Below are 144,179 nucleotides of genomic sequence, written 5' to 3' on the forward strand. Positions count from 1 at the left end.
AGACTAAAAAGAAACCATTGTCTGCATGGCGAATATTCATATTCCACCACCAACCGATAACCCAATGGGCATCAAGCAATAACCCAATGGGCATCGCATCCTTATTACATCCACATCATGACAACATGTATTGATCTCAGTCACTTCAAATCACCCTGGCTAATTCTCATTACAGACAGGCTCCTCCATCTTGACCTTCCTCAATAAAGACCCATCTAAATTAAGTCAAGGAGCATACTCAGATGGCTCTACTACCACCCTCTCTCTATAGGTTCAACCCCAGAACCTTGAAAGACCCCATAGACACCGTCCTCCCACCTTTTTGAAGGCAATAAGGGAGTTTAAGATGGACATCTCCCATCACACCTCCCTCCCACCTTTCTCCATACAGTTAACCCCAGCACCTTACGAGACATTACATACACCCTCACTGAGGCAATAAAGTCAAGGCTTAGATGGACATCTCCATTCATCCCATCCCTTCCTCCCTCCCTGTTTGATTGTCCCTCACACGGCCAAGGGGGCTGGCCGCCAGGTGTGGGTTCAGGTGATAACGTGGCGTCTGAACAATGGGAATATTGTAAAGCTAATGGAAGAACTGGAGGTGGAGGAATCAGACACATAAATCAGCCTAGCTTGGCACTGATGGGGGTTTTCAACAGCAATAAGGGAGGCAATACCTCTCAAAGAAAAGGAGGCCCTCCGCACCTCCTTCCCATCTTGTGTGAAATTCATTTTTTAAAAGCCTTCCAGATGAATGATACTCGCAGCCGCCAGCCAAAAGCAGTCTAGAGTGGCAATGTGTCAATCTAGGAAGGAGTTTAAGCTTGCGAGAGTAATAAGCACAGAGAGGGAGTCATTTTACCTTTACGGTCTGTCACGCACACAACTTGGCATTTCAGTGTTAGCTAAGATAATGATGGGTGCTCTTAGTAATCACTGTCAATTAAATGTTTCCTATTGTGTCTTACCGCAAAGCTTTTCTTTCTCCGCCGTAATGTCCAATCATCAGAAATCATCAGATTTGCCTCTATTACATTTTTTTACATTTCCCATAGCCATCTAGGGGTGTGCAGATTGAGTAATTGCCCGTACACTCTCATGGTTAGGCCAATGGGCAAAGAGCCTCATCTCTCACAGGTTGATGCCTGAAACAACTTTAGCTACAGTCACTGTCTTAGTACCTGTAGACAGCATGATACAAAACAATATATAGCCATGCCATTGCTCAGCCGTACGAAATGAGACCCAGCAACTTGCTCTTAACCGCTCAAACACAGGCGTACGCACACACAGGAATCTGGCAGTGTAAGATAAGTATCTTCGCCGGTCTAAAATCTCAACACTGTAATTGGCTATGGTGTCATTTCCTGACGGTGGCAAGCGGTCCACAATGAATGTAGGAGGGACGGAGAAGGAGAGGGGAAGAGAGAGAGAGAGAGAGAGAGAGAAAAACGGGAAAGAGAGAGCGAGAGAGAGAAATAAAGCGGGTGAGAAACAGTAAGAATGAGAAGGAGAGAGAAAAAGAGCGCAGGGTAGAGCGAGAGTGATTAGACGTCTTCCACAGGTCTTAAATCTCCATGAATCATTGGCGTTCCTTCCATTCATTCCCAGTCTGGGGCCTCTGACACTGATAAGGGCCCGTAGAAAAGAGAAGGAAAGAGAGAAGAAACGGAGGGGAGATCCCAGACTTGTTAAAAATAATAAGCTGCTAAGGAGGAGCCATGTGGAGTGGACCGGCGAGATGGGAATCACTGATTCAATTAAAGGCTCGTTAATCAGCCCTCCTTGACGACTCCCGTTTTTCTTGTTCATCTACATCGGCCCCAGTGGGTTGCCAGGTCTACACGTCCACGTGCCCCTCACGGTCCTGGAGAGGGTCAGGGTCAAGATTCAGCAGGAGGGGGATAAAGGGTGTGGAACCTGGCAACCCGCTCATGTCATTAACCAAAAACCATGGCTGTAAGGCACGAGTAGGCACGGTGGTTGTGGTGATGAAGGAGGTGGAAGGTGTTGGGAAAGGCAGCGTGTTTCATAATGACGCAAAACATGCTGATTATGCTGCTGAAGTCATTACGAATACTGCATACTATTATTACGTCACTCTGCCAGAGAGGGGTTTCCCCAGAATCAGTTTACGATGTGAAATCACCCATTACCATAATGAAATCCTGAAAAAGCGAAATCCTTGTGCCTGTGAATTGGTCTTACAGTTAAATCCGTCTACATCGCATGTAGCCTACAATCCCCTGCCTGTGTGGGATCAAATTCCTTCTACGGTCATACCCCTCGATCCGCCTCCCCCTCATTCAACCAATCACTGTCAGTAAAACACTTCAAAAAAAGAGCATCATCCCCATACTTTACAATGAACCAAGCCCTTTAACCGTTGTCTTGTCAGTGGACATCATGTATTGAATGGGAAGAAAACTAGGTATCAGATGGACTGGCACACCCACTCTCACATAGCCCTGTGAGATCCCCTTAGGATCACCATATAAATTGAACAGAGCCCTTGACATATCTGACAACACCCACTTCTCTCCTCCGACCACAGCCCCCACCCCTCCATCCCTCCATCCCCCTCGCTCCGCCACAGCCCCCCCCTCCATCCCTCCTCCCCATCCCTCGCTCCGCCACAGCCACCCCCTCCATCCCTCCTCCCCATCCCTCGCTCTGCCACAGCCCCCCTCCCTCGCTCCACCACAGCCCCTCCTCCCGCCTCCCCATCCCTCCCTCCTCCCATCCCTCGCTCCGCCACAGTCCCTCCTCCCTCCCGCCTCCCCATCCCTCCCTCCTCCCATCCCTCGCTCCGCCACAGTCCCTCCTCCCTCCCGCCTCACCATCCCTCGCTCCGCCACAGCCCCTCCTCCCTCCCGCCTCCCGCCTGCCCATCCCTCCCTCCTCCCCATCCCTCGCTCCACCACAGTCCCTCCTCCCTCCCGCCTCACCATCCCTCGCTCCGCCACAGCCCCTCCTCCCTCCCGCCTCCCCATCCCTCCCTCCTCCCCATCCCACACCCTCCGCCACAGCCCCTCCTCCCTCCCGCCTCCCCATCCCTTGCTCCGCCACAGCCCCCCCCTTCGCTCCGCCACAGCCCCCTCCCTCCCGCCTCCTCCCTCCCCCCATCCCACACTCCGCCTCCCCCTCCCCCATCCCGCCTCCCCCTCCCTCCCGCCTCCCCATCCCTCCCTCCACCACAGGGCAATGGAGTAATCGGATCCCTGGGTGAACTGACCCCCACATATCTAAAGGGCTGACACACACAACACCCACACACACACACACACACACACAGTTACAAAGGAAATGGAATGGAGGCGAAGACGAAAGAGAGGAAAAAAAGAGGGAGAGAGCGGAGGTGTGTGATGGGAGGAGAGAAAAAAAAACAAGCGGCCAGCCATGTGTGAAAGACATAATTGAAAATGTCAAAAGATGTAAGGAATGACAGCAATGAACTGGCTGAGCACGGCGATGCAGTCTGTCAGAGCAGAGAGAGGCTGCAACCCTGAATGGATTTGTTCAATCTCACACACACACACACACACACTTTGTCTATTTCCTCCCATTGTAATCTTGTGTCTCTGTGCTACCTAACTCACAGTATTAACGGGCCTTATTGGCACATACTGTATATCTGCCCTCATGATAATGGGTTTGTCGGTGTGTAAGCAGGCACATGTAGACACTAATACGTGCATATAAGTGTAAGTGTAACACAGAGGGGTTGGCTCAACAGGTGGTGAGGAGAGACACAGGGTCTGGTCCCGCGTGAACCACATCTCAGGCCCTTGACCAGACACAAGGCCTACTCCCCCCTCTTCTTTTCTCCGTCCATCCAGCTCTACTTCTTCAAAGATGTGATGCTCCACCCCGTGTGTGCATACATAACAGATCCTTCACTTAACTATGCTCCCATCTGATAGCTTCTGTCTCATTTTAGCTGGTTAATGATATTCATTCTAGGAATAACCAGATCCTGAACATGTCTCACGGGTACAGGACAGCTCTCTGAGAAACATGGAACGGAGAAACATTGAACGGAGAAACATTGAACTGAGAAACATTGAACTGAGAAACATTGAACTGAGAGACATTGAATGGAGAAACATTGACCTGAGAGACATTGCCAAATAAGGGGGTTGCAGGTAGCTTAGTGGTTAAGAGTGTTGGGCCAGTAACCGAAAGATCGCTGGTTCAAATCCCTGACCCGGCAATGTGGAACAATCTGCCATTCTGCCCTTGAGCAAGGCATTTAACCCCCAACAATTGCTGCCTGGGTGCCGATGACGTCGATTAAGGCAGCCCCCCACACCTCTCTGATTCAGAGGGGAAGAACGGCAGATTGAAGACCCATTTCGGTTGAATGCATTCATTTGTGCAACTAACTAGGTATTCCCTTTCTCATCCTTTCATGGAGACTTTTCTTCATATAAGCCCTTCTAAGTTCCGTGTCACACAGCTCCTCTGCACACTCCATTGGCTTCCAGATGACGCACGCCACATCTTCAAGACCCTAGTGCATGGCTACGGAGCAGCAAGGGAAACGGCCCCTCCTTACGTTCAGGCTCAAACCCTACACCCCAACCCGAGCACTACCTCTGGTCCCTTGGCCCTCCCACCCCTATGGGAGGGCAGATCCTGCTCATCCCAGTCCAAGATCTTCTCTGTCCCAGCACCCCAATTGTGGAACACGCTTCTCCCTAAAGTCTATAAAGTGGAGACCCTGCCCATCTTCAGAAAACTTCTGAAGCCCTTCCTCTTTGAAGAGCATCTTAAATAACTCACGGTGCCCCGACACTCTCTTTCCCCACAAGTACTGACTTTTCGAATAAATACTTTGTCTCACCTAGCTATCTTAAGATGAATGCACTAATTGTAAGTTGCTCTGGATAAGAGAGGCTGCTATATGACTGAAATGTAAAAAACCTCAGGGAGAACTTGAATCAAAACAATGAAAACAGAATGAGCAGTGTGATAAAAAAAGAATATGCCAACTCCTTGGCAGATGTGTTTTGTAGCTGGGGAAAGTTAACAAAAATTACTGTTGTCTGTTAATATTCTTTGCCACAATGCATATTTGAAGACAATTAGCTACCATTTTCCCTTGAGAGCGCTGAGCGAGCGAGAGAGCACTCTGAGAAAGAGAGAGAGAGAAGGAAAGATCATAATGTAGCGTCTCTTGGTTACAATGATCTCTCTATATGGAAATAGCAAGGGAGCAACATATAATTATAATTATTTTATTTCAATCTCAGTTCGTCTAATTTGGCAGAGCGATCAGTTGTCTCGGTCTCTATAATAGGCAATCAATCCCCTAACATGAACTTGTGGCATTTTTGTTCTGTCCATCAATGACGTGAACGACAGAAAGACCTAAAGCTTGTGCAATTTCCCCCAAAAATATAACGTTTGTCCATATGGTGTGTTGACACGTCTCTCTATGGACAAATTGCCTAAAGCTATTGAGTGTACAGTAAATCAAGCTATTGAGTGTACAGTAAATCAAGCTATTGAGTGTACAGTAAATCAAGCTATTGAGTGTAGATCAAGATATTGAGTGATGCTCATCCACCACCAAAAGGTCAGATAACCCCAAGGCCTACAGGGGTTTTCACAGTGCACTTTATAAGCACACGGGGTATCTGTACGTTAACTCTGGGTTAAAACGGGCCCCAGGGCCAGCTTAACCCTTCTCAGCCTAGCAGATTAAGCAGAACAAATAACTCTATTACAAGCCTAGCTATGCTACAGTAACCCTGCTCTGGACTAAACAGGGCCTCGAAGTCCTGGGCTCAGGATCAAAATGAAGGTATGAAATGTTGCTTAGACCTGGGCTATGAGAAAGCCTAAAAATGGTCCAGTCACACGCCCTTATGTGAAAGTTATGGTGGATCTCCTCATGCCTAACAGTAGTAAGAATGATCGAGTTGGTATACTGTAGGCCTATCAGCAAAAAAAAGAAGTGATATCACCGTTTCTTACTAAAAACCAAAGTGTAGCCTGTGGCCAGGAGGAAAGACAAAGTAAAGACAAAACCCTGAACACACACAATACAAAAGGCTGTTCCTCCTCATCGCCTGTAGGTAACAGTTATGTTTACATGGTACTGCTTCCCTCCCAGAAGAGAGAGAGATAGAGAGATAGGGATAGGGATAGGGTAGGGATAGGATAGGGTAGGGATAGGGATAGGGTAGGTAGGGATAGGGATAGGGTAGGGATAGGGATAGAGATATGGTAGGTAGGGATAGGGATAGGGATAGGGATAGGGTAGGTAGGGATAGGGATAGGGATAGGGTAGGTAGGGATAGGGATAGGGTAGGGATATGGTAGGTAGGGATAGGGATAGGGTAGGTAGGGATAGGGATAGGGTAGGTAGGGATAGGGATAGGGTAGGTAGGGATAGGGAAGGTAGGCAGGAAGGGCTGCAGGAAGCGCCAAAGACGGAGTTTATTTAACATTTGAATTACACAGCTAGAGCAGAGGCGCCAACCCAAATTAAACCCTTAATGGCCATATTAACACAGTTGATATCGGAAGTTTACATACACCTTAGCCAAATACATTTAAACTCCATTTGTCACAATTCCTGACATTTAATCCTGGTAAAAATTCCCTGTCTTAGGTCAGTTAGGATCACCACTTTATTTTAAGAATGTGAAATGTCAGGATAATAGTAGAGAGAATGATTTATTTCAACCTTTATTTCTTTCATCACATCCCCAGAGGGTCAGAAGTTTACATACACTTGTCACGCTCTGACCTTAGATATCTCTGTTTTTCTATATATTTAGGTCAGGGTGTGACTAGGGTTTGCACTCCAGTTGTCTAGGGTTTTTGTATGTCTAGGGGTTTTTATATGTCTATGTTGACCTGATATGGTTCCCAATCAGAGACAGCTGTTTATCGTTGTCTCTGATTGGGGATCATATTTAGGTAGCCATTTTCCTCATTTGTGTTGTGGGATCTTGTCTATGTATAGTTGCCTTAGTGTACATCAGTAGCTTAACGTTTTGTTTGGTTGTTTTGTTAGGTGAGTTTCAGTTTATAAAAATTATGTGGAACTCTACTCAAGCTGCGCCTTGGTCTCATCATTATGACGAACGTGACAACACTAAATTAGTATTTGGTAGCGTTGCCTTTAAATTGTTTAACTTAGGTCAAATGTTTCAGGTAACCTTCCACAAGCTTCCCACAATAAATTGGGTGAATTCTGGCCCATTCCTCCTGACAGAGCTGGTGTAACTGAGTCAGGTGTGTAGGCCTCCTTGCTCGCACACACTTTTTCAGTTCTGCCCACACATTTTCTATGGGATTGAGGTCAGGGCTTTGTGATGGCCACTCCAATACCTTGACTTTGTTGTCCTTAAGCCATTTTGCCACAACTTTGGAAATATGCTTGGGGTCCACTTGGAAGATCCATTTGCGACCAAGCTTTAACTTCCTGACGGATGTCTTGATGTTGCTTCAATATATCCACAAAATTTCCTCCCTCATGCTCCCTCATGATGCCATCTATTTTGTGAAGTGCACCAGTCCCTCCTGCAGCAAAGCACCCCCACAACATGATGCTGCCACCCCCGTGCTTCACGATTGGGATGGTGTTCTTCGGCTTGCAAGCCTCCCCCTTTTCCTCCAAACATGACGATGGTCATTATGGTCAAAGAGTTATATTTTTGTTTCATCAGACCAGAGGACATTTCTCCAAAAAGTACAATCTTTGTCCCCATGTGCAGCTGCAAACCATAGTCTGGCTTTTCTATTGCGGTTTTGGAGCAGTGGTTTCTTCCTTGTTGAATGGCATTTTAGGTTATGTCGATATAGGACTCGTTTTACTGTGGATATAGATACTTTGGTACCAGTTTCCTCCAGCATCTTCACAAGGTCCTTTGCTGTTGTTCTGGGATTGATTTGCACTTTTCCCACCAAAGTACGTTCATCTCTAGGAGACAGAACGCGTCTCCTTCCTGAGCGGTATGACGGCTGCATGGTCCCATTGTGTTTATACTTGCATACTATTGTTTGTACAGATGAACGTGGTACCTTCAGGCATTTGGAAATTGCTCCCAAGGATGAACCAGACATGTGGAGGTCTACAATTTTCTTTCTGAGGTCTTGGCTGATTTCTTTTTATTTTCCCATGATGTCAAGTAAAGAGGCACTGAGTTAGAAGGTAGGCCTTGAAATACATCCACAGGTACACCTCCAATTGACTCAAATGATGTCAATTAGCCTATCAGAAGCTTCTAAAGCCATGACATAATTTTCTGGAATTTTCCAAGCTGTTTACATACACTAAGTTGACTGTGCCTTTAAACTTCTGACCCACTGGAATTGTGATACAATGAATTATAAGTGAAATAATCTGTCTGTAAACAATTGTTGGAAAAATGACTTGTGTCATGTACAAAGTAGATGTCCTAACAGACTTGCCAAAGTTTGTTAACAAGAAATTTGCGGAGTGGTTGAAAAACGAGTTTTCATGACTCCAACCTAAGTGTATGTAAACCTCCCACTTCAACTGTACATACATATGGATGAGCGATGTCAGAGTGGAACGGACTAAGACACAGTAGAATAGTATAGAAAACAGTATATACATATGAGATGAGCAATGCAAGATGGGTGATGGTGATGGGTGTGTGCGCATGAGCCTGTGCATACGCATGCGTGTGTGTGTGTGTGCGTGACAATGTGTGTGTGTAAGGGTGGCAGGGGAGAGTGGCGAGATACGTGTTTAAATCATGGACCCCCCCTTGATCAGACTTCAACATTCCTCGGGGGAAAAACTTTAGGAAAATCAGATTTGTCAACGACAAGTCATTTTATGTAATTACTTGAACTTCAATGGACTACTGTATAATTATTATCCAATATTCATTCATGCATATGAACAATTTCCTAAAACACAATAAAAAAGGTAAACCATTGAAGATGTTTGTGTCCATTCAGCCAAGAAAAAATACAGTTGTGCTCTTTTTATGACACGTGTGAGTGTGTGTGCATGCATTTTCTGTGTGTGTGCGTGTGTGTCACGTGTGTAGGTGCGAATTTGCATATGTGTGTGCATGCATTTTCTCTGTGTGTTTGCGCGTGTGTGTGTGTGTGTGTCACATGTGTGCATTCACAGAACACGCATGGTTTATTCACATTGTGGGAAAGCTGAGCGTGAGAAAGAGTGCAGACACAGCAGACGATGCAATGGCGAGGGACACCCCGGCGAGGGACACCCCGGCGAGGGACACCCCGGCGAGGGACACCCGGTAATGGGATAAGTGGTGGTTTGCAAACTTGTCAACTAGACTGTGAACGCAGTGTTAAGTATGCAAATGAGATGCCAGCCAGTGCCCCGGCATGGCCCATCTAACCTATCACTGTGACAAACACTTGTGTGTGTGTGTGTGAGAGTGAGTGAGTGAGTGAGTGAGTGAGTGAGTGAGAGTGAGTGAGTGAGTGAGTGAGTGAGTGAGTGAGTGAGTGAGTGAGTGAGTGAGTGAGAGAGAGAGAAATAATGAGTGTGTGTGTGTGAGAAAGGGTGTGAGTGAGTGTGTGTCACAGTGAGGGTTAACATACAGTAACATACTATAAGGGAAAGAGAGGTTTGGTCTTGATTGTCTGTGGTTGTGCCAGGAAAGGTTGAAGGTCAGTTCCATTTCAATTCAGTTCAGTTAAGAGATTAATTGAAAATGTATCTTCAATGAGGTTATTTTCCATGTTTGAATTGAAATTGCAATTCACCTCCTGTATAGTGATATTGAAATGGAATTGACGCCAACCTGACCCTGGTATCCAGTCAAAGATTATAATGGAAATACATTCAACCAACAATGACCTCGTTCCATAGAAATGGAGTTTTATGAATAACGTATGTCTGACTGTCTGGATACTGCTGCAGCTGTCCAAGTTCTCCTGACTTCACAATGAGATGCACTATTCACTCGTGAGTATTGTACAGAAGCTCACCATCACCACATCCCCATGCTATCCAAAACCAAACCGTTCCCACAGTGTATCGTAGCCTTCAGTCACACGCTTGTGATATTTCACCTTCTCATCCAAAATGTCTAAAAACCCAGGCAAGCCCAGGATATTCAAATCTTACGACTTTGAGGATTCTCCTCTGGAAATATAATGCAGCCCTGAGGCAGCTCCGATTGTAGGCTAAAATGGCTGAATAGGAGAGGCAATTCAAGGCGGATGTGTTTTAAGATGCCATCCACATACTCCCTCTACATCCCTCCTAAATCACAGGCAATCTTGGCAGTGCTTTGTTTTTTTGTTCTGTGTTTGCATAATCAAAAGCCTTGGCCCAATGACGTCGTTGTGGCTGTTCTGCATTGTGTCCATGTGTTGTGTTGGCAGGTGTTGTGTTGTTGTGTGAAGCCTGGTATCACAGTGCAATATTACTCGGTGAGCCAATTTGCACAGTGTCTTTTTAATCTGCCAACCTTACAGCAGGGGAGTTTGTTTGTCCCTTTGTCTGTAAACAAAAAAGACGGAAAGGGGAAATTGAAGGCGAGTGACTGAAAAAGAAAAGTATGAAAGAAAGCAACGGCTTCCTGATGAAATGGCCGCGACTCTTTTGAAGGAAAGTCAGGGGCCTTTAAGGTTCAGGAGGAAAAACCTGAATTCTCCTCCTCCTCCGACACATCTTTCTTTGTCCTTTCAGCCCTCTCCACCCCCCTCCTCCATCCTTCCCCTCTCCTCCTCCTCCTACCCCCCCTTTCTAATTTTCCCGAGGACTGAGGAGCCTGGCACATGACATTGATTTCCATCAGCGCTTGGAAATAACCTCCGGCTGCAGTTGCTGGGGCAACCTGCATTTACCTTTTTGCGTTTTTGCATAATGCTGCAAGTTTTCCATCAGCATCGGAGAGGGAGGCTGAGGCCGGGACTCATAATAAAGCGACTCGTCCGGATGACAAATGTGCTCAGGTGGGGAGCGATGTGATGGCAGGGCTGGGGGGAGAAGGGATGGATGAGTGAAGGGGGCAAAGAGAGAAATAGAAACAGATGGGCAGGAGCAGGGGCGCCACAGCAGCTCTCTATTCTGTCATAAGCTGTGTGTGTGTGTGTGTGTGTGTGTGTGTGTGTGTGTGTGTGTGTGTGTGTGTGTGTGTGTGTGTGTGTGTGTGTGTGTGTGGTTGGGGGTACGGGGTTACTGATGGCCTTCCATCTGATTCCGGGGGCGAGAGGGAGGAATAATAAAACACCAGAGCTCTGACACCAATGGACTGCTGCTTCCTAATTAACTCTATATAAGACAAGAGGCAGAGAGGCAGAGACTGACAGTGAGAGACAGCGTACGTACACGAGAGAGAGAGAGAGAGACCGCGAGCTCACGCACGCGAGAGAGACAGCGCGCGAGAGAGAGACAGCGGGCGAGAGAGAGACAGCACGTGAGAGAGAGACAGCGGGGGAGAGAGAGACAGCACGTGAGAGAGAGACAGCACGCGAGAGAGAGACAGGGTGCGAGAGTGAGAGACAGTGCAAGAGAGAGAGATACCACAAGAGAGGGCGCGAGAGAGACAGCGAGCGGGCGCGAGAGAGAGAGACAGCACGCGGACGCGAGAGAGAGAGAGACAGTGCGCGGACGTGCGAGAGAGAGAGAGAGAGAGAGCGAGCGGGCGTGAGACGAGAGAGAGAGAGAGACAGCGAGCGGGCGCGAGAGAGAGCGAGACAGTGCGCGGACGAGAGAGAGAGAGAGCAGCGGGCACGAGAGAGAGAGAGAGAGAGACAGTGAGCGGGCGCGAGAGAGAGCGAGAGAGACAGTGTGGGGACGCGAGAGAGAGAGAGACAGCGCGAGAGAGAGAGAGAGCAGCGCGCGAGCGCGAGAGAGAGACAGCACGCAGGCGAGAGAGAGACAGCGAGCGGGTGCGAAAGAGAGAGAGACAGGGTGGAGGAGAGAGAGACAGCGCGAGGGCGCAAGAGAGAGAGACAGCGCGAGAGAGAGACAGCGCGAGGGCGCAAGAGAGAGAGACAGCGCGAGAGAGAGAGACAGCGCTCGGGCGCGCGAGAGAGAGAGACAGCACGCGAGAGAGAGAGACAGCACGCGGGCGCGAGAGAGACAGCAATCGGGTGCGAGAGAGAGAGAGACTGCACGCGGGCGAGAGAGAGAGAGACAGCGCGCGGGCGCGAGAGAGAGAGACAGCGCGCGGGTGCGAGAGAGACAGGGTGCGAGAGAGCGAGAGAGAGGTGTATTATACGTATTTGCCTGCCATAGCCTGCCTGAGAGACACTGAATAATAACATCTGCATAGTAAACAGTAACATACTTATTATTATACTTATTATTACTATTATTGTTATTACTATTATTACTATTATGGTTGTTTATCATTCCAAATAGTAGTGGTATGGGTAGTAGGGTGATGATGGTAATGATAGCAGTTTAATGATGATGATGGTGATGATGATGGTGGTAGTAGTAGTAGTAATGATGATGGTAATGATAGCAGTTTAATGATGATGATGGTGATGATGATGGTGGTGGTAGTAGTAGTAATGATGATGGTAATGATAGCAGTTTAATGATGATGATGGTAGTAGTAGTAGTAGGAGTAATGATGATGGTAGTTGTAGTAGTAGTAGTAGTAGTAATGATGATGGTAGTTGTAGTACTGGTGTAATGGTGAAGATGACAGTTATTTAGTTATAAGTTAGTTATAGTTTCATTGTTTAGCTTTTTATGATTGAGTACGCGAGAGAGAGAGACAGCGCGCGGGCGTGAGAGAGAGACAGCGCGCGGGCGCGAGAGAGACAGCGAGCGGGCACGAGAGAGAGACAGGGTGGAGGAGAGAGAGACAGCGCGAGGGCGCAAGAGAGACAGGGTGCGAGAGAGCGAGGGCGCGAGAGAGAGACAGGGTGCGAGAGTGAGAGACAGTGCAAGAGAGAGAGATACCACAAGAGAGACAGCGCGCTCGAGAGAGAGACAGCACGCACGCGAGACAGCGTGAGAGAGAGACAGCGAGTGGGCGCGAGAGAGAGAGACAGTGAGCGGGCACGAGAGAGAGAGACAGCGAGCGGGCACGAGAGAGAGAGAGACAGCGCGCGGGCGCGAGAGAGAGACAGCGCGCGGGCGCGAGAGAGAGAGACAGGGTGGAGGAGAGAGAGACAGCGCGAGGGCGCAAGAGCGACAGGGTGCGAGAGAGAGAGAGAGACGAGGGCGAGAGAGAGAGAGAGAGAGAGAGACAGAGGGTACAGCGCAGGAGCGAGAGTGAGAGACAGTGCAAGAGAGAGAGAGACCACAAGAGAGAGACCGCGCTCGAGAGAGAGAGAGACAGCAGCACGCATCGGGTGCGAGAGAGACAGGCGAAAGCGCGCGAGAGAGACAGGGTGCGCGAGACAGCGATGGGTGCGAGAGACAGCGCGCGGGCGCGAGACAGCGAGTGGGCACGAGAGAGAGAGAGCGCTCGGGCGCGCGAGAGAGAGACAGCGCAGGGCGCGAGAGAGACAGCAGGGTGGAGGAGAGAGACAGCGCGAGGGCGAGAGAGAGAGAGAGACAGGGTACGAGAGTGAGAGACAGTGAGAGAGAGATACACAGAGACACGCGCGCGAGAGAGACAGCACGCGCGGACAGCGTGAGAGAGAGACAGCGAGCGGACGCGAGAGAGAGACAGTGAGTGGGCACGCAGCGGGGCGCGAGAGAGAGACAGTGCGGGCGGACGTGCGAGAGAGAGAGAGACAGCGGCAGGCGTGAGAGAGAGAGAGACAGCGCAAGGGCGCGAGAGAGACAGCGAGCGAGCGCGACAGAGCGCGGACGCGAGAGAGAGAGACAGCGCGCGGACGCGAGAGAGAGAGAGAGACAGTGCGCGGACGTGCGAGAGAGAGAGAGAGAGAGAGAGAGAGAGAGCGAGCGAGCGGGCGAGAGAGAGACAGCGAGCGGGCGCGAGAGAGAGCGAGAGTGCACGGACGCGAGAGAGAGCGAGAGAGACAGCGCGGGGACGCGAGAGAGAGAGAGAGACAGCGCGCGAGCGCGAGAGAGAGAGAGACGGCGCAAGGGCGCGAGAGAGAGAGACAGCGCTCGGGCGCGCGAGAGAGACAGCGCGCGAGAGAGAGCGACAGCGCGCGGGCGCGAGAGAGAGAGACAGCGCGCGGGTGCAAGAGAGACAGGGTACGAGAGAGCGAGAGAGAGGTGTATTATACGTATTTGCCTGCCATAGCCTGCCTGAGAGACACTGAATAATAACATCTGCATAGTAAACAGTAACTTACTTATTATTATACTTATTATTACTATTATTGTTATTACTATTATTTCTATTATGGTTGTTTATCATTCCAAATAGTAGTGGTATGGGTAGTAGGGTGATGATGGTAATGATAGCAGTTTAATGATGATGATGGTGATGATGATGGTGGTGGTAGTAGTAGTAATGATGATGGTAATGATAGCAGTTTAATGATGATGATGGTAGTAGTAGTAGTAGTAGTAGTAGTAGTAATGATGATGGTAATGATAGCAGTTTAATGATGATGATGGTGATGATGATGGTGGTGGTAGTAGTAGTAATGATGATGGTAATGATAGCAGTTTAATGATGATGATGGTAGTAGTAGTGATGGTAGTTGTAGTAGTAGTAGTAGTAGTAATGATGATGGTAATGATAGCAGTTTAATGATGATGGTGGTAGTAGTAGTAGTAGTAGTAGTAGACAGTAGTAATGATGATGGTAGTTGTAGTAGTAATGATGACAGGTAATGATAGCAGTTTAATGATGATGGTAGTAGTAGTAGTAGTAGTAGTAGTAATGATGATGGTAATGATAGCAGTTTAATGATGATGATGGTAGTAGTAGTAGTAGTAATGATGATGGTAATGATAGCAGTTTAATGATGATGATGGTGATGATGATGGTGGTGGTAGTAGTAGTAATGATGATGGTAATGATAGCAGTTTAATGATGATGGTGGTAGTAGTAGTAGTAGTAGTAGTAGTAATGATGATGGTAGTTGTAGTAGTAATGATGATGGTAATGATAGCAGTTTAATGATGATGATGGTAGTAGTAGTAGTAGTAGTAGTAGTAATGATGATGGTAATGACAGCAGTTTAATGATGATGGTGGTAGTAGTAGTAGTAGTAGTAGTAGTAGTAGTAGTAGTAGTAGTAGTAGTAGTAGTAGTAGTAATGATGATGGTAGTTGTAGTAGTAGTAGTAGTAGTAGTAGTAGTAGTAATGATGATGGTAGTTGTAGTAGTAGTAGTAGTAATGATGATGGTAGTTGTAGTACTGGTGTAATGGTGAGGATGACAGTTATTTAGTTATAAGTTAGTTATAGTTTCATTTTCCATGTTTAGCTTTTTATATTTATTACATTTAGTACATTGTTGTTATTTTTGTATTTAATTTTGTATTATTATTTATAACCATTTTATATTTTTATTTGTTAACGTTTATCATTTTCCTACCATGTATATTGTATACACTGTTGCTTTGGCAATATTGACGCAATGTTTTTTCATGCCAATAAAGCAGCTAGAATTTGAAAAAAGATTTGAGCGAGAGAGCTGGGGGGGGGAGGGGTTTGTGACGGGATTAAAACAAGGGCGCCCGTACTGTACCTCTTCACGTCATCCCAACACTAACAAGTCACCACATCTCATCTTACACGTCCCTTCAACTCTCTGGGGATTGAGTACACGATGTTCCTCCTCTGAGGGACAGCCTGCAGTAGCACTGGCTACTGTTGTTGTGTGTTTGTGGTGCCCAGGTCATCTGCAGTGACGAGTGACCTGAGTCTACTCTGGGGTTGATTACATCCATATGCTGTTGTTGGTCATGTCATACACTGGTCCAGCGTGGAGGGTGGGTTGTGGTGGCGGAAGGGTACGCACGTGTGTGTGTGACAGGGACAGTGGGTGGGTGGGTGGGTGGGTGGGTGGGGGGGGGGCATAATGTGGTCAATGAGCCAGCAGAGTGTCAGCCAGGAGGGCTAGTGGCGGTTCGCCCGAGACATCCAGAGAAATCCCTTGACTTCTTCACCTTATATCAACACCCCAGTCAAAGTGCAGCCAGGGAGAAAATTAATTTCTTATTACCTGATTATATTATTAGGTTTGGCTTGGAGTGTCTGTTAAATATTCCACATCAGCGTTTCATCAGCAGCAGGGCAGGCAGACCAGGGCTGAGGCTGGGAGGGGAGGGCTGTAATCACCTGAGCCGTCCCCATGAATATAAAGACTGGCGTTGGCAATATGCTGGCAGAAAGTCATTATCTAGAGCGCTATTCCCTCTATTCTACACTCGGCAGGTACTCTCGCGCGCGCACACACACACACACACACACACACACACACACACACACACACACACACACACACACACACAAATCAATGCCCATTCTTTCACACACATTTAGGCACACACCCACACACACACACCACACACACACAGACACACACCCACACGGACACACACCCACACACCCAAATCACACCCCATTCTTTCACAACACAGACCCACACGGACACAGACCCACACCGTTCACAGACCCACACGGACACAGACACACGGACACACACCCACACCGGCACGGACACACCCACACGGACACACCCACCGGACACACACACACAGACACAGACCCACACGGACACACACCCACACAGACACAGACCCACACGGACACACACCCACACAGACACAGACCCACACGGACACAGACCCACACAGACACAGACCCACACGGACACACACCCACACAGACAGACCCACACGGACACAGACCCACACGGACACAGACCCACACGGACACAGACCCACACGGACACACACCCACACCGACACGGACACAGACCCACACGGACACACACCCACACAGACACAGACCCACACGGACACACCCACACAGACACAGACCCACACGGACACACACCCACACAGACACAGGACCCACACACGGACACACACCCACACAGACACACACCCACACAGACCAAACCCACACGGACACACACCCACACAGACACACACCCACACGGACACACACCCACACGGACACACACCCACACAGACACACACCCACACAGACACAGACCACACCCACACGGACACAGACCCACACAGACACAGACCCACCCACACCCCACACAGACACACACCCACACGGACACAGACCCACCCACGGACACACACCCACACAGACACAGACCCACCCACACGGACACACACCCACACGGACACAGACCCACACGGACACAGACCCACACAGACACAGGCCCACCCACACAGACACACACCCACACAGACACACACCCACACGGACACAGACCCACACAGACACAGACCCACACGGACACACACCCACACACACACACCCACACGGACACACACCCACACAGACACACACCCACACGGACACACACCCACACGGACACACACCCACACAAGCCGTGGGCTTTCTTTAAAATAAACTTGAGCTGACTGGATACATCAAGCCAGCCCTTAGTCCTCTCTTCGTTCTTTCATTCCCCCGCGCCTCTCCTCCAAACAGCGAGGGTTAAAGACATGTGCCTCTGAGCCCCCCCTCCACCCACCAAGATGCTTGCCAACATTCGACAAACACACCACCCTCATGACGGAATTTTGAGAGCCATTAGAGAGGAGGGAAAATGAAAAATTATATTTTTAAGACCGCCTCTGGCAGCAACAACCCAACAAAATAAATAATTAAATATACACAGCACAAGAAAGATGGACATTTCTAGCCTTAAATCAAATCTTAGGTTATGTGCCCATGGCTCAAAATAGACTGATAAGAGCTTTAAGGGAGGTAGGGTAAACAAAATGGATCATTACCAAATTCACGAAGTCCAGAAATCCCAAACGTGAGTCTGTATCTTCCTACAGGGCAATGTTATTATTTTTCTCTACCGGGCAACAAATCTGTGTGCTCAGTGACCAAGTCTCAGGAAAAGGGTACATTTGCATACAGTCCATAAGGAAGCGAAAATCTGATCATATAAATGTAAATAAGGTGAGCTTAACTTGTATTTTCCTTGAAAAAACAGTGATAAGATGAGTGAGAGAGGGGTGGATGGGCTCAGAGCGGGCTGATGAATCAGAATATGCATTAGTGTCAGCAATAAATTAGCTTCAGCCCATGGTGAGGGTAAACAGGCAGGAGGGTGAAATACTACAGATATACAGCAGGGGGCAGTGTAGCAACACTATCAGCAGAGCAATAGCCTATAAGCATGAGCACGGTCAATAATTGAATCCCTGCCAAAACATAGGCTGTGAACTCTTAAAATGAATAACAACCCGTCCATTGTCCCTCAAATAAACTACATTCACAGATTTTGCTCCAAAAATTCAAATTGACGCAGCAATTTGCTTCAGTTTCACAAAAAGAACAGAGTTGTACCGTGCATTCCTGCACGACAGTATGTGATGTGACTGCCCAGAGAAAAACATCAACCTTCTGAGAAAATGAAAAGGACACAGCCTGAAGCGCCGCTGCCCATCTTAGACGGCAAGAAACAAAAATACAATCTGTGTGGATGCCAACCTGGTCCATCTGGATGCCAACCTTGTCCATCTGGGTGCCAACCTGGTCCATCTGGATGCCAACCTGGCCCATCTGGATGCCAACCTGGTCCATCTGGATGCCAACCTGGTCCATCTGGATGCCAACCTGGTCCATCTGGATGCCAACCTTGTCCATCTGGGTGCCAACCTGGTCCATCTGGATGCCAACCTGGTCCATCTGGATGCCAACCTGGTCCATCCGTATAACTGCCTATTTCATTGACATGACTTTCACGGCACCATTTCCTCTGTTTTTTGTCCTTGGTCTATGTGGCCACCCTTGGCTTGCACCTGCCCACCCCTTACCAACCCCCTACTCCCATCTCAATACAAACAGCCTTGGTAGGGTTGTCTCCCTACTTTCATCATTTGTGATTTATTATGCACCCCCCGCCCCCACCATCCTTAACACATTCCACTGGAGCTGGCTGCATGCCAACAGTCCCACCCTCCTACCCTCACCCACCCCTATGGCCTCATAGTGTACACACCCACCCATACATCACCCACGTCCCCGTAGGGGACCCATACAACACCACCTTAGCCCTCAGGGACGGCAAAGAGGACAAACTGAGGAAGACAACACACTCCGTTTCAAGTGTTGACGATACATGAGGAGAAAGCAAGCTCTCCTTTACTTGGCTCAAGGACGGTGAAGCGAAAGTTGCACATTTCACCTGCCAGTGTAACCAAACCTGAGACTTTGTAAAGCGTCTGTGACGTCACAGAACCACTGCATTCTTGCGTCCGTCTGCGATTTCACTCTCAATTTGTCTTGCTATCGTCACACACCACATTACTACAGTGTTAGCTTTACCCTCCAACCAATGAGCCAGTGTGGTCCATTACCCCCAAAGCAGGCCCTGGGCAGCTCTTTTGTTCCACTCTTTTAGCTCCCTGTTTCCATCTGAAAACAGCAAACACTCACAACATTCACTAAGCTAAACAACCCTCCACCTCCCTGGAGATGCAGCATGCCTCATCCTTGCTTCCTGTGTGTGTGGTGCCAAGTTTAATCAAATATGCAGCTGTCTTTTAATCAAAACTAGGCTAATTTGTATACAGGCAGGGCGGGGGCGGCAGCCCCTCCTCTCCGAAGGCCGTCTGAGGGCTGGCTATGAGCCAGGAGATGGAAGCCCAGGGAGTGTCCTGACGTGGTTATGAATGCCGGTAATGAGGTGTGTGTGTGTGTGTGTGTGCATATGTGTGTGTTTGTCGATGGGTGGTGGAGGGGGTGATAACGTGGCTGGAAACAAGCAAAATCAGAATTAAGCAAACGAACAGATGGACGATGGGGCATTAACATAGATCAACAACAAACAGGGGTACGGAACTCTCAGCCCGTTCGGGGAGCGGGGCTCTCAAGGGTAAAGTGGTCAGAATAAGGGGGCGACTGGGTGTCTGTTGGGGGGGGGGGTCCCGCTGCCACCGGACAAACCCGGGTGTCGAAAACCACCCAAAACACAGATTTCCAAGCGGCTTATTAACAAACGGCGAGGGACAGAAAAACAAAGCATTCATGCTTTAAATGCGATGCCATTAAAAATCCCGCAATTAATTAGCGACAAATGACCTTATGTTGATTATTTGCGTCGGGAGGGGGGAGAGGAGCGGGCGTGGCTGGCGATCTTTTGTTTTGGTGGCGATCGTTTGTTTAGGCTTGAATGGGCTGTTTTTCACAGACGACGAGGATGGGGAGTAATGTCGACAGACTGACTAGACGGACTTCTCCTGTGCTGCGTGTCTGAGCCTCTGGAAGAGAGACTGAGGAGGAGACTCACTGAGGAGGATGTGGGTTAGTTAAAGATGGGAGAAAAGAGAAGGAAATTCTCTCTGGTGCAATATTACCAATACAGACAGTGTATCAGCCTATCAACTCTGCCTAGCAACGACATAGCGAGCAATCAGTACGACTACATGCAGAGTGATTGTAGAGGCACCAGACAGTCAGCACTGTGACTGTATGTACGCCATCTTCCCTCTCTACCACCCAAACAATGCTTCCTCTATATGACGACACGTCTGTGTATATATGCTGATAGGATTCAGAAGTGAACCGTCTCGGTGCCAAACGACCATGGCACTATGCCACATTAAAGCAATGCGTTGTGAATACGGTGTGGCTGGCAGTCTGGCACACAAGGATGCGGTATATGAGTCCCTATAGACCGAACCCCCTGTTACACTTGGCATGAGTACCAAAGTTGACTCAGCACTGGAGGGGAAAGGTGTGGTTTGGTCAGTTCCCCTTGATGAACGCCACCCTCAGCTCAACATTGGTGCTCAAGACGCCATCCCGCACTCTCCCATAGCATAGTTTCTCATGACAGACTGACTGTTAACATAAAAGGTGAACAAAATTAAGATTTAGTTCTGGGTTACCCAAGATTACCCATTGCATTTATTGAGTAACACCACTATCAATGTCAATGCTTTATTTATGACAAAGAAATCATTGCATTCCCAAAGCAACAATATTGAACTATCCGACTAACTCCCATCCACTACAAAAGGCACAGATAGTCAACCAGTCAACCACAGACCACACACCCTGTCAAAAAATAACTGAAACCCTATTGAAACCCTGCCAAATGTGCATGTCGACGTCTGCTGCCCCCAGCCTCCAGATTATGTACATTAGACTGTGTGATTGTCTCATTAATGCAGACCACCCAGTGATTCTCAGTGTACCACAGCGTGTTGACTCCCCTGGTGCCGTGTAACAAACAACACTGGAACTGCAGCAACACGGGGGCTTCACCCTGACACATACGCAGCAGAGGAGACACACACAGCACGCGCACACACACACACAACACACACACACACACAGCACGCACACACACAGCACGCGCACACACAGCACGCGCACACACAGCACACACACACACACACACACACAGCGCCAGAGAGAACTGTCTGGGAGACAAGACTAGGGCTCCCTTGAGCGCTATAAGCTCAATGGGGTTTCTCGTGCTGTCTGACAAGGGTCGCAGATACATGGTGTAAAAACAAAACAATCTACAGCTGTTTGATTACTAACTAACAAGTATGGCGCTACACTGCCCAGCCGCTCGAAAAACACAAACACATAGACACACACACACACACACACAAACACTCCATCGAGTCTCTGCGCCTGAAAAGGTTCACTGAATGGCAACTTAATTTAATTACACAGTGACACAAAAGCGGTGCTTTGGCAAATAAAAAGGTAGGGGAGGAGGTAGTGTGTGTTCGGGAACAGAGTGAACACTCTGCTGCTATGGATCTGAGAGCAGCACATTTCTCTCTCCCTCTCCGTCTCTAAGGGATACGCCGGCGGCACCGTGCTGGAAAGAGTGTGAGATAATGAGCTGCTCTTTACCTGGCAGTGGCAGACAGAGCAAAATCCAAAACCTACTAGCCAGAGGAAAGGGCGTGAGAGAGGGATAGAGAGCGCCCACCCGGCTGGATGGTTCAGGGAAAAAAGGTGAGATAAAGAGCCAAGGTGGGCGCCATTTTGAGTGCCGCCCGACCCCGACGTCTCGCCATTTTACAAAGAGAAGGGGTATGAAAAGTCCCTGACCCACATACACTTCTAAACAAAAGCATTTGCATACCAACACAATAAGCGTCGCTCTTCACTGCCAAGAGGACTCCGTTAATTAGCCAACAGACGACTTGCGTTGAGTACAGAGCGTTTTCACGGCGTCCTTCAACGATGGTTGTGGAGTGGTTGAGATAACTACTAAGTTATTCTGCGTTCATAACAAGTGGGGAACTCACTGTAAACTGGGCGCAATGAGTTGTGTGCGTTCACGTGCTTTGAACTCGTTGAGAATGCCATTTGGCTAATGGCAAACAAGCTCTGTCAACTAAAAAGTACAGCTTTTGTGCTCATGAACAATTTATAGAGTACAAATACACTATAAATAGATTGCCATTTAGTTCATAAATAATGTTTTGTTGTTCCATTTAACTGCTGAAAATGCTGTTATCAAGGTCATTTCCTTAGTCGGTGACGTCAGAGCTCAGAATGTGGGAGAAGTTGGAGCTCAGAGAGGAGACAAGTTTACCACTAGTAATTACGAGTTGGAGGGGCATTTGCTTATATCTGCGAATTTACGAGATGTTATAAACACAGCATTAGGTACCATCCTAGTATATGTACCAATATATCTACATCATGGCAGGTGTCATTCGTATATACAACATTTACACAGCCAGAACACCTTATTAACATGAACACAGTTGTGTATAACCCATCACTCACCTCTTATACCCTAGTGGTAGTCAGCATCAATGTCAGTAGAGCCTAGATGACTATCTTCAATGTTCAGGCAGGTCTTCCAAAACTAGTCTGGGGAGGCAGGGAAAGGCATAGAGTGAAAGTGTGAGATAGACTGACCTATTCAACTGAAAGGCTAGTTAAACATGCCAACGTGGATTGAGGAAAGATGACAGGAGAGGTATGAATGAGTGTACCCAGCGTTGCGTGAACAAGGTGTGATTCGTGAAGCTCCGGTTTGAAGCGTTGTTACCCCTCAGGACATGGCCTGTCGTGAGCTAGTTGCTATTTTCCCACTCTACCTGTCTGGCCTTGACAATTGAAGAGTTGTCAGAACAGCAATTCTACTAGGCTACTGTAAATTTTATAAATTCCTTCTAGAAAACAAAAAGTAGCCTAATGTCTTCTGTTCTAGCCCAGGCCCACACTTGTTTGCCTTGGAACATTTTGGAATAACTTTGTAGTTTCTCTATTGTAGTTTATTATCCAACATTGTTTATTAGGCCTATAAAGGCAGTTAAATACATTGACCACCTTCCAATCCTAGAATATTTCCATTAATTATATTCCCCAAAGACTGACAACGGTAAAACTACATCATCACCAAACTAAAAATATTTAGAAGTTTCATTGCAATTCGGTAGGCATATTTTACCCCCATCATTCCACTTCCAGTATCATATTGTTTGATTGTTTTCTAAATACCTTGTAACTTGTTCTCCTCATTATAACTTTGAAAAAAATACTCCGTCAAGACAATAAAACCCAAACTTCAATGGTAAAGCTTTGGTAAAAAACCTTTCTGGTAGTTTTCGAAATTAATACATTTTTCGCAAGGATTCAGACGTGCCAAATTGCGTATGAGGAAAGGGGCTTTTGTGATTGGTTGAGTCAGGTGGATAATGGCAATCAAGACAGAATAAGTGTAAACAAGAAAATAGTCTATCTACATTAAGATGTATCTTTGATACGTTATCATACCATAAATTACACAACAATAAACATTGTATTACCTTTCGTCATTTTGTTATGTTACGTAAGCTACATTGCTGAATGAATAGTACTCTTGGTTTTGACCTCTGTCCATGAGATTTTGGCGGAGTGAAGAATTGTGTTTGGCAGAATGGCACATTTATGTCTTTGGAATAAATGTTTAGTAGGGAAGATAAGGGAAGATAAGGGAGTTAAACATTTACTACACCGGGAATGCAAAACTGTCCGGGAACTAAATATTACAAGCGGTGTATGAAGGCTACATATTACTGAGGTCCTATTCCGTATCATGTCCAAAAATACAAAATGTGAATCTAGATTCATACAATTCCCTATGAATAAATGGGAGACAAAGTATGAGGTCAAGGAGATACTGATAAATATAACCAAATGGGGTCTACATAGGTTTTCCTTGCCTGGCTACCCAGACTCAAAGGCTATGCCAACGGACGTTAGTTACTTCTCCATAGCGAAAGACCGAGCAGGAGAATTCCAGGAGAACAACGGGCGTGTTTAGAAGCTGGTAGCCTATGAGCATCATCTAACTCAATTAAAAGTGAGTACATGAGGGGCATAAACAGAAAGGACATGTATTTGGTTTAGAGAAGAGAAAATGCATAGGGAGAAAACAGATGTGTTCCCTACACCCAAATCTAGCTAAAAACAACACAATAATATATTATAATAACAACATAACAGTAAATGTAAAATGCACTGTCACAAATATGACATTAGCATATTGGTATAGACAGGATCGTTTGGAAAGAGGTCTTGCATTTACAAAAACACAATGGGAAAAAGACTGGGGATTTCAAAGCATCTCCACACTGCATTGCTGTTTTACTGGACAGTGCAGATGTGTCAACATTTACAAAGAACCTAAACCCTAATATCTAGACAACACCATACAGCACAGCACAACATGGACATAGACCAGGTCTTTCAAGATGAACTAAATGTGCTATACTTAGATAGCTGGTCTGTACACATCTGTATGCTATAATACTGTGGCATCCCATCTCCCTAGGGGACATCTTGTACTGTTTACCCAACAGCTCTGACCGACAACGACCTACACTAGAACTTCCAGCTAACAGAAACTCTGCTTAGCAGTTGATCATGTAAAAATGGTTATACCACTTGATATTGGTATGTACAGTCCTTTATGTCACGTCAGCCAGTGATGATGGGGAGATGTCGGAGGAGGCTCAGTGTGAGTGGATGTGTGTGTGTGTGTGTCACGTGGTGTTTGCATGTTTGGGTGCGTGTGTGTGTGTGTGTGTGTGTCACATTAGTTGCCAGCCGTTAAAGATATGGGTTGTTCCACAAAATGAGTCCCTTTTGCATCCCTTTGATATTTAAAGTAGAAATTGTGCATCAATTAAAAAAGCCTGTTTAAATGAATGAAATAAAAGTATATTTTTTTTATATGAATAAGACTTGATGAAGTGCCAAAATTCAGCATCTTGACATGTATCTCTGTGCATGCTCTGTGATTTCTAGTAAGATTTTAACCCCAACAGTTTTCAAGTGTTCACCATCATTGTAAAGCCCTAGTTTTTTTGTTGCTTTGACAGCGTCATTTCTAAAGAGTATTATTGATTTCATGTGATTAGTGATTCATTTTAAGGGGAAACGATTATGAAAACATGTTCCTCGTTTTCAGTTGGACCCCGTAACGTGAACTGAACTCTCATTTTAATGCTGAAACTATATTTTTTTATTCAAAGAAACATGAAAATAAATCAACTGCATAATACGTACACCTTATTACCCATATATAGAAGGCAAAACATGTTTTAACAATAAAAAATAAAAATGTGAAGCTTGCATTGAATTGCTCCTCCCTGTTGCACACAAGCTTCCATTCCCCTGTTAGAAAGGGATTTATGAATGATTTAAGATGAAATACTCAATCCTGTTACCGTCAACCCTGTTATTTGATTTGGCTTCTAATAGGCACTTACTACAGTCATTTTTTTATTTAACCTTTTGAGATGGGGAAAACATGCATTTTAAATTAAGTTGAACATGTGCTCTTTATGACAGAATGTTCAAATTAGGTCACATAAAACTCTTCAAGTCACACTACCCAAAAAGGGTCTCATTTTGTGGAACAACCCATATGTGCGTGTGTGTGTTTCTGGGGTGGTTAGACGTCTACATCTCATGGGTCAGAACTGTGCTGCCACCCCGTTGGACTGCTGTGGGTTGACCAGTGTGTTGGGTGGCTGGGCGTTGGTCTCGTTTAGCCTGCGGACACGGTACACCTCGTAGTGGATGCTACTGGTGATGTCCTTGATGTTCTGCATGTGGGTCCTTACAGAGAGGCAACACAGAGGGGATTTAGTGATAAATGTTACCTAGAGAAACATCAACCCAAGGACGGACCAGCCATTATATCAAAATTATAGTTTTAACCATGTTTTGAGGCTATACAGTGCTTGCTTAAATTTACGTTGTTTACAAATGTTGGAGTAAAACAATCTTATATTTAGGGTTCTGATGAGGTACAACAGTTGAACTAAGCTCATGAGGCATTCATAAGTTATATTCTCGAAGAACCAATTGGTATATACAATTTATTTAAAAGTCCAAAAATGTATTAAGCAACTACAGACTGCCCCTTTAATAATACACTTTTACCTTTAGATAGTATTTTATGTGCGTTCAGAAAGTATTAACACCCCTTGACCTTTCCCTATGGCAGCTGCTGGGCACGTCAACACCTCTCTCTTCCTCTCTCTTGCTCCCTCCATACATCCCTATCCCACTGCCTGGCCAGGGGGCAACCACATTTCTCACATCACATGCTCCCACAAACATACCTTTGTCTTAAGTTCAATTAAAGTCCATATGTGTTTTAACCCCATAGAGACTAAGCCTTGGGGCAAAACAAAAAGTAAAAAATGTCATCACAAGGAAGTATTTTTTGAAGCGCCTGTCCTATATTTTTACCATATTTATCCCCTTTTCGGGGCACAAAACAACTTCCATACACAGACGACTCTTGTGAAGCTTGTGGGTGTCGTAGAGAAAAACAATGTGTACGTGTCCGTGAGTCTCAGCTTTCGATAGTGGGGTCGTAATAGTTTGTAGCTTAAAGCGTTCAGATTCTACAGACCGAAGTTGGCACAGTCAGTACAGACTTCAGATGAGTCCCGTGAAGCTAGGGAGGTCGTGGAGCTAGTGGGGATCGTGGAGCTGGTGGGGGTCATGGAGCTGGTGGGGGTCGTGGAGCTAGTGGGGGTCATGGAGCTGGTGGGGGACGTGGAGCTGGTGGGGGCATGGAGCTGGGGGGGTCATGGAGCTGGTGGGGGTCATGGAGCTGGTGGGGGTGGGGGGGGGTCATGGAGCTGGTGGGGGTCGTGGAGCTAGTGGGGGTCATGGAGCTGGTGGGGGTCGTGGAGCTGGTGGGCTGGAGCTGGGGGGGTCATGGAGCTGGTGGGGGTGGGGGTCGTGGAGCTAGTGGGGGTCATGGAGCTGGTGGGGGTCGTGGAGCTAGTGGGGGTCATGGAGCTGGTGGGGGTCGTGGAGCTAGTGGGGGTCATGGAGCTGGTGGGGGTCGTGGAGCTAGTGGGGGTCATGGAGCTGGTGGGGGTCGTGGAGCTAGTGGGGGTCATGGAGCTGGTGGGGGACGTGGAGCTGGAGTGGGGGTCATGGAGCTGGTGGGGGTCGTGGAGCTAGTGGGGGTCATGGAGCTGGTGGGGGTCGTGGAGCTAGTGGGGGTCATGGAGCTGGTGGGGGTCGTGGAGCTAGTGGGGGTCATGGAGCTGGTGGGGGTCGTGGAGCTAGTGGGGGTCATGGAGCTGGTGGGGGTCGTGGAGCTAGTGGGGGTCATGGAGCTGGGTGGGGTCGTGGAGCAAAAAATGCCCAAACTCTGAACACTGCAGACTTTAAGTGAGAAAAATAAATTTTTCAGGATGTCTCCTGGTCTGACAAACACCGCTGTAACTCTGACACCTTCCAGCGCAGATGCGGAAGGATGATTGAGAAGCTAATGTCTAGCTTGAATAGAAAGATTTGTATTCTTATGCTAATTAGAGGAGCTTCAATCGACTATGGGGTAGGAGACCTTGACAGTTCCAGAACAGGACCTAAGTACTAGAACTCTAGAAAGCTATGTATGCTAAGTTCTGGTTGGTTCGTCCTTTGAACAGACCTAACAGCAAGAGGTCCAGAATAATATAGTTGTTCTATACAAGTGTGGAGTGATGAAAGGAGCATTCACCAAGAGCCAAAAGGGCGCCCTGGAGGGGCCAGGTGCAATCTGGGAGGAAGATAGTCGGCCCTCCAGTGAAAAGGAGCTGTGACATTCCTCTCCCCCCCCCTCTCTCTTTTCAGACCTCCTCCTCCTGTTTGTTCATCACTTCCACCCCCCCCCTATTCCCCACAGTGGTGAGTCATGGACGCTCACTTGATATGACCCCCAACTTGGCAGTAAGAATGCTTAAGGCAGTCCAAAAAACATAAATACTATGATAGTTTGTGTGTGCGAGTGCACGCATGCTCTCAACTACAGTATTGTCTGTCTACACCAGTGTCTGTCATAGACATTCAAACCAGTAGATAGTGATAGCGCTGACATCATCCACGTATTCCTATGGAAAACTCCCGATGGCGCATGAAGCCGGAAATATTCTAATTTGAAGGGCACCATATTGCTGAATGGGACTGAATGACACCAAATAAAAATCCGCTAAGGATCATGGTGACCGTAACTAGCAGAGGAACATGGTCGATGTAGTCGTTTTCATCCTGCCTGAGAGAGTCAACCGTAATGTCTACAGCACGAGGGCGCAAGCCTCCTCGTAGCCTGCCGGCTGGTGATTGGACTGTGTCAGCACGTGGTCCTTAGTGGACAAATGTAGTAGTCAGAATGGATCACTATTTAAAATATGCATCTCGATTGGTAAAATAATTCACAGTGGGAATCGAACTTGATCATAATAAACACATATTAGAGCCCAAAACGACGTTGACATTTTTTTGTGTGTGTGTGGGGGCAAACATAGGACAAACCAAGGTTTGGCACCGCTAGGTTGCTGTGCAGTAGCCGACCAGCAGAGCTCATGACATCACATTCCAGACCGGACACGGCAGGCCTGGTGTCTGTGCACAATTTCCCCCATTATGACCCGGATTCAGAAGATTCGGTAAATCGTCCTCCCGTCTATTACTCCTAAATCTGTTTAGTCAAAGACAGACCAGAGAAACGTGGATATGAGTCAGACGACAGATGTTTAAATCAGTTGGCTGGGATTGAAACATGTACTGGCAGTAGTAACATGCATGGTTGATCCACTGTACTGTGCAGTCCAATCAGGCAATGGCAAATCTGCTTCAGCCCATTTGACATGATTAGTATGACAGGGATAGTAATGGTTGTTTGTTTGTGTGTGTGTGTGTTGAATTACCTTCTATGGTTACCCACTTTGTTTGTGCCCAGAAGAATCTTTCCATTGACCAGGTACTACTGGTTGCTCCCCACCACAGCAAATGGGATCATCTCTTGACGACACACAACACAGGGTTTATAATGAATCCATGTGTCGGTCGGTCGGGTGTGTGTGTGTGTGTGTGTGTGTATTTACAATGCTGTAAACGCACCCTGATCTTATCATTGATCATCCTGTCATCAGAATCCTCATCAAACTCTTTCTGAGGGTAGACGTCGATCCCGTTGGCTCGCAGCTCTTCCCTGATCTGCACACACACAGAAACACATCAGAATCTAACACCAGGTTTGCACCGTTTCATCAATGTACTGTAGAACAGCAGTCAGGGCTAAACAATAGCCGTTTCCACCTCATGTCATCTACCAAGTCATCTAGTCCTGGAGGTGGAGGAGTGTGTGTCCTGCCCAGTACAATAACATCACACACCAAAGCCTTTCACTCACCACCAGAGGAAAGACCAGGGAAGGGAGGCTTTGTCACATCATAACAATTCTTCAAGCAGATCTCCAGATACCCTGATTGTTTGGACCAGTATAAGGTCATCATGATTGAAACGATAAATATACAAGTATGAAATGATTGACTACACACTGTTCGCTCACTCGGATTCCACCATAAATACTCCATGTTGTTAAGGCTGGTGTTGACCTTAAACAATCTATATCATGTTCTCTAACATGGAGACTTACTGTGGAGGTTAACAACCATTAAACAAATATACAGCCAGACACAAAATGGCCGCCTTCTTTACAATGACGAACACAGACAGGCTTCTTCTGCCAGCAGTGATGGCCTTTAAATGAATGACCGTTCCGCTCACAATTACTACTTTGACAGTTTCCACTTGGTTGATGATCAAACAGATTTTCTACATTACTCTGTTTATACTTCTTGGAAAGTCTAAACTTGTAACTTTAACTTTCTCAGCCTTAGGCCTACATTATAGGATGAAATGTAAACTGACTACATCTGTTAAAGCTATAACAGAGCATGCACACACACACACTGTTGGACACAGATGGCAAAACCCGAATAAAAAGCTATTTTGTTCCCTTTGTATGCATGTCAACTGCTGCAGGGAGCAGAGAACTAGAAAGAAACATCAAGAAAAATGTAAGATCACAATCCCAGGGTCGTACATTGCCCAGCCCATGCAGCCAACCAAAACAAGCTGGTTACAAGCCCCAGAGCTTCCATCTCGCTCTGCCTTGTTCTCATTGGCCGTTGTCGGGGGAACGGTAGCCAAGTCACCCAATGTGTATCCTCCTCCAGAATTAATAAAGCTGTCACAGGATGCCAGAGAGTGGAGACTAGCGTCCCTGGAGAGAGGGAATGTGCATGTGCATGTGCATGTCCTTTTCTTCTTTGTGTGTGTGTGTGTGTGTGTGTGTACATGTTCATTTTCTTCTCCCAGGCTGACCACTGGCCAACAGAAACAGAGGAAGAGAGCGGGGTGCAGAGGCCTCTTTAAACTGAGCCAAGCAGGTAGTTTAGGCCTGTGTATCCTGGTATGGTGCAGAGTTAAAGTGACAGGAAGAGAAAGTAGCATTTGGGAATTCCATTGAATTCTAAATCATTTAAACTTCCATTTAAATCAGCAGAGGGCCTCTAGTCTCTATAACATAAGCATGAGTCAGTCATCAACAGAAAGGGTTATGCATTCCATTATGGAGGAGTGGCTACTAGACAGCCTCTACCAAGTAGTTACTAGACAGCCTCTACCAAGTAGCTACTAGACAGGACAGCCTGCTACAGTACACTGGCATCTGTGCAGACGTCAGCTGCCTCGGAGGTTTACAGAAAGCAGGAATACTGTAAATAAATCACTTCTTAAAATGCTCCTTTCTGGCTAAAAACATCCGTTAAGTGTTCCAAAGTTTCATACCACTACTCCTCAGACTGGGCAGAGTACAGTAGTTTATCCAGTTGGCTGCTGTTTGTAATGCCTGGCTTCGCTTCATACCGGCCTGTGTGTGATCTTACCCTCTCGTTACCCTGTGTGTGTGCACGCGGGTGGTGTGTGTGTAATCTTACCCTCTTGTTACCCTGCTGTAAAAGCCTAATGTCAGCCATGTCAGGTTGTTGTAGTGCAAAAGGGACTAGTTTAAAAGCAAATATACAGATCAATGTCATAGGCTTTTTGTGTACACACACGTGCCTGTATACACACACACACACACACCGTACCGTCTGTTTGAAGAAGTCCCTCTCCTCCAGGGTGAGTGTGTCTGCCTTGGTGATGACAGGGACTATGTTGACTACTTTACTCAGACGACTCATAAACTCCACATCCAGGGGCCTCAGACTGGAGAGAGACAACATGGAGGAAGAGAGATAAGGGGGGAGGAGATGGAGAAAGAGAGAAAGATGTTAAGATATTTTCTGATTGGTAGGTTATATTGTAATGCAGCACTGTGGTATAATTGAAAGCATGTCCAAGACGTTTATTCAACCACAAAGGACATTTATTTTGAGATGTTTGATAAAGCAGTTGTGGGGCAATGAATGTCACATCCACTGAAGACTTTTCAGTCATGGATGATATGAGACAGATGTACCACTAGGGGGCAATGATGGTCCATTGTCTATTATTTTCTGATCAATGACAATGTCATGACATTGGCCTGGGGGTTAGGTTTATGACAGTCATAAATACATCTCCCCCCTTTTTCCTCTCTCTATGCTACTGATGTTACATTTGCAAAACCCTTGGATAACCTAGAGATTCTGGGAACATCAGAAGATGGGGGTAATCCGACCAGTGGAACATATGCGGTGGTACTTAATGAATATGATGTCAGTTCGGTTGTCATCTGAGACATTCTCATCAATGATAAGATGACATAAACTCTACAGTGGAAAGTCTACACATCAGAGAGTTATCGGATTCACATGGAATTGTTGTTCAATTTAAATGTTTGAATATTAAATTATTCGTGATGGGATGAAATGTGATTTTAGCTTCTAAAATGTGAGATTTGGGTTTTCATAAGACAGGGCTTTGCTCAATCAGTGGCCCGCCCCTGTGAAGGGACATGGGCTATAAAACTTTTCAAACACGCCCTCATCTCCCTTCCTATAAGCCCTTGACGACAATATAACCTCCTGTTCCGAGGACGACGGTCCTATGTCAGAATGGTTCAGATAAGAACTACAGAACGAAGCCAACATCAGCGTGAGCTTTGGTTGCGAATGGTATGAAATTTGAACTCTTATTCACGACAGAAGTGATACCTCCTAGCCATTGAGTTAGCAACAGCAGATGCAAACGAGGGTTAGGAAGGAACAGACAAATCCCGTCTATCACCCAATGACGTTACTACAACGTATCCAATTGACAACCAGAGACATTCTTCAAAGGACTCTGTTGGGCAACACGGCCTCCCATCTACCACCAACCTACCGAAGCGCAGCTCAGAGTAAATATTTATTGCATTTTCCTTTTCCAAATGGGCAGTAATTTAGAATGCATAAGATACTGTATTTACAATAGCACAGCTTCTTCCTTTGTTACTCAGTCTTCCCACTCTTTCACTCAATCCCAGCCCTTTTTCTTTTGTGTAACAAGGTGTCATATTTTTTTATTTAAATTTTTATTTTACCTTTATATAACTAGGCAAGTCAGTTAAGAAAAATTCTTATTTTCGATGACGGCCTAGGAACAGTGGGTTAACTGCCTGTTCAGGGGCAGAACGACAGATTTGTACCTTGTCAGCTTAGGGGTTTGAACTTGCAACCTTCCGGTTACTATTCCAACGCTCTAACCACTAGGCTACCCTTGTTAGCCATGGTTCAAGCAGATAACCAAGAATTTACAACTTTCAGATGAGACTGAATTAAGATGACAATTAATATTGACTGCTATTGATGTAAAATATTACTAGGTCTTTAAGAGTTTATTCGGAAGATAACAGCTCTATAAATATTCTTTCCTGGTGCCCGACTCTCTAGTTAATTACATTTACATGATTAGCTCAATCAGGTAATATTAATTACGGAGAAATTATTTTATAGAATAGCATGTCATATCACTTAATCCGGCATAGCCAAAGACACGACAACCACTTTACTCAGACGACTCATAAACTCCACATCCAGGGGCCTCAGACTGGAGAGAGACAACATGGAGGGAGAGAGATAAGGGGGGGAGGAGATGGAGAAGGAGAGAAAGATGTTAAGATATTTTCTGATTGGTAGGTTATATTGTAATGCAGCACTGTGGTATAATTGAAAGCATGTCCAAGACGTTTATTCAACCACAAAGGACATTTATTTTGAGACATTTGATAAAGCAGTTGTGGGGCAATGAATGTCACATCCACTGAAGACTTTTCAGTCATGGATGATATGAGACAGATATACCACTAGGGGGCAATGATGGTCCATTGTCATTGATCAGAAAATAATAGACAATGTGATTTTGCAGCAGTGTGCCAGTATAATCCTAATTCTCAAATTTAAAAGACGAATCATAACCTCTTTCCAAGGTTAAACACAAAATGGTTAAGAACTGAAGCTGATAAGTCTGGAAACAGATAATGGTCCTCAAGATTTGTCATGGATGGCAGTTTTAGGAGGTAAAATGTGGGGATAATGCAATTGAATACATACATACATACATACTAGATCTAGAAACATTGTCCTCAACTGACCACTCACACAAAGCTTGTACATTCTACTCCCAAGTTGTCAAGTCTTAGAGCTTCTCTACTATCTCCTATAAACCTTCTCTCTTCCCCATCTCATCTCTTTCTATCCTGTATACACTCTCCTATCAGAGGAGAATGCATGAGAATGTTCAGGCTATAGCTAGCCTGGAAGTGGCTCTGGCTGTTCCATATGGAGTATGTCTAGAGTCTGAAACACATTTACACATTCATTTATTCAACATAAAAAAAAATGTGAATATCTCCAAACCACCATTTTTGATGATTTTAAGACATATCGTTTGGAACAATGCACTACAAGTACATCACATTTACAGAGTGGGCTCTCTGCTCATTCTGAATTTCTTATCAATTGTATGAGCACCACCAACACAGGGAACGGTAAATGGATTCAAAAGGAAACTCCCTTTGCTGGTGAGTTGCTGAATGTGCAATCCTAAAGGTGGGCTGTGATTGGTTAATGACCTATAATGTTAATTTCTATGTATAAAATGGGTCGTACCAGAGCCCACTCTGGAAATGTGATGTGCATGAAGACTATAGTGTTCCACACAATATGTCTAAAATTAAGGGAAAGTATAATGACTCCAAGATGCCTGTATCATGTAAAATATTACTAGGTCTTTAAGAGTTTATTCGGAAGATAACAGCTCTATAAACACTCTTTCGTGGTGCCCTGACTTTAGTTAATTACATTTACATGGTTAGCTCAATCAGGTAATATTAATTAAAGGATTTTATAGAATAGCATGTCATATCACTTAATCTGGCAAAGCCAAAGACACGACACACCCATAGTCGTGTGTATTTATCTCAAACTGCTCAAGCTAGTAAAAGGAAACCTTGAAACAAATTGCTGACACTAAACCAAGGACTAATCAATTCAATTAATGAATATTCAGAGTAGTGTCTACCATCAAAAAAAAAAAATTCTGCTTGGGATTTCTCTATTATGGACATAATGGCACCAAAGCATGGAGCTATCCAAGACACATGGGTTAATTCCCAAATGGCATCCTATTCCCTATGTAGTTCACTACTTTTGACCAGAGACATAGGGGCCCTGCTCAAAAGCAGTGCACTACAAGGAAAAGGGTGTCATTTGGAATGCACATATGGCTTTGGCATCGTGTCTATGTAATTGATTAGAGGCCCTTGTTTCAAACCTCAACCGACAGACGATATTCCATTTGTGAAAGCAATGAATACAGAGGGAAGAAAAAAAACAAAGAATGAAGAAGGGGGAGTATTTGGGTTTTGGGGAGAATTTTTTTATAGTTCCAGAAGCTTCTTAAGTCTAGACCTTGAACCAGGTTCCACTGGTAGTAAGATCTATATTGCTTAAAGAACACCAGAACACCAGGATTGAGAGTTATACCCTCATATTGCCCTAAAGAGCAGCATTGGCTACTAAACACATTATTTTAGTGTCTCTCCCCTCATCGCCTGTCATGCCATCCGTTTTTGCTGAGTGACTAAGTGTTTTGTGTCGTGTTGTTCCTATTCATGTGTGTGCCTCAACACCAGGAAGGCCCAACCACCACTCACCCATGTCCACACTGCACCAAAATATGTGGCTCCCGGCTCAACCATCTGAAGACCCACAAATAGAATATCCACAAATATTAGACCTTACGGGCATGAGAGAGACTAACCAGGGTGCACTCAAGGACACTTTAATCCCTGTTAAATGAATCTAACAAACTGCAGACGTGAGTAAAGGGAACATTTGCTAAATCACTAGCAGAGCGGCATGAGGCAATGTGGTTGGTATTACTGAGACATTAAGAGTGGGTTTCTATACAAACGTTATTCAAAATTAAACAAATAGCCACCACTTGGGTGTTTAATCTGATTATATTCGCTGCTAGTTGCTCACTAAATTAACTGTGATGATTCACAAGCATGCTGACGTTTTAAGGTTTAATTTTCCATTGCTGAAATCACAAGAAACAGCACATTTTAAACATTAAAATGGTTTTGGCCCCATTCCTAGTCATTGTTTGGCACCTCACACACTATTCCCACCTGAACATATACAAACTGATTCTAAATGCTTTGTCATATACATTGTCTCAGTCTCCCCATCACTCCCTGCCTAATGTTTTCTAGACTGGGTACTATAGTCTACAAAAGTATCTGCAGTCAAAAGGAGTCTTTGTGAAACTTGATTCCTAAAGCTGAATAGAATGAGTTCCACATGTGGTCGAAAGAGAGAGGGAAGGGGGAGAGGATAGTGTAGGAGTGAAGAGGGAGGGGAGGAGAGTAGAGGGAGGGGGAAGTGGTGAGGAGCATCTAATTTGTAAAAATGTTTACAGTATTAAAATTAAAACTTTTTCAATTGCACAGGAAATTAAGTTCTTCTCTTTCTTGTGATGCAAGTGTCGAGACGATGTGTTAAAGCCCAGATAAAGCAACGGAAAGACAATTAGATTTTTTTGTATATTTTATTCAACTTTTTTTGTATTTCATTGAGTGTGTTTGACAGATCATGACAAACATTTCCACGGTGATAATGTTAACGTGAAAACAACTACAGGCACAAGCAAAAGTATGAAAGAGTCGTAGTAGTAAAATGAAAACAATCAATCCATCAAGATTGAAGTGACAATTGGATTTTGCTCCCCTCAAACGCAGGAAATACATGGCTGAAACATACAGATCCTCAGGTGGGAATGCACATTGCTAGTATAAGATTTATGGCATATTTCATTGTAGCATATTATAAGTAGAAACATTTGAGGATACCGTTCAAAATTCCCTGATCCGTGACTTGGAGGTGGGAGAGGGTATTTGTGACAAGGGTGCCCTCTACCCAACTCTATGGTCACGTGAGTACTGAGGGCACTCGTAGCAGGTGTGGCCTCTATATTACTCTATGGACAGGAATTTATACGGGATGACACTCGTGTGAGTAGGGGAATGTGGCGAGATGTCTCTCATAATATCAGAGAACCGTGGTTACGCAAGTAACCCTACATAGTAAAAAATGTTTCAGTGAAAGAAGCACCATCAGCAATTTGAGATAATTTATGTGAGCAATGCGGATTAGTGGGGTCCATACTCTGTTTATTACATTTCCCTTGTGAACTGCGCCCAAGTCTGAGTGGCGCATCTGTCATCACCACTTTCCTCGTTTCCACGACCTTTAGGGGAGTGCCCAGTGTTGCCAACTTAGCGACTTTGTTGCTATATTTAGCGAGAATTCAGTCCCCTCTAGCAACACATTTTCAAAAAAGTGACTAGCAACAAATCTAGCGACTTTTTCTGGTGTTATTGGAGACTCTGACGTGAAAGCATGTATCGTTCTTACTCTTCTCAACGAGCCCGGATAAAGGAGGAGGGTTGGAATTGTGAGATTAAAAAAAAAAAGAATCGACAGTTCATTTGTAGTTCTAAGCATATTTAGGATATGTTTTTACTCACTTTTTGTCTCTCCCATGACGTTATTCCTCTCTCCTATAGCATCCATCACAATTACATGCACATGGCCAATTATGCAAATTAGGGGATGACATCATTTAGCGACTTCTAGGACAGCAAATAGCTACTTTCCTTACTGCGGAGTTGGCAACACTGGGAGTGGCAGAAACGAAGATGGATGGGCTCTTCCAGTGACTGGGAGCTGAGAGACATGCGGATGTCATCTCTATCCGGCGATTGACAGACAACAGGCAAAACCCTCAGTAGGCGGAGTGGTACTACTGAGATGGTGGATGCCATCAAACCCAGCACACGGAGGCACGTCTCGAACATGACCGAGCACCCCTGTGTAACAGGGAGAGGCACTGTAGGAACGAGGCGATGCAGTCTCCCAAGAGTGTTGCCCGATAAGGGAGAGTACCCAGCATTATGCCAAGGTATTCTATTCTCTGTGTTGGCACCGAACAGTTATTTTTCTGATTGATCTTGAACCCTAGCTCGGAGAGTTGGGTTAAGCTTAGCTTAAACTTCCCAGTCAAAACAGTTCGCACATATGACAATTTGACGTTTTGGTGTTCGGCATCATTCGGCAGGGGTTTTTCCTGGCATGTTCGAGCACACAACCATTTCTCTTGAGGCAAGCCAAAGTTTGATAGCCGAAGTCTACGGCCCTTCGTTGGTGATTGGTCAACAGTAGGGATTCTTCAATTAAGTGTTTGTCATTCAACGACAGACGACTAGTTGCCATGCACATTTTGTCACTTGCAAACATCTTAAAACCTCCTCTGCAAAAACTTCAAAATGAATGACATATTTCGTGACTTATCTTTGATTAATTCTAACTATTTTGAGGAAGTGTTACAACATGTGATTTTACATGGCGAGGGACAAACAGTAATATTGCTGTTTTTTTTAAGGAAATGTCTATCTATTTAAGGGAATATGTGAGGCACGAATCGAATCTCCTTTTCATTGTATTTTCAACCTGTGTATGTGGATGCCTGGATACAGCAGAGGCTTTTTTTACTGAGGAAATAAAAAGAGTGAATGTATAAAAATGGGTCGCTGCACAAAGGGAAGGGTTTTAGGAGTACAGATGTGCCCCTCCCTCATAGTGGGGTGAACTGTTGGTTGCCTATGCCGTGTACCCCTAGGTTGGGTGCCCATTCACTGCAGGGGAATCAAATGAGCCGGACATCAACGCGGCTGCAGGGAAGGAACGTTTTCCCCACTGTCAGCCCATTAAGGGATCCGAACTGTGGGGTCGAAGACCAATGTGTGGACGGGGGTTTCTCGCAGAAAGTTTCCCTCTCTCTGGCACGAAGCCTTGCCTTCTGGAGGGGTTGGCCAGGTAACCACGATTCCCAGATCTACAGAGTTCGCATTTCTGCCGAATGATGGCGACAGGTGGTCCAAACAGTCCTTTCAGCCCGACATGAACGTGAAGGAAATGTGCTTTCTCCTTGTCCGTTAGCCACAGGCCTCTCTCCCCTACCACTGCAAGGCTCATGGCACAACCACAGGCTTGAATGGCACAACCTGGAGGCTCGGAAGTGTCGTCTATGAAGACACCGATCTCTTCCCAAAGATTTGGATTAGGATTGCCAATCGATAGGAGATTATGCATCTCCAGCATCAAATCGGCCTGGAAAGCCAGTAGTAGGGATGTAACGTTCAACACCCGTGAAGAATGTGCAGCAAACACTTACACAGTTAAGTAGATAGATGCGGAGAAGTGGTTCATCTTAACAGGGAGAGAAGTGTACATCTTTGACAAGGTACTGGGGTTGAAGTGGTTGGTCAGTGACCGCTCAACCACCGGTGGATTATCCTTGACGTTCATTTTGGCCAAAAGTCTGGTTTGGACATTGCTAGTCAAATCAAATGTATTTATATAGCCCGTCATACATCAGCTGATATCTCAAAGTGCTGTACAGAAACCCAGCCTAAAACCCCAAAACAGCAAGCAATGCAGGTGTAGAAGCACGGTGGCTAGGAAAAACTCCCTAGAAAGGCCAAAACCTAGGAAGAAATCTAGAGAGGAACCAGGCTATGAGGGGTGGCCAGTCCTCTTCTGGCTGTGCCGGGTGGAGATTATAACAGAACATGGCCAAGATGTTAAAATATTCATAAATGACCAGCATGGTCAAGAAATAATAATCACAGTGGTTGTCGAGGGTGCAGCAAGTCAGCACCTCAGAAGTAAATGTCAGTTTGCTTTTCATAGCCGATCATTAAGAGTATCTCTACCGCTCCTGCTGTCTCTAGAGAGTTGAAAACAGCAGGTCTGGGACAGGTAGCACGTCCGGTGAACAGGTCAGGGTTCCATAGCTGCAGGCAGAACAGTTGAAACTGGAGCAGCAGCACGGCCAGGTGGACTGGGGACAGCAAGGAGTCATCAGGCCAGGTAGTCCTGAGGCATGGTCCTAGGGCTCAGGTCCTCCGAGAGAAAGAAAGAAAGAGAGAATTAGAGAGAGCATACTTAAATTCACACAGGACACCGGATAAGACAGGAGAAGTACTCCAGATATAACAGACTGACCCTAGCCCCCCCGACACAAACTACTGCAGCATAAATACTGGAGGCTGAGACAGGAGGGGTCAGGAGACACTGTGGCCCCATCCGATGATACCCCCGGACAGGGCCAAACAGGAAGGATATAACCCCACAGGAAACCCCACCCACTTTGCCAAAGCACAGCCCCCGGGGGCACCACTAGAGGGATATCTTCAACCACCAACTTACCATCCTGAGATAAGGCCGAGTATAGCCCACAAAGATCTCCGCCACGGCACAACCCAAGGGGGGGCACCAACCCAGACAGGAAGATCACGTCAGTGACTCAACCCACTCAAGTGACGCACACATCCTAGGGACGGCATGAAAGAGCACCAGTAAGCCAGTGACTCAGCCCCTGTAATAGGGTTAGAATCCCAGTGGAGAGAGGGGAACCGGCCAGGCAGAGACATCAAGGGCGGTTCGTTGCTCCAGAGCCTTTCCGTTCACCTTTACACTCCTGGGCCAGACTACACTCAATCATATGACCCACTGAAGAGATGAGTCTTCAGTAAAGACTTAAAGGTTGAGACCGAGTCTACGTCTCTCACATGGGTAGGCAGACCATTCCATAAAAATTGAGCTCTATAGGAGAAAGCCCTGCCTCCAGCTGTTTGCTTAGAAATTCTAGGGACAATTAGGAGGCCTGCGTCTTGTGACTGTAGCGTACGTATGTACGGCAGGACCAAATCAGAAAGATAGGTAGGAGCAAGCCCATGTAATGCTTTGTGGGTTAGCAGTAAAACCTTGAAATCAGCCCTTGCCTTGACAGGAAGCCAGTGTAGGGAGGCTAGCACTGGAGTAATATGATCATATTTTTAGCTCTAGTCATTCTAGCAACCATATGTAGCACTAACTGAAGTTTATTTAGTGCTTTATCCGGGTAGCCGGAAAGTAAAGCAATGCAGTAGTCTAACCTAGAAGTAACAAAAGCATGGATACATTTTTCTGCATCATTTTTGGACAGAAAGTTTCTGATTTTTGCAATGTTACGGAGATGGAAAAATGTTGTCCTTGAAACAGTCTTGATATGTTCGTAAAAAGGGAGATCAGGGTCCAGAGTAACACCGAGGTCCTTCACAGTTTTTTTTTAAACGACTGTACAACCATCAAGAATAATTGTCAGATTCAACAGAAGATCTCTTTGTTTCTTGGAACAAGCATCTCTGTTTTGTTTAAAAGTAGAAAGTTTGCAGCCATCCACTTCCTTATGTCTGAAACACAGGCTTCTAGCGAGGGCAGTTTTGGGGCTTCACCATGTTTCATTGAAATGTACAGCTTTGTGTCATCCGCATAGCAGTGAAAGTTAACATTATATTTTCGAATGACATCCCCAAGAGGTAAAATATATTGTGAAAACAATAGTGGTCCTAGAACGGAACCTTGAGGAACACCGAAATTTACAGCTGATTTGTCAGAGGATAAACCATTCATAGAGACAAACTGATATCTTTCCGACAGATAAGATCTAAACCAGGCCAGAACTTGTCCGTGTAGACCAATCTCCCCAAAAGAATGTGGTGATCGATGGTATCAAAAGCAGCACTAAGGTCTAGGACCACGAGGACAGATGCAGAGCCTCGGTCTGACGCCATTAAAAGGTCATTTACCACCTTCAGAAGTGCAGTCTCAGTGATATGATGGGGTCTAAAACCAGACTGAAGCATTTCGTATATATTGTTTGTCTTCAGGAAGGCAGCGAGTTGCTGCGCAACAGCTTTTTCTAAAATGTTTGAGAGGAATGGAAGATTCGATTTAGGCCGATAGTTTTTTATATTTTCTGTGTCAAGGTTTGGCTTTTTCAAGAGAGGCTTTATTAATGCCACTTTTAGTGAGTTTGGTACACATCTGGTGGATAGAGAGAAGTTTATTATGTTCAATATAGGAGGGCCAAGCACAGGAAGCAGCTCTTTCAGTAGTTTAGTTGGAATTGGGTCCAGTATGCAGCTTGAAGGTTTAGAGGCCATGATTATTTTCATCATTGTGTCAAGAGACATAGTACTAAAACACTTGAGTGTCTCTCTTGATCCTAGGTCCTGGCAGAGTTGTGCAGACTCAGAAAACTCAAAGGTTTTCAAAATATTGCATTTGGCTTCAGTCATGCACGCTGAGAGGAGTTGTTTTCCTGGAACGGTCCTAGAGGGAAGTTCTACTCCTGTCGTACCAGTCCCTTGCTGATGCCACCCCCCATGGGTTTATGCCACTCAATATGCTGCCCATTTGCTGACATCAATAAGTGAATATCTCATCCGCCATCGATGCCCAGCTAAGCTAGCAGGTTCCATGGCTCCAAAAAAAAGTGAAAAAGCTGAAAAAGTGAAACGTAACTAGCGTTCACCACTTGGGTTAGTAGCCTAGCTAGTTAAGACAGTGCTGTCCAGAAAAGCTAATCCTTTAACAATGTGAACGTAGCTAGCATTCGCCACGAGGGTTAGTAGCCTAGCTAGTTAGCTTCCTTAGCTAGTTCCTTAACTAGCCTAGCTAGTTCCTTTCCTTTGCTATGTTGGTCTTGCAACAAACGAAAGCGTGGCTCTTGACCAATAAGCAGTGACGCTAGGATGGCCGGTCTAATCAATGTCGATGAAGGGTCAAACTAACAGAGCACAAACTAGTAATTCTACCCTTCCAAGTAGAAAAGCTAGTCGTAGGATAGCTAGCCTTGCAGCGAGCTAGCCAGGTTACCTAAGCATGGCAGCTAAGCTAGCCAAGTCTCCGCAGTTAGTCGTGTGATGCTAGTTACAAAAGGAAGACAAAGGCAGAAAGGCACTGAAGCAAATTATTACTCGAAAATGTCACCCAACACAAAAGACGTGAGCTAATAAGGTTACGCCACCAAGTGCAGGGTTAATGGCACATGAACAGTTAAGCAGGAAAAAGTATCAAGTTGTGCTCAGGAGAGCCAAGTAGAACTCTTCTGTGAGGAAGAGAGGTGAGAATGAGAAGAGGGAAGGTGAGTGGCTCTTTGGTATGAGGGCTCCCTCATTCGCAACTTGACCGGTCTGATTAGTCCTTCAAGCTACTTATGTCGAAACAAATAATTGAAAGAGAACCCGTGTGCGTCTTTGACATTTAAGTCACATTTATCATGTAGAAGAGGATAAGAATAGAACTCCCTCACCATTGTTGTTCATAGGCCAAAGAGCTACAGTATATTTTCCTCTCATCCAACACATGTAAACAGAGTTTGCATGGAGTTAAACTAGAATTTTCAAAACAACATTGGCATTGAGTAGAACAGGTGCTTAAGTCAGATGACATGAAAATAGAGCTCTTTGGCCACGCACGCCAGTTGTGGGTTTGGCATCGAAATCAGAATGCATGAACAGAAATGAATCCCATACCTACTTTAAAATATAGTGGTGAAATGTATTGAACCTTAATTCTATCAGGGAGTCATAATGAGACCAAGGCTTCTTTTTTTTACAGATGAGCCCTGAATTACAGAAATTGCAGAAAATAAAACATCAATATAAATACGAAATGCAAGAATGAAACCAGGTCATAAAAAATAAAACACATTAATGTGTAATAATGTCCTCAATCAGCTTTCTGACTTGCCCTAGAGGAGGAAAAACATCAAATGTAAGAACATTTTGAAGATTGTTCCAGAAGTAAGGTGTTAATAAACTCAAAGCTGATTTACCTAACTCAGTAGAGAGCAGAGGATTTTCCAGAGTTAGCCATCCCCGAGACTGAGTGTTGTAAACTCATATGCCTAAAGTTTAGTAATGGTGTTAGGTACAGTGGGGCTTTTTGTAAAAGGCTTTATAAATTAAAACATAGCAATGCATCAACCTACATGTTTGGGCCATTATGCTTCCACTGGTCCTGGGGCCCTTGTTAAGGGCAACAGCATAGTGAACTTTACCCAGTACCAGGACATTTTAGCCAAAAAGCTGGTTGCCTCTGCCAGGAGGCTGAAACTTGGCCACAACTGTCTCGTCCTGCATGACAATAACCCCAAGCACACATCAAAATCCACTTAGAAATTGTTAAATTGGCCACAAATCAACATTTTGAAATGGCCGTCTCAGTCTCTGGACTTGAAACCTTTTGAAAACCTGTGGTTTGAATAAAGAGGCCAGTCCATAAGTACAGACAAATTTATTTTACCTTTATTTAACTAGGCAAGTCAGTTAAGAGCAAATTCTTATTTTCAATGACAGCCTAGGAACAGTGGGTTAACTGCCTTGTTCAGGGGCAGAACGACATATTTTTTACCTTGTCAATTCGATCTTGCAACCAGGGGTTAATTAGCTATAGCTCTGGACGGACGGACACGCACAATCTTCCTAGTTCATACATGATAGCAATGAGAGAAATGAATACCTTTTGACCTTGCCCAGATAGGTCTTCATTGACTTGGTGTCATGAGATGCCACCCTTATTTTAAACATTCCCCAATCACTGTTTGTAATGGTTAAGGATCTCCTCAGAACCACTATAACATATAGTATATATACAAAACACAATCCCGCAGGGCTCCTATATAAACACACTATATGTGTGTGTACGTGCATGTGTGGGCATTCTCTCTTCTCTACCAGCATCACCACACAAACATAAATACATGGCTAGCAGTACCGGTGCATCAAGTCTGACACCAACAGGCTCCTAAACAGCTTCTATCCCCAAGCCTTAACCAACAGAATGAATTGACCCTTCTGTTAAATTTTTATTTTTTCACTGACTCTACACACTCACACATTTTTACCGACTCCACACACACACCTGGCATTAAAACTTGAAACTTAAAACACTGATTGATGTCTAAGCTGGGAAGGAAGACTCAAGGTTGTTCAACATGCTCTTTGTAGCGTCAATCACTTCTCAGTGTGTTCTCATTCTACTAGATCCATCTGCTGGCTCAGGCTCTGCACACTCTTGGATTGCATCCTACCTGACAGGTCGCCCCTAGGTGACGTGGAGAGGATCTGTGTCTGCACCACATGTCTGCACCACATGCGCTCACTACCGGTGTCCCCCAGGGCTCAGTTCTAGGCCCTCTCCTCTAAACACCAAATCACTTGGCTCCATCATATCCTCACAGTTGCACCTATCAACTACTTTTCTCCTTCCCACCCCTTCTGACAGGTGGCGACATGCATCTCTGAGTGCCTGGCAGACATCTCAGCTTGGAAGTCAGCCCACCACCTCAAGCTCAACAAGAAGGAGCTGCTCTTCCTCCGTCGGGGAAGGCCTGCCAGATCCAAGAGCTCTCCATCACTGTTGACGCCATGGGGTCCCCCTTCCAGAGGTCAAAGAACCTTGGCGTGACCATGGACAACAATCTGTCATTCCCAGCTCTTCTCTGTCCTGGCACCCCAATGGTGGAACGAGCTTCCACCTAACGTCAGGAAAGCAGAGGGCCTGCCCATCTTCCGAAAACGTCTGAAACCCTACTTCTTCAAATTGTATTTGTTACTTGCGCCGAATACAACAGTGTAGACTTCACTGTGAAACGCTTACTTATGACCCCTTTCTCAACAACGCAGAGTTAAAAAGAAACATTTGCTCAATAAAAAAGGAAATAGTAACAACAAAATAACAATAATGAGTAGTTACTCAGACGTAACGCCGTTCCCTAGCTGTTCCCTAGCCGTTCCCTAGCTGTTCTCTAACCGTTCCCTAGCGGTTCCCTAACCGTTCCCTAACCGTTCCCTAGCCGTTCCCTAGCTGTTCCCTAGCTGTTCCCTAGCCGTTCCCTAGCCGTTCCCTAGCCTAGGGCTCTCCACGGGGACACACTTAACTCATACACCAACCAGGGTGCCCCAACTGGGGATTTTATTTGGCCTCCCAGGTTTGTTGTTGGACATAAGACTAAAAACACCAGCAAATCAGCTCCAAGTGATTTTAATTCAGGAAATGTTTTACGAAGTAGACCCACAAATAATACTGTAAAATAGATACATGCAATTGTATACAAACGTAAGCAAGGTTTGAAATTATAACGTTTTAGTCAAATATTATTTCCTTTGGGCTTCTTGCGGTCAGTTTGCAGTCGACAAATTATTTGTAATAATGTTCTGCCCCCCCCCCCCTGACCATCCACTCAAAAAAAGTATAATTGGCCCAAGGCTGAATCTAGTTGATGATCCCGGTCATACACATATGCGGGCGCCTACACACCCACACAAGAAGCGCATGCACAATTTAAAAAAGGCAATGTTGTAAGACACTAGGTTTATGAGTCCCTATTCTGTGTGTGTTTAAGGCACATATTTGGTGGTGGCTTTTAATTGGCCCTTTTGAGCTGTTGATGTTCTCTTAATGAGAGTCTGCTAGAGCTTGTCAACATTAATGGGCATCATTACTCCACTATCTCTCTCTGCCTGACAGCTTTCTTATATCTAGTGAAGGATGCATGCCACTATGTGTAGTGTGTACCAATCTCAGGGGCACTTGGGGTAAGGGTTCCCCAATGGGGTTCCATGCTAGTACTCAAAAAACAAACTGGAGTGTGTGTGTCTACGTGCATATTAAATGCCACTCACCCACAACCATGTCTAAGAAGAGTCCAACTTTAGCCACAGGACTAAACACTCATACTCCAACACAAAACATTGAATGAAATGACTGACACCCTCTTTCACCTACTAAAATTGAAGATTGATCCCTTGGGGGATCTGCAAACCGAGTCAACAACCTGCTAAAATGGAAGATTCCAGATCCCCGAGGGTTGAAACCGAGCCAACAACCTGCTAAAATGGAAGATTCCAGATCCCCGAGGGATCAAACAAAGCCAACAACCTGCAGAGAACAGTAAATCACACAGAGCAGTTTACAAAACACATCCGCTCCCTAGCGTCGCATCAATCTGAAGATATATATTCAACCCGTCATGCCTTACAATAGCCATTCATTTTGTTTCGATTCAGACTGTTGCATTCCCCAGAAGAACATTTGGTGAACAATGATGGGAAGCTGTAAGTGGAGTGTGTGTAGCTGGCTGCAATGTGTGTTATGGGTGTGTGTGTCACTAGGAGGTGGAGTAACGTCCAACTGCAGTGGTTCTCAAACCTCTCCTCAGGATCCCCCAGACATTTTACCATTTTCTTGTTGCCCTGAACTAACTCACCCGATTTACCCAGTCAAGGGCTTGATGAATAGTCAACAAGTTGAATCAGGTGTGCCAGCTGTGGGACGGCTGGGCGTCCCCGAGGAGAGGTTTGAGAACCCCTTCAGGCAGCCTCGCTGAAAACTGAGAGACAGAATACAAATAGGCACTAATGATGATATTAAAGTTCAATCTATAGCCATCCCGCCCCTGGATACCACAACAGTGCCAGTCAGCTTCCCCTGTGTCATCTGCTGGGTTATGTGACATCTGTGTTCTCCAAGAACACACTTACTGTATTCCCAGCCCTGAACGTTCAACTGTTCATGGGAACGTTTCCCAAACTCGGTCCTGGGGACTCTAAGGGGTACACGTTTTGGTTTATGCCCTAGCACCACACAGCTGATTTAAATAATCAAAGCTTGATGACGAGTTCATTATTTGAATCAGCTGTGTAGTGCTAAGGCAAAAACCAAAACGTGTACCCCTTAGAGTCACAAGGACTGAGTTTGGGAAACGCTGGTCTATGGGCCCTTGGCCATGAGCTTGTAGACATGAAAAAACATTGGCATCTGAAGATCCAATCACCTGACTAAAACGGACCAGTGAAAATATGACTATACATTCTAAATTTAGCTCATGCAGAGGACCCTAATTTGATGTAAAACCCCCTCTAATACACACTGTATTTACCTCAATTCAGCCACAGATTGTTTGAAATAACTTTATGACTTTGCAAAGACACTTTATGACACTAAAACCCAAACACTACATAAAGGGTATCCTTTTCCACAGTTTCAGACATGCCAAATTGCAAATTTTGTGATTGGTTAAGAGAGGAGTCACCTGCACAGGTGAAATGGATTGGCTATCAAGACAATTGTGAACAATAAAAATATCAATCTTTATTTATTTGACATAGCATATCAAAGATAAACCATACTCTCATCATACTATAACAAATTACACAATAACTATACAACAGTAAACATTGTATTACCTTTTGTAATGGTTTATGTTACGTAAGCTACATTGCTGAATGAATAGTACTCTTGGTTTTGACCTCTGTCCATGAGTTTTTGGCAGAGTGAAGAATTGTGTTTGGCTGAATGGCACATTTATGACTTTTTGGAATAAATGTTTAGTAGGGAAGATAAGGGAGTTAAACATGGACTACACCGGGAATGCAAAACTGTCAGGTTACTAAATATTATTACAAGCGGTGTATGTAGGCTACATATTCAACCTACCTGTAGTCCTATTCTGTATCATGTCCAAAAAGACAATGTAAATCTAGATTCATAGAATTCTCTATAAATACACAGGAGACAATGCATGATTGCAAGAAAAATACAACCAAAGCGGATCTCTGTAGATTTTCCATCCTCTCGGAGAACAACGGGAGTGTGTAGGTCGACTGGTAGGCTATATGCATATCTAACTCAATTATAACGGGAATACATAACAAGCATAAATATCTATTTATAAATCAATTCTATATATTTCGCTTCTCTTTAAAACAGAAAGGACATTTATTTGGTTTAGAGAAAGTTCGGAGAGCATAGGGATGTCTGTTCCCTGCATCCAGACAACAATACAATAATATTAGAACACAACAGTAAATGTAAAATGCACTGTATGAATGAACATGATACGTTGAACAAGATACGACATTGGCTTAGACAGGATGGTTTGATAAGAGGTCTGAAACATATGAAAACGCAATGGAAAAAGACAAAAGGGATTTCAAAGCTGCTCCACACTGCATTGCTGCTTTTCGGGGCAGTGCAGATGTGTCCAAAAATATACAAAGAACCTAAACCCTACCTCCTAATATCTCCAATATCTAGACAACACAACCCAAACGTAGAACAGGTCATTCCGACCAGTTATTTATAGTTGAGCTAATTGATGTGCTGTACTTCGATAGCTGGTCTGTACACATCTCTATGCTATAATACTGTGGCATCCCATCTCCCTAGGGGACATCTTGTACTGTTTACCCAACAGCTCTGACCTTGGCAGTTGATCATGTATGAATCATTATATACTTGATATTGGAATCCTCTTTGGAGTGTGTACAGTCCATGTCAGCCAGTTAGGATGGGTGTGTGTGTGTCACGTGGTGTGTTACAGTTGCCAGCCATTAAAGATATATATATGTGTGTGTGTGTGTGTATTTGTCTGCAGATGGTCAGACATCTACATCTCATGGGTCAGGACTTGGTGCTGTGCTGCCACCCCGTTGGCCTGCTGTGGGTTGACCAGTGTGTTGGGTGGCTGGGCGTTGGGCTGGCCGTTGGTCTCGTTTAGCCTGCGGACACGGTACACCTCGTAGTGGATGCTACTGGTGATGTCCTTGATGTTCTGCATGTGGGTCCTTACAGAGAGGAAACACAGATGAAGATTTAGTGAGAGAAACATCGACATTACCCAGAGAAACATCAAGCGTCATCAAAAACACTGGTCAAACACAGTCAGTGTCACCATCACTTCAAACCCAGTTAATATTCACCTGATGAGAAGGTCTCGCAGGTGGGCAAACTCACAGTGTGCAATGTTCTCAACTGCAAAAACAGAGTAAAGAAAATTAAATTGCTTTCTATGGGATAAACAGCAAGTGTTTTCTGTTTACAGGTACTCAAATCATATACAATACAATAGCCATGTAGCATATATGTTGTGTATCAGGGTGTGCATATCAAGTTAAATGCCATGTGCTATTCTACACTCTGCCACAAGATGGGAGTGTTGCGCCAAAGACAGGTCAAGGACGCCCATTTATCTTGACATCTGCAGCAATTATCTTAAATAAAGGTTACACCTTCCACTACAAGTAATTTAATCAATCTCAGCAAGTCAGATTGTTTAACAAACTCTCCATGACAATTTGCTGGAGTCTAGAAAGGGTCCAACACATGTTTGAATGATCGATTATGTCAAGTCCACAAAATGAAAAAGGAGTGTTATTTATGTGAAATCGCAGCACAGGAAATTAAATTCCATTTCATCCCACTTAGGGAGGGGCGGGGGAGAAGAGGGTGCTGCTGTGTGACCACCACAGTCTGTGGGTATACTGATTCACGTGGTGGTGGGTCTCCCTTAACCAGGCTGGTTTTAAATGTTTCTCTGGCTAACACTTTCCTCCACCTATTACAAACAGGGGATTAACACAAGAACACACACAGAGACAGACACATTGTATATGTAGCTGTATAGGTACCAGCCCTCTAGATAAGTATGAGGGGGAGAAAGAATTTGATAATGAGGTTGATAATGAGAAAGAGAATGACATTGGGGCAGTGGTAGAGGAAAAAGAGAACGTAAGAGACGACAGAAAGAGGAGAGAGAAAAAGTGAGAACGAGTAAGACAATCAGCGAGAGAGAGAAAGAAAAGAGGAGGAGAGAGAGAAGGAGAAAGAGGTCCTGGCTATGAGAACCCTGGGCCCACAGGACTCCCTCCTCTTGTGGCCTAATTTATGATAGCAGTGCAGACAGGTCCTTCAGATCCCTCCCTCCCTCCCTCCCTCCGAGCACAGACTGCCTGGCTGGCTCGAGTCAATGTTCCCTCAGCCAGGGGACAACCACATTTCTCACTCTTATCACACCCGTGCTCCGACAAACATACCTTTGTCTTAGAGTTAAATTACAGTCCATGGGTGTTTTAAGAACACCCTGACAGTTCCAGAACAGGACCCAAGTACTAGAACTCTAGAAAGCTATGTATGCTAAGCTCTGGTTGGTTGGTCCTTTGAACAGACCTAACAGCAAGAGGTCCAGATTAAGATATCTGTTCTACAGCCATCTGTCGACAAGTGTGGAGTGATGAGAGGCGCATTCACCAAGAGGGGCCCTAGAGGGGCCAGGTGCAATCTGGGAATAAGACAGTCGGCCCTCCAGTAAAAAAGGAGCTGTGACATTCCTCTCTCTTTCTCTCTAGACCTCCTCCGGTCTGTCCTCCACACATCACCTTTCCCCCCACTGTGTTATGGATGCAGACGGCTCAGTAAATCCTCCATGGGTCTGTGACTTAGAAATGTCTTTAGTCACAGACCAGAGAAACGTGGATATGAGAAACACTCGCTCATAGTCACACAAGACTCAATCAGTTGGCTGGGATTTAAACATGTGCTGGCAGCAGTAACATGCATGGTTTCGCCAACATCTGCTTCAACCCATTTTACATGACTAGTTTGACAGGGAGAGTAATGGTTGTGTGTGTTGAATTACCTTCTATGGTTCCCCACTTAGTTTTTCTGCCCAGAAGCCTCTTTCCATTGACCTGGTACTCCTGGTTGCTCCCCACCACAGCAAATGGGATCATCTCCTGAACACACACACAGTTTAAGACCAACAATTGCTTTGTAATGAATCCATGCGTCAGTGTGTGTGTGTGTGTGTGTGTGAGAGATTCTGCATGCCTATACACACATTGTATACCCACCCTGATCTTATCATTGATCATCCTGTCATCAGAATCCTCATCAAACTCTTTCTGAGGGTAGACGTCGATCCCGTTGGCTCGCAGCTCTTCCCTGATCTGCACACACACAGAAACACATCAGAATCTAACACCAGGTTTGCACCGTTTCATCAATGTACTGTAGAACAGCAGTCAGGGCTAAACAATGGCCGTTTCCACCTCATGTCATCTACCAAGTCATCTAGTCCTGGAGGTGGAGGAGTGTGTGTCCTGCCCAGTACAATAACATCACACACCAAAGCCTTTCACTCACCACCAGAGGAAAGACCAGGCCAGGGAGGCTGAGACTTGTATCACATCAGAATGCATCAAAAAGTAAGTAAGTAAGCCTACTCATTCTTATAACTTAACTTTCACTGGCTAACCTCCAACAATAACAACATAAATGATTCATGCAGATAGCCAGATTGTTAGACCAGTATGAGGTCACCGTGACTTAAAATATAACAGAATAGGAAAGGACTGACTACAATTCTAGAGTAGCTCACTCCGAGTCCACCGTAAACACTGCTAAGGCTGGGGTTGACGTTAAATGGTCATTCAATGTTCCCTGACATTGAGAGTTAATGTGGAGGTTAACCACTATTACACAAATATACAGCCAGACACTCAGGTTTACAAAATGGCCGCCTTTCTTCTATGTCTTTATAATGACTGGAACACAGACAAGAGACAGAGAGAGCATGACAGGCTTCTTCTGCCAGCAGTGATGGCCTTTAAATGAATGACCGTTCTGCTCACAATTACTACTTTGGCAGTTTCCACTTGGTCGATGACGAACAGGTTTTCTAAATTTCTCAGTTTATACTTCTTGGAAAGTTTAAACTTGTAACTTTCTCAGCCTTGGGCCTATATTATAAGCCCACAACAGTCGAGGGAACGTGACCAGAGCACACACACGAACGCCCGCAACGAACTGTGGACACAGAGGGTAAAACAATAAGAAGCTCTCTTGTTCCCTTTGCATGCATGTCAACTGCTGCAGGGAACAGAGAACAAGAAAGAAACGTTTAAAAAAACAGTAAGATCACAATCCCAGGGTCGTACATTGCCCAGCCCATGCAGCCAACCAAAACAAGCTGGTTACAAGCCCCAGAGCTTCCATCTCGCCCGCCCTTGTTCTCATTGGCCGTTGTCGGGGAAAACGGTAGCCAAGTTGCCCAGCGTGTTTCCTCCTCCAGAATTAATAAAGATCTGTCGCAGGACGCCAGAGAGGGGGAGACTAGCGTCCCTTGATGTGTGTGTGTGCGCGCGCGCAGGCATGTTATTTTGTTCTCCCAGGCTGATCACTGGCCAACAAACACACACTGGAACAGAAGGGGGTGCAGAGGCCTTTTTAAACTATGCCAAGCAGGTCATATAGGCCAGTGTAACCTGGTATGGTGCAACTTTCAAGAGACCGCAGGAAGAGAAAGCAGCAACGGAGAATTCCATTAAATTCTAAATCAGTAGAGATGGCCTCTATACCATAGAAACAGAAAGGGCTGTGCTTTCTTTCATGGAGGAGTGGCTACTAGCCTCTGCCGAGCAGCTACTAGACAGCCTCTGCCGAGCAGCTACTAGACAGCCTCTGCCGAGCAGCTACTAGACAGCCTCTGCCGAGCAGCTACTAGACAGCCTCTGCCGAGCAGCTACTAGACAGCCTCTGCCGAGCAGCTACTAGACAGCCTCTGCCGAGCAGCTACTAGACAGCCTCTGCCGAGCAGCTACTAGACAGCCTCTGCCGAGCAGCTACTAGACAGCCTCTGCCTAGACAGCCTGCCGAGCAGCTACTAGACAGCCTCTGCCGAGCAGCTACTAGACAGCCTCTGCCGAGCAGCTACTAGACAGCCTCTGCCGAGCAGCTACTAGACAGCCTCTGCCGAGCAGCTACTAGACAGCCTCTGCCGACAGCAGCCTCTGCCGAGCAGCTACTAGACAGCCTCTGCCGAGCAGCTACTAGACAGCCTCTGCCGAGCAGCTACTAGACAGCCTCTGCCGAGCAGCTACTAGACAGCCTCTGCCGAGCAGCTACTAGACAGCCTCTGCCGAGCAGCTACTAGACAGCCTCTGCCGAGTGTTGCATAAAACTTACTCTAAACAGACTCCTTATCTGAGGTCCTGTGTGGTTTCTCCATCTCCTGTACCCAGTAGCGTATTGCTAATAAGAGACTAGCCTGCTACAGTACACTGGCATCTGTGCAGACATCAGCTGCCTCGGAGGTTTATAGAAAGCTGGAATACTGTAAATAAATCACTTCTTAAAATGCTCCTTTCTGGCTAAAAACATTGGTTAAGTGTTCCAAGGTTTCATACCACTACTCCTCAGACTGGGCAGAGTACAGTAGTTTATCCAGATGGCTGCTGTTTGTAATGCCTGGCTTCGCTTCATACCGGCCTGTGTGTGATCTTACCCTCTTGTTACCCTGTGTGTGTGCACGCGGGTGGTGTGTGTGTAATCTTACCCTCTTGTTACCCTGCTGTAAAAGCCTAATGTCAGCCATGTCAGGTTGTTGTAGTGCAAAAGGGACTAGTTTAAAAGCAAATATACAGATCAATGTCATAGGCTTTTTGTGTACACACACGTGCCTGTATACACACACACACCATACCGTCTGTTTGAAGAAGTCCCTCTCCTCCAGGGTGAGTGTGTCTGCCTTGGCGATGACAGGGACTATGTTGACCACTTTACTCAGACGACTCATAAACTCCACATCCAGGGGCCTCAGACTGGAGAGAGACAACATGGAGGGAGAGAGGGGAGGAGGAGAGAGATGTTAATAAGATTACTTAAAGTTAAGGAGATATTTTCTGATCAAATCAAATTTTATTGATCACATGCGCCGAATACCTTACAGTGAAATGCTTACTTATAAGCCCTTAACCAACAATGCTTTAAGTTAAGATTTTTAAAAACTTAAATAGAAAATAAAAAAGTAACAATTAAACATCAGCAGTAAAATAACAATAACGAGGCTACATACAGTTGAAGTCAGAAGTGTACATACGAGTTTTAATGACTCCAACCTAAGTGTTTTTCAACCACTCCACAAATTTATTTTTAACAAACTATAGTTTCGGCAAGTCTGTTAGGACATCTACTTTGTGTATGACAAGTCATTTTTCCAACAATTGTTTACACACAGATTATTTCACTGTATCACAATTCCAGTGGGTCAGAAGTTTACATACAAATGTTGACTGACTGCCTTTAAACAGCTTGGAAAATTCCAGAAAAATATGTCATAGCTTTAGAAGCTTCTGATAGGCTAATTGACCTAATTTGAGTCAATTGGAGGTGTACCTGTGGATGATTTCAAGGTCTACCTTCAAACTCCGTACCTCTGTTTGACATCATGGGAAAATCAAAAGAAATCAGCCAAGACCTCAGAAAGAAAATTGTAGACCTCCACAAGTCTGGTTCATCCTTGGGAGCAATTTCCAAACACCTGAAGGTACCACGTTCATCTGTACAAAGAATAGTACGCAAGTATAAACACCATGGAACCACGCAGACGTCACATTGCTTAGGAAGGAGAAGCGTTCTGTCTTCTAGAGATGAATGTACTTTGGTGCGAGAAGTGCAAATCAATCCCAGAACAGCAGCAAAGCCTTGTGAAGATGCTGGAGGAGAAGAGTACAAAAGTATCTATATCCACAGTAAAACGAGTCCTATAACGACATAACCTGAAAGGCCACTCGGCAAGGAAGAAGCCACTGCTTCAAAACCGCCATAAAAAGCCAGACTATGATTTGCAACTGCACATGGGGACAAAGATCGTACTATTTGGAGAAATGTCCTCTGGTCTTATGAAACAAAAATAGAAATGTTTGGCCATAATGACCATTGTTATATTTGGAGGGAAAAGAGTGAGGCTTGCAAGCTGAAGAACACCATCCCAACCGTGAAGCACGGGGGTGGCAGCATCATATTTATGGTGCACTTCACAAAATAGATGGCTTCATGAGAAAGGAAAATTATGTGGATATACTGAAGCAACATCTCAAGATATCAGTTAAAGCTTGGTCAGAATGAGTCTTCCAAAAGGACAATGACCCCAAGCATACTTCCAAAGTTGTGGCAAAATGACTTAAGGACAACAAAGTCAAGGTATTGGAGTGGCCATCACAAAGCCCTGACCTCAGTCCTATATAAAATTTGTGGGCAGTACTGAAAAAGTGTGTGCAAACAAGGAGGCCTACAAACCTGACTCAGTTACACCAGATCTGTTAGGAGGAATGGGCCAAAATTCACCCAACTTATTGTGGGAAGATTGTAGAAGGCTACCTGAAATGTTTGACCCAACAATTTAAAGGCAATGCTACCAAATACTAATTGAGTGTATGTAAACTTCTGACCCTCTGGGAAAGTGATGAAAGAAATAAAAGCTGAAATAAGTAATTATTTCTACCATTAATCTGACATGTCACATTCTTAAAATAAAGTGGTGATCCTAACTGACCTAAAACAGGGAATTGTTACTAGGATTAAATGTCAGGAATTGTGAAAAACTGAGTTTACACGCATTTGGCTAAGGTGTACGTACATTTCCGACTTCAACTGTACACGGGGTACCAGTACAGAGTCAATGTGCGGGGGCACCGGTTAGTCGAGGTAATATGTACATGTTGGTAGAGTTAAAGTGACCATGCATAGATAATGAACAGAGAGAAGCAGCAGCGTAAGAGAGGGGTCTGGGTAGCCCTTTGAAAAGCTGTTCAGGAGTCTTATGGCTTGGGGGTGGAAGTTGTTAAGAAACCCTTTGGACCTAGATTTGGCGCTCCGGTACCGCTTGCCGTGCGGTAGCAGAGAGAACAGTCTATGACTAGGGTGGCTAGCGTCTGACAATTTTTAGGGCCTTCCTCTGACACCGCCTGGTACAGAGGTCCAAGATGGCGGGAAGCTTGGCCCCACGCACTACCCTCTGTAGTGCCTTGTGGTCCGAGGCCGAGCGGTTGCCATACCATGCAGCGGATGCAACCAGTCAGGATGTTCCCCGATGGTGCAGCTGTAGAACCTTTTGAGGATCTGAGGACCCATGCCAAATCTTTTCAGTCTCCTGAGGGGGACTAGGCTTTGCCATGCCCTCTTCATGACTGTCTTGGTGTGCTTGGACCATGATAGTTTGTTGGTGATGTGGACACCAAGGAACTTGAAGCTCTCAAACTGCTCCACTGCAGCCCCGTTGATGAGAATGGGGGCATGCTCGGTCCTCCTTTTCCTGTAGTCCACAATCATCTCCTTTGTCTTGATCATGTTGCGGGAGAGGTTGTTGTCCTGGCACCACACGGCCATGTCTCTGACCTTCTCCCTATAGGCGGTTTCATCGTTGTTGGTGATCAGGCCTATCACTGTTGTGTCATCGGCAAACTTGATGGTGTTGGAGTCGTGCCTGGCAATGCAGTCATGAGTGAACAGGGAGTACGGGAGGGGACTGAGCACGCACCAATGAGGTGCCATGCTGATCCATGTTGAGGATCAGCATGGCGTATGTGTTGTTACCTACTCTTACCACCTGGCAGAAGCATGTCAGGAAGTCCAGGATCCAGTTGCAGAGGGAGGTGTTTAGTTCCAGGGTCCTTAGCTTAGTGATGAGCTTTGAGGGCACTATGGTGTTGAACTCTGAGCTGTAGTCAATGAATAGCATTCTCACATAGGTGTTCCTTTGTCCAGGTGAGAAAGAGCAGTGTGGAGTGCAATAGATATTTGGTCCTCTGTGGATCTGTTGGGGCGGTATCGAAATTGGGGAGAGTCTAGGGTTTCTGGGATAATGGTGTTGATGTGAGCCCATGACCAGCCTTTCAAAGCACTTCATGGCTACAGACATGAGTGCTATAGGTCGGTAGTCATTTAGGCAGGTTACCTTAGTGTTGGGCACAGGGACTATTGTGGTCTGCTTGAAACATGTTGGTATTACAGACTCAGTCAGGGACATGTTGCAAATGTCAGTGAAGACACTTGCAAGTTGGTCATCACATGCTCGGAGTTCACGTCCTGGTAATCCATCTGGTCCTGCGGCCTTGTGAACGTTCACCTGTTTAAAGGTCTTACATCGGCTTTGGAGAGCGTGGTCATACAGTCGTCTGGAACACTGATGCTCTTATGCATGCTTCAGTGTTACTTGCCTTGAAGCGAGCATAGAAGTAATTTAGCTCGTTTGGTAGGCTCGTGTCACTGGGCAGCTCGCGGCTGTGCTTCCCTTTGTAGTCTGTAATAGTTTGCAGCCCTACCACATCCAACGAGCGTCAGAGCCGGTGTACTACGATTCAACCCTAGTCCTGTATTGATGTTTTACCTGTTTGATGGTTCTTTGGAGGGCATAGCGGGATTTCTTATAAGCTTCCGGGTTAGAGTCCCGCACCTTGAAAGTGGCAGCTCTACCCTTTAGCTCAGTGTGGATGTTGCCTGTAATCCATGGCTTCTGGTTGGGGTATGTACGTAGTCACTGTGGGATCATCATCATCAATGCACTTATTGATGAAGCATGTGACTGATGTGATGCGCCCAGAAGGATCCCAGAACACATTCCAGTCTGTGCTAGTAAAACAGTCCTGTAGCTTAACTTGGTAGGTTATATTGTAATGCAGCACTGTGGTATAATTGAAAGCATGTCCAAAACGTTTATTCAAAGTATTTTCAGTCATGGATGATATGAGACAGATATACCACTAGGGGGCAATGATGGTCCATTGTCTATTCTTTTCTGATCAATGACAAGGTAATTGTGCAGCAGTGTACCAGTATAACCCTAATTCTCAAATTTAAAAGACGAATCACAACCTCTTTCCAAGGTTAAACACAAAATGGTTAAGAACTGAAACTGATATAAGCCTGGAAACAGGTAATGGTCCTCAAGATTTTCATCATGGGTGGCAGTTTTAGGAGGTAAAATGTGGGTATAATGCAATTGAATACATATCGAGATCTAAAGACATTGTCTTCAACTGACCACTCACACAAAGCTTGTACATCCTACTCACAAGTTGTCAAGTCTTAGAGCTTCTCTACTATCTCCTATAAACCTTCTCTCTTCCCCATCTCATCTCTTTCTATCCTGTATAAACTCTCCTATCTGCGCTCTATCTGAGGAGAATGAATGAGAATGTTCAGGCTATAGCTAGCCTGGCAGGGCCTCTGGTTGTTCCGTACGTCTAGATTCTGAAATACACATTTTCACATTAATTTATTCAAAATATGAATATCTTAAAAAAAAAAAAAAAACTTTTTGATGTTGTTCATTTTAAGACAATACTCTCTACAAGTACATCACATTTACAGAGTGGGCTCTCTGCTCATTCTGAATTTCTGATAATTGTATGAGCAGCACCATAGTTGGCCTGGCAGTACCTCCTCCTCCTTTCTATAGGCTCCCTCTCTTTTCAGTCTCTCTCTTTATGGTATTTTATTTATTTACCTTTATTTTACTGGGCAAATCAGTTAAGAACAAATTCTTATTTTCAATGACGGCCTAGGAACAGTGGGTTAACTGCCTGTTCAGGGGCAGAACGACAGATTTTGTACCTTGTCAGCTCAGGGATTTGAACTTGCAACCTTTCGGTTACTAGTCCAATGCTCTAACCACTAGGCTACCACCACTCCCTGCTTGGCTGGCAGTAATGCCTCTGGTTGTTCACCTCTCCAGCTCCTCCTTATGGTCTCCTCTCCCCTCCAATTATCCCAGCCATGATGGGTCACCCTAGATCAAAGACCTGGAGCAGCTGGACTATAGAGGGGCCCCCGCAGGAGAGGGGAGAGACATGCACACGGAACGGGGCAGGAACAGAGAACACTACGCGTGTCAATACACGTCACACTACATGCCAAGGGTGTCCGAGAGAGACCTGGCCGGGGTATCCTGGAAGGATATTGATCTCATCCCGTCAGTAGAGGATGCCTGGATATTTTTTTTAAATGCCTTCCTAACCATCTTAAATAAACATGCCCCATTCAAGAAATTTAGAACCAGGAACAGATATAGCCCTTGGTTCTCCCCAGACCTGACTGCCCTTAACCAACACAAAAACATCCTATGGCGTTCTGCATTAGATTCGAACAGCCCCCGTGATATGCAGCTGTTCAGGGAAGCTAGAAACCATTATACACAGGCAGTTAGAAAAGCCAAGGCTAGCTTTTTCAAGCAGAAATTTGCTTCCTGCAACACTAACTCAAAAAAGTTCTGGGACACTGTAAAGTCCATGGAGAATAAGAACACCTCCTCCCAGCTGCCCACTGCACTGAAGATAGGAAACACTGTCACCACTGATAAATCCACCATAATTGAGAATTTCAATAAGCATTTTTCTACGGCTGGCCATGCTTTCCACCTGGCTACTCCTACCCCGGTCAACAGCACTGCACCTCCAACAGCAACTCGCCCAAGCCTTCCCCATTTCTCCTTCTCCCAAATCCATTCAGCTGATGTTCTGAAAGAGCTGCAAAATCTGGACCCCTACAAATCAGCCGGGCTAGACAATCTGGACCCTTTCTTTCTAAAATTATCTGCCGAAATTGTTGCCACCCCTATTACTAGCCTGTTCAACCTCTCTTTCGTGTCGTCTGAGATTCCCAAAGATTTGAAGAGGGGGATGACCGTAGCTGCTTTCCAAGGGGGGGACACTCTTGACCCAAACTGCTACAGACCTATATCTATCCTACAGTGCCTTTCTAAGGTCTTTGAAAGCCAAGTCAACAAACAGATTACCGACCATTTCGAATCTCACCATACCTTCTCTGCTATGCAATCTGGTTTCAGAGCTGGTCATGGGTGCACCTCAGCCACGCTCAAGGTCCTAAACGATATCTTAACCGCCATCGATAAGAAACATTACTGTGCAGCCGTATTCATTGATCTGGCCAAGGCTTTCGACTCTGTCAATCACCACATCCTCATCGGCAGACTCGACAGCCTTGGTTTCTCAAATGATTGCCTCGCCTGGTTCACCAACTACTTCTCTAATAGAGTTCAGTGTGTCAAATCGGAGGGTCTGCTGTCCGGAACTCTGGCAGTCTCTATGGGGGTGCCACAGGGTTCAATTCTTGGACCAACTCTCTTCTCTGTATACATCAATGAGGTCGCTCTTGCTGCTGGTGAGTCTCTGATCCACCTCTACGCAGACGACACCATTCTGTATACTTCCGTCCCTTCTTTGGACACTGTGTTAACAACCCTCCAGATGAGCTTCAATGCCATACAACTCTCCTTCCGTGGCCTCCAATTGCTCTTAAATACAAGTAAAACTAAATGCATGCTCTTCAACCGATCGCTACCTGCACCTACCCGCCTGTCCAACATCACTACTCTGGACGGCTCGGACTTAGAATACGTGGACAACTACAAATACTTAGGTGTCTGGTTAGACTGTAAACTCTCCTTCCAGATCCATATCAAACATCTCCAATCCAAAGTTAAATCTAGAATTGGCTTCCTATTTCGCAACAAAGCATCCTTCACTCATGCTGCCAAACATACCCTTGTAAAACTGACCATCCTACCAATCCTCGACTTTGGCGATGTCATTTACAAAATAGCCTCCAATACCCTACTCAACAAATTGGATGCAGTCTATCACAGTGAAATCCGTTTTGTCACCAAAGCCCCATATACTACCCACCATTGCGACCTGTACGCTCTCGTTGGCTGGCCCTCGCTTCATACTCGTCGCCAAACCCACTGGCTCCATGTCATCTACAAGACCCTGCTAGGTAAAGTCCCCCCTTATCTCAGCTCGCTGGTCACCATAGCATCTCCCACCTGTAGCACACGCTCCAGCAGGTATATCTCTCTAGTCACCCCCAAAACCAATTCTTTCTTTGGCCGCCTCTCCTTCCAGTTCTCTGCTGCCATTGACTGGAACGAACTACAAAAATCTCTGAAACTGGAAACACTTATCTCCCTCACTAGCTTTAAGCACCAACTGTCAGAGCAGCTCACAGATTACTGCACCTGTACATAGCCCACCTATAATTTAGCCCAAACAACTACCTCTTTCCCAACTGTATTTAATTTTAATTTATGTATTTTGCTCCTTTGCACCCCATTATTTTTATTTCTACTTTGCACATTCTTCCATTGCAAAACTACCATTCCAGTGTTTTACTTGCTATATTGTATTTACTTTGCCACCATGGCCTTTTTTGCCTTTACCTCCCTTCTCACCTAATTTGCTCACATTGTATATAGACTTGTTTATACTGTATTATTGACTGTATGTTTGTTTTACTCCATGTGTAACTCTGTGTCGTTGTATCTGTCGAACTGCTTTGCTTTATCTTGGCCAGGTCACAATTGTAAATGAGAACTTGTTCTCAACTTGCCTACCTGGTTAAATAAAGGTAAAATAAAAATAAATAAAATGGTGAGAGAGTGAGTGAGAGAGTGAGAGAGAGAGAGTGAGGAGCGAGAAAGGGGGAGAGAAGGAGAGCGACTGACACAGAGAGACAGAGCGACAGACACAGAGCGACAGACACAGAGCGACAGACACAGAGCGACAGACACAGAGCGACAGACACAGAGCGACAGACACAGAGCGACAGACACAGAGCGACAGACACAGAGCGACAGACACAGAGCGACAGACACAGAGCGACAGACACAGAGCGACAGACACAGAGCGACAGACACAGAGCGACAGAAACAGAGCGACAGACACAGAGCGACAGACACAGACACAGAGAGAACACCACTTAATGGAAAGAAAGAGGAAGAGTGTGAGAGAGAGCTCCCATAGGTCATAGCCCTGCTGCAGCTCTCCTTGGCTCCGCCTATAATTTGATCTCCTGCCCCCTCAGGAACCGTGACCTCAGCTGTGTGGACCGTAAGTCAGACACACACAGTGTTTCATGTGCATCAGTGGTATGTACGCCTACTGTACACAGGTCAGTGAATACATACGGTTGATGTTTGACTATGAAGATGTTCACACGCCTCTGAACAAATAGATGAGAGCGAGGTTCAAATTGACGCACTGCACATGTGAACCACATATCAGTCAACACACACGCACATACCACAGACCACAGATAGATATGCACATGTGCACCACATATCAGTCAACACACACGCACATACCACAGACCACAGATAGATATGCACATGTGCACCACATATCAGTCAACACACACGCACATACCACAGACCACAGATAGATATGCACATGTGCATGTCTACGCACAATACAGCTATACTCCAGTTCTTCACTTAAAACGGGAAATTACCAACAAAAAAAGGTCAGCACACACAATGCACGCCTACACACTAAACATATGTACTGTACATATTTATGCACAGAGATGCCATATGCTCAAATTCTTCACTTCAAAAAGGGGAAATAGTCAACTTGGAATGCTGTGTCTGCAGAGGGAGGGCTGAGCTGTCAGTGCAAATTCTCTGGGAGCTGTTCTGTGGTCAAAATGGAAGCAACCACGTAGAGGAAGGGGGGGCGGGGGGGGGTGACCGCACTGTAGACTGCTCTCTTCCCTCCTCTTTCTCTGATGTCTTTAAAACCACCTCGCGGGTCAAGAGAATCCAAGTGCAACATTGCCTGGCGTAACCGTGGGATAACCTGGTAGTTCTCAAAGAAAGCACCCTTCATGAGGTAACAAGAAGACAGCCTTGAGGGAAAGAGTGTGGTCAACCATTCAGTCAACGGCTGCTAGGCAGTCAAGACTGCATCCGCTTCCATTCGCTACAGGTGCGACATAAATGGCATCCTATTCCCTATATTGTGTACTACTTTTGGCCATAGCCCACAGAGCATAGGGTGCCATTTGGGACGTATCCTACGTCTATTGAAAACCAGTCTAGCTACTAAATGAAACCTTGAAGCAAATTGCTGACACTTAAAGAACTCCAACTAACCCAGGGTCTAATACCTTCAAATTGCAGTCAAGAAGTTTGACAATAAAAAGAGCCACAACCATTGAGCTATAAAACTTGATGTCTCTGCTATTATTTGGTGATATGAGATACCAGTATTACTGAATATTCAGCGTAGTGTCTATTACGGACATAATGGCACCAAAGCATGGAGCTATCCAAGACACATGGGTTAATTCCCAAATGGCATCCTATTCCCTATGTAGTTCACTACTTTTGACCAGAGACATAGGGGTGCTGGTCAACAGTAGTGGACTAAAATAGGTAATAGGGTGTCATTTGTTACGCAGCCATGGCCTTGGCATGGTGTGTTAGTAATTGGTTACAGGCCCTTGTTGCAGACCTCAAGTCATTTGTGAGAGGAATGAAGAGGAGAGAAGAACGGGAGTTGGGAGAATAGTTCGAGTCTAGACCATGAGCCAGGTTCAACCCACAGGGTTTCATCCTTAGATTGTCCTGTAGAGGAGCATTGGCTACTCAACACATTATTATTGTCTCTCCCCCGTCCCCTTTCGTCCCATCTGCTTTTGCTGACTCTGTGTGTGTGTGTGTGTGTGTTTTATGCATCCCTATGCCTGTTGCTTGTGTTCTCTAGCCCAGTGCCAGGTTGTAGCTTCAGCCCCACAGTGAGTGGTGGTGAGTGGAGGGGTAGGACATCCTCTTTGTGCTCCTGCTCTGAAGTCTCCTGGTGGCAGTTAAGAAGATCCTTCTTCCTGCTCCCCCTGTTTCCAGGCCTGATTAAGAGGTCCCTAGAGGGGACAGGTGCTTCGAAGTTTCCAAGAGAGCCTGTTTGGGGGAGGGGGGATGCACTCAAGGTCAAGCGGGTGAGAGAGGGAGGGGATTGGCAGGGGAAGTGAGGCATTTTAGCTTTTGGGACGAGAGAGAACGAGAGAATAATTTTGGCTCGTGCTTTGCGAAAGAGGGTCTGGACAATGCACTGACTGTAGAGCTGCCACATAGACACACAAACACACAATGCAGCTGTGGTGTCTTGAGGGGTAGGTGAGGGAGTGTGTCAAACAGTGGGATACACACACTCAATACACTCCAGAGAATAACTGCTGGACAACTGTTGAGCTACAGGTCAAGGAAATTATGTGGGCGGATGGAAGAGACAATTGTGAGCCAGTAGATGGAGTCCTGATATGTGTTCAGACAGTGTATGTGTGTGTATATATATATATGCAAATACACCCAGGGTGCCCACACAGACACTTTCATCCCTGTTAAATAAAACTGCAGACGTGAAAGGAAGGAGTATTATTATTTTTAAACCTTTATTTAAATAGCCAAGTCAGTTAAGAACAAATTCTTATTTTCAATGTCGGCCTTGGGTTAACTGCCTTGTTCAGGGGCAGAACGACAGACCTTGTCAGCTCGGGGATTTGATCTTGCAACCTTCCGGTTACAAGTCCAACGCTCTAACCACTAGGCTACCTGTCGCCTTGAAAAATGAAACAACTAGCCACCACCTGGGTGTTTAAAACTATTCTGTTAGTAATGCATACACGTCTAGAAAACTGCAGGCCCTTGACAGAATCTTTACATGCTCCGAGACAGACTGAAGACACTTAACCATTTCCTTGGATTGGGTACTATAGTTTTCCAAGACAGTGGGTACTATAGTTTTCCAAGACAGTGGGTACCAAAGCGTCTGCAGTCAAAGGAGTCTTTGTGAAACCTGATTCCCAAAGCGATACCTCCGAGTCTCGGTGGACAAGATGACTTCTATAAGTGGTCGAAAGAAAAGGAGGGTAGTCTAGAGGAAGTGGTGAAGTCCCAGACAAACAAACAGAGTGTGTGTGTGTGTGTGTGTGTGAGAGAGACCATAACTCACCAGTGTCCAGTAGGTGGTATGAAGTACATGCAGCAGTGAACCCGTGAGTCTGGGATCCTCTTCTTCCTGTCGATGTTGATCTCCTCCTGCAGGTACTGCTCATACTGGTCGTTGATGAACTTCATGATTGGCTGCCAGCTGTTGGGGGGGGCACATGGAAAATGGAGTTCACAGACAGGCGACGACACAGTCATACACTCTGCGGTAGGGATAATAAAAAATAATAAAAAACAACTCACCAGTTCTCGTTGTTGATGTGGTCCCCAAAGCCGGGAGTGTCGATTACCGTTAGTTTCATCCTCACGCCCTTCTCTTCGATGTCTAGACAGAGACACAGGAGATATCCATGACATGTATTATGTATACTGCATACCATACATATTACACAAATACATATTATAATGTATACTGCATACCACAGATCCGTTTGTATGTATGTGTGTGTGTGTTACCGTGACTGATGGACTTGATCTCGATGGTCTTGGGGATCCTCTCCTCGGGGGTGGACACCACCGACTTCCTGCTGACCTTAGACTTGAACAGGGTGTTCATCAGGGTCGACTTCCCCAGACCACTCTGACCTGTTAAAGACCAACACGGGGTGAACTATAGGTCTGGACACACACAATAACAGAGGGGCTTATCTTCAACCATGAGGCTCTTCTAACCTGTCGTGAATGTACAATAGCTTTCCTGACTCCGAACAGAGACCCTACACACAAGTCATGTGACAGACCGAGCTAGAAAAAGTGTGTGTCCTCATGCACTCACTGACTATGACAACAGCCTGGCAGCTGTCGGGCCAACCCAGCCTGGCAGCTGTCGGGCCAACCCAGCCTGCTATCTGTCGGGCCAACCCAGCCTGCTATCTGTCGGGCCAACCCAGCCTGCTATCTGTCGGGCCAACCCAGCCTGCTATCTGTCGGGCCAACCCAGCCTGGCCAACCCAGCCTGCTATCTGTCGCCTGGCCCAACCCAGCCTGCTATCTGTCGGGCCAACCCAGCCTGCTATCTGTCGGGCCACAGAGGACAGATGGACCAGCCACACACACTCCTCACCAAGACCCTGAAAAGGACTGGCCACCACTCAGAACCTGGTTCCTCTCTAGGTTTCTTCCTAGGTTCCTGCCTTTCTAGGGAGTTGTTCCTAGCCACAGTGCTTCTACATCTGCATTGCTTGCTGTTGGGGGTTTTAGTCTGTTTCTGTACAGCACTTTGTGACATCTGCTGATGTAAGAAGAGCTTTATAGATACATTTGATTGATTCCTCTACCTCCCCATAGGCATCCATTAGCATCGGCAGCACAGCTGTGCCAGCTTAATTAGCCTTTATGCATAGGGGACACTGCTGCGGTCTAAGGGGCTTTAGGGCTGGGATTAGGGTAATACATCTCACAGAGGGGCCTTCAGAGATTGGAGTCTGATTACATCTCCACTGACCTTTCTGACAATGCCTTTAGAGAGGGACAGAGAGCACTGCTGCTGTGTCAAACTCTGTCCCGGGACTCCTTATGGGTGCACGTTTAGGTTCTTGCCCTAGCACATCACAGCCGATTGAAAAAAATCTAAGTTTGATGATGAGTTGGCCATTTGAATCAGCTGTGTAGTGCCAGGGCAAAAAAAACCAGAGGGGGCCTCGGGACCGAGTTTAGGAAAGACGGTCATAGAGGATAGCCGAAACGGCCACTTCAAAACCAAATCAGAGTTAGGCACTTGTACAGTAGTAAAACGACTTCACATCGAGTTTGACCCCGGATACTGTAGGTCACTGAATCAACTATACCCCTGTAAAAAGGACAACCTTATAAAATGTCTTCTTTAACTTAATCATCAGGACTTGATGGACAGATCCTATATGTACAGATAGGGATGCATCAACAACAACCCTCTATTCTAACCTGGCCTTTATCATGCGAGTCATGTCTCTCACACCAATAGCGACTATAACATGTAAGCGCACAATTGCACAACATAACCTGGGCTCATGAACACAACTATCATTCACTACAAGCCTGCCTTTCTCCAACGTTCCGACTCCACTTCCAGTGGGCACACGCGTCTGACGTCTCTGATGGAGCGCTGGCTTAATGCTGCCCTTTGCCGAAAACAACTATGAGGGTTGTGATGCATGTCAGTGACGGCGTGCCAACAAGAGAAAGATACAGCCTAGTCAGAGATTATGAAAGTCTGGCGGATTTTTATTTTATTGAATTGATCTTCCTACATGAGATGATGAGCAATGAGAGAAAGTAATACTTTTTGACCTTGCCCAGATACGTTTTCTTTGACTTGGTACCATGAGATGCCACCTTTATTTTAAACAAACACATTCCAATGGTTTAGGATCTCCTCAGAACCACTATGACAGCTAGTATGTATACAAAACACACTCCTGCAGGGAGTACTGTGTGCTCTACTCTACCACCATCCCCCACTGACTGCCACCAAACACAAAAAGAGACATCTAAGCTGGAAGAGAGACTAGAGGTCCTTCAACATGCTCTTTGTAGCTTTCAATCACTTCTCACCGTGGTAAAGTACAGGTAACTGCCGAAATAAAGGAAACACCAACAGTGTCTCAATAGTGTGTTGCTCCACCACGAGCCGCCAGAACAGCTTCAATGTGCCTTGGTATCGATTCTACAAGTGACTGGAACTCTATTGCAGGGATGGATGAGACACTGTTCTTCCACGAGACATTCAATAATTTGGCGTTTTGTTGATGGCGGTGGAAAATGCAGTCTCAGGCACTGCTCCAGGATCTCCCATAAGTGTTCAATAGGGTTGAGATCTGAGATCCGGTGACTCGCGAACTGTGGTGAGCTGAGGGCAGGGTAGAGTTTGCTAGAGCCTGTCAACATTAATGGGCATCATTACTCCACCATCTCTCTCTGCCGGACTACTTTCATCTATCTAGTGAAGGATGCATGCCACTATGTGTAGTGTGTACCAATCTCAGGGGCACTTGGGGTAAGGGTACCCCAATGGGGTTCCACGCTAGTTAGTCCTGGAAGATCAAGCACTCACTCCAGGCTCATTTCCAAATGACAGCGTGACTTTGAAAACATTTAAATAGAGTGTATAGAAAATAATGTGCATCTCGCTCTCTCTGGGGATGGGTGGATGTAACAGAGGAACGTGTGTGTTCATGTGTGTTTAAAACCATTCACTCACATCCATGATCTCAAAAGGGTGTGTGTTGCATGCGTGTGTTCACTGTTCAACACCACTCACCGACGATCATGATGTTGAGCTCAAAGCCCTGTTTCATGGCCTTCCTCCTCATCTGCTCCAGGATGGCATCGATGCCCACGTAGCTGAAGTCGCCAGCGGCATGTGACGCTCCCTTGGCAGGGGGTTGCGGATGTGGTGGGGCGGACATGTTGCTGTGGCTCGGATTGACCTCTGACCCTGATGATGAGAGAGAGAGATCAGTGTTCAGCATTGAACATTTTAAATAGGAGCGTTCCATGCTGACAAACATTCTGATAAATATTTTCCATCCTACTCGTCACGAATGTTCGCTGAATTCCAGCTGTACTGAACAAACTACACCGGACAAATGTAAGTTATCAGACTGATTCTACGCAACAGTTGTGGCATGTTTGAGGAATAATGGATGCTATGCTTCAGCAGTATCAACATGGATATCACAGTTAACAACTCCACCTCACACAATACGTCACTCTAACAAGAGTCCAACTGTAGCCACAGGACAAGACACTCATACACCGACACAAAACATTACATGAAGTGACTCAGAACCCCCCGTCCCCCCCGTCTAAAAGAGACAAACACAGATCCCTGTGGAATTAAACTGAGCGAGGCAGCCAACAACCTATAGAGACTTTAGCCCAATAAATTACACACAGAAAAGCAGACAACACATCCGTGTCTTATAATAACCATTCATTTTACTGTGTTGTGGTGAACAATGGTGGCAAGCTGCAGCTGTAAAGTGTTTGTAGTTCTCACAATATTTCAAACTACAAAAGAAAAAGGTACACAGACTCATGTTGTAGAATAGTAGCAGTTACAAAACTCACTCGAGTGAGTGACTGGGAGGCAGGTAGATGAAAAGTACAGTCTACGCTGACGTAGACCTAAAATAGTCCAAAGTTGCTGAAGAGAAGGTGTGACTGCCAATTGTAGCAAGGCTAACTGCCAAAGCAGTGTCTGGACGAGCCTACTAAACAGACAACAAGCTGCTTTCAACTGTCGCATGTACACACACACACACACACACACACACACACACACACACACACACACACACACACACACACACACACGTTAGCCCTGGAGGGGTGGGAGGAGATAGTTGGGTGTGATATTCCTTTGACAGCGTGCTGTGGTATCATCTACTGCTCAAGGTTTACAGACACTCCAAACCACAGACAGAGACATATCACAGCCGCCAAAGATAGCTGTGAATGAATTCAAACATGCGAGCAGAAGATCCACAGACAAACTTCAAGACGAATGCACACGCTGTTAACACGGACCACTATCAACGTGCTCCAGATACGGGGAACTGTGGCTGTCGTTTCCAGTGCTTTACATTCTAGTTGTGTGTCCATACAGTACACTCACAGTAGGAGAGAAAGTCAAACTCCCTTTTGGAGTTAGACACCGTCAGCTCTGGATGTCTGTGACACGTCATTCTAACCCCCCACCCCTGCTCCTGTAGCTGCGTGTGCATGTTGACCTGATGAATATGGATGAGTATCAACAGCCACGTCTGTCTTCACAGTGAAACCTTCACCGCAGTCTCTGGGTTTCCTGTTCATCACACTCGCATCCACATCGTCTCGCTTTAGCTGGCTGGGCCTGATGATTCAAGTGTTGCGTTTTGGTCCACCTTGCACATGGGAAGTCATTGTTATTTCCTGTCCATGTCTGATAACGGCAGTTGGGAGCGTGCCCATAAAACATGCTGCCTCAGATCGGACACTAAATTCAATGTCACGTATAGAATCTTCTCCAATGGCTTTCTACACAATACGGAACCATTTTGTGGAACCACTACAGAATGAGCTCTCTTTTATTTGGACTAGGAAGGCCCAGACTTTCCACAAGGAAGCCCTGGGAAAAGTGATGCAAATAAACTTTTAATAAACACAGTGTTCCCAACTGGTCTATCAGAGCTGAGAATTTCAGGGCCGAACCAGGACCCTCGTATGCGTGTGTGGTAGTCACTGGACATCACCTATACAGGAACCAATATACACAGGCAGTGAAAGCCAAGGCTAGCTTTTTCAAACAGAAATTTGCATCCCGTAGCACAAACTCAAAAAAAGTTCTGGGACACTGTAAAGTCCATGGAGAATAAGAGCACCTCCTCCAAGCTGCCCACTGCACTGAGGCTAGGAAACACTGTTACCACCGATAAATCCACGATAACTGAGAATTTCAATAAGCATTTTTCTACGGGTGGCCATGCTTTCCACCTGGTTGCCCCTACCCTGGTCAACAGCCCTGCACCCCCACAGCAACTCGCCCAAGCCTCCCCATTTCTCCTTCACCCAAATCCAGATAGCCGATGTTCTGAAAGAGCTGCAAAATCTGGACCACTACAAATCAGCAGGGCTAGACAATCTGGAGCCTCTCTTCCTAAAGTAATCTGCCGAAATTGTTGCAACCCCTATTACTAGCTTGTTCAACCTCTTTCGTAACGTCTGAGATCCCCAAAGATTGGAAAACCGCTGCGGTCATCCCCCTCTTCAAAGGGGGAGACACTCTAGACCCAAACTACTACAGACCTAAATCTATCCTACCCTGCCTTTCTAAGGTCTTCTAAAACCAAGTTAAACAGATCACCGACCATTTCGAATCCCACCGTACCTTCTCCACTATGCAATCTGGTTTCAGAACTGGTCATGGGTGCACCTCAGCCACGCTGAAGGTCCTAAATGATATCATAACCGTAATGGATAAGAGACATTACTGTGCAGCCGTATTCATCGACCTGGCCAAGGCTTTCGACTCCGTCAATCACCTCATTCTTATCAGCAGATTCAACAGCCTTGGTTTCTCAATTGACTGCCTCGCCTGGTTCACCAACTACCTCTCAGACAGAGTTCAGTGTGTCAAATTGGAGGGCCTGTTGTCCGGACCTCTGGCAGTCTCTATGGGGGTGTCACAGGGTTCAATTCTCAGGCCGACTCTCTTCTCTGTATACATCAATTATGTCGCTCTTGCTGCTGGTGATTCTCTGATTCACCTCAATGCCATACAACTCTCCTTCTGTGGCCTCCAACTGCAAGTAAAATTAAATGCACGCTCTTCAACCGATCGCTGCCCGCACCTGCCCGCCTGTCCAGCATCACTACTCTGGACAGTTCTGACTTAGAATATGTGGACAACTACAAATACCTAGGTATCTGGTTAGACTGTAAACTCTCCTTCCAGACTCACATTAAGCATCTCCAATCCAAAATTAAATCTAGAATCGGCTTCCTATTTTGCAACAAAGCATCCTTCACTCATGCTGCCAAACATACCCTCGTAAAACTGACCATCCTACCGATCCTCGACGATGTCATTTACAAAATAGCCTCCAACCCTTTACTCAACAAATTGGATGCAGTCTATCACAGTGCCATGCGTTTTGTCACCAAAGCCCCATATACTACCCATCAGTGCGACCTGTACGCTCTTGTTGGTTGGCCCTCGCTTCATACTCGTCGCCAAACCCACTGGCTCCATGTCATCTATAAGTCTTTGCTCGGTAAAGCCCCGCCTTATCTCAGCTCACTGTTCACCATAGCAGCACCCACCTGTAGCACTCGCTCCAGCAGGTATATTTCACTGGTCACCCCCAAAGCCAATTCCTCCTTTAGTCACCTTTCCTTCCAGTTCTCTGCTGCCAATGACTGGAACGAACTGCAAAAATCACTGAAGCTGGAGACTCATATCTCCCTTACTAGCTTTAAGCACCAGCTGTCAGAGCAGCTCACAGATCACTGCACCTGTACATAGCCCATCTGTAAACAGCCCATCTATCTACCTCATCCACATACTGTATTTATATTGCTCTTTTGCACCCCCAGTATCTCTACTTGCACATTAATCTTCGGCACATCTACCATTCCAGTGTTTAATTGCTATATTGTAATTACTTCGCCACCATGACCTATTTATTGCCTTTACCTCCCTTATCTTACCTTATTTGCACACAATGTATATAGACTGTATATAGACTGTTTATTCCTTGTGTATTCCATGTTGCTTTATCTTGGCCAGGTCGCAGTTGTAAATGAGAACCTGTTCTCAACTAGCCTACCTGGTTAAATAAAGGTGAAATTAATACAAATAATAATAATTTAAAAAAAAAACACACTTCTAAATTCTCACCCCAGAAAGAATATCTGAACGACTGTAAATCTCTGAACTGAATGTCCTTTTCTCCTCCACTAATAGTCAGATTGAAACACCACAATAGAAGAGAATGGGTAGGTGGTGCCGGTTGAGTTGGACCACACCTTCACTTGCCAGTATCTGTGTGAAGCTGCAGTCTCAACCTTCACTTTCCCAGACCCTGTGATGATAGATGGAGGCTAAGATACCACAGAGCGGCTTGGCTGAAACGTCCTGGGAACATGAACTTTATAGAAGAAAAATCCGTTCCTCTTTACCGTCATCAATCAACGCACATCACCGTCAGAGTATTGGGTTTTGTTTTTGTATTCCCTCAACCGGCAAAGCACTCAACTTCTTTATGCGCCTTCATTAAGCTCACATTAAACATTCGATCAAATGGGGAAATGTGAACCCGTTGGTTGGTTGAAACCGCATTAGTCCCTACTGTATGTAAGAGCAGATGTGCTGTTATTCCTGTTGAACAGACACAAAGTGCTAATTTGATGTTAAAGGGGGAGGGAAAGCATGACACAATGGCATGTACAGGGCCTTTGTTGATGATGTGGTTTCATGTGCCTACCTACCTGCCTGCCTGCATGCGTGCAGCATATCACCCTGCATCCCATTGCTGGTTTGCCTCTGAAGCTAAGTAGGGTTTGTCCTGGTCGGGAGACCAGATGCTGTTGGAAGTGATGTTGGAGGGCCAGTAGGAGGCACCTTTCCCTCTGGTCCCAACAAAAAGAAATATCCCAAATGCCCCATTGTCCTGTGTAGGGTGCCACCTTAAATAAATAAATAAAAGGTTAAATAAAAATAAACATTTCAGATGGGACGTTAAATGGGTGTCCTGACTCTCTGTGGTCACTAAAGATCCCATGGCACTTATCATAAGAGTAGGGGTGTTAACCCCGGTGTCCTGGCTAAGTTCCCAATCTGGCCCTCATACCATCATGACCATCTAATCATCCCTAGCTTCCAATTGGCTCATTTACACCCCCCCCCCTAATAACTATTCCCCAGGTCATTGCTATAAGTTAGATGTGTTCAGTCAACTTATCTGGTAAAATAAGGGTTAACAAAAAAATAAAAAAATAAAAAAAGAGTACAGACCCTACTGTGCAGGAAGCAGCCTCTCTAAGAGACAGGACACAAATCAGCACTAATGACATATTAAGGGTCTATAAGCCATCCCATGCCTGGGTACCACAATGCCAGCTCCCCCTGTGCCATCTGGTGGGTAACGTCTGGGTTCTCTAAGAATAGAGACCACACACACACACACACACACAGAGAGAGAGAGAGAGCTAGGAGAAAAAAAGGGTGCTGATGGCAGTGGCTTAACCGGACTGGGAATCTGTCGTCTGAATTCTCTGTTCCGGCTGGACTGGCACAACAGACGAGAACCATCAGTTTCCCTCCCCTCAACAGTGACCACTGATCAAATCTGATTGGTCACCTACACATGCTGTTGCGGGTGTAGCAAAACATTTCACCTTCCTCATAATTTATGAGCTACAAGAAAAACATTGGCGTTTGAAGATCCAATAGATGGGGCACCATCAAACTTTTATAGAAAGCCTTGCCTTCTTTTTACGAGTCAGAATAGCAGACAGGCATAAAAAACATTCTACAGAGCTCTGGTAGCCTTTGAAGCCTGCTGGGTCTCTGGCTGATTCACCTGATTAAAACTGACCAGTGAAACTATGACATTCTAAACTTAGCTCACGCTAAATTACCCTAATTTGATGTGAAGCCCTCTCCAATACACGTTGCATCCAAACTGAAGACGAAGGGCCCCTGAGCCCCCAAAAAAGCAGCTGTTGCTTATTCAAAAGAAATAAGATATTTGACCTGTAAAAACACCTAGCTGACCCCAGAATTAACCCTCAAAACACAACATCAAATTATTTCTTCCACTTTCTTAACCCTTTCCAACTGACTACCATTCAGTGTTTACCAGAACACTGAAAACAGACAACTGTTACGACTGGGGTTGAAAAAAAGGCTAACTGCCATTTCTGAATTGAGTGTGAAAAGAGATTTAAGTATTAAGGGAAAGAATGTGGAGCTTTGCAGAATGGACATAGTGGAGTTTAAAGGTTCAGTCCATCCTCATTTTCCTTGCATGCATGGATGAATGAATGGATGGATGAGACCCTAACAGCTGCTGTTTCCAGACTACACATCCAGATTTGCTCCATTGAGAACCACCTCTGTTTCATCTAAACACTGGTTCGTTACACTCATCCTAGATCAATGGGGACCATGTGGACACTCATCCTAGATCAATGGGGACCATGTGGACACTCATCCGAGATCAATTGGGACCATGTGGACACTCATCCGAGATCAATGGGGACACCCAGCACCTTGGTCAAATGAGGAGGATTCTATTTAAAAAGACATGAACGAACAAGGGTGGAAGTAAGATGTTTAGAAGTTCAATTATCTTGTGTAACGAAGCGGTTGAGATCTGAATGTTGAAAGCTAAATTATGCTACACGGTATGATCGGGACTGCATTGGTGGCGGTTATGGTATGGGATAGTACCAGTGTCTGTGTGCCACATCTAACCTCTACTGTCATGTATAATGAATGTTAATATGGGCTCATACAGAGATATGTATATCTGTGTTCTCTAGTAAGGATTGCGCACAAGCTACATTTTTCAACCCCATATGTGAGGTTTCAGGCTCTGTGGTAGATTCATGGTTTCCTGTTTGTCAGTGGAGACACAACGGAAGAGGCCTAGACGAGACAGCGAAAGAGACATCACTGAGAAATGAGTCAACTCATACGCCACCTGAAGGCTATAAAAATCAACGTGTTTAAAAAAACAAACAAGCACTGCTGATTAATTTCAAATGGCAACTACACTGACCATTTCAAGACCTTAAAAATAATCCCCCAGTTTCCCTGTTAATCATGCCAGCTGACAGCAGTGCTGCACTAGTACTACTATAGCGTATCAAACCATTTAAAAAAGCTCAGCCACCACATTCCCCACTCCCCCCAAGAGTTGGGGTCAATTCCAATTCACTTCAGTCAGTAAACTGAAATTCCAATTCTACTCGTTGAAAAGCAATCCCCTTACCCTACATGCACCCTGTGCCCACCCGGTGCTCCTGGCCAGCCAACACGGCGTTCCCAAAGGAATGTGTTCTCTCAGGAATCTCTCCCACATCCCATTCGGATACAATCTGCACTGGAGGATCATTTACATGCACCCATAACCAAATATTGTTCTGCTTTCATTCTGCCTTTCAAACATTCATAATATCCGGCACATCCTGACCCAAATACAATATTCAAGGAGTGTAATTCATACTATGAATTTCATTCAAAACCTGTTTGTGGAGTTATGAAGCAATGGGTTGGTTGATTGCGGAGCGATGTGCTTTCGGTTTGTTTTGGTTCCTATATATTAAATACAATACAATTAGGCGGAACCTTGTTCAAAACCCATAGAAGACTCCAGAACTTTTCCAATTAAACCTCAACCTCTTTAGTTGCCTTTCTGTTATGAATTACATGACAAAGTTATTTTTTTCTTTGAGGCAAATCCAACCTTTGATGATACCAGAACTCTGGATACCACAGAGAAGGGAAACATGAATGAGAGAGACCATGACAATGATTCATCTCCTGCACGACGTCTAATTTGGCCTGATGTTGGGCCATGCTTTTTGAATTGTGTGGCCAATGATTAAGCTGGTGTGTATGTGTATGTAGGAAAATAAAACAATATATTGTTGTTATCTCACAGTCTACCAAGAGTGCATGAATTGAAGAACAAATTGCCTGAATATTTTTTGTACATGCAGCGATAGGGGACTGAGTTGAGAGGGAATTGAAAAACAAAGCAGCCGAACATTCATTGATCGGGGACTGAGACGCTGGGCTCCAGACAGAGCAGAGGGAGGGACAGGAGACACAGGCCGTAGTGACAGACAGGCCCAGGCTTGGCTTTAATCAAACAGACCTCTCCTCTTACAGGCCCACTCCGGGGACCCAGAGCTCTCCACTCTGTGTGCAATTGCATCGTCCAGTCCCTCTGTGAGGTAGTAGAGGGCAACTGGAGAGGGATGATGTGTTCTGGAAAATGTTCTGTACCCCCACCACTGGAGGTTTGAAAACTAAAATTGTATCCAAAATGTGGATACCAACACTACTGTGTACTGCGGAGGTATGTGCATATTGCCAATAGTCTTAAAATAGAAAGCTGACATGAATGCAGGACCATAGTACACGGTTTCTATATATACACCTAGCCTCACTGGTCCCAGATCATGTTTGGCATGACAAAAAAACGACTTGAGTTGGCTAGATAGCACAAACAGATCTGAGACCAGTCTACGATGCACTTTGCTTACTCATACCCCTTTTACAGAGTGGCATCTCTCCACCAAGGCAGGATGTATCCGACTGGAGGCACTCAGCCTGTGTTGGAGAGGCCACTCCTAGAAACAGTCCCCAGATCAGTGGTCTGCTTTCTCATACCAAAGCCTCTGCTCAGAAGCCTGTGTTATGCCACGGGGAACTCCAGCCCAGATCAAACACACACACACTACCAAACACACCAGATCCTATGATTAGTGGTTAGCAACACACACACACACACACACACACACACACACACACACACACACACACACACACACACACACACACACACACACACACACACACACACACACACCCAAAGCCTCAAAACACTGCTTTACTCTCCCTTGCTTACACATGCATATACTGATCTCCATAGCAACTTCACAGTGACACAATTGAAACACAACAGAAAGTTGGGGTCTTCCTACAAACCCAAGCATCTCTACGGCTGCTTGTGTTCCCCACCACTTGAAGGCCCTCACTCTGTTAGAGTGACTACATCCAGGATCACATGAGGAACCTAAAGACTTAGAGGGTTCATGAGAAGAAACCTAGGGTCAGAGGTTACTCACTGTCAGGGTTGGGGGACTTGGTGCGGTTGGGCGAGGAGCAGCGGATGGTGGTGACGATGGTGTTGTGGTGGGGGTTGGGGTGGTGGACCGGTGCATGATGACCATGGTTCTCGTGGTTGTTCTTTCCATTCCCCGTTGTCTCAGGTGCTTTGGTGACGCTGATCCCTGGTGTGGTCCTCACGGCCGGGCCATCCCCCAGACTGAGGGGCTCGATCCTCCGGGCATGGCTGGGTGGCTCGGGGTTCCGGGCCCCTGTGCGAATCACCACCTCCTGGGGCGTTTTAGAGAAGGCCACCTCCCGTTTGTGGCCCATCTCGGGCGTCTTGGAGTGGCCTAGGACCTCGGGTCGTTTTGCTCCGAATCGGAGGGAACCAGGGCTGGTTGGATCTACCTGCTTGGAGGAAATGTCGATGGAGAGCTCCGTGCGCCCCCGGGATATGGGTTCAGGAGGCTTGGAGCTTCCCCCTCCCATGATGGTCTTGGAGATGGAGCCGTTGTTGTTATTGCTGGCGCCCAGTTCACGGTAGTAGATGCTGGTGGGGGACATGACGGGGCGGTGGTTGGTGTTGTTGGGCACGCGGCGGGAGCCTGGCGAGGAGTTGACTGAGGTGTCCACATCCTCCACCTCAAATGACCTCTTTAGAGCTGCATGGAGGGTGAGATGAGACAGACACACTCAGTCAATGAGTCATCCATACTACCATTTCTGACATTGATGATAATCAGAGTGCACTTAGGGCCGGTTTCCTAAACAAACATTACTGCTAGTCCTGGACTAAACAAATACAACAGCAAATATATGAACAGTGTATTCTAATTCCAGAGGAGCAACATGAACTGTTTCGACGTCCCTGGCATCGTAGCTGCTTGAGGTTAGTGGGTAGAGAGAAGCTGGAAAAGCAATCTCAGCAACATCACAAAGGAAAATGGCAGCAACAAGCAATTAAGCCAAGCTCAAATCATTTCAATAACTCGTTATTAGTGGTGCCAATCTGTCACTACATACGACTGCAGATGGCACTCTATAAGTTTATACAAGTTTAACTGGTGCCAGTTGTATGACACAGTGTGGTACTGTATGTTATAAAATGTGGTCCAATTTATACACCCACTTGCACGGCCTCAAATGGCCTTAGACTTGCATAGCCTTATATAAATGAAAGTCATATATCTGCCTTGTATTCTCTACATGCATTCTTGAATATTGTATGAGATATGGATGAGTTATGGATGAGTACAATGCATTAATACCAAATTAACAAAAGGAGACACACCTCCCCCAGGTTACTGATGGCTTTGTGAGAAAATCCTAAAAATCCTAAAAATAAGTTTGAACAAAAATATGAGGCTAGTTTGGCCTTGTAGACATTGCCTCTTAGAAGTCAACTTGAATCCCATGGAGAAGATGCTAAGCTAGTCCCTGTGGTTGCGAGTTGGTTATGACATCACAGTCACACACATCCATGACCTCACTGTACTACTCAGTAACTCCAAGCTGATGATCAGTTCTGTTATGGCCTAAAGAGTGTGTGTGTGTGTGTGTGTGTGTGTGTGTGTGTGTGTGTGTGTGTGTGTGTGTGTGTGTGTGTGTGTGTGTGTGTGTGTGTGTATGTGTGTGTGTATGTACACTACCGTTCAAAAGTTTGGGGTCACTTAGAAATGTCCTGTTTTTGAAAGAAAAGAAAAGCACACAAGACGCCTCACAAGTCCTCAACTGGCAGCTTCATTAAATAGTACCCACAAAACACCAGTCTCAACGTCAACAGTGAAGAGGCGACTCCGGGATGCTGGCCTTCTCGGCAGATTTGCAAAGATAAAGCCATATCTCAGACTGGCCAATAAAAAGAAAAGATTAAGATGGGCAAAAGAACACAGACACTGGACAGAGGAACTCTGCTTAGAAGGCCAGCATCCCGGAGTCACCTCTTCACTGTTGACGTTGAGACTGGTGTTTTGAGGGTACTATTTAATGAAGCTGCCTCAAGTGTCCATGATGTCTATATGCTGTCGTATGATTGGTGTTGCTAGTCCCCTTCCCTCTGTATCTCTCTATTTAAACACTCACTGCTGCTATGGTTACCATACATCTTTCTATTTTATTTTGCTGATCTGCCTTTCCTTGTTCTTGCATTCCCTGTGCATTGAAAAGCTAGCTAACCAACGTTAGCATAGCAGCATTAGCAAACTGCTAAACCTCCTCAGGTGCTAAATGCTCTTAACAACCCCCAAAACACCTTTTAAAAAAGGTTCTCAACTAAACATTTATTTCCAACGACTAACTGTTCTCTCATGCTTCCTCCATTACGCTCTCATGGATTTGGGGAATATTGGAGTTCAATTCCGGAGTCTAAAAAATGTGCCCTCCATTTTAAGGATGTGCGTTGCTTTGGCTGTTACTAAAAACACATCCCATCTCCCAAATCTTCAATTAGAACGGGAGACCCAATCCCATATGCCACTTATAAAACAGAACATGGTTGTAAGTTATTTCCATGTCCAAACCACTTTGCCACTGGACTCCATCCCCCATAACCCCCCTTTCCTCCCTCTTGTGTTCTATGATTAGGCTGAATGATTCCAAGGTTCTGGCTACTTTCAACTCGGTCCAGGACTAGTGCTTCGCAAACAGTGAGCTGAAAGACCATTGGTGTATCCAGTGATCTGAAATGTTCTGAACGTTGCAGACAGAAATAGAATGAACAGAGCTGACTTGATTCCCTATTCAATCTGACAGACAGTCCCATCTTTTCTACCACATACATTTCTATCTGAATGTTCTTTAACGTTACATGCTCTTGAACAGGCTCCAGGGTTGGCTGCATAGAGAGACAGTCAGTATAAGCCTAACACTGATAGGACTTAAGTGTTATTATCAGAGAGAGACTGTACAATGTATGATTTAATGCTCAATGCTTAAAAACAGTCAGCTGGGTGTAAGACCAAAGACCACGGTTGCATAGAGACTGTCAGACAGGCATAACACTGATAGGACTTAAGTGTTGTCATAAGATCCAAGATGGCTGCATATGATTTAATATGACCTAGAGATGAAACTTTCTCAACGGTCGCCATCTGCCTGACAAGGACTTCAGAGAGAGACATCACGGGAATTACTATAGCGAAATAGGAATGTTCCTCGACTCAGTTCTACTATGCGGTTTTCCCACGGTTTTCTATACATTCAGAGGTCACTCTTTCAAACATCATTCCACTAGAAGACAGAGAAGAAGGATCACGTGTTTCCGAGGAAGCATCCAAGGATATCCCTGTCATGGATTTCACACGTGCTGGATGGACCTGGGATCACGGAGCGCCAGTATCCCGACGTGAGCGAAGGCCAGACGGACGATACCGTCTCATCCCCCAAGTGAAATGGCATTCCCAGACAATGAGCTGGAAATGCAGAACGTCTCTGTGGAATCTCCTTAACAAACAGAGCCTACTTCTCTCTCTCCCTATGTAGCCTACCTCTTGGTGTTCTGTGTCCCACAGTCTCTTGCGAGGGGGATGACCATAACAATGGCCACAGGGCCTGGCATTTTTCCTACCAAGAACAAATCTGGGCCCTAGTCCAGGCCTATAACTGGGCCAACAGAGTTTTTCCTGGCCAGATGTTGTGGTTAGGAAAACTCCTGGTCCTAGCATAGCACAACACGCTAAGATGGAGGCTCTCTCCCACCTGACCTAAATAGTAGGGCCGGGAAGATACCAGTATCGCAAAAACATATCCATGGCAACAATGAAAACACGAAGCAGACTCTTTGGTCCTTTAAAAACCAGCTGTATGTAAAATATTGTGTACTATAGCTTGGAAAATAAATACATGTGGCTCTGGATGACAACATAATGATGATTGTTTCCAACATTAGGACTGTTTTCTTAAAGAAATCTGCTTTGTGTTTTGTTTCCCGGCCACGGCACTAACGAGTATCGCGATACTGGTATCATCCCCGGCCCACCTAAATAGATTTCAATAGAGAGGAGGAAACAGACTTTTGTTCTCTCTCCCACCCTGCTAGGCCCAGGTGCTGGCCTTGACTTCCTGTCCCTGTGTGCATCACTGGCGTTAGCTCATCTCCTCAAGGACACACAGATAGAGTAATGGACAACAGATACTTGTACAGCTCTGATGCAGCTAGAAAGAGATAGGCTTATGATAAATATACAGTTATGCAGGTGCTTTTATCTCATGGTTTGAGTTAACACAGTCAGTATGCGTTTCACTGTCAGTCTACACCTGTTATTTACGAAGCGTGTGACGCTTAAAATGAGATTTTTATGCAGGACCTGTGAAATGTAACTATGCTCCAACCAAACGAGCCAATCAGAACCACAACGATTGTTTCCTGTTTACAGTCTCACGGTAGTTATAGAACGAGACTGACTTCCTGGTTGTGTTGGGTTCTGACTGAGGTCCGAAAGATCAAAGTCATCACCGCATCCTGTTGTGAGGTTTAGTGAGGCTAGAGAAAAGATTGAACACTGAGGAAAGAGAGGGCGAGAGAGAGGGACCATAGACGTATACTAAAACTGACTGAAAAGGTCAAGACATGAGGTTGCGTTCTCTATGGTCCACTGTTGCACTACAGCTCATCCACATCAGCACACTATCCTACTAAACAAGGCCAACGGACGTCATGGTGGCCTTCCTGTTAGAGTCCCAGGCCTTGTTCAATACTCCTTCACTGAGACGCTCGGTGAGTATGGGACCTGAGCTCCATGGCATGTCGTCTGAGTCCTGATGTGACCGGCTGGATCAGCTTCCTCAAAGAAAGGGGTCTAGACGGGGGCCAGACGGCCTTCAGACCGGCCTGTTAGAACTGAAGAGTGAAGGGAGCTCTCCTGGGGACCGCAACTCTGAGGCCCAAATGCTAGAGTTTCATCAGTGTGTGTGTCTAGTCTAATTTATGTCTATTGGGCCGGATGTGCAAGTGTGTGTTTTGAGGGTTAGGGCAGAAAAGATAAAACTGTACTGTAGCAAATATATAGTATTACACACCATCTATGGGATACTGAAGATATTGGCAAATAAAATTGCTGACGTTTCTCTGCTCATAACACCATGGTTTTAAGTCTGTAGTCAATGGTTGTGAACCACTGACCCATCTCTTACATTCCAGACTCGCTCACTTCCTGATCAATATCACATGACGGTGGAACGATGAGAACACTGACAGTTACTGTAATACTGCCAGATTACGGTCTATGAAAACATAAGAGGAATGATGATATAATGCTAGCATTTAAAACTGTGCATTGTCAGACATTTACTACTGTACATACAATGCCAAACCCACTGGCAAAACAGCGATTATGGCTTAAATGAAATGTCCATTCAAGTTGACAACACTTTATCTTGATACACCAACACAAACTGTAACGGTGAAGTTGAACTCCGTGGCGCTACATACGCACACAGCGGTTCTGCCAGTGTCAACAAAAGCGGGCTACAACATTATGCAGTGGAATTTTAATCTCATAGAAATCTTTCAAAACCGAGTCTGACAAGGCAAGGCCATCGACTGACCGATAAAGTTACTCAAACCCTCCCCTTATATTCCACTTGATCAGTCCAAAGGTTAGCCACCGCTGTCAAATATACACTTCCTTTTTGTCTTCTCTGGACACTGTTGGGTTTATGCTGACACACGGCGTGTGTAACTCGCTCGTGTTCTGGCTGACACCAGGTTCAGCACAAAATAATTATAGTAGAGAGAGCGAGCGACAGAGGCAAAGAGAGAGAGAGAAAGAAAGATATGGAGGAACTCAAAGTGAACGCAGCTGTTGGTAGTTCAGTAGTGCTTGGCTCCATACCTTTCAGTCTGAACCCCTGGGTGCTTGGCTCCATACCTTTCAGTCTGAACCCCTGGGTGCTTGGCTCCATACCTTTCAGTCTGAACCCCTGGGTGCTTGGCTCCATACCTTTCAGTCTGAACCCCTGGGTGCTTGGCTCCATACCTTTCAGTCTGAACCCCTGGGTGCTTGGCTCCATACCTTTCAGTCTGAACCCCTGGGTGCTTGGCTCCATACCTTTCAGTCTGAACCCCTGGGTGCTTGGCTCCATACCTTTCAGTCTGAACCCCTGGGTGCTTGGCTCCATACCTTTCAGTCTGAACCCCTGGGTGCTTGGCTCCATACCTTCAGTCTGAACCCCTGGGTGCTTGGCTCCATACCTTTCAGTCTGAACCCCTTTTGGCAGTCTGAACCCCTGGGTGCTTGGCTCCATACCTTTCAGTCTGAACTCCTGGGTGATTGGCTCCATACCTTTCAGTCTGAACCCCTGGGTGCTTGGCTCCATACCTTTCAGTCTGAACCCCTGGGTGCTTGGCTCCATACCTTTCAGTCTGAACCCCTGGGTGCTTGGCTCCATACCTTTCAGTCTGAACCCCTGGGTGCTTGGCTCCATACCTTTCAGTCTGAACCCCTGGGTGCTTGGCTCCATACCTTTCAGTCTGAACCCCTGGGTGCTTGGCTCCATACCTTTCAGTCTGAACCCCTGGGTGCTTGGCTCCATACCTTTCAGTCTGAACCCCTGGGTGCTTGGCTCCATACCTTTCAGTCTGAACCCCTGGGTGCTTGGCTCCATACCTTTCAGTCTGAACCCCTGGGTGCTTGGCTCCATACCTTTCAGTCTGAACCCCTGGGTGCTTGGCTCCATACCTTTCAGTCTGAACCCCTGGGTGCTTGGCTCCATACCTTTCAGTCTGAACCCCTGGGTGCTTGGCAGGTAAGGCTTAGTTCATTCCTTTGAACAAGCAACACCCACAGGTTAACGACTATAAAGCCTTCTGTACTGCAGGCTACTGCCACCCTGGTTTACATCCCTTGTTGACCACAGGAGCCGTTTCCAATGTTAGAAGTATCAAGAGTGGACAGATTCCAGACAACACCTGCAGCTATTTCAAACTCCACAATAGCAAACAGACCGCGAGAGGACTATTCACTGTTGATGAGTAGGCCTATTCGCTATTGAGTCGATTCACTGTGCAGTTGATTCACTATGCGGTTGATTCACTATTCAGCTAATTCGGTTTATCAGAGAGCGCTATACGAGACCAAGGCTTATGACTTGATGTTGATCTCAGATGCACTCAAAAAGAAGAAATGCAAATCCATACCGACGCACTAACATAAACCACACAATCTAAAAACACACACTGTCCACAAACAATAAGCCTCTGGAAAATCCCCACACTTTTAGTTTGAGCTGAGAGCCAGACAGATTAGAGACCAGACTGGATTTGCCAGTAAATGGAAGAGTAGGCCTACGACAGCAGTGCTTCAGCAGCAGTGTGTGACAAGTAGTGATATTTCTACACAGCCCCCAGATCAGATACCAGGAAGAATCAGATACAAGTAGTGATATTTCTACACAGCCCCCAGATCAGATACCAGGAAGAATCAGATACAAGTAGTGATATTTCTACACAGCCCCCAGATCAGATACCAGGGAGAATCAGATACAAGTAGTGATATTTCTACACAGCCCCCAGATCAGATACCAGGGAGAATCAGATACAAGCAGAATCCACAACTGCCTGAGAGGACAGGCTGAGTGACAGGGTGGCTGACATCATCCTGCTAACATGGCACTGATATGGTCTTGTTCATCCATTTGATCATGCAGTACTGCTACTGAACACATAATCACTCACCAAAAAAACATAAACCTACAGATGTGGGAGACAGAGTCTAGTCTGTCCAATATGGAGAGATCACCACAATCCTTTCTCTCAAAAGAGCAAGGTCTTACAAGGTCTGACTGATATTGTTTTAAGGGACTTTCTAAAACAGGACCACACATCCAGAAGTGTAATTCTAAGGGAGTGAATGCACATTTAGACTGATCTGACCAAGAGAGCGAGAACCCGACGCTCATCAAGTGCTGGACTGCGTCCATATGACCCTAAACCAATGAATTAATAATACTGAAATGTTTAACTGTGTTCAGTCACACATTCAGTTTCTCAGATCTGACGGAGTAAGCACACTTTCAGTTCAATGTGTGTGTTTTGGTTTTACTGTCCTTGTGGGGATAAAAATAAGAAACCCGCACACTGCTCGATAGTACCACTGCTCTTTTAATAACCTTCACGTAATCGGCCTCCAGAGTCCTCACAAGAATAGTAAAACAAGAAAATTCAGACAAATGGGTACATTTTGTCAAGCCCACAAGGAAAACGTTTTTTTTTTTAGCCTTAGCAGTTAGGTTTAGGCTTACAACTAGGGTTAGAGATACAGTTAGGGGTTACGTTTAGTTTTAGGGTTAAGGTTGGATTAAGGATTACGGGTTACGTTTAGTTTTAGGGTTAAGGTTGGATTAAGGATTACGGGTTACGTTTAGTTTTAGGGTTAAAGTTGGATTAAGGATTACGGGTTACGTTTAGTTTTAGGGTTAAGGTTGGATTAAGGATTACGGGTTACGTTTAGTTTTAGGGTGAAGGTTGGATTAAGGATTAGGGGTTAGGTTTAGTTTCAGGGTGAAGGTTAGATGAGGGATTAGGGGTTAGGGCAGGGTTTCCCAAACTCGGTCCTTGGGACCCCAAGGGATGCATGTTTTTTTTAATGCCCTAGCAGAAAACAGCAGATTCAAATAATCAACTAATCATCAAGCTTTGATCATTTTAATCAGCTGTTTAGTTAGGGCAAAAACCAAAACCGTGCACCCCTTGGGGTTAGGGAAAATAGGAATTTGAATGGGAATCTATTGTTTGTTCCCCACAAGGATTGCAAAACAAACGTGTGTGTGTGTGTGTGTGTGTGTTGGGGGGGTCAGTGTGTGACGGTGCTGTCAGACCTCTCACAGCTGGAGGGAAGTACACACTCGGACCAGAGGAGGAAGAGGAAAGGAGGAAGAGGACAACAAAGGAAATCAATGTTAGCTTCACAGGACAGCTAGGAAAACAAAGGAGAGAGAGGGGACACACTGAGGAGTTGTGAATGAATTGGGGTTTAATGCGGTGGCCAGATGAGGCTTTGCTATAAGTCCCTTTAATGCTTTCAGTTGGAACGTTTCCTGTGGTGGAGTAACACTGTCAATACTGGGGTACTCTACTGATGTAACTAGGATATGATCAATAACAGACTCAGATTAAGAAACCGAGTGGAACACATGCCCAATGCGCACACACACACACACACAAACAAACTGGAGAAACAGAGCGAGAGAGAGAGAAGGGAGAGACCAGTGCTGTTAAGTGAAGAAGGCTAGTGACTCAATTGTAAATTTGATCTGGAAATAGTATTTTGGACATCAGTTGTTCTTCAGTCGTTAGTCACCACTGGCTGTCGATGGGAAGGTCTGTGACAAGTAAAAGAGAGTAATCAAAACATAGAATTCAAAACATGACAAACCTTCAAAGTCCGAGATAATTCCGTCCAAGTGAGCAGTAACCTTGGAGTCAGACATGTTGCTGGTTTGATATAAAAGTAAACAGAATTTCCAAATCCCTTCCCAATCAAGGTAACATTCCACAGTCCCTCTACTGATTCTAAATAAATCCCAAATTAGGAGCCAGAGTAAAAACCAGAGTGCTGAGTAGTCGATCTGATCCAAGCCCACAGCTTTCTTAAAGGAGCAACTTATTTTTCTCTGCTTCCTCCTATGCCTGGCACTACATCGCAGCGTTCAGTCTTCAGAGAGTGAAAGGCAAGCCCTCCTCTCCTCCCCTCAGAGAGAAACTCCCTCCCTCTTTTTTTGTGCATCTCCCTGACTGCCGTCTCCCTCTCAATGAGTGTGTGTGTGTGTGAGTGTGTGTGTGCGTGTGTTCGTGCATGACTGTGTCTGTGTGTCAAGTCTGATCCCATAACATTCTACGACAGGTAAAAAGACATGAGCCAACAGGGGAAATGTCACACAGCCACTTAACCAACTTCCTGGCCTCATGTAATCAACCAGCAAGCTCCTCTTCCCTCAGCCAACCAGTCAAAAAGTCAGGCCCTCAAAAATGGCCTTCATAAACCTCAAGCCACTCAGTCCCACTCCACTCGAGCTAAAGAGAACTGACCACCTCAGAAAGTACCTCAGTAGTTATAGATAAACATGGAATTCTGCCTCACGACCACTAATTAAAAAACACTCACTTCTCTGGTACTTTCCTGACACAAAGTCTGACAGAATCTGCAATGGCACCCTTTTCCCTATATAGGACCCTGGACAAAAAGGTAGTGCACAATATGAGCCCTGGACAAAAAGGTAGTGCACTATATGAGCCCTGGACAAAAAGGTAGTGCACTATATGAGCCCTGGTCAAAAAGGTAGTGCACTATATGAGCCCTGGACAAAAAGGTAGTGCACTATATGAGCCCTGGACAAAAAGGTAGTGCACTATATGAGCCCTGGTCAAAAAGGTAGTGCACTATATGAGCCCTGGACAAAAAGGTAGTGCACTATATGAGCCCTGGACAAAAAGGTAGTGCACTATATGAGCCCTGGTCAAAAAGGTAGTGCACTATATGAGCCCTGGTCAAAAGGTAGTGCACTATATGAGCCCTGGTCAAAAAGGTAGTGCACTATATGAGCCCTGGTCAAAAAGGTAGTGCACTATATGAGCCCTGGTCAAAAAGGTAGTGCACTATATGAGCCCTGGACAAAAAGGTAGTGCACTATATGAGCCCTGGACAAAAAGGTAGTGCACTATATGAGCCCTGGTCAAAAAGGTAGTGCACAATATGAGCCCTGGACAAAAAGGTAGTGCACTATATGAGCCCTGGTCAAAAAGGTAGTGCACTAATATGAGCCCTGGTCAAAAAGGTAGTGCACTATATGAGCCCTGGACAAAAAAGGTAGTGCACTATATGAGCCCTGGACAAAAAGTAGTGCACTAAATGAGCCCTGGAGTGCACTATATGAGCCCTGGACAAAAAGGTAGTGCACTATATGAGCCCTGGACAAAAAGGTAGTGCACTATATGAGCCCTGGACAAAAAGGTAGTGCACTATATGAGCCCTGGACAAAAAGGTAGTGCACTATATGAGCCCTGGACAAAAAGGTAGTGCACTATATGAGCCCTGGTCAAAAAGGTAGTGCACTATATGAGCCCTGGACAAAAAGGTAGTGCACTATATGAGCCCTGGACAAAAGGTAGTGCACTATATGAGCCCTGGTCAAAAGGTAGTGCACTATATGAGCCCTGGTCAAAAAGGTAGTGCACTATATGAGCCCTGGTCAAAAAGGTAGTGCACTATATGAGCCCTGGTCAAAAAGGTAGTGCACTATATGAGCCCTGGTCAAAAAGGTAGTGCACTATATGAGCCCTGGTCAAAAAGGTAGTGCACTATATGAGCCCTGGTCAAAAAAGGTAGTGCACTATATGAGCCCTGGTCAAAAAGGTAGTGCACTATATGAGTCCTGGTCAAAAAGGTAGTGCACTATATGAGCCCTGGTCAAAAGGTAGTGCACTATATAGTACATTCCAGGCTGCATCACATCTGGCAGTGATTGGGAGTCCCATAGGTCGGAGCACAATTGGACCAGCGTTGTCCAGGTTTGGCCTGGGTAGGATGTCATTGTAAATAAGAATTATTTCTTAACTGACTTGCCTAGTTAAATAAAAAAAAAAAAAGGATTATATATAAATATTATATATATATATATATACACACACACACACACACACACACACACACACACACACACACACACACACACACACACACACACACACACACACACACACACACACACACACGTAATAGGGTTCCATTTCAGACTCATCCTTTGACTCACTACCTCTCTAATTAAAGAACACTCATTTCTCTGGAAGTTTCCTGACTGATTACACTGTAGGGCCTAGTGTGGCTAGGGAGCGAGTCACACACACACTCACTCCCTGTTAAAAATTGGTTTCCGAGAGAAAACACAGGAAGTTAAGATCTGTGGGGATTTCGGAGAGTGTGTAACCTAATAACACAACGCGGGAATGAGCTTGATAAGACAGCATTTGATCGGAGAGGTGATTACATGTCCCTGGGGACTACTTTTTTGGGGGTGAGTACCAAGTTCTGAAGCAAGCTTGGAAAACTGTTGATATAAAAATAATAGAAAAAGACAAAAAATAACATATTGTTGTCCTTGTGCTTCATACTAAAGTCTGCACCGCAGTCACCCTGCAGTAATTAGCATTAGGACGCAATAGTAGAGCTATTTGCATATGATCTCCCGTTAGCATTCTACGCTAACAAAGCAATAGTAGAGCTATCTGCTTATGATCTCCTGTTAGCATTCTACGCTAACAAAGCAATAGTAGAGCTATCTGCTTATGATCTCCCGTTAGCATTCTACGCTAACAAAGCAATAGCGTAATTAGTGATGAGCGACTCATGGCTTTTCCAGAGCAACTCACTTCCGGTTTGGAGCCAGACATGTTGAGACCTACAGGAAGTCAACATTGTAATCACACAGTGTATTTCACCCTTAGTGGAGCATATGGACCATACAGAGGACACCTCTGATGCCAACAAGCAATTTCCGTCTTGTGAATGTGTACTATGTATACTAGCCGGCTGTATGAATGAAAAGGTATTTTTGAGAAGGTCAATATCATCATAGGAACCTGGGCCCACCTGGTGGCTGGCGTTGCCTCACCCTAACACCTTCAGGTCAGGAGCGGTACTGTTGTGTTTTATTGTGTGTTCTGGTTCCTTTCTATGGCGAGTGTCTAGGGACCAGGGCCAAAGGCTGTCAGGTAGAGTGTGTATGTGTGTCCAAGGACTATGGAGTGTGTGTGTTTATGATATATACCAGTTATAGGATTGGAATACTTCTGCTAGACTGCTACCATGTTTACCACTTGTGCTGTGTTGCAAAGGTTACAGTCTTCTATGGATTGTGTGCGGTGCCTCTTAGTGCTGAAAGCAACCATGGGTTGAGTCAGCCTCATAAGTACTCACATACCCACATTCTGTGTGTCACACATCCAGTAAACCTGACAGCTGTGTATAGGTGTGTGGTGTGTGTGTGTTGCAGAACATCCTCACTAACCCATGCATGTGCATTCATGTATGTATATTTGGTCAAATGTAGCAGTGTGTGGCCCCCTGGTACTCAGCCCCAGTGGCAGTACTGTAAACCATATGCCACACAGCCTCAGTCCTCAATTAAACCTAAAACACACCGTGCGAAATACGCACCTCCCCAGCCATCATATATTTATCTAAACACGCACGCAAACACACACGCACACGCAGATGATGGCTCCCTTCCAGGCACCGGGAGACAGATTTTCAAAACAACATCTGGAGCGCGTGTGTGTTTCAGTACCCCTGAAATGTACACTAAACAGTGTTTGAAGGCTCAGGGCTAAACTGTACGGCTAAACTGTAGAAAAATATCCACCAAAACAATACAGCCTGGTCCTGGATCATGAGAGAGAGAGAGAGCGAGAGAGAGAGGAGACAGGAGAGCTGTGGTGTCGATGCATGTTTTTTGTGCAAATGGGTGCCGGTTTGGGTCAGTACAATGCACTTATAGGATAGGCTGGTCTAGGACTCTTCACATATTCACACGGACTACATCACGTCATGTCTCCCCAGTATATGTGGGTTAGCTTTGTCACTTACGGTGTAGGCCTCCTAATACTTGACTGGTTGTACCTGCAGACTTAGTTGTCAGGCCAATTTCAGAAGAATAGGAACACACAACCATAGACGTTCATCACCAGGAAGTGACACAAAACCAGTCGCCCCACATCAATTCCTTTTATGAGTGTGTGTGTGGGATTAGACAGTTTCTCTAAAATGACACCTTTTAAAACGTGATTGTCCTGACCTTTCGGTCCAGACAGCGTGGCAACACTGCGCTGATGACTGCTGATGAAATTGACGGAGCTAAATGAACTTGGCTTCAATAAAAGCTTGAGTAGAGAAACTCTACGGAATTAAACGGGATAATAAAACTCAGAGAACGAGTGAGAGAGAGAGAGAGAAAGCAAGAGCGCGTGAGAGCTGTCCAACTAGAAGTCGTAAACACGCCAGGACTCCTAGCCTGACTGGATCATTTCACACTTTGCCCATCAGGCATAAAACACACACTGTGCGATGAAGTGTGCCTTTCCACATGTCACGTTATGATGCATTTAGACGAGGGCCGCAAAAAAAAAACATCATACCAGTCATCAAATCAAATTTTATTTGTCACAGATGCCGAATACAACAGGTGTAGACTTTACCGTGAAATGCTTACTTTACGAGCCCTTCCCAACAATGCAGAGTTTAAGAAATTAGAATAAAAAGAAAAATAGTAACACAAGAGGAATAAAATAAAGTACACAAGAATGTATTCAGGGAGTACCAGTATCAGATCAATGTGCAGTAGTATGAGGTATTTGAGGTAGATATGTACATGAAGGCAGGGAAAAGTGACCAGGCATCAGGATAGATAATAATAATGTCACACCCTGACCTTAGAGATCCCTGTTTATTCTCTATATTTTGGTTAGGTCAGGATGTGACTAGGGTGGGTACTCTAGTTTTGTATTCCTATGTTTTCTTTTTCTTTGTTGGCCTAGTATGGTTCCCAATCAGAGGCAGCTGTCTATCGTTGTCTCTGATTGGGGATCACACTTAGGCAGCCCTTTTTCCCACTTTCAGTTGTGGGATCTTGTCTTTTTTGTGTTGCATGGTTTTGCACTCCTAGCTTTACGTCTGTTTAGTTGTTTATTGTTTTTTTGGTGGAACGTTTAAAATTAAAAGGATATGTACGCCTACCACGCTGCATCTTGGTCCGGTTATTCTTCAAACGAGGTACATAACAAATAAGGTATTTGAGGTAGATATGTACATGAAGGCAGGGTAAAGTGACTAGGCATCAGGATAGATAATAATAAGGTATTTGAGGTAGATATGTACATGAAGGCAGGGTAAAGTGACTAGGCATCAGGATAGATAATAATAAGGTATTTGAGGTAGATATGTACATGAAGGCAGGGTAAAGTGACTAGGCATCAGGATAGATATTTTATTTCACCTTTATTTAACCAGGTAGGCAAGTTGAGAACAAGTTCTCATTTACAATTGCGACCTGGCCAAGATAAAGCAAAGCAGTTCGACACATACAACGACACAGAGTTACACATGGAGTAAAACAAACAAGTCCCACCTACCGTGGCGGCTGACGGCATTCACCGCCAGCCTCAATGACATTTACTGTCGTGCTCTCATTGAAAACAATGACATCGGCTTTGCCATCTACTGTCTACCTCGTACCATCTAAACATACCATTAATGTAGCATTCCCTACAGGTTACATTAGCATTTCCCACACCTTCAATGATTGTTCCACTGGTGCAAGGCCCAGTCAGACCCGTAGATCATACAAGGGTCACACGAGAGCTGGCCCTTGCCGTGATACACCTTCAAGACTACTAGTATCCATTGACTAATATATCATGACTAACCTAACCCCAGATTTGACCCCTGTTCCGTCATTTCCATATAATAGCCTAGTACCAGCCAAACTCCCAACACCAAAAGGTGGGGCTTCCATAGAGCCTGCCTGCCCAGTTTCCTTCTTTCCTGTTCTCAATGTCCAGGGCCATGTTCTTTGGGCCCGGTCTTATCCTAGTGGAGAAATAATAATATTAGCAGACAATAAAAGGTAGGGTGCAGAGAGGTGGGAAGGTAGAAGTGTCGACAGCTGACTCATGGAGGAAATCCTGTGCATTGCTTTTATGGAACACAAAGAGCCTTGCAACTTCCTCTACAGGGGTTAGCCATTGGGTAGTGTGCATGTGTGTGAGTGGAGTCTTGCATGTGTTTGTTGTGCTGTGTCTTAGGGATACTGCATTGGCTATCGCCTGCATTCACTACACTGTTTACATTGTGCAAAACCCAAACAAATTCAAAGGAGCCGAAGGATGAGTAAGCTGACACATGAGTAAGTGTGACACACTGAACAGGCCTTGTGTTGATCCAGAGCATGTAAGAACCAGTGTTCAGAGCAAAGCCCTATCGTCAACTCCCTCCCTCCACATTGACCTCAACTGGTCTATCAACTACCACCTCAGCCACCAATAGCCTGTCGTGGCTGTGAGACTTGTTTATACTGTATTATTGACTGTCTGTTTGTTTTACTCCATGTGTAACTCTGTGTCGTTGTATCTGTCAAACTGCTTTGCTTTATCTTGGCCAGGTCGCAATTGTAAATGAGAACTTGTTCTCAACTTGCCTACCTGGTTAAATAAAGGTAAAATAAATATTAAAAAAATAAGAGCATCACCCAACAGGATATCCTGTAGTGATCATATCTCTATTTAAAATGTCACAATACAGACAGTTAAAAAGCATTTCTGATCTCCTCTCAATTCCACTATTAATCATCGGTTTTCATTTTTCCACTGAAGCACCAGCCAGACACATTGAGTGAGTCTGCCATTATATCTGCCATTATAGCACAATGTGCTGCCCATACGTAGAGATGATCAATAAGACATCACATTGAACATATTATCTGAAATCCAGCACAGCCGAGGGTACTGAGGCTACACCACGGCCGTAACTCTGAGGACTGACGCTACGGTTTATAGCAGAGAGGTTTGAAACACTACAGAGCCAAAACAGAGAGTGGCGACAGAGGCTCATATCACGGGTCCAAAATGTCCAGCTAAGACTTAATACTGTAGCTCATATCACTCTTAAAACAAGTCAAGTGTTTTTTGGGAGGAAAAGTTGATTGTCATAGCAACACATCTAAAAACAACCCCATAAAAACTAAATGAAGAGCAGAAACAGGAAGTTGCTCAGCCCAGGGCTTCCTGGGTGAAAGGCGACTGCTGCCACCAAACGCTCGAGCTGTGGAAAAACCTCACACTTCTTCTCGCCCCCGCCAACGTCCGACTTTGCTAGATTCTTCCAACTCACACAAGAAAGAAATCCCCATCTGTAAAATATGAATCATCCACATGGAACTTTTCACAGAACTCAGTGAAATGGTGGTGCACTCCACTGACTGCCTGCAGAGACAGACTGCTAAGGGAAAACTCACATAGCAACACTGCCTCCCTGTGGTCTAATCTAGAACTATACAGAGTCTGCACAGCAGATCATATGCACTCGGAGCTGAAGTGGAGCCATCTCATTAGCAGCTGAATGAAGGCAAATATTCAGAGTGACGCTCAGTTTGACGTCCGACGCTAATCTCCACAAACCTGTTGGATTAGCCTTATCGTTTTAATCCAGTCTGAGCCCATACGGGCCCATTTAGAAGCCCCTCTATACGCAAAACGTACCAAAAAAAAAATGAAAATCCAATGAAAGATTTTGATTAGGCAGATCTATGGATCAGAGATAGCTTCAGTCGTAGCACTGTGTGTAAACAGAGAGGGTGACATGAACAGGGGAAGTGGAGGAATATCAACCCTGAAGTTGAGAGCAACAGCGGGGAGGACACAGCATGACAAGACACGCAGTCTGACAGGACACAGTGTGTGGGACGTGCTAGGTTTTCCTGAAAGACGCTGGCGGAGGCCACAGCCGCAAAAAAAAGCATATTATGAGCTCATGCCTCATCCCATAATTAAAAATAGACATTCCCATCAACCATAGTTAATCCAGATGACCGAAATCAAGCATAAACTCCCTTGTACGCATGGCCATGACATTATTCAGAGTGAATCATGTCTATAGTCTAGCTCCCACATCAGGGTCAGCTGAAGTAAATCATTAGTCCCTCAAATCCAATGCAATCCTACTGCAATGCCTCAGTCACAAATTGCATATGTTTGTGGCTTTTCCACATTTCTTTCCGTAGTAGTGTCCAGGATACCTTGTAGTCATAGGGCTTAAGACACTTCTTCACATGATGCCCACTCACTCACCCACTCACTCAGTAAAGGCAGCCGTACACTATCTCACAGCTGACAGTGTCAGAAAGAGACAAAGAAAACCACCCGCTGTATAGTAAACTATTACATGTCAACACTTAAAAATGGAGAGAATTAGAGCCGATGATCATATTCTTGTAGAATTTACTAGCAAGATGAATTGGTTAGTCCTAAACTCTTCAAACAGTAGTGAGGCAACCGGACTAGACAGACAGCGTGCCCCAGTGTCTACTGTACTGCCGACTAAGCAAACAGAACCTCGAATGACTCGTGGCTTCCTCTACACAGGCAAGGCAGCAAACTAAAGTTACCAAGTGAGTTAGAAAAGAGAGAATTAAGCAGCTTTTCTTCAATGAAAAAGACTCCAAACTACGCAGAAGAAAAAAGTTTGAGAGCCCAGAACTTACCGGCTATTCTGTCTCGCTCCATTACTTGCTCACAGCCTTAGCCACATGTAATGTCTGTCTTTTTTCTCTCTCTCCTTTTTTTGCTGAAGACTTCCCCTTTTTCTGTCTGACTTAGTCACATCTCTCCCCCTCCCTCCCTCTTAGGTCTAATGTCTTCAATCTGCCGTGATAATGCAGTTTTAGCACTGTGTGACGATGCAGTGTTAGTACTGTGTGATAATGCAGTTTTAGCACTGTGTGACGATGCAGTGTTAGTACTGTGTGATAATGCAGTGTTAGAACTGTGTGATGATGCAGTGTTAGTACTGTGTAATGCAGTGATACTGTGCATGATACATTGTTAGTACTGTGCGATGATGCAGTGTGACGATGCAGCGTACTGTGGGATAATGCAGCGTTAGTATGGTGGGATACATTGTGTGCGATAATGTACTGTGTGATGATGCAGTGTTAGTACTGTGTGATAATGCAGCGTTAGTACTGTGGGATAATGCAGCGTTAGTATGGTGGGATAATGCAACGTTAGCACTGTGCGATAATGCAGCGTTAGTACTGTGCGATGATGCAGCGTTAGTACTGTGTGACGATGCAGCGTTAGTACTGTGGGATAATGCAACGTTAGTACTGTGTGACAATGCAACTTTAGTACTGTGGGACAATGCAACGTTAGTACCGTGGGATAATGCAATGTTAGCACTGTGTGACGATGCAGAGTTAGCACTGTGTGACGATGCAGCGTTAGCATTGTGTGATGATGCAGTGTTAGCATTGTGTGATGATGCAGTATTAGTACTGTATGATGATGTAGTGTTAATACTGTGTGATGATGCAGTGTTAGCACTGTGTGATGATGCAGTGTTAGTACTGTGCGATCATGCAGTGTTAGTACTGTGTGATGATGCAGCGTTAGTACTGTGCGATAATGCAGTGTTAGTACTGTGTGATGATGCAGTGTTAGTACTGTGTGATGATGCAGTGTTAGTACTGTGTGATAATGCAGTGTTAGTACCGTGTGATAATGCAGCGTTAGTACGGTGGGACGATGCAACGTCAGTACGGTGGGATAATGCAACATTAGTACTGTGGGATAATGCAGTGTTAGTACCGTGTGGCCATGTGCTGATCATATAGACGTTCTCTCTATCTTTCTCTAGAAAGATCATGGAACTCAAGCACTCCGCTACCTCCATTTAACAGCCCCCAATCTCTCTCTCACACACACACACACACACACACACACCACACAAATGTACTCTCTGGTACTGTATGTGTAGGGACCTTCGACACCATTCTAAGATGCCATGGTTACAAGGTAAACGTGGGGTAAGCGGATGAAGAATACTCCCATAACAACATCAGACTCAACTGAGTGAGTTATAGAAGAACTTTAACATTTCCTGACCAGAGACTGTGTATTCTATCCTCCCAGTGTATCTCCAGTTCTAGTGACTGGGGTTTAATCAGGAAAAACAAACACTGGAGTCACTTAACAGACCCGGAGCATTCCGTAGTGCCCACCCATTCCGTAGTGCCCACCCCACCCAACCCCTCCCCTGACGCCAGGAGAGCAGGACGCACTCTGGCCTCTGACCCTCCACCTTGCTCTCAGGAGAGGTCACTTAGCGAGCTGCCGTCTGGGCGAGAAAACGGCCAAACAAACACACAAGTTACAAGCACTTCACTTCCCTTTCCATTTGTTCTCAAAGGGACATCCAATCCCTCCCTAGATAGCTAAGTCGCTAACTCTGCACTATCTAGATAGCTTTAGCATAAACATGATTGGAGACAAACCCTTTGGCTCTTTCAGGTGAATGTGACCTGTCCTGGGCTGTTTTAGTTTAATCTACAGGAACCGCAGCTGGGTGAGGACAGTGATATGCTACAGTTGCGATAGGGCAAGTTGTTTATCTTGGCTCGCCCCGATGACAAACGCCCGGCTTTATCTGAGGTGAGGTGATGATACAAGAGACGGGGCTGGGGATGGTGTACGTGTCGACGGGGATTTATTGTACGTTGTCAAAAACTTAAACCGGAGCCAAACTTTGCAGTCTCCCTGCCAAGGAGTGTGATCAGAAGTGAGTTCACAAACATTCATAACAACCTTCTCTGGGATTTTTCCCTCTGTCTTGTAAGATCCTCTTTTTAAATTGCTTAATCTACTGTATGGAGGGACCCAAGGAAGTTGGAACCAGTCATGAAAGGGTCAACAGATGGGACACACACAAACACCCCAATCTACACACACACACTGGAGCCCAGTGGGAATGAGACAGGCATGAATGAGCAGTGGGGTTATCTGGATCTATATAGGCATTTTTACAGAAACTCGTTATCTAGGGTCCCTTCTAACCCAAACCAGCTCTGTGGAGTTGTATGTCTCTCCCCCTCTGATGCACCTCCTTCCCCTGGCTCTCCTCGCTCCCCCACTCTTCATGTCATATGGCCATATGTCTGTGTGGGGGAGTAGAGGGACTGGATGGAGGGATAGGGGTGTGTGTAGATTTGTAGGTGTGTGTCCATATGTGTGTGTAGGTGTGTCCATGCTTGCGCTCACACACACACACACACACACACACACACACACACACACACACACACACACACACACACACACACACTGTGTGGTTACTAAAGGTCACTCATAGAAACAGATCAGAGCTACATTCTGGATACATTTTCACCTTTATTAAAGAGGAACTCAGTCATAAGGAAGAAGCCAACTTCCATCCACATGGTGTTTGTCAATGTTACTCAAGTCTGTCAAAAATAGAGGCCCGGTTTTAAGGCTGTTAAAGCTGTTGAGCAATAACAAAGTTAATGGAATGCAGTGACTGCTTATGACATGTTTTAATTAAGGAGAACTCTTTAGGGCAGTCAAATGGCAGCACTAACCTGGTCTACCCTGGACCTAGTCAGTGCTCAGCTGGACAGGCGAGACAGTCAGACCCTTGGCCTGAGCCCAACAGCACTGTGATCTCTTTCACACAGACTCATGTAAGCAGGCACACTTGCGACCACACGCACAAACACCCACACAGAAACACACGTGACAATCTGTGACATCCTATTTGTGACACTCAGGCAACTAACAAAGCAGCAGTATCTTTTGGTGTCACACTTTTTGATTTGTGATATGTGTACGGTATTTAAACAGTGGTTCTGCGGTAAGCCAGCTCTGATTCAACGTTGGTTTACTATAAGCCTCAACAGGGCTGTACTGTAGTGGCTCCATGGTGAGACCTAATTGAGGAGAGGGAGACCAGCTCCAGTGTCCATCTGTAGAGAGAGGAGAGAGAGAGACCAGCTCCAGTGTCTAGCTGTAGAGAGAGGAGAGAGACCAAGCTCCAGTGTCTAGCTGTAGAGAGAGGAGAGAGACCAGCTCCAGTGTCTAGCTGTAGAGAGAGGAGAGAGACCAGCTCCAGTGTCTAGCTGTAGAGAGAGGAGAGAGACCAGCTCCAGTGTCTAGCTGTAGAGAGAGACCAGCTCCAGTGTCTAGAGAGACCAGCTCCAGTGTCTAGCTGTAGAGAGAGGAGAGAGACCAGCTCCAGTGTCTAGCTGTAGAGAGAGGAGAGAGACCAAGCTCTAGTGTCTAGCTGTAGAGAGAGGAGAGAGACCAAGCTCCAGTGTCTAGCTGTAGAGAGAGGAGAGAGACCAAGCTCCAGTGTCTAGCTGTAGAGAGAGGAGAGAGACCAGCTCCAGTGTCTAGCTGTAGAGAGAGGAGAGAGACCAGCTCCAGTGTCTAGCTGTAGAGAGAGCTCCAGTGTCTAGCTGTAGAGAGAGAGAGACCAAGCTCCAGTGTCTAGCTGTAGAGAGAGGAGAGAGACCAAGCTCCAGTGTCTAGCTGTAGAGAGAGGAGAGAGACCAAGCTCCAGTGTCTAGCTGTAGAGAGAGGAGAGAGACCAGCTCCAGTGTCTAGCTGTAGAGAGAGGAGAGAGACCAGCTCCAGTGTCTAGCTGTAGAGAGAGGAGAGAGACCAGCTCCAGTGTCTAGCTGTAGAGAGAGGAGAGAGACCAGCTCCAGTGTCTAGCTGTAGAGAGAGGAGAGAGACCAAGCTCCAGTGTCTAGCTGTAGAGAGAGGAGAGAGACCAAGCTCCAGTGTCTAGCTGTAGAGAGAGGAGAGAGACCAGCTCCATTGTCTAACTCCCGCTGGCTTTCGCAGATTCTGCTGTTACTCTCCTGAAGTTGCCGGTAATAGGCTACAACGAGGAGTCGGCCAACTTTCTCACGAGGAATGCCAATTTATATTCAAATTTTTACTGATCTGTGTACCAGTTATGGTTTTCATATTCACATTTTTCATGGAACAATTTCATTTTATTTATAATAATGTCTTTGTATCTCAAAATCATTGTCATGTGGTACATCAAAACTCTATCCACTTCTATATGAAAATGATATAAACTTAAAATGTAGCTTCTATTGCCAACTATGTAAAAATAGCCTATAAAGCCAACAAATAAAAACATTGCAGCCTGCAGTGTCCACACATGGCCTGTCTGCAACGAACTTGAAACATTGTATTAACGCTTAACTTGGGTCTGGCCTGAAGCTCCTTGCAACATTGTATAAAATATTCTGTGCCACCAGCTGTAGGCTATTTGCACAAGGGATAAGTAATAATCAGGTAGGCCTATTTATGATGTTTCCACTGGATCAGACAGAGCATGACATTTTTCCTTTTACACTGAGTGGTTATGAAAAAGGGAGAGAGCTGGAAAGACTTCAAATACATTGAGGAAAAATTGTTAGTCTGAATGGATGTAAAAACAGACTTTGCTTCCTAGCTGTTTGAGGTGAAGAAAACATTACGTTGAGCCTATAGGCCGGCCTACTTCTATGCGTAATCAGGTGCACGCCCTTACTCAACATTGTCTTTTGTTTGGAGTGCTCCTGACAATAACTAAATGGACAGAACTCATGAATGGAATGAAATAAAACAAAATGTGTTTCTTACAAGTGTAGCATAGGTTATGCGCTCTGCAAACAACGTGTCCACTCCGACAATGAGAGCGGTAAACGACTGGAATAATAATAATAATAATAACTCAGCAAAAAAAAGAAACGTCCCTTTTTCAGGACCCTGTCTTTCAAAGATCATTTGTAAAAATCCCAATAACTTCACAGATCTTCATTGTAAAGGGTTTAAACACTGTTTCCCATGTTTGTTCAACGAACCATAAACAATTAATGAACGTGCAGGTGTGTCACAGCATCTTCGGACTGAGCTTGTTGTCATTGCAGGCAATCTCAACGCTGTGCGTTACAGGGAAGACATCCTCCTCCCTCATGTGGTACCCTTCCTGCAGGCTCATCCTGACATGACCCTCCAGCATGACAATGCCACCAGCCATACTGCTCGTTCTGTGAGTGATTTCCTGCAAGACAGGAATGTCAGTGTTCTGCCATGGCCAGCGAAGAGCCCGGATCTCAATCACATTGAGCACGTCTGGGACTTGTTGGATCGGAGGTGGAGGGCTCTTCGCTGGGGAACTTGCAGGTGCCTTGGTGGAAGAGTGGGGTAACATCTCACAGCAAGAACTGACAAATCTGGTTCTGTCCATGAGGAGGAGATGCACTGCAGTACTTAATGCAACTGGTGGCCACACCAGATACTGACTGTTACTTTTGATTTTGACCCCCCCTTTGTTCAGGGACACATGATTCCATTTCTGTTAGTCACGTGTCTGTGGAACTTGTTCAGTTTATGTCTCAGTGTTTGAATCTTGTTATGTTCATACAAATATTTATGTCACGACTTCCGCCGAAGTTGGCTCCCCTGCCTGTTCGGGCGGTGCTCGGCGGTCGTCGTCACCGTCCTACTAGCCGCTACCGATCCCTTTTTCGTTTGTCTGTTGGTTTTGTCTTATTAGTTTCACCTGTGTGTATTTTTGGTTAATTAGCTTCCCTATATTTAGTAGTTTGACCCGCCCTTGTTTTGTGCGGGATTGTTTTTGTTACTCTGTTGGTTGTGGTTTTCACGTTTGTATTCTCCGGACTGTTTGGGTCCTGTGTTTGGGCTGGTCTGTTTTATGCGCCCTGTATGTTGGCGTGACCGTTTTTTTGGCCGGAGAATAAATCACGATTTACTGAACCCTGCTCTCTGCACCTGATTCCAACCCACCACTCCTAGTATCCCGTGACATATTTACACATGTTAAGTTTGCTGAAAATAAATGCAGTGCACAGTGAGAGGACGTTTCTTTATTTGCTGAATTTATATTGAATGCATTAACAGACATTACCTTAACCAAACAAACATTGTAGATTAGAAATGACAGGAATTAACTGTAAAATGTACTACTGGTGATCTACTGTATGTAATGGGGAATTGATAGACAATGAAACACAAACAATTCACACAATGAAGTTATGAAACAATGAATGTGCACAAATTGGCAGGAGAGAGCTCATTCTGGAGAGAGAAGTGCATTGTGCAGCCACACTCCCCATCTTCTTGGACCGTACCATCCCCACGCCCTCCGCAATGGATTAGTTCACTGAGATGATTAGTTCACTGAGATGATTAGTTCACTGAGATGATTAGTTCACTGAGATGATTAGTTCACTGAGATGATTAGTTAACTGAGATGGGCGAGAATAAGAGGTGTGCCAGAAATCTTTTTTAGATATTTACTACTGCTCGACAAAAACATCATCATTTCTGTCGACCAACAGCCTATCGACCAAACAATCGACCAATCTAATAATTGTTTCAGTCCTACATCGCACACACACCGCACACAAGCGTGCGCGTATGCACACAAACACTCGCACATATGCACACACATGCGCACGTATGCGCACACACATGCATGCATGTGCACACACGTGCACACACCCACGTGCACGTATGCACACACGCGCACGTATGCACACACGCGCACGTATGCATGCACACACACATACGTATGTACACACACACATACGTATGTACACACACACTCGCACGCACACACAGGCACATGTATGCACACACACATACACACGCGCATGTATGCACACAAACATACATATGCAGACACGTGCACGTATTCACACACGCGCACATATGCACACGCGCACACGTATGCACACACACATGTGCACGTATGCACATACACACACGCGCACGCACAGGCGCATGTATGCACACACACATATGCACGTATGCACACACACATATGCACGTATGCACACACACACGTATACACGCACATACACATGCGCATGCATAGGCATGCACACACATACAAACACACTCATATGCAGACACACACACACCACCTTCACCACCCAGCCTGGGGAGGAAGGCTGTTATCCAGAGCAGATTCCTCTCGCATGACCGTACATCCTGTAAACACACACACACACACACACACACACACACACACACACACACACACACACACACACACACACACACACACACACACACACACACACACACACACACACACACACACACACACACACACACACGTTGTGCAGTAGGGCATATGGGCATAGAAAGCAGACAGCCATGTACGCAAAAGCACCCATGCAAGACCAAAAAAGCTGTAGGCTACACGATGACTGACGTTGCATGGTGAGCCTAAGGGTTCACATTCAAATGTAAGCCGTCACTTTACTACATGACCTATGGCCAAACGCCTGACCCCAACATGCTACATTTAGTTACATAAGAGTCAAGGACTGGACCAGCACACAGCGGACCACTAGTATAGACATGCCTGTGGGGCGGTGATGCACTATGAAGGACAAAGAACAGTCAGAAGGAGATAAAAGATGAGGGGGGAGAGAAAAGAGAGCGATAAGAGAGGGGGAGGTAGTGAAAGGAGTGAATGTAAATGGACAGGAAGAAGAGAGGAGTGAAGGTAAAAGGGAGGAGAGATCAGGAGGTTCCCTCTGCAGGAGCATGTCTTCTGCACATCTGGGGAAGGGCCTCGGGGGGCCGATAATATACACACAGGCATAAACACACACACACACACACACACACTTTTAGACCGTCTTTCTCAATCTACAGTAAAGAGCTGATGATGCAGAATAAAGGGGGAACGAGGCAGAGAAAATAAAACAGACTGTGCCCGATTCGTCGCTGCAGCCACAATCTATGACCTCATCTCAGCGCTACACAGCGCAGCTCCCCTATTCTCTGTCAGACACAGACAGGCCTGTCCTTCTCATGAGTCTACTGCCCTGCTTTAACAACCAGACCTGCTGGCCTGGGGATCATTCACAACATTGGGGCGGCAGGGTAGCCTAGTGGTGTTGGGCTATGAACCGAAGTTCAAATCCTCAAGCTAAGGTACAAATCTGCCCCTGAACAAGGCAGTTAACCCACTGTTCCTAGGCCGTCATTGAAAATAAGAATTTGTTCTTAACTGACTTGCCTAGTTAAATAAAATTCAGGTTCTGAAAAGGCTAACCATCCTGAATAAAAACCCTGCTACGACACATCCAGCAGCTGTTAATCTAGGGCCTATGACACACACACACTCGGCCTGATTGAGGGACCTTGATTTGATCCAATCACCTGATTCTCTCTGCTCCCGATGGCAGCCACATGCTCATCCCCAATCCCCATATTCCCCACTGATGGTGTCCAAACGCTGAGGGAGGGGGGGATGAGTGAGTGGGGCTCACTGGGGCTTTGGGGGAATTGACGCGGATTGAGATTGTGATTATGCAGAGTAAGTGTGGAGTTAATGAGCACGTTCAATAAGACAGTGATTAGACTTGGTCTTTGACGTTTCTGTTTGCTATCAATTTCTCATGGTTTTCATTGGTTGAAGATGACCTGGTGTAAACCAGTCAGAGAGAGAAGTTACACTTCCCACTTCATAACCAAATAGAGAATGAATTTCATGGCCAATATATAGCTGAATAAGTAATGTCCCAAAGGCTGAGTAATTACTCTGGAAATGGCAGCTCACAGTACAAAACAGATTGTAGATACTATCTAACCCACTCCCCTCAGGACAATCATTTCTCAACTCGAACTCAAAGACAGACTTTTTTTTCCTTTCCAAAAGTCTGACAACCCCCAACCCCAATTCCAGGTCAGTAAGAAGTTAAATCAAAGTGTTGTAAAAGTGCTTGGACTGCAGTCTGTCCGTCTGTCCTTCCCAGCGTGGCTGTGGTGGTACTGGGACATCTGCTGGATATTTGCTCACCATAAGGTAGTAATTAGAGCCTGGAGGAAGCTGGCAGCAGACAGAATGGGATATATCCTCACAGTGTCGGGTCCACAGGCCCGGGAGTCTCCGGCTCTACATAGCCCAGACCTTGCCTGAGTCTCTGATCTGTTTGTGTTCCAACTTGTTTGGCGTGACACTCATAGCAAGGGAGTTGGCAAGACAGCACAAACAGATCTTGGATTCAGGCTATAAAATGCCTAGGTCAGAACCACACTTAGCATTTTGAATGACTGATAGAACTGACAGATGTAGTTAAATACTGAAACACATGTTGACATTGAGAAAATGGATCATCAACAGTGGCTTGGATGTCTTATCAATTCACTAAGTACTGCCTAACACACAGCAGGGTACAGAGTGCATGGACAAACAAGACTGAGGGCTAGGTAGTCAACAATAATGTGTGTTTCGGGATTACACACACACACACACGCACGCACGCACACACACCTCTGTCCTGTCCCTGCGAATTAGACTAAACTGAGTCATGGTGAGGGAGTGAGTAAGTGAGTGAGCGAGTGAGTGAGAGAGAAATAGAGGGAGAGAACAATAGAGAGAGAAATGGAGAGGCAGAGAGAGAGAAAGAGTTCCTGTGGTTCCTTGTGGCTTGTGCCCCTGTAATCAGCATGGCAGGCTCCTGATGTCTAAATCTGCTGCCCTGACCCAGACAGTCTCCACACACACACACACACACACACACACACACACACACACACACACACACACACACACACACACACACACACACACACACACACACACACACACACACACACACACACACACACACACACACGAGTGCTGTGGTAGTGTCTGTGCATTTGGAGTTTGGTCACAGAGCACTCCCAGATAAATACAAGACCACAGAGCATTAAATATGCCCTACGTGGCTTCTACTGAGACATTATGCAACTATTAATTGACATGGCCATCCACATTACCTACCATAGTACCTTAAATTTTACTCTTTTAAAAACACATGCTATTACTGTTTTAATGCATCTGCGGAAATGCAATAAAGTTTTGGGGAAAAAAACGTTTCTCTTGATTACCCCCTAATATGATAATAATATGTTTACAAGCTAATCTGCATGGCAATAATGACTAGCTCATTAGTCATGCTATGTTAATGACATCTGCTCTCAACAGAAGGTGTGTGTGTTTTATATAAGTTATATAACTAAATAATGAATAACACTAGAAGACTGCCCATCACCCTAAGCCATAGTGACATGGCCCTGTTTTCAGTGTCCTGTTTTCAGTGTGTGTGTGTGTGTGTGTGTGTGGGGGGGGTTCTAGGCTTTAAGCTGAAATGTCATCCGTGTTACACAAATCAACATCCCTATATATAGCTGAACTCTGACACACTGGCTAATGATGTCATAGAGCGCACCACAGCATTTCCGGCGGTATTGACGGCATTCCAAAACAAAACGTCAGTGGGCATTCCTGCACAGCGAGGCTAATCATAGAGGCATCTGGACCTGGGGAGACTGGAGACAAATGAGCCATAATAAGTAATGGGTTACTTCCTATGGGGGGCGTAAGATTAGGCTAATGAAAGCTTAAAGCTTCTCCAGCAGGAAATGGAGATAGAACTATTTGTGCGGATATGCAAATTCACAGAACACCAAGTCCCGTTGAGAACCACAGGCTAAGTAGTGGGAGTTCTGGGTGGGAGTTCTGGGTGGGAGTTCTGGTTGGGAGTTCTGGTGTGATACTCATCAACGAGAGAGGTTAATACGTCCCTTAGCAGACACTTTATTCTAAAGAGACAGAATAGTCAACATTATTAACAATGACACAGGACCAACATGAAAATAAATGGCCCATGTGGGAAATCTAATCCACAACCCTTGTGTTGCCAGCACCATTTGAACTCAGTGAACCATTGGAAGCACGATCCACACTGAGTTGGGGTTTGGTCCAGTACAGAGTGTCTCAGACTCAGGGAACGAGCTGGCTTCACTGTAAGGCAGCATTGTTAAGGAGACATAAAGAGCAGTATTGACTCCTCATCTGCTGCTTGGTCACTACGGGACCTGGATCTGCCGTTGTGCTACTGAGTAGGAGGATGGCTGACATACTGGTGCCTAATGGGAAAACTAGATACAAAGGTCCTTATTACATACAGGGTTGCACAACTCGTCCAGCCACACGGAGGGTTGATACACAGCATCCCTTTACTACGGCGTTGCTCAATTCTGGTCTAGGGGACACTCACACAGTATGCAGGCATTTGTTCCAGCCCAGCACTAATCTGATTCTGCACTTACACACCTGCTTCAACTGGTCAATGGCTCGTTGATGAATTGATTCAAGAGTTAGTGTTTGGCTTAAACAAAAGCCTGCACTCCCTGTGTGGGGTTACCCTGAACCAGAGTTGAGAGACTCTGCCCTACTTTCAACTGTCTGTGCCCAGGAACCAGAGACGCCTGGCGGTCCCAGTTGACCCCGATGCGACATCTGAGATAATTTGTCACTTCCTCACATCAATGACATCACCGGGAGTGCTGACCCATTAGGAACGACTACACCACACACAAATAATCTGACAAACACAAACACTGTTACAGATTAGTAACTCATACACACTAACAATACATTTATTTCTGGTCTCTCTTTCCTGTTAGTACTAACTTAGCTGAAGACTAGAATATAAATCGCTGTAGGTCAGGATTTTCGTGATGACAAATCATGCTGATGGGGACGTTACGCTTCACCGATCCATTTGATTCGCTATAAGTCTTTGAAAAGGCTTGCTGCTAATGCACTTCAGAGACCTGACACCCACTTCATTATGGAGGCCAGCATCAAAAAATAGCAAGTGTAACAAGTTCATAACACCCCCTTGAGCAACTCCTTAGCACAAAAGGTCCATTCAGTGTGCGGACAAATCCTGAGAGGAGTCAGTGTACAGTGCAGCTGACTGGGTTCGCTCACATGTCCAGAGAGAGAGATGGGGAGTGCATTTACTCAGCTGAGCTCCCACCACGCTTTCATTTGGAGTTTGTTACTGGGAAATAGGCAACAACATAGGTACATCCAGCCCATTAGTTCTCAATGTGTATCCCAGACAGACAGACAGAGGCCTCTGTCCAGATGAAGATTCCCTGGCCTTGCATTCATAGGCGACATCAGACACAAAACAAATGTCTTCCACTGTGTGGAAGAAAATTTTGAATACTATATATGTCCACTGGTTGTTAGTAATGGAAGACTGAAGACTGTAACACAGCGATGCAAAATAGAGTAGCGCTAACCACAGGGATGGGAAATAGAGCAGCGCTAACCATAGGGATGGGAAATAGAGCAGCGCTAACCACAGGGATAGGAAATAGAGCAGCGCTAACCACAGGGATGGGAAATAGAGCAGCGCTAACCACAGGGATGGGAAATAGAGCAGCACTAACCACAGGGATGGGAAATAGAGCAGCGCTAACCACAGGGATGGGAAATAGAGCAGCGCTAACCACAGGGATGGGAAATAGAGCAGCGCTAACCACAGGGATAGGAAATAGAGCAGCGCTAACCACAGGGATGGGAAATAGAGCAGCGCTAACTGCAGGGATGGGAAATAGAGCAGCGCTAACCACAGGGATGGGAAATAGAGCAGCGCTAACCACAGGGATGGGAAATAGAGCAGCCCTAACCACAGGGATGGGAAATAGAGCAGCCCTAACCACAGGGAGGGGAAATAGAGCAGCCCTAACCACAGGGATAGAAAATAGAGCAGCGCTAACCACAGGGATGGGAAATAGAGCAGCGCTAACCACAGGGATAGGAAATAGAGCAGCGCTAACCACAGGCATCGGAAATAGAGCAGCGCTAACCACAGGGATGGGAAATAGAGCAGCGCTAAACACAGGGATGGGAAATAGAGCAGCGCTAACCACAGGGATGGGAAATAGAGCAGCGCTAACCACAGGTATGGGAAATAGAGCAGCGCTATCCACAGGGATGGGAAATAGAGCAGCGCTAACCACAGGGATGGGAAATAGAGCAGCGCTAACCACAGGGATGGGAAATAGAGCAGCCCTAACCACAGGGATGGGAAATAGAGTAGCCCTAACCACAGGGAGGGAAAATAGAGCAGCCCTAACCACAGGGAGGGAAAATAGAGCGGCCCTAACCACAGGGATAGGAAATAGAGCAGCGCTAACCACAGGGATGGGAAATAGAGCAGCGCTAACCACAGGGATGGGAAATAGAGCAGCGCTAACCACAGGGATGGGAAATAGAGCAGCCCTAACCACAGGGAGGGGAAATAGAGCAGCGTTAACCACAGGGATGGGAAATAGAGCAGCGCTAACCACAGGGATGGGAAATAGAGCAGCGCTAACCACAGGGATAGGAAATAGAGCAACGCTAACCACAGGCATCGGAAATAGAGCAGCGCTAACCACAGGGATGGGAAATAGAGCAGCGCTAACCACAGGGATGGGAAATAGAGCAGCGCTAACCACAGGGATAGGAAATAGAGCAACGCTAACCACAGGCATCGGAAATAGAGCAGCGCTAACCACAGGGATGGGAAATAGAGCAGCGCTAAACACAGGGATGGGAAATAGAGCAGCGCTAACCACAGGGATGGGAAATAGAGCAGCGCTAACCACAGGTATGGGAAATAGAGCAGCGCTATCCACAGGGATGGGAAATAGAGCAGCGCTAACCACAGGGATGGGAAATAGAGCAGCGCTAACCACAGGGATGGGAAATAGAGCAGCGCTAACCACAGGTATGGGAAATAGAGCAGCGCTATCCACAGGGATGGGAAATAGAGCAGCGCTAACCACAGGGATGGGAAATAGAGCAGCGCTAACCACAGGGATGGGAAATAGAGCAGCCCTAACCACAGGGATGAGAAATAGAGTAGCCCTAACCACAGGGAGGGAAAATAGAGCAGCCCTAACCACAGGGAGGGAAAATAGAGCGGCCCTAACCACAGGGATAGGAAATAGAGCAGCGCTAACCACAGGGATGGGAAATAGAGCAGCGCTAACCACAGGGATGGGAAATAGAGCAGCGCTAACCACAGGGATGGGAAATAGAGCAGCCCTAACCACAGGGATGGGAAATAGGGGGATGGGAAATAGAGCAGCGTTAACCACAGGGATGGGAAATAGAGCAGCGCTAACCACAGGGATGGGAAATAGAGCAGCGCTAACCACAGGGATAGGAAATAGAGCAACGCTAACCACAGGCATCGGAAATAGAGCAGCGCTAACCACAGGGATGGGAAATAGAGCAGCGCTAACCACAGGGATGGGAAATAGAGCAGCCCTAACCACAGGGATGGGAAATAGAGCAGCCCTAACCACAGGGAGGGAAAATAGAGCAGCCCTAACCACAGGGATAGAAAATAGAGCAGCGCTAACCACAGGGATGGGAAATAGAGCAGCGCTAACCACAGGGATAGGAAATAGAGCAGCGCTAACCACAGGCATCGGAAATAGAGCAGCGCTAACCACAGGGATGGGAAATAGAGCAGCGCTAACCACAGGGATGGGAAATAGAGCAGCCCTAACCACAGGGATGGGAAATAGAGCAGCCCTAACCACAGGGAGGGAAAATAGAGCAGCCCTAACCACAGGGATAGAAAATAGAGCAGCGCTAACCAGGGATGGGAAATAGAGCAGCGCTAACCACAGGGATAGGAAATAGAGCTAACCACAGGCATAACCACAGGGATGGGAAATAGAGCAGCGCTAACCACAGGGATGGGAAATAGAGCAGCGCTAACCACAGGGATGGGAAATAGAGCAGCGCTAACCACACACAGGGATGGGAAATAGAGCAGCGCTAACCACAGGGATGGGAAATAGAGCAGCGCTAACCACAGGGATGGGAAATAGAGCAGCCCTAACCACAGGGATGGGAAATAGAGCAGCCCTAACCACAGGGAGGGAAAATAGAGCAGCCCTAACCACAGGGATAGAAAATAGAGCAGCGCTAACCACAGGGATGGGAAATAGAGCAGCGCTAACCACAGGCATCGGAAATAGAGCAGCGCTAACCACAGGGATGGGAAATAGAGCAGCGCTAAACACAGGGATGGGAAATAAAGCAGCGCTGACCACAGGGATGGGAAATAGAGCAGCGCTAACCACAGGGATTGGAAATAGAGCAGCGCTAACCACAGGTATTGGAAATAGAGCAGCGCTAACCACAGGGATGGGAAATAGAGCAGCGCTAACCACAGGGATGGGAAATAGAGCAGCGCTAACCACAGGGATGGGAAATAGAGCAGCGCTAACCACAGGGATGGGAAATAGAGCAGCGCTAACCACAGGGATGGGAAATAGAGCAGCGCTAACCACACAGGGATGGGAAATAGAGCAGCGCAAACCACAGGGATGGGAAATAGAGCAGCGCTAAACACAGGGATGGGAAATAGAGCAGCGCTAACCACAGGGATGGGAAATAGAGCAGGGCTAACCACAGGGATGGGAAATAGAGCAGCGCTAAACACAGGGATGGGAAATATCATCTCCACAGGGATGGGAAACAAGAAACACAGGGATGGGAAATCTTTAACCACAGGGATGGGAAATAGAGCAGCGCTAACCACAGGGATAGGAAATAGAGCAGCGCTAAACACAGGGATGGGAAATAGAGCAGCGCTAACCACAGGCATCGGAAATAGAGCAGCGCACACCACATGCATCCATAAGTCTAAATATTCCTGTTACATTGCACAACCTTCAATGTTATGTCATAATTACATAAAATTCTGGCAAATTAGGCGGGCCAAACTGTTGCATATACACTGACTCTACGTGCCATGAACACAAGAGAAGTGACACAATTTTACCTGGTAATATTGCCTGCTAACCTGGATTTCTTTTAGCTAAATATGCAGGTTTAAAAATATATACTTCTGTGTATTGATTTTAAGAAAGGCATTGATGTTTATGGTTAGGTACACATTGGAGCAACGATACACACCGCATCGATTATATGCAACGCAGGACACGCTAGATAAACTAGTAATATCATCAACCATGTGTAGTTAACTAGTGATTATGATTGATTGATTGTTTTTTATAAGATAAGTTTAATGCTAGTTAGCAACTTACCTTGGCTTACTGCATTCGCGTAACAGGCAGTCTCCTCATGGAGTGCAACGACAGGCAGGTGGTTAGAGCGTTAGACCAGTTAACTGTAAGGTTGCAAGATTGAATCCCCCGAGCTGACAAGGTGAAAATCTGTCGTTCTGCCCATGAACGAGGCAGTTATCCCACCGTTCCTAGGACGTCATTGAAAATTAGAATGTGTTCTTAACTGACTTGCCTAGTTAAATAAAGACTAAATAAAGGTGTAAAACAAATAAAAAGTACAGTTTCTAAAAAAATCGGCCAAATCGGTGTCCAAAAATACCGATTTCCGATTGTTATGAAAACTTGAAATCTGCGCTAATTAATCAGCCATTCCGATTAATCGGTCGAACTCTAGTCTCAACCTCACAAACAGAGCACTGGTATCAGTATAAGCAGATCTGAAGGCTCTCGATAGGTTTCAGCAGTGTAGTGGGGGACCTTCCACCATATTGCTAACAACCTACAGATTTAACATCGAAAGGATAAACCCAAGGAGAAGGGTTAGTGAGTGTTTTGGGACAGGCTGTCTGGTTTGTCTCAACACCACCACTAGGAGAGGGCTGGTATCAGTATCAGAGCTCTCCCAGGAGCCGACATACAGTGATAATCACTCAAAGCACTCCATAAACTGCTGAGGATAATGCTATGTAGGAAAAGGTCCTGCTTTAAAGGCCATTCTCCTTCCCTCTGAAAGGTCACACACTGACTTAATGATGCTTAGCCTGGTCCCTGATCCATTTGTGCTGTATTGCCAACTGTAATCTGAGCATGAATCCCAACACACTAAAAAACACTTTGGCATCAGCATGTGTTATTTTCCGATTCTCTGATCCACTTGATCCCAGGAGCCCGTCCTGTGGTCCTGAACGTTGGGAACGAGTGGGAAGCACAGATGGGGTCTGAGAGGAGCCAGTGAGCAGAGGTATGCTGTGACACACACACACACACACACACACACACACACACACACACACACACACACACACACACACACACACACACACACCACTATGTGTATTAATAGAGCACAGCCTAGAGAGGGCCAGCACATCACAGCCATAGAGAGCAGGAAGGAGAAGGACAAAGGGATGAAGCATAATGGGACAGGCAGAGGCCTTAATGGCTAGAGAAGTCCAGGAGGCTCTCCTCTAGATGGAGAACACTCAGTCTGCATACACACACTGGTCAGAGGGGAGAGAAGAAAAATGTCAAAAGAGACAGAAAGATCAAATAAATAAAAGGAGAGTCTCAATAAAAAGGAGAGAAAGAGAATAAAGGTGACTGACCTGTACCTCTCCCTGTGTTAAAGTTTAGGCTCTTTGATTTGTCTAATGACAAGTCATGCAAGTAATGAACATACAGGGAAATCCAGGCATATGGTACACATGTAGACACGTAGGGAAAAACACGAGCCTATAGATCATTAAACGAAAATGTATTCAGAAATGTACATAAAAGAGGTTCAAATTAAAATAATTAAAATACAAAGGAATCAAACTAAGTGCTGAAAATACATAGTAGACAGACATGCACTCAAACATATCACATCATCTGCAACAAGCCTCCCAAGATCTCGTGGAAATAAAGCAACTTGAAATTGAGGGGTGGGCGCACAATAGTGTATTCCACAATAATAACACATTTCCCAACATACCTGAATTCGCAGGACTTTTCTTCATGTTCTGGTCGTTTGGGCGACAATTAGTCAACGTTTCCACCAACAAATGAATAGAGTATTCGTCCAAGTATTCTTGTACTAGATCACGCTTGTCCTTTCACTGTTCTAACTGTTGCCGCGGCTCATGCGTAACCGTTCGCCGTATCCCAATTCAAACCATCGAGTAGCCTACTCGAACTATCGTAGCCTAGCCTGTATTATTTATTGTCACTGAATGTTTCACCAAGCCTGATGTGCACTTCGTGGGATGCTCCAAGTTTCAGACCACACTAGCGTGCATACGGAATCACGGGTGCATCAGTGGCACGAATGGATGATGATGTGCCTTTTACGCACGTCCCACTTATGACCATCCTGTTATTTTAGTGTTCGGCTTTCTATGCATGACATCATCCGTGCGTATTCAATCAATCCATGTGAAGAGAGAGAGGTCGCAGAGACGACGTCATAGGTTGTTGACGTACGGAATACATTTGTTTGAGCTCATTGGCGTCCCCAAAATGTCGCTCTACTGACCATTACATGGAAGATTGAGGAGGTTCTATTCGTAAATTAGAACACATCCATTGCATTTTATTGTGGTGTAAAATGTCACAAACACCCAATTTAGCCGTATAAATATTAATGACTCAGATGTTTCTATTACTGAAAAAAAATATCAAGTCAACATGCAACATTTTTACTGAGTTAGAGTTCATATAAGGAAATCAGACAATAGAAATAAATGAATAAGGCCTTAATCTACGGATTTCACATGACTGGGCAGGGGCACAGCCCTGGGTGGGCCTGGGAGGGCATAGAACCACTAAATTGGGAGCCAGGCAGTCAATCAGAATGGGTTTTACCCCACAAAGGGGCCTTATTACAGACAGAAATATTCCTCTGTTTTATCAGCTGTCCAGGTGGCTGGTCTCAGATGATCCCACAGGTGAAGAAGCCGGATCTGGAGGTCCTGGGCTGAATTGGTTACACGTGGGTTGCGGTTGTGAGGCTGGTTGGACTTACTGCCAAATTCTCTAAAATTCCATTGGAGGTGGCTTATGGTAGAGACATGAATATTCAATTCTCTGGAAACAGCTCTGGTGGACATTCTTGCAGTCAGCATGCCAATTGCACGCTCCCTCAAAACTTCAGATATCTGTGGGATTGTTGTGTGACAAAACTGCATATTTTAGTGTCCTTTTATTGTCCCCAGCACAATGTGCAAATGATCATGCTGTTTAATCAGCTTCTTGATTTGCCACACCTGTCAGGTGGATGATTTTATTGCATTTTTGGGGCAAAGGAGAAATATTCACTAACAGGGATGTTTTATTTTAGATAAATAAGCTTTTTGTGCATATGGAACAATTCTGAGATAGTTTATTTCAGCTCATGAAACATGGGACCAATGCTTTACAGGTTGCGTTTATATTTTTGTTCAGTATAGTTGTAGTAATAATGAAACTATAGCCTTTTGGATTGTCAGCTGAAGGTATGGACCACAACTGGCTCTATGTGAACTACAATCCCAACAATCTGTTTTAACGTTCATAATCCTAGCTCACAATACGGTTTTGGAAACGTTTGGAACTGAACTTTTATACCAGTGAGTAAGAATCAAAGGATACTCTTACTGTAAGCAGTTTAGAAAGTTGCACCCAGCTGAAACAGCCTTCAGCCATGGAATGACACATCCTCTCACCCTGCACTCACATTTCCATTGGACCCTTCCATTCCACATTTCCGGTCAGAAGCAGGTGTTAATCAAAACACAGCTGGCTGCAACTTTGCTATACTGTGTCATGTATACAGTAAGTGTATCTTTTGTGTTTGAAAAATGTTGTCATTCATATTAAAGTTAAGTTACAAATGTTTCCAAACCTGTTTCGCGTGCGAGGCATATTTGTGTTTAGACAGAGCATTTGGGCAGCGTCTAAGAGTCGGGGGATTTCCCTGACAAGGCTAAAGGGGACGTCCAATGCCCCAATCTAGTGCAATTGAATTGGTGTAATGATAATGGCTAAACCCACACGAGCTCTAGGTTAAGACATTATTTGGACTCCTCTTGTGAAGCCTAAAATAAACTTACCTTGATGAAATACAGTACTTATTCATTTAATATGGTGAGTTCCAACTCTGACCTTTTAAAACAACAACATTTTGATCCAGGCTGCCCATACTTGGTCTGCAGAGGAGGCTGGTGGACGGAGTTATAGGAGGACGGGCTCATTTTAGTGGCTGGAATGGAGTTAATGGAACGAAGTCAAACGTGGTTTCCATATGTTTGTGTTTGATACCATTCCATTATTACATTCCAGGCATTACAATGAGCCCGTCCTCCTATAGCTCCTCCCACCAGCCTCCTCTGGTAGTTTTTTATATGAATGATATTCACCTATCTGCCGCTTCAATGTGCAAAAACAAAATGCCATATAGGCCTCGTGCAGCCAATCAGAATTGATTAAGCTGCTGATTGTAAACGTAAAACAGCTGCCGATTGTTTAAAACAAAGGCTTTGACAAAATACTCACTGTGTGTGGGGGGGACCCAGGCTTGAGTTTTGGACCCCCCTTGACTAGATCACGTGTCAAACTCCTTCCACAGAAGGCTGAGTATCTGTGGGTTTTCACTCCTCTCTTCACTTGATGAATTAAGTTCACTAATTAGTAAAGAACTTTCTTCACCTGGTACTTTAGGTTTAAACTGAAAGTTTTAAAATAACCTGCAGACACTAGGCCCTCCATGGAATGATTTAGGCATAGTCTTAGCTGCAATAGGAACCCTGTTGAGGGGCTGAAAGTTAGACTCGTATCCTGAATATTACTGCACGTCATTTAATTGAAATGACGTTGAAACAATGTTGATTCAACCAGTGTGTGCCCAGTGGGTAGGCTTCTGTTGGCCAACTAACGGGCATTTTAGTTTACAAGCTGTAACTACATTTATGGAGGTCTGTTGTTTTTAGACATTTTTCTCACAGCAAACTTGAATACCAAATGAGCCCATTGAATGCATTGACAATTCTGAGTTCCTATGCTTAGACATTTCTGACGCCTGACAGATCTTACAATGCCTGGATAGGTTTTTTAAGTATCAACTAACCATATGTTGTAGCAATTTGTCAGTCGATGACAAGGCACACAACCAGTGGTTAATGCAAGCAACTGTCTGTGCAGGGGAATGCGACCATTGGGCTTGTTCGACATTGCAGGCGACTGCCTACAAAATCACCTTGCATCATAAATAACTACTCATAAATGTTTGTAGATCAGTCAGTCACCATTTACCCACAATGCAGAATGGATTTAATGCTCTCAAACATGGCAAGTGCCATCCCCTCATACCCCGTATAGGCCTACATTATCATGGTTTTGTTGCCCTCTAGTGAGCATACATTTAACAACTAGAGTTTCTGGTACTGTCTGCAAAATGACAGTCACATCTTTTCTGAATTACAAGGGAGAGGCCACAGCAGAGCATCTATCACTGTAAACTCTAAACACATCTTATGCCTGTGTGATGAGGCAGCCTTAGCCTGGCCTCATCACCATTTTAAAAGGTATTTCATGAAGTTAATATCTAAAATGCTTGAAAGTATATACATGTGTGGTTTGGATAAAGTGAACTAGTCCATTGCCATGCATAGCTAGCTGCCGTTTTAGGTGTGCCTGACCTTAATTGTTTGCTACCAAGTTGAATGCTCAGGTTGAAGCCAGGTGTGGTGAGCTATGTAATTAGCAAGCAGCTCACATGCTTTCAGTCTCTGATGAGTAGTTCTAATCATGTTCTACTTGATGCAGCTCTATGTCTTTTAAAGTAAAGCCTACTTGACTAATTATGGTAATTTTAACAAATTAATGTGATTAACTGAATTTGTTTTTCATTGTATTGCCTGGTCTAATTAACAAAGTAAAGTTCAGCTAATTAAATGTACACTCATTGGTTAATCAATATGGGAATGGTTTAGGAGCTAAGGTAGAAAGGCTATCATTTACTCTCAGCTCAGGGTTGAACACCATTTTACAATTTGCTCCATAGCAGTTTGTTGTAGAGCTGATGAAGAGGTAATCTTTGGTTACGCTGTTTAGCCTGGACTTTTTCCACATTTTGTTACATTACAGCCTTATTCTAAAATTGATTAAATAAATAATCCTCAGCTATCTATACATAATGCCCTATAATGACAAAGCAAAACAAGGATTTTTGCAAATGTATTAAAAATAAAAAACAGATACCTTATTTACATAAGTATTCAGAACCTTTGCTATGAAACTCAAAATTGAGCTCAGGTGCATCCTGTTTCCATTGATCATCCTTGAGATGTTTCTACAACTTGATTGGAGCACTGTCAAACCATAGTTGGCAGTGCATGTCAGAGCAAAAACCAAGCCATGAGGTTGAAGGAATTGTCCGTAGAGCTTCGAGACAGGATTGTGTCTTTGAGACAGGATTGTGTCGAGGCACAGATCTGGGGAAGGCTACCAAACAATGTCAGCAGCATTGAAGGTCCCCAAGAACACATTGGCCTCCATCATTCTTAGATGGAAGACGTTTGAAACCACCAAGACTTTTCCTAGAGCTGGCTGCCCGTCCAAACTGAGCAATTGAGGGAGGAGGGCCTTGGTCAGGGAAGTGACCAAGAACCTGATGGTCACTCTGACAGAGCTTTAGAGTTCGTCTGTGGAGATGGGAGAACCTTCCAGAAGGACAACCATCTCTGCAGCAATCCACCCATCAGGGCTTTATGGTAGTGGCCAGACGGAAGCCACTCCTCAGTTAAAGGCACATGACCGCCTGCTTGGAGTTTGCCAAAAGGCACCTTGAGACTCCAGATCCTGAGAAACAAGATTATCTGGTATGATGAAACCAATATTAAACTCTTTGGCCTGAATGCCGAGCGTTACATCTGGAGAAAAATTGGCACCGTCCCTACAGTGAAGCAAGGTGGTGACAGCATCATGCCTTGGGGATGTTTTTCAGTTGCAGGTACTGGGAGACTAGTCAGGATCGAGGCAAAGATGAACAGAGCCGAGAGATCCTTGATGAAAACTTGTTCCAGAGAGCTCAGTACCTTAGACTCAGCACCTTCCAACAGGACAATGACCCAAAACACACAGCCAAGTGGCTTCGAGACAAGTCTCTGAATATCCTTGAGTGGCCCGGACTAGAACCTGAACGAAAATCTCTGAAGAGACCAGAAAATAGCTGTGCAGCAACGCTCCCCATCCAAACTGTTTATTTATTTATTTTATTTAACTAGGCAAGTCAGTTAATAACAAATTCTTATTTTCAATGATAGCCTGTTCAGGGGCAGAACGACAGATTTGCATGGGGATTTGAACTTGCAACCTTCCGGTTACTAGTCCAATGCTCTAACCACTAGGCTACCCTGCCGCCCCAGGATCTGCAGAGATTAATGGAAGAAACTCCCCAAATACAAGTGCCTGACCTCACCAATGCTCTTGTGGCTAAGCGGAAGCAAGTCCCCACAGCATTTTTCCAACATCTAGTGGAAAGCCTTCCCAGAAGAGTCGAGGTTGTTATAGCAGCAAAAGGGGGACCAACTCCATATTAGAATATTATTGGAATGAGATGTTCAACAATCAGGTGTCCACATACTTTGGGCATGTAGTGTATCATCTTGATCCTGCTGCCATCTACTCCAGACATACCAGAGAGGCCTTGGTTGACTTCGCTTAACAATGTCTCGGTACTTTGCTCTTGTTAGGTGTTCAGCAGCGACGCTGGTGTCAGGAGCATCAACCGTCCTGTTGGAAAGCCAGAGGTAGATTTCCTCAGCCTTTCACAAGCATCTTCTGGTGACACCATAGGTTGCCAATGAGGAGGTGAACACTGAGGTTAGAAATAAGAGCCATCTGAAAAGGCCTATTATTATGATAGTCTGATAGTCATTGACCCATCACCTGGGAAACCTTCAGCACACTCACCAGTGGAGCAACCCAGACGAGGAAGATGACGGCACACATCAGGGTGGTCAAGATGCTGGTGATGATGATGATGATGCTTTCCACGCCAGATGGGCACGGCTTCTCGTTGGCTGGGTGAAAGGGGGTCAGTGTTAATGCAGTAGCTGTGGGGCATGGCAGCTGGAGGGCATCGTCTATGGAAGACATCACTAGATGGGAAAATTTAACCAGTATGCGGTATTCACACAAAATAACTATCGGAGACAGAATTGTACAAAAGAAAAGCCACTGAAGACAAATGTTTGTCAACTTTTTGGTATCTGGACCAACAGGCTATGGTTATTTAAAATGAAACTAACACTTGAGAGTTGACCAAATTGGTCTGAAACACCTGAGGGACTGCTGCCAGTCCATGAACCAAAGACTGAGAAAGTCTGGATTCTAGATTGCACACATTTTTTCTACATGTGAAATTGATTGTTCATTCATGAGAAGAGTAAAACATATCTCAACTCCTAGAGTGTAAAAGTACATCTACCATTCACCACGAACAGAGTGGAGCCTCTTCCTCAGTTGATGTCATTTTCTGACGTAGTTTCATTGAATTTTGTGTAAACACACCAGTAGACACCTGTGTCCTCTGTGGTCAGGTTACTGATGGTGATGGTCAGTTGGTCCACAGGTCCCTCAGTCTTCACTCTGTCCCAGTAGCGTTTCCTGGGGGTCAGCTTGGAGTCACGCTGGTAGTAATACAGCACCTCCCTGTCTCTGTCCAGCCCAACATACAGGTACATTCCTTCCTGGTCTTTTAGAGTGGTGGAGCACTTCATGGTAACCTTCTCCCCTGTCTTTACCCAGAGAATGTTTTCTAAAGAAAAGACAGGGAAGAAAGTGAAACCATGGTTGTTCGATTCAAAGATACATATGTACCATACTGATGACTTAATACAGAATCAACCTTGATTGGTGGGAAGAAACAGCTTGCCTTACCTGCTGCTGTGGTCAATTCATTGAATGAGAAGTAGATCAACAGCAAACTCCTCAGCAGTGACATCATATCACCACAGCTGGCTGTGTACTGCTGTCTGTCTCTGTCTGTATGTCTCTCTACTTATAAAGAACAGGAAATAGGATACATCTGACATCACAGTCCCTCACAGTCAACCACACCTTCATGTATTACTGCAGTGGTTTCCAACCTTTTGCGGTTACTGTACCACCAACTGAATTTCGCTCTGCCCGGAGTACCCCCGAAGTACCCCCTCGTGCAGTTTACCAGTAAGCCTATGGTCTAATCATGAGTCTTAAGTTTCTGCTGTGGATAGGCCAAGTACCTCCATGGTTCCTAGTACCCCTGTTTAAGAACCACTGTATTACTGAACACTATACATAATCTAATTTAGATTTCTTTACTGAATCAAATTCTCTATATATGTTATTATAATTTCAATGGTTTATTGTGTTAGTGTGTTGGACATGAAATATGGTGAGTGGAGAGTTTAGATGGATTGTATTGTTATAGAACCACAACAACATATCCAACTGTAAATGAACTTCACTGCATTCACATTACAACAGGCATGTTAAAAAAGCATATCAAAGTTACATCATGTTGTGTTCATGTTATTCACCTTCCAGATGTCGATTTTTCTCAATGTTAACCTTTCTAGTGCAGCGAAACCCCTCGACAGCATTCTGCTGAAAAGGCAGTGCGCGAAATTCATTTTTGTTTTGGAAATATGTAACTTTCACACATTAACAAGTCCAATAGAGCAAATGAAAGATAAACATCTTGTTAATCTACCCATCGTGTCCAATTTTAAAAATGCTTTACAGCGAAAGCAGAACATATGATTATGTTAGGTCATAGCCAAGTCATAAAAACACACCTCCATTTTTCCAGCCAAAGATAGGAGTCACAAAAAGCAGAAATATAGATAAAATGAATCCCTAACCTTTGATGATCTTCATCAGATGACACCCATAGGACATCATGTTGCACAATACATATGTTTTGTTCGATAATGTGCATATGTATATCCAAAAATCTCAGTTTACATTGGCGCCTAACGTGCAGTAATGTTTTGTTTCCAAAACATCTAGTGATTTTGCAGATATACTCATAATAAACATTGATAAAAGATACAAGTGTTATTCACAGAATTAAAGATAGACTTCTCCTTAATGCAACCGCTGTGTCAGATTATGGAAAAAGCATAATCTGAGAACGGCGCTCAGAGCCCAATCCAGCCAGAGAAATATCCTCCATTTTGGAGTCAACAGAAGTTAGAAATAACACCATAAATATTCACTTACCTTTGATGATCTTCATCAGAAGGCACTCCAAGGAATCCCAGTTCCACAATAAATGACTGATTTGTTCCATAAAGTTCCATAAAGTCCATCATTTATGTCCAAATAGCCACTAGTTGTTAGCGTGTTCAGCCCAGTAATCCATCTTCATGAGGTGTGAGCACTTTGTCTAGACAAAAACTAGAACATTTCCGTTACAGCTCGTAGAACCAAGTCAAACGATGTATTGAATCAATCTTTAGGATGTTTTTAACATAAAACATCAATAATGTTCCAACCGGAGTATTCCTATGTCTGAAGAAAAGCACTGGAACGAGAGGCAACTCTGTCGGGAGCGCGCGTCATGAGACCAAGGCACTCTGCCAGACCACTGACTCAAACAGGTCTCATGAGCCCCTCCTTTATAGTAGAATCCTCAAACCAGTTTCTAAAGACGGTTGACATCTAGTGGAAGCCGTAGGAAGTGCAACTTGACTCCATAAACACTTGGTATTCGGTTGGCCAAACTTTGAAAAACTACAAACCAGAGATATCCCACTTCCTGGTTGGATTTTTCTCAAGTTTTCGCCCACCATATGAGTTCTGTTATACTCACAGACATCATTCAAGCCGTTTTAGAAACTTCAGAGTGTTTTCTATCCAATACTAATAATAATATGCATATATTAGCATCGGGGACAGAGTAGGAGGCAGTTCAATCTAGACACGCTATTCATCCAAAAGTAAAAAACCAGCCCCCTATCCCAAAAAGGTTTTAAACAAACTCTGCTCATATCTCTTCTCACGCTTTGCATCAGAATTTGAATGTGAGGAGGGAATTCCCTATAGTGGACATGTTGCTTTTGTTCAATGTCACATGTCTAACTTCAGTTCAATCAATCCAGGGTTGTATTCACAAGGGATCAAATGAAAGCCGATGTAGAGGGACCACCAGATGATGTCCAATAAGAAACTTTTGTTTTCCTTGTCCGCTGTGAATTGTTTTGCTACTTCCCTGTACTGTCACCAGGCTAAAAGAAAAGTACAGTCTTTAGGTACTTTATCCACTTCTATAATACCTAATGTCCAAATAGCCACTTGTTTTCAGTGTGTTCAGCTCATAATAATTAGAACATAATAATTAGAACACATCCATTGCATTTTACTGTGGTGTAAAATGTAACAAACACCCAATTTAGCCGTATAAATATTAATGACTCAGATGTTTCTAAAAATATAAATGCAACATGCAACAATTTCACTGTTACATGTAATATTAGGGAATCAGTGAATTGAAAAAGTTAAATTATGCCCTAATCTATAGATTTCAGAAGACTGGGCAGGGGCGCAGCCATGGGTGGGCCAGGAGGGCATAGGCCCACCAAATTGGGATCCAGGCCCAGTCAATCAGAATGGGTTTCGGGTGGCTAGTCTCAGTGGCTGGTCGGGGGCTGGTCTCAGACGACCCCACAGGTGAAGAAGCTGGATGTGGAGTTCCTGGGCTGGCTTGGGTACACGTGGTCTGCGGTTGTGATGCCAGTTGTAAGTAGTGCCAAATTCTCAAAAATGTCTTTGGAGGTGGCTTATTGTGGAGAAATGAACATTAATTTCTCTGGCAACATCTCTGGTGGACATTCCTGTAGTCAGAATGCCGATGGCATGCTGCCTCAAAACTAGAGACATCTGTGGCATTGTTTTGTGACAAAACTGCACTTTAGTGGCCTTTTATTGTCTCCAGCACAAGGTGCACCTGTGTAATGATCATGCTGTTTAATCAGCTCCTTTATATGCCACACCTGTCAGGTGGATGGATTATCTTGGCAAAGGAGAAATGTTCACTAACAGGGATGTTAACAAATTTGTACACAACATTTGAGATAAATAAGCTTATTGAGGGTATGGAACAATTCTGGTGTATTTCATTTCAGCTCATGAAACATGGGACCAACACTTTACATGTTGCGTTTACATGTTGCGTTTGTTCAGTAAAGTTGTAGCAAAAATGAAACTAATTCAGTGAGGGCATAGACCTAAAAATGTTGGCCTTTGTCTCGCTGAAATTGATTTCCCCCCAAATGCAATGTGTCATGGGCCACTGACAAAAACTTTAGCTCCAAACTTTTTATTATAGCACATTATAGCACATGAAAAAGGAGAATTTAATATGGATGAGATTAGTCACTCGCTTAATCTTTTATACTCATAGCTTAAGTTTCACATTTCACTTGAAATAGGCAAGTGAGCTCCTATTGTCTGAGCCTTATCTTGCCTTTTGGGTTGTCAGCTGAAGGTATGGACCACAACTGGCTCTATGTGAACTACAAACACTCTGTTTTAAAGTTTAGAAACGTTCATAATCCTAGCTCACAATACGGTTTTGGAAACTTTTGGAACTGAACTTTTGTACCAGTGTGTAAAAATATAAGATACTCTTACTGTAAGCAGTTTAGAAAGTTGCACCCTGCTATAACAGCCTTCAGCCATGGAATGACACATCCTCTCACCCTGCACTCACATTTCCATTGGACCCTTCCATTTCACATTTCCAGTTAGAAACAGGTGTTAATCAAAACACAGCTGGCTGCAACTTTGCTATACTGTGTCATGTATACAGTAAGTGTATCTTTTGTGTTTGAAAAATGTTGTCATTCATATTAAAGTTAAGTTACAAATGTTTCCAAACCTGTTTCGCGTGCGAGGCATATTTGTGTTTAGACAGAGCATTTGGGCAGCGTCTAAGAGTCGGGCATTTCCCTGACAAGGCTAAAGGGGACGTCCAATGCCCCAATCTAGTGCAATTGAATTGGTGTAATAATAATGGCTAAACCCACACGAACTCTAGGTTAAGACATTATTTGGGCTCCTCTTGAGAAGCCTAAATGAAACACTTACCTTGATGAAATACAGTACTTATTCATTTAATATGGTTAGTTCCAACTCTGACCTTTTAAAACAACAACATTTTGATCCAGGCTGCCCATACTTGGTCTGCAGAGGAGGCTGGTGGACGGAGTTATAGGAGGACGGGCTCATTTTAGTGGCTGGAATGAGTTTATGGAACGGAGTCAAACGTGGTTTCCATATGTTTGTGTTTGATACCATTCCAGGCATTACAGTGAGCCTGTCCTCCTATAGCTCCCCTCACCAGGCTGTGACAAAATACCCACTGGGCGCAGACGTCTATTCAACTTTGGTCCAACGTCATTTCGTTGAAATAACATGGAACAACGTTGATTCAACCAGTGTGTAGTTACTGTACTTCTGTTAGCAATTTGTCTGTTGATGACGAGGCATTCAACCATTGGTTAATTCAAGCAACGTCAGAGCGGGGGAATGCCACCATTGGGCTTGTTCGACATTGTTGGCGACTGCCGAAGGACTGATCTACAAATCACCTTGCATCTTAAATAACTACTCATCAATATTTGCAGATCAGTCAGTCAGTCACCATTTCCCCACAATGCATCATGGATTTGATGCTCTCGAACAAAGCAAATGGCATCTCCTCATATCCCGTATAGGCCTACATTATCATGGTTTTGCTGCCCTCTAGTGAGCATACATTTATCAACTACAGTTTCTGGTACTGTCTGCAAAATGACAGTCATCTTTTCTGGTTTACAAGGGAGAGGCCACAGCAGAGCATCTATCACTGTAAACTTTAAACACATCTTATACCTGTGTGATGAGGCAGCCTTAGCCTGGCCTCATCACCATTTTAAAAGGCATTTCATGAAGTTAATATCTAAAATGCTTGAAAGTATATACATGTGTGGTTTGGATAAAGTGAACTAGTCCATTGCCATGCATTGCTAGCTGCCGTTTTAGGTGTGCCTGACCTTAATTGTTTGCCACCAAGTTGATTGCTCAGGTTGAAGCCAGGTGTGGTGAGCTATGTAATTAGCAAGCAGCTCACATGCTTTCAGTCTCTGATGAGTAGTTCTAATCATGTTCTACTTGATGCAGCTCTATGTCTTTTAAACTAAAGTCTACATGACTAATTATGGTAATTTAAACAAATTAATGTAATTAAGTGAATTTGTGTTTCATAGTATTGCCTTGCCGATCCTGTGCGGAATCCCAGGGTTGAGTTTGGGACCCCCCCTTGACTAGATCACCTGTCAAACTTATTCTGTAGAAGGCTGAGTATCTGTGGGTTTTTGCTCCTATCTTAACTTGATGAATTAAGTTGACTAATTAGTAAATAACTTCCCTCACCTGGTACTCTAGGTTTAAACTGAAAGTTTAAAACCACCTGCAGACACTAGGTCTTCCATGGAATGATTTAGGTATAGTCTTAGCTGCAATAGGGACTGTTGAGGGGCTGAACTTTAGTCTCGCTGCCATTCTTGTGTGTTTTTGTATCCTGAATGTTACTGCTACAGACAACTGTTTTTCCAGTCAAACCATGTATCCTGAACTCTGCAATAAATTCAACTATTGCCTTTCTGCAACCACAGGTCCATTCCCACCTATCACCTCCTTTGGTTACTCTGGACCAGCTATTCTACAACCTGTCATTTTCTAGCTGCTTGCTCTATGTCTCTTTGTCAGTAAGGTAAACCACAATCTCTGCAAAACATCTTAGGCGTTTCACTCAGCTGCATGTGTTTTCAGGGTTGAGAGAGAGACTTGCTGTAGGTTAATATGTAGATTTGATGTCTTTCTAGTTCTGAATAGATAAATGACTTTATTAGTACTGTGTTTTTGTGCAGGTGTACTGTATATTCAGAGGAATGGGAAATATTTGTATAATTTTTCTTCTATGCCTTGAAAGTGTAAAGGAAATGGGAGCACAAACTCTCCAACTGGATTCCTGCCCCATCTTTCCTGTCCTCTTACCGGATGGAACACCTGATCCAAGTATCTCCTCCTACCTTACCCAGTGCATTCTAAATAGCAAACCTGCCTTTTAAGGTTCTCCTTATTTACATATAGGTTGAAGTTAATGGGTATCTTCAACCTAGAATAAGAAAAGGTGTACAGGCCATGTTTGCAAGACAACAGAATTAACAGGAAAACAACAGCTAAGAATAGAGACGTAAAGTCTCACAAACGACAGGGCTGCTTCACCACACTTTTCACACAGTTGATATAAACATACTTTGACTGTATTAACACATACGTCAGGGGTAGGTAAATAGACTCAGCTGCAGGGCGATGTTTGTCAGAGATAATGTCAGTGAGGCCAGAAAATAATTATAATAAGTTGTACATTGCAAAATGTAGGCCTTGATTTCACCAAAGATGTTTACAAGCTTGAGTGATGAAGCTCAACTTGAATGCAAATATACACTGCTCAAAAAAATAAAGGGAACACTAAAATAACACATCCTAGAACTGAATGAATGAAATATTCTTATTAAATACTTTTTTCTTTACATAGTTGAATGTGCTGACAACAAAATCACACAAAAATTATCAATGGAAATCAAATTTATCAACCCATGGAGGTCTGGATTTGGAGTCCCACTCAAAATTAAAGTGGAAAACCACACTACAGGCTGATCCAACTTTGATGTAATGTCCTTAAAACAAGTCAAAATGAGGCTCAGTAGTGTGTGTGGCCTCCACGTGCCTGTATGACCTCCCTGCAACGTCTGGGCATTCTCCTGATGAAGTGGCGGATGGTCTCCTGAGGGATCTCCTCCCAGACCTGGACTAAAGTATCCGCCAACTCCTGGACAGTCTGTGGTGCAACTTGACGTTGGTGGATGGAGCCAGACATGATGTCCCAGATGTGCTCAATTGGATTCAGGTCTGGGGAACGGGCGGGCCAGTCCATAGCATCAATGCCTTCCTCTTGCAGGAACTGCTGACACACTCCAGCCACATGAGGTCTAGCATTGTCTTGCATTAGGAGGAACCCAGGGCCAACCGCACCAGCATATGGTCTCACAAGGGGTCTGAGGATCTCATCTCGGTACCTAATTGCAGTCAGGCTACCTCTGGCGAGCACATGGAGGGCTGTACGGCCCCACAAAGAAATGCCACCTCACACGATGACTGACCCACCGCCAAACCGGTCATGCTGGAGGATGTTGCAGAACGTTCTCCACGGCGTCTCCAGACTCTGTCACGTCTGTCACATGTGCTCAGTGTGAACCTGCTTTCATCTGTGAAGAGCACAGGGCGTCAGTGGCGAATTTGCCAATCTTGGTGTTCTCTGGCAAATGCCAAACGTCCTGCACGGTGTTGGGCTGTAAGCACAACCCCCACCTGTGGACGTCGGGCCCTGATTACCACCCTCATGGAGTCTGTTTCTGACCGTTTGAGCAGACACATGCACATTTGTGGCCTGCTGGAGGTCATTTTGCAGGGCTCTGGCAGTGCTCCTCCTGCTCCTCCTTGCACAAAGTCGGAGGTAGCGGTCCTGCAGCTGGGTTGTTGCCCTCCTACGGCCTCCTCCACGTCTCCTGTAGTACTGGCCTGTCTCCTGGTAGCGCCTCCATGCTCTGGACACTACGCTGACAGACACAGCAAACCTTCTTGCCACAGCTCGCATTGATGTGCCATCCTGGATGAGCTGCACTCCCTGAGCCACTTGTGTGGGTTGTAGACTCCGTCTCATGCTACCACTAGAGTGAAAGCACCGCCAGCATTCAAAAGTGACCAAAACATCAGCCAGGAAGCATTGGAACTGAGAAGTGGTCTGTAGTCACCACCTGCAGAACCACTCCTTTATTGGGGGTGTCTTGCTAATTGTCTATTCCATTTGCACAACAGCATGTGAAATTTATTGTCAATCAGTGTTGCTTCCTAAGTGGACAGTTTGATTTCACAGAAGTGTGATTGACTTGGAGTTACATTGTGTTGTTTAAGTGTTCCCTTTATTTTTTGAGCAGTGTGTGTGTATATATATATATACACACACACACACACACACACACACACACACACACACACACACACACACACACACACACACACACACATATATATATAGTGCCTTTGGAAAGTATTCAGACCCCTTGACTTTTTCCATATTTTGTTACATTACAGCCTTATTCTAAAATGGATAATTACTTATTTACATAAGTAGTCAGACCCTTTGCTATGAGACTCAAAATTGAGCTCAGGTGCATCCTGTTTCCATTGATCATCTTGATTGGAGTCTACCTGTGGTAAATTCAAGCAATTGGACATGATTTGGAAAGGAACACACCTGTCTATATAAGGTCCCAGAGTTGACAGTGGATGTCAGAGCAAAAAACCAAGCCATGAGGTTGAAGGAATTGTCTGTAGAGCTCAGAGACAGGATTTTCAAAAATTCTGCAGCATTGAAGGCCCCCAAGAACACAGTACCTCCATCATTCTTAAATGGAAGAAGTTTGAAACCACCAAGACTTTTCCTAGAGCTGGCTGCCCTGCCAAAATTGAGCAATGGTCAGAAGGGCCTTGGTCAGGAATGTGACCAAGAACCCGATGGTCACTCTGACAGAGCTCTAGAGTTCCTCTGTGGAGATGTGAGAACCTTCCAGATGGACAGCCATCTCTGCAGAACTCCACCCATCAGGCCTTTATGGTAGAGTGCCAGACGGAAGTCACTTCTCAGTAAAAGACAAATGACAGCCCGCTCGGAGTTTGCCGAAAGGCCCCTAAAGACTCTAAGGTCCTGAGAAACAAGATTCTCTGGTCTGATGACACCAATATTGAACTCTTTGGCCTGAATGCCAAACGTGACGCCTGGAGGAAACCTGGCACCATCCCTACGTTGAATCAAGGTGGTGGCAGTATAATGCTGTGGGGATGTTTTTCAGTGGCAGGGACTGGGAGACTAGTCAGGATCGAGGAAAAGATGAACAGAGCAAAGTACAGAGAGATCCTTGATGAAAACTTGCTCCAGAACGCTCAGGACCTTAGACTGGGGTGAAGGTACACCTTCCAACAAACCAATGACCCTAAGCACACAGCCAAGACAACTCAGGAGTGGCTTCGGGACAAGTCTCTGAATGTCCTTGAGTGACCCAACCAGAGCCCAGACTTGAACCCGATCAAACATCTCTGGAGAGACCAAAAATAGCTGTGCAGCAACGCTGCCCATCCAACTTGACAGAGCATGAGATGATCTGATCTATCCTTCCTGTTTGGCCCTGTCCGGGGGTGTCATCAGATGGGGCCACAGTGTCTCCTGACCCCTCCTGTCTCAGCCTCCAGTATTTATGCTGCCGTAGTTTGTGTCGGGAGGCTAGGGTCAGTTTGTTATATCTGGAGTACTTCTCCTGTCCTATCCGGTGTCCTGTGTGAATTTAAGTATGCTCTCTCTAATTCTCTCTTTCTCTCTTTCTTTCTCTCTCTCGGAGGACCTGAGCCCTAGGACCGTGCCTCAGGACTACCTGGCATGATGACTCCTTGCTGTCCCCAGTCCACCTGGCCGTGCTGCTGCTCCAGTTTCAACTGTTCTGCTTGTGATGATTATTATTTGACCATGCTGGTCATTTATGAACATTTGAACATCTTGGCCATGTTCTGTTATAATCTCCACCCGGCACAGCCAGACGAGGACTGGCCACCCCACATAGCCTGGTTCCTCTCTAGGTTTCTTCTTAGGTTTTGGCCTTTCTAGGGAGTTTTTCCTAGCCACCGTGCTTCTACACCTGCATTGCTTGCTGTTTGGGGTTTTAGGCTGGGTTTCTGTACAGCACTTTGAGATATCAGCTGATGTACGAAGGGCTATATAAATAAATTTGATTTTGATTTGATCTGCAGAGAAGAATGGGAGAAACTCCCCAAATACAGGTGTGACAAGCTTGTAGCGTCATACCCAAAAAGACTCGAGTACTGAGTAAAGGGTCTGAATGTGCTATTTCAGTTTTTTAAAATCTTTGATACATTTGCAAAAATTTATAAAACCTGTTTTAGTTTTGTCATTATGGAGAACTGTTTAGATTGATGAGGGAAAAATAATTTAATACATTTTAGAATAAGGGTGTAACGTAACGAAATGTTGAAAACGTCAATGGGTCTGAATACGTTCAGAATGCACTGTATAAATACAAAATATGTGGACACCCTTTCAAATGAGTGTATTTGGCTATTTTAGCCATATCTGTTGCTGACAGGTGTATAAAATCGAGCACACAGCCATGCAGTCTCCATAGACAAACATTGGAAGTAGAATGGCCTTACTGTAGAGCTCAGTGACTTAACGTGGCAATGTCATAGGATTCCACTTTTCCAACAAGTCAGTTTGTCAAATTTCTGTTCTGGTAGAGCTGCCCCGGTCAACTTTAAGTGCTGTTATTGTGAAGTGGAAACTTTTGTGAGCGAAGTGGTAGGTCACACAAGCCCACAAAACGGAATCGCCGTGTATTGAAGCGCGTAGAACATAAATAGTCTTTCCTCTGTTGCAATTCTCAATACGGAGCTCCAAACTGCTTCTGGAAACAATGTCAGCAAAACAACTGTTCGTCGGGAACTTCATGGACGAGCAGCAGCACACAATCCGAAAATAACCATCTGCCAAGCCAATGCTACCTGCTCCAATGCGTAGTGGGTGGAGGAGGAATAATGGTCTGGGGCTGTTTTTCATGGTTCGGGCTAGGCCCCTTAGTTCCAATACTGTGCAGCTGTATTCATTGACCTGGCCAAGGCTTTCGACTTTGTCATCTCATCACATTCTTATCGGCAGACTCAACAGCCATGGTTTCTCAAATGACTGCCTCGCCTGGTACACCAACTACTTCTCAGACAGAGTTCAGTGTGTCAAATCAGAGGGCCTGTTGTCCGGACCTCTGGCAGTCTCCATGGGGGTGCCAGAGGGTTCAATCCTCGGGCCGACTCTTTTCACTGTATACATCAATGATGTCACTCTTGCTGCTGGTGATTCTCTGATCCACCTCTACGCAGACGACACCATTCTGTATACTTCTGGCCTTTCTTTGGACACTGTGTTAACAAACCTCCAGAGGAGCATCAATGCCATACAACTCTTCTTCTGTGGCCTCCAACTGCTCTTAAATGCAAATAAAACTAAATGCATGCTCTTCAACCAATCATTGCGCGCCTGTCCAGCATCACTACTCTGGACGGTTCTGACTTAGAATATGTGGACAACTTCAAATACCTAGGTGTCTTGCTAGACTGTAAACTCTCCTTCCAGAAGCACATTAAGCATCTCCAATCCAAAATTAAATCTAGAATCGGCTTCCTATTTCGCAACAAAGCATCCTTCACTCATGCTGCCAAACATACCCTCGTAAAACTGACTATCCTACTGATCCTAGACTTCGGCGATGTCATTTACAAAATAGCCTCCAACACAAGGTAATAAATAGGCCATAGTGACGAAATAATTACAATATAGCAATTAAACACTGGAGTGATAGATGTGCAGAAGATGAGTGTGCAAGTAGAGATTCTGGGGTGCAAAGGAGCAAAATAACTAAAATAAATAACAGTATGGGATAAAGTAGTTGGATGGGCTATTTACAGATGGGCTATGTACAGGTGCAGTGATCTGTGAGCTGCTCTGACAGCTGGTGCTTAAAGCTAGTGAGGTAGATATTAGTCTCCAGCTTCAGTGATTTTTGCAGTTCGCTCCAGTCATTGGCAGCAAAGAACTGGAAGGAATGGCGGCCGAAGGAGGAACTGGCTTTGGGGATGACCAGTGACAAATACCTGCTAGAGCACGTGCTACAGGTGGGTGCTGCTGAGTACTCAGCTAATTGGATGCAGTCTATCACAGTGCCATCTGTTCTGTCATCACCAAAGCCCCATATACTACCCACCACTGTGACCTGTACGCTCTCGTTGGCTGGCCCTCGCTTCATATCCGTCGCCAAACCCACTGGCTCCATGTCATCTATAAGTTTTGCTAGCCCCGCATTATCTCAGCTCACTGGTCAGCATAGCAGCACCCACCTGTAGCACGTGCTCTAGCAGGTATTTGTCACTGGTCATCCCCAAAGCCAGTTCCTCCTTCGGCCGCCATTCCTTCCAGTTCTTTGCTGCCAATGACTGGAGCGAACTGCAAAAATCACTGAAGCTGGAGACTAATATCTACCTCACTAGCTTTAAGCACCAGCTGTCAGAGCAGCTCACAGATCACTGCACCTGTACATAGCCCATCTGTAAATAGCCCATCCAACTACTTTATCCCATACTGTTATTTATTTTAGTTATTTTGCTCCTTTGCACCCCAGAATCTCTACTTGCACACTCATCTTCTGCACATCTATCACTCCAGTGTTTAATTGCTATATTGTAATTATTTCGTCACTATGGCCTATTTATTACCTTACCTTTGCACACACTATATATAGACTTTTTCTAATGTATTATTGACAGTATGTTTGTTTATTCCATGTACAACTCTGTGTTGTTGTTTGTGTTGCACTGCTTTGCTTTATCTTGGTAAATAAAGGTGAAATAACATTTAAAAAAGGGAAATCTTAACGCTACAGCATGCAATGGCATTCTAGATGATTCTGTGCTTCCAACTTTGTGGCAACAGTTTGGGGAAGAGCCCTGACCTCAACCCCATCAAACACATTTGGGATGAATTGGAACGCCAACTGCGAGCCAGGCCAAATTGTCCAACATCAGTGCCCAACCTCACTAATGCTCTTGTGGCTAAATGGAAGCAAGCCCCCGCAGCAATGTTCCAACATTTTGTGGAAAGCCTTCCCAGAAGAGTGAAGGCTGTTATAGCAGCAAAAGGGGGACCGACTCCATGTTAATACCTATGATTTTGGAATGAGATGTTTGACGATACTTTTGGTCATGTAGGATCATCATCTTGATCCTGCTGCCATCTACTCCAGACATACCAGAGAGAACTTGGTTGACTTCACTTAACAATGTCTATCGTTGTTATTGTTAGGGGTTCAGCAGCGACGCTGGTGAAACCTGTTGTATTTTTTGGGGTCCATTCTTCTTCTACCATGGTGATGCCTAGTCGTGGTGCAACATTGCATGATGGTAAAGGGATTATCCTGTGATAACTAGGAGGGAGTCATCACATGATAGTGCCCAGGTTCTAGGGCCTTATTGCTTTTATAAAACAGTTGCCAAACATATTATACAAATATTAATGACATTGTTTCATCAAAAAATTATTTGACTCTAGCCACAAATTTCGGCAAGTAAGAAAATTGCTTTGCCGATATCCCCACACCCACACCAATTTCTAATTTCTTTAATTTTGTTATGAGAATCAAATACTTTCTGTGGCCCACATCAGAGTCAAATACTTTCTATAGAACAAACTTCAAGTCAGGACAGGCAAAGACGATTAATAATTAATGTACGTGTGTTATATTAAACATAGTAAAATGTAGGCAAGCAATAAACATTTCAGAACAACTACTAGTCAAATAAGTGATGACGAATTTTGGCGATGAGATTTATTTAGACTAATAAATGAATGAAACGCAGCCTAATGTGATCATTGACAGCTAACTTGAAGGACACAAAAAAATGCTTTCTGCTACTAAGATCATTGAAATGAAGACTAACCTGACAACGGACTGAAGAGCAGAAATCTCAACTTGCAAGCAAGATCAATGAAAACTTGAGTTGGTGCGCTTTCACACGAAGGGGGGGGATCTCGACACAACACCAGCACGGAGACCCGTGAAGCTACACCCTGAGCATTCCTCACACTCCCATGAAACTCCTGAAGGATAGCATTTAACCCTTCCTTTGTTGTTGTCTCATACTTGTTACTTGTTATTTGGGGATTGTCACCCCCTCCCTTGTCCTGTTCCCACCACTCTGTAAAATCCATGTCTCCCCAAAGATAAACATTTATGTTGAAAAAAAATATATATATATATATTTGTAGGCTTGTTGCCACAATTCGCTGGTTAATGAATTAATGTAATTCTAAGTGTTTACGGTTCCCATCCGGACAAAAGGAATGCATACTGTATGTGAGGATGCTGTTCATTGACTACACTGCAGCCTTTAATTCCATAGTGCCCTCTAAGCTCACCACAAAGCTCACGGCCCTGGGTCTGAACTCCTTCCTATGCAACTGGGTCCTTGACAGGCTGCACACAGATGGTGAAGGTAGGCAGCATTACCTCCTCAACACTGATTCTCAACACGGGGTCCCTACAAGGGTGCATCCTCAGGCCCCTTCTGTATTCTTTGTACGGCCTCACACAGTTCCAACTCCATCATCAAGTTTGCTGACAACAACGACGAGATGGCTTACAGGGAGGAGGTAGGCACTCTGACTGCATGGTGCCTGGTAAACAACCTCTCCATCAATGTCACAAATCAAAGGAGCTGATTGTGGACTTCCGTAGGAACCAGCCTGGACAGCCCCCATCCTCATCAACAGGACTGCGTGGAGATGGTCAAGAACTTAAAGTTCCTCGGCGTACACATCTCCAAGGAGCTGAAATGGTCAAACCACACGGACACCGTGGTGAAGAAAGCACAGAATGCTGAAGAAATTTGGCCTGTCCTCGAGGGCCCTCACAGAGTCCTACAGGAGCACCTTCGAGAGTATACTGTCGGGCTTCATCCCAGTCTGGTACGACAACTCCATCGTCATGGACTGCAAGGTGCTACAGAGGGTGGTACGCTTAGCCAAACGCACCATTGGGTGCACATGTGACAGGTTAAATTAAATATTCATAGCCTGTTATACATTAAAAAGTATTAGTAAGTTCATAGTATGTGAGGATCTTAAAACATCTAAGGTTAAAAAGATCATGCATTCAGTATTAGTGGATAGAGATTGATAACATTCATATAATTGTGTTAAAAAGTTCAAATCCGCCAAGCGTACAAAGGGTACGAATTGTGAGAGGATTGTGTAAACGTTATATTGATTACTTTATTTTGTGGTGCCTAATGGAAGGGTGAAAATGTTCATCTATGATCTACTAAATACTCTTAATCTATGAGCCTAAGATCGATTGCTCTGGTGTTCACCCGTAGCTGCCATTTTATGTCGATTGTGAATGAACATGTGCGTTGTTAATAAGATATTTTGCGGTGTTATTTGCATAATGGTTTTTCAAATACTTTATTGCCTGTTGATAAATTGAGTTATGGTTTACTGAGTTAAAGCTTTGTGCTTGACAGTTATATTGAAATTAGTAACTGTTTCAGTGAATTACAGTGTATACTGTTGTGACTTGAACAAGCCTTGTACCCTAAAGACTATCTATTTCCTGTAGATCTGTTGTTCTGTAAAATGTGTTACTTTTGTAAAATGATTGCACTAAAAGTTATTATTGAGGAAATGACACCGTATCACTCTCGTGATTATTTCTCCCCTTTTTCAGGGGCGTAACACACACTGCCTGACCTCCAGGACACCTACAACACCAGGTGTCGCAGGAAGGCAAATAGGATGATCAGGGACCACAGCCACCTGAGCCATGCCCTGTTCTCCCCTCTTCCTTCACTCAGAAGCAGGCAGTAGAGCAGCATCATGGCATAAACTAGAAGACTGGCCAAGAGGTTCTACTCCCCTGACCACCAGGCTGCTCAATAGGAGCCACTACATTCTTCATCCCTCTGTTCCCTGCCTCTGCCAGCAACGTAGATAAAGGTTGATATTAGGTTTACTCCTACATCATTTCTGATGTTTGCCGATAGCCTGATGCTCTAAAGCAGAGTGGCTGATATTCCAAACCTGGAGAGGTACTTGGAATATCTCGTGGCAGTGAACACCAATACGGGTTCCAGACCAATGCCTGTCTGACCACGAGGAGGTCCTGTTGATCCAGCGAGTGATGGGGAACATTTTAGAATCCTTAATCATCATCCTCATTGAGGTCCAGACCTCAGACCCAGGTACCAACATGGAGGAACTTGTGGAGGTTGAGGAGCATCAGCCCTCGGAGATGGAGAAGCAGCCCTTGGAAGTTTATGGCTGTTGGAAAGCCAGAGGTAGATTTCCTCAGCCTTCACAAGCATCTTCTGGTGACACCATAGGTTGCCAACGAGGAGGTGAACACTGAGGTTAGAAATAAGAGCCATCTGAAAAGGCCTATTATTATGATAGTCTTTGAATGACATTTCAAGCAACCCTGCAGGTTATGTGTATCATTTTGGACAACTTGACAATGTACATATGACTTCGATATGTTTTGTAAAACTGCTACTAGGTTCCAATAGTTATATGCGGTATGTCTGTCTGTTTGCAGAAGGATTCCACAGAGAATGCAGACCTCAACCAACTAGGCCCCATTCACCAAGGAGTAATGTGCCTGGAGATTAAATCTGAGCAACTCGCTCTGGGCAACACCAACAGCGAAGAGAACTGTAACAAAGATGTCCTCCTCCTGCAAAGAGTCGGAGAAACAGGAGGCTATGATTTATACCTGGCCCTCGACTGTGTCCAAAGTAATATCATATCACAAATTTATATTACAAATGAGCAACAATTATTTTCTTTGGATGTCTGTGGTATGTTTTGTGAAACAGCTACAGTAAAGATTGTCGTTATTCCTACTCTTACAGTGCTCTCGTCTGTCTGTTTTCAGAACACTGAATGCCTGCTGAAGGTCGTAACTCAAGAACTTATGTTAGCGACAGTCTCAGGTCTGTTGTTCTATATTCAAGGCAACACAACCCATCTCTATTGAAGCTCATACACCAGACATGTTTTCAAAACATTTATTTAGGCAATCTACATGGCAAATTGTTGCAATACCCAACGGTATTTCATTGTTTATAGAGGACGGAGCTGGAGGCAAATAGCCGAAGAAGCAAAATAACTTGATTAGGAAGATCTTCAGCCGCATCTGCAGGATCATACCGTGTTCCTCTGGGATCTCCAGAGAGGACGACAACTGAGCTGCCTCCATTGAAAATAACTGTTTTACCAGTTGCTACCACCACCTGTAATATCACCATGGACAATTATATCATTGTATTTAAATAACCCAAAAGTAAAAACTCAATTTTGCCGAAAATAAACATTCTGTATGTGCATTTTCATACTATGCTGTTATAAAACATGCACAATTTTTTAAAGAAATGTTTAATTCAGAAGAGAGTACCACTTAGACCTTGCGCATTCTGATTTAAGAATGAGATTTACACAAAGACAAAGTCGTAGAGTGTGAGAATAGGGATACAGCCTAGGTTCCATATTCATATGTCTTGCAGGTCATGCTGTGTGTGTTTGGTTGTTGTGGAGGGCCTTGGAATTGAGTCAAAAACAACTTAATGATGCTGCTCATGTCTACTGAAACGTAAATTGGACATTAAAAGTGATTCAGACCGGAAACGTCACATATTTGTTTAACCATTTATTAGAAAAGACTACAATACAGTCAATATGTTACTCTTGGCGTTAGGCTCTGCTCCTTCGGGGTAGCTCACTGCCAGAGCATGCATAATGATAACATAACAAACAGTGAGCCAGGTATGCTATACCAATCTCCCTGACTGAAACAAAAGCAGTGCCCAAACAGGTGGAGTCTGGGGTGGGTGGTCAGAAAGCAGGCATGCAGGGTGAGTACCGCATGTTACAGCATAGCATGTCACCAAGAACACCAGTGCATAGCTTGCGTGCAGCAGACATCATGAAATGATGTAATAACCTGGTTAACTAAATAGACCGCCATATTACAGTAGAGTGAATCTAATTGGTTCAATATCAGCAGATACAAACACTCCAGTTTCCTGCCTGAATTTTTCTTCGATTGATTTAACTAGAAAGCTTTCCAAACATACAATATACTGTCAGCAATATAGCTGAACATCACCAATGCATGCCAGATACACATACACAAATACAACATAAACATGACATACACAAACATGACATACACAAGGGGAATATCACATGACTATCAATGATGTATCAATATTTAGATTAAAATGGAAAATGGTGAGAATATTTTTCTCCCTTTAAAAAAAATACAAAACACATTTACATTTATTTAAAGTGAAAATAGCTGTTAGGAAGTTGAAAAATAAGTAAAAAAACAGTGACTCATAGTGTAAAACAAATACTACGTCACTTGGTTAAAAATAGTTTTTCCAACCACAAGACGCACTCAATACTCCGTACCAGCATGAAAACAATGTACTCAGACCATTATGGTTTAACCTACTAGCTATCTCAACTAAAACCATAGATTAATCAAATGTAATTATAAAAATGGCTTATATCCTAATGTACCTGAAAGTTTAGGCAGCTAAAATATTTGTACCTATGATAGAATATAATACAAATCTTAACAAACTGTTCTCATTTTAACATCGAAGCTCTTTTGACTTTGTGTGCAGACAACATGCACAGGAACAGCTTGATGAGGGGTCCAGTGACCTAAAAACACTAAAGAAAACAGCAATATAAATCTTATTACCTGATCTATTGAAAAAGTTATAGGGAGGCCTCCATCGCTATCAACTGTGCACCTTATGGACTAAAACAAGGATATTCAACTGGCGGCAGCGGGCCAGATCCGAACCGTTCAGTAATTTAGACTGGCCCCCTGATCAATTCTGAACATACACAAAGATCGGCACCAAATTCCGGCGTTCAGTGCCAAAATGAAAAGCACTATGGTTGCTGTCTGTTATTTATTGAGATGCTTAGTTGTCAGATTTTCAAATGACCGAATTACTTTAAAGAATCTTTCAATAGTTCAAATGATGAGCAAGCATTGAGCCGGTTTCTTTTCAATGAGGACCACATTGTTTGGTTGCACCTCAACTCACGTTGATCGAGCACTTTCCACTTCTTCCCCAACTACTTTTAGCAACATTTCATTAGAAGAAAAGTGCTTTACTGGTGTGTGTGGGACACATGTGGAAAATGTCCAGCCCCGTAAGAATATAGTTGAATAGAACTGGAATATAACACTGGATGTTCCCTCTTTTGTTGAAATATGAATACAATCCATATAGAGATTTTATTCACACACATAAGCATGGTATGACGCACACACATACACACATACAATTTACCAATAAGACTTGCATTGAGGCTAGAACTGTGAAACACAGCAGAACAGGTTTGTCAATTCTGATGAAGTAAAGAAGCAATATTCAGAGAAAGCATTTGAAGAAGCTACACAGTGGTTCTACTTCCTCCTTTGGTAGACACAGAATAGAGGTACGATTCTACCTGCTGTGTGCCTGATGGATAAATGTGATTCCGGGCCATGTCTTCATAGACCGAGTCAGGAAAGACCTGTGGTGTGTATCCTCCCTGGTTACAGCACCTCTTCACCTGTGAAACAGGAATGTTGCTTCATTCATATCTTCTGATGCGCTACAAGAAATCAACTCAATTGTCTAATTCAACCACTTTAATTATTCTTGGACGACATTGACTGGCATTGAAAGGACATTGTGTTTTGAGAGTTTAGAACAAATTGTAGATCTGCTTACTGGTAATATGCATTGAACGTGTTTATTAGGACAGGACAACTTGTTAATAAAGGACAATGTTTTGACAGATATACGTCATTGACCCATCACCTGGGCAACCTTCAGCACACTCACCAGTGGAGCGAACCAGACGAGGAAGATGACGGCACATATCAGGGTGGTCAAGATGCTGGTGATGATGATGATGATGATGATGCTTTCCACGCCGGATGGGCACGGCTTCTTGTTGGCTGAGTGAAAGGGGTCAGTGTTACTGCAGTAGCTGTGGGGCATGGCAGCTGGAGGGCATCGTCTATGGAAGACATCACCAGATGGGAAAATCTAGTCAGTATGCTGCGGCACTCACACAAAATAACTATCGGAGACAGAATTGTACAAAAGAAAAGCCACTGAAGGACAATTTTTCTCAACTTTTTGGTATCGAGACATGTAGGCTCTGGTTGTTTAGATTGAAACTAACACTTGAGAGTTGACTAAATTGGTCTGAAACACTGCAGGGGCTGCTGCTAGTTCATGAACCAAAGACTGAGAAACACCAGTCTGGATTCTAGATTACACAAATGTTTTCTACATGTGAAATTGACTGTTCATTCATTAGAAGAGTAAAACATACATCTACCATTCACCACGACCAGAGTGGAGCCTCTTCCTTGGTTGATGTCATTTTCATATGTGGCTTTATTGAATTTTGTGTAAACACACCAGTAGACGCCTGTGTCCTCTATGGTCAGGTTACTGACGGTGATGGTCAGTTGGTCCACAGGTCCCTCAGTCTTCACTCTGTCCCAGTAGCGTTTCCTGGGGGTCAGCTTGGAGTCATGCTGGTAGTAATACAGCACCTCCCTGTCTCTGTCCAGCCCAACATACAGGTACATTCCTTCCTGGTCTTTTAGAGTGGTGGAGCACTTCATGGTAAACTTCTCCCTGTCTTCACCCAGAGAATGTCTTCTAAAGAAAAGACAGGGAAGAAAGTGAAACCATGGTTGTTAGATTCAAAGATACATATGTACCATACTGATGACTTAATACAGAATCAACCTTGATTGGTGGGAAGAAACAGCTTGCCTTACCTGCTGCTGTGGTCAATTCATTGAATGAGAAGTAGATCAACAGCAAACTCCTCAGCAGTGACATCATATCACCACAGCTGGCTGTGTACTGCTGTCTGTCTCTGTCTGTATGTCTCTCTACTTATAAAGAACAGGAAATAGGATACATCTGACATCACAGTCCCTCACAGTCAACCACACCTTCATGTATTACTGCAGTGGTTTCCAACCTTTTGCGGTTACTGTACCACCAACTGAATTTCGCTCTGCCCGGAGTACCCCGAAGTACCCCCTCGTGCAGTTTACCAGTAAGCCTATGGTCTAATCATGAGTCTTAAGTTTCTGCTGTGGATAGGCCAAGTACCTCCATGGTTCCTAGTACCACTGTTTAAGAACCACTGTATTACTGAACACTATAACACAATCTAATTTAGATTTCTTTACTGAATCAAATTCTCTATATATGTTATTATAAATTCAATGGTTTATTGTGTTGGACATGAAATATGGTGAGTGGAGAGTTTAGATGGATTGTATTGTTATAGAACCACAACAACATATCCAACTGTAAATGAACTTCACTGCATTCACATTACAACAGGCATGTTAAAAAAGCATATCAAAGTTACATCATGTTGTGTTCATGTTATTCACCTTCCAGATGTTGATTTTCTCAATGTTAATCAAACTCAGCTCATAGCTCTTCTCACGCTTTGCATCAGAATTTGAATGTGAGGAGGGAATTCCCTCTAGTGGACATGTTGCTTCTGTTCAGTGTCACATGTCTAACTTCAGTTCAATCAATCCAGGGTTGTATTCACAAGGGATCAAATGAAAGCCGATGTAGAGGGACCACCAGATGATGTCCAATAAGAAACTTTTGTTTTCCTTGTCCGCTGTGAATTGTTTTGCTACTTCCCTGTACTGTCACCAGGCTAAAAGAAAAGTACAGTCTTTAGGTACTTTATCCACTTCTATAATACTTAATGATGTGGGGGAAACAGACATTCTTTGTACAGAAATTACATAAATGTTTATTGTTATGGGTTTCCTGCTTTTGGTTGCTTGAGTTAAAATTATTAAAACAGTTGAAATCTTAGAACATGAAAGAAGGAAGAATATTCTCTCCAAAAATTATGATTTTACTCTGTTTGAAGATTGTAATAATAAAATACAACAATTGAAATCCTTACTTTCATTCCTTGAATATGCTATTATATCCACGTATTCTACAGATATTTACTATCCAGACACTGTCCATAATGTCTATACATCACATACAGTACCAGTCAAAAGTTTGGACACACCGACTCATTGTAGGGTTTATATTTATTTGGACTATTTTCTACATTGTACAATAATAGTGAAGACATCAAAACTACGAAATAACACATATGGAATGATGTAGTAACCAAAAAGTGCTGATTCTTCAAAGTAGCCACCCTTTGCCTTGATGACAGTTTAGCACACTCTTGGCATTCTCTCAACCAGCTTCGGGGCCACAGTGTAGGACGTGGAAAGCTTTAAGTTCCACGGCGTACACATCACTGACAAAACTGAAATGAATGAAACACAGTAAAAACACTGTGGCATCAGCATGTGTTATATTCAGATTCTCTGATCCATTTGATCCCAGGAGCCCGTCCTGTACATTGGGAACGAGTGGGAAGCACAGATGGGGTCTGAAATGGGCCAGTGATAAGCCAGTGAGGCAGAGGTATGCTGTGAAACACACAAACACACACACACCACTATGTGTATTAATAGAGCACAGCCTAGAGAGGGCCAGCACATCACAGCCATAGAGAGCAGGAAGGAGAAGGACAAAGGGATGAAGCATAATGGGACAGACAGAGGCCTTAATGGCTAGAGAAGTCCAGGAGGCTCTCCTCTAGATGGAGAACACTCAGTCTGCATACACACACTGGTCAGAGGGGAGAGAAGAAAAATGTAAAAAAAGACAGAAAGATCAAATAAATAAAATGAGAGAGTCTCACTAAAAAGGAGAGAAAGGGAATAGAGGTGACTGACCTGTACTGCTCCCTGTGTTAAAGTATAGGCTCTAATGACAGTGCAGCTTGGTTGGGTTGTGTATCGGAGGACGCATGACTTTCAACCTTTGTCTCTCCCGAGCCCGTACGGGAGTTGTAGCGATGAGACAATATAGTAGCTACTAAACAATTGGATACCACGAAATTGGGGAGAAAAAGGGGTAAAATAAAAAATATATATATCTTTTTAAATGGCATGCTGCCTCAAAACTAGAGACACCTGTGGCATTATTTTTGTGACAAAACTGCACGTTAGTGTCCTTTTATTGTCTCCAGCACAAGGTGCACCTGTGTAATGATCATGCTGTTTAATCAGCTTATTTATGTGCCACACCTGTCAGGTGGATGGATTATCTTGGCAAAGGAGAAATGTTCACTAACAGGGATGTTAGCAAATTTGTACACAACATTTGAGATAAATAAGCTTTTTGAGGGTATGGAACAATTCTGGGATATTTTATTTCAGCTCATGAAACATGGGACCAAAGCTTTACATGTTGCGTTTATATTTTTGTTCAGTAAAGTTGTAGCAATAATGAAACTAATTCAGTGAGGGCATAGACCTAAAAATGTTGGCCTTTGTTTTGCTGAAATTTATTTCCCCCCCAAATACAATGTGTTATCATTTCTTTAGGCCACTGACAAAAAGCTCCAAACTTTTTATTATAGCACATGAAAAATGAGAATTTGATATGGATGAGATTAGTCACTTGCTTAATATTTTATACTTATAGCTTAAGTTTCACATTTCACTTGAAATAGGCAGGTGAGCTCCTATTGTCTGGGCCTTATCTATATCCACACTAGCTCTCAAGAACCAAAGGGGGCTTATAGCCTTTTGGGTTGTCAGCTGAAGGTATGGACCACAACTGGCTCTATGTGAACTACATCCCAACACTCTGTTTTAACGTTTAGAAACGTTCAT

General features: G+C 44.9%; 2 protein-coding genes across 4 annotated transcripts; both read right to left on the reverse strand.

Moving 5' to 3' along the window:
* Positions 1 to 29,267: 29,267 nt before the first annotated feature.
* Positions 29,268 to 39,186, reverse strand: LOC112222322 (septin-9-like). Its single transcript, XM_024385105.1, has 4 exons — positions 39,110 to 39,186; positions 31,441 to 31,558; positions 29,405 to 29,500; positions 29,268 to 29,306 (listed from the first exon to the last, which is right to left on the reverse strand). Exons 1-4 carry the CDS (start codon positions 39,184 to 39,186, stop codon positions 29,268 to 29,270), a joined length of 330 nt encoding a protein of 109 aa, XP_024240873.1.
* Positions 39,187 to 47,842: 8,656 nt separating this feature from the next.
* LOC112264174 (neuronal-specific septin-3) lies at positions 47,843 to 113,826 on the reverse strand. Of its 3 annotated transcripts, none has more exons than XM_024440747.2 (11): positions 113,612 to 113,826; positions 77,453 to 78,097; positions 68,367 to 68,543; positions 65,585 to 65,713; positions 65,372 to 65,453; positions 65,133 to 65,270; positions 54,032 to 54,149; positions 51,402 to 51,497; positions 51,188 to 51,284; positions 49,473 to 49,524; positions 47,843 to 49,337 (listed from the first exon to the last, which is right to left on the reverse strand). In XM_024440747.2, exons 1-11 carry the CDS (start codon positions 113,634 to 113,636, stop codon positions 49,160 to 49,162), a joined length of 1,737 nt encoding a protein of 578 aa, XP_024296515.1. In that variant the 5' UTR covers positions 113,637 to 113,826; the 3' UTR covers positions 47,843 to 49,159. The 3 variants fall into 3 exon arrangements, with proteins under 3 accessions (XP_024296515.1, XP_024296521.1, XP_024296509.1); XM_024440753.2 differs by lacking the exon at positions 113,612 to 113,826 and adding an exon at positions 95,679 to 95,789; XM_024440741.1 differs by lacking the exon at positions 113,612 to 113,826 and adding an exon at positions 86,807 to 87,068.
* Positions 113,827 to 144,179: the final 30,353 nt, after the last annotated feature.

Source organism: Oncorhynchus tshawytscha, linkage group LG02 (genome assembly GCF_018296145.1).
Source record: "Oncorhynchus tshawytscha isolate Ot180627B linkage group LG02, Otsh_v2.0, whole genome shotgun sequence".
NCBI classification, from domain to species: domain Eukaryota; kingdom Metazoa; phylum Chordata; class Actinopteri; order Salmoniformes; family Salmonidae; genus Oncorhynchus; species Oncorhynchus tshawytscha.

Bases quoted from the DNA above. Each gene is read 5' to 3' on its own strand.
- LOC112222322 (XM_024385105.1), bottom strand. From the start codon at position 39,186: ATGAACGTCAAGGATAATCCACCGGTGGTTGAGCGGTCACTGACCAAC. The intron at 31,559-39,109 runs GTACACTTCTCT...GTCTCTCTCCAG, and splicing joins CCCAGTACCTTGTCAAAGAT to TCTGAGGCCCCTGGATGTGG. The intron at 29,307-29,404 runs GTGCGTTTACAG...GTGTGTCGTCAA, and splicing joins TGATCAATGATAAGATCAGG to GAGATGATCCCATTTGCTGT.
- LOC112264174 (XM_024440741.1), bottom strand. From the start codon at position 86,861: ATGTCTGACTCCAAGGTTACTGCTCACTTGGACGGAATTATCTCGGAC. The intron at 68,544-77,452 runs GTGAGTAACCTC...TCTCATCATCAG, and splicing joins CAAGTCCCCCAACCCTGACA to GGTCAGAGGTCAATCCGAGC. The intron at 51,498-54,031 runs GTATGGTGTGTG...GTGTGTGTGCAG, and splicing joins GGGACTTCTTCAAACAGACG to ATCAGGGAAGAGCTGCGAGC.